The sequence below is a fragment of the Zeus faber genome (genome assembly GCF_960531495.2).
Source record: "Zeus faber genome assembly, chromosome: 2".
NCBI classification, from domain to species: domain Eukaryota; kingdom Metazoa; phylum Chordata; class Actinopteri; order Zeiformes; family Zeidae; genus Zeus; species Zeus faber.
In genome coordinates this window covers 39,965,276-40,073,756 of record NC_137189.1, presented here as the reverse complement: position 1 = coordinate 40,073,756, position 108,481 = coordinate 39,965,276, and the positions used below count along the sequence as shown (strand labels likewise).

The following is a 108,481-nucleotide window of genomic DNA, read 5'->3' as shown; positions in this document are numbered from 1 at the left end:
AGACGGGCCTGGACATGTACTGGCTTAAGCAGGGGGACACGTCTGGCACTGCAGGATTTGAGTCCCTGGCGGCGTAGTGTGTTACTGATGGTAGCCTTTGTTACTTTGGTCCCAGCTCTCTGCAGGTCATTCACTAGGTCCCCCCGTGTGGTTCTGGGATGTTTGCTCACTGTTCTTGTGATCATTTTGACCCCATGGGGTGAGATCTTGCGTGGAGCCCCAGATCGAGGGAGATTATCAGTGGTCTTGTATGTCTTCCATTTTCCAATAATTGCTCCCACAGTTGATTTCTTCACAACAAGCTGCTTACCTATTGCAGATTCAGTCTTCCCAGCCTGGTGCAGGTCTACAATTTTGTTTCTGGTGTCCTTTGACAGCTCTTTGGTCTTGGCCATAGTGGAGTTTGAAGAGTGACTGTTTGAGGTTGTGGACAGGTGTCTTTTATACTGATAACAAGTTCAAACAGGTGTCATTAATACAGGTAACGAGTGGAGGACAGAGGAGCCTCTTAAAGAAAAAGTTACAGGTCTGTGAAAGCCAGAAATCTTGCTTGTTTGTAGGTGACCAAATACTTATTTAACAGAGGAATTTACCAATTAATTCATTAAAAATCCTACAATGTGATTTCCTGGATTCTTTGGAATCCCCCCATTCTGTCTCTCATAGTCGAAGTGAACCTATGATGAAAATTACAGGCCTCTCTCATCTTTTTAAGTGGGAGAACTTGTACAATTGGTGGCTGACTAAATACTTTTTTGTCCCACTGTAAATAACTGCAACAAAAGTGTTTGAGTTATGTCCATCTGTCGGCCTCACCCTCCTGTTCATTGAAATTGAACGGAAATGTTTCCCAATTGTTTCCCAAATCCCTGCGGCAGACTGGTGCTGTACTCTAAATCTGCAAGTAAGTATACGTGATCGTCTGCTTCATCTGCACAGACTCACCTACTAAACCCAAGTGAAGGCAATTCAACTGCAAATCCTACTAAACTGCGTCAAACTGTCGACTGACTGAACAGGAACGTGGAATCATTCAGGATGACTGAGATGTGTTGGTACAGTATATGCAGCTCATAGCTACTGTATGATGTGTGACTTTTATTGGCTGTCTTTTTTCTCTGACCCCCTCCTTCTCGATATGTTCCAACCGCTTCCGTTGACTTTTGGTTTTTCGAGTCCCCAGCCACCGCGTTCCCCATTCAACACTCTCCACCTTCAACATTGACTGATCAGCGATGGCTGCCTCGTCAAGCCTTGTGAAATCCGCGGCAAACGCAAGTTGGACTGGTTTTCACTGCGGCTCTTACTTTGAAAGGGCCACAGCAGGAATGTCAAACCTCCCTCGCGCAGGCAGAATTACTGCAGTGAATGCTGAACAGCAAACACCGAAAGGTTCCGCTGTGAAAGGAACGAAACTGAATTTGACGGGGGGGGGGGGGGGTTTCCCCCAACGTCTCAAAAAGCTCAAAGTGTCAACTTCACCATCTTTGTCCATGAATCCGAGTGTTACAGGTGAGCTGAGCACAAATTGTTTTTCGAATGAACCTGCACGTTAAGCAATGTGCAAATTCCTTAAATATTTGCTGCAGCCCCCCCCACCCACAAACACACACACACACACACAGACACACACACACACACACACACACACTCATAGGCCGATCCACGCATGCACACACATGTACGCAGATTGTCTAACCAGGTATATGTTGTTCATGCCTGTCTGACAGAGTGGAGCCATGTCAAGTTGATGTTTGATCTCAACCATCCATCCATCCATCCATCCATCCATCCATCCATCCATCCATCCACCCATTCAAGCATCCATACATCCATTCAAGCATCCATCCATCCATCCAAGCATCCATCCATCCAAGCATCCATCCATCCATCCATCCATCCATCCATCCATCCATCCATCCACCCATTCAAGCATCCATACATCCATTCAAGCATCCATCCATCCATCCATCCATCCTTCCAAGCATCCATCTTTCATCCACCCATCAATCCATCCAAGCATCCATCCATCTATCCATTCAAGCATCCATCCATCCGAGCATCCATCCATCCAAGAATCCATCCATCCTTCCAAGCATCCATCCATCCATCCATCCATCCAAGCATCCATCTTTCATCCATCCATCAATCCATCCATCCATCCATCCAAGCCCTTCACTATTTCCATCCAGTCTCCTGGGTCCGCCAGCTTCTTGGCCCCTCACCAACCTCAGATGCAGGTTACAGAGGTAGCCAGAGGGAGATTCCCACACATTCCTGGCTTTGATTGTGTGCGTGTGTGTGTGTGTGTGTGTGTGTGTGTGTGTGTGTGTGTGTGTGTGTGTGTGTGTGTGTGTGTGTGTGTGTGTGTGTGTGTGTGTGTGTGTGTGTGTGTGTGTGTGTGTGTGCGTGCGACTGTAAAAAAAGTCAAGAAAAAGAGTGAGAGAGAGAGAGTACCTGGGACAGCTCTACATCAAAGTGCTGCTACCCTGGAGAGAGAGAGAGAGAGAGGGCGGGAGGGAGGGAGGGAGGGAGAGAGAGAGGGAGAGGGAGAGGGGGGGGGGTCGTGGACAAGAAGAGAGGGAGGAGAGAAGTTGGGGGAGGAGGGAGAACGAGAATGAGGGGGGGGGGCGTTCGAGTACACAGCGAGAGAGTGATATAGAAACAGAGAGAAAGAGAGAGGGAGAGAGGCCTCACCAGGAGGTCACTGGGTTTCTGTTGAGCAGCCAATGGAGGCGCGCTGCTTTTGTCCCACAGCGAGCTGGGAAGCACATTCCATAGCAACAATCTGACCACTCACAGCCGGGGAGACTCCATTCACCAGGCGGCCGCAAAAATGAAAAAGAAAGAGAGGAAGAAAGAAAGAAGGAAAGAAGGAAGGAAGGAAGGAAGGAAGGAAGGAAAGAAAGAAAAAGGAAGAAGGCAGGGGGGGAAAAAAGAGAGGAGCCCAGCAGAGCGGGGTGGACTTCCATAGCAGCTCGCTGTTCGGTGGGAGGGCGGCCGCCCGGCTGCTCCAGGACTCTACCAAGCCCCCCCCCCACACACACACACACAAATTAAATAACTCTACCTCGAAAATGCCGTGTGGGGTCGCAGTGTTTCATTGTCTTAAAATGAAAACCCCGGTGTTTTCTTGGAAGTAAAACCCAAGCCTCGTACTGAAGTCTCGTCGACAACGGTCGATCCAAAAGGTTTGGCGCGGGTTGGCTCCAAGCGGTCGAAAAAAAAAACAAAAAAAAAAAGCAGGTTCAGGTTTTAGTTTCCTTACAATGTTGTGCCGATCTTCATCCCAGATATAGATCATTGCGTATGGCCAATTTAAAAAAAAAAATTATAAAATTGTCCCACGATCGTTTTGTGCATTGCTCGCCCCTAAAACGACGTGATTAATTGACGTCAACAATTATTTAATCCGTTATTTATTCATGCTTCCATTTTTGTCGGACGCTGCTTGGGCCGCTCGGCCCCGCGACGCTGCGACACGTCGACGTCGCCGCCGTACTGGGACGGGCCCGCAGACGGACGAGGTCAAGCGGGGGAGCTGCGGTTTTTTCCCCGCGTGAAGAGCCCCCGCGACGTTTACATTTCTCAACCCATTTCAACGAGTCCTTTTTTATACTGAAGGGTTTACGATCGACGAGGAGGAGATGCTCCACCGTCCTCCGTTTCCACTCAAGGTTGTGCGTTGGTCGACGCGCCTCCTGCGCCGCCGTGAATCCACCATTTTCCCGGGGGATGGGTTACCCGGTGTGGGTCTGAACACAGTGATATGGAGGCTTACAGGGAAAGGATCCAAACGCCGACGGTGTCGCTATTCAACATCCGTTACGCTGTGCAATCAACGTTAACTTCATGACGATGAGGAAAACATCTACTGCTCCTTTAACAAAAAACAATATAGATAATACTGAATAATGAATAATGATATTAATTATTTTTGTGATTTATATAAATATATTGGTTGGTATTTAAATTCGGCATAACACACGAACGCGGTGACGTCTCGTTTGAACCGTCACAAACATCTCGCGGTCTCATCCAAATCGATCTGCACACGGAGCTGATATTAATGAAGAACCGAACAACTATGACCCAAATTTTTCAGCTGTCTTGGTTAACTGACACATTCGCTATTCTCAAATAAAATGAACTCGATGAGATTGACAGTAAGACGCTTTATGACGTCATCATATTATCTACTAGAAATGTACAGATTCCGATTGAGAATGTCCCATTGGACCATGGTCCAGTGTGCGGCGTAGGCTCCGTCACTCTGTAGTGTTTCCACGTTACCAAACTATCGATTTCAAGTTCAAGTTCAAGTTCAAGAGATTATTTGTCACATACATACACATACGGTCGTACATATATGCGGTGAAATGTCATGACAGCCGGTGATTACGCACAATCAGCTCTATAAGCTCGAAAAAATACGAAAAATACTCAAATGTGCGTAATCGACACGCGGTGCTCGCGCAGGCGGCCGCGCCACTATCGCGGATTCTGGGTTTCTGTAATTATTTAATATAATTAATTGTCTGTGTTGCATTACAGATAAATCTGAATCCTCCTAAATGAAACTTTACCAGAACTTACCTCCAGTACTTACCTCACAGAGCTTGCGTCCGGCAAAGTGCGGGAGCAGTGTAGAACTTGGCAAAACGAAACTCGAAAACCTGTGTATTGATTAAGCTTCTTACCTGGTAGATGTCAGTAGATCTGTTCGAATGGTATCTTCAATCCGTAGTCCACATTACTTTGCCTGATTAATGTAAAATACAATAAAAAAAAGAGTCGCAAAAATAGAGGCTGGGCAATGGTTAGTACCCGTGGAAATACGACAACGTCTTTCGTAACTCACCGAAAATGCTATTCGAGGAAAATACTCATCAAATAAGCGACGTTCCCGGCGCGGCACCAGACGGCCGCCCGTCACTGCGAGTGCAGCGCTGCCTCCACAGGCAACACGCTGAGTTACAACAATGAGAGGTTCTGTTTTAGAGGGGAACATACGAGAGCCGACGGTTGTTTTAAAAGACAGGAGGGTTGCGCCGCGTTGGCCGCATAGCGGTTGCTCGGCAAGGCCCATGCAGCATTCAAGTAAGCTCAGAAAATCGTGCCGGGTTTCCGAGAATCCGGGAAACTGTAAAACGCACCCAACACGACTAAACTGGACCCTGTGTATTGCTGCCTGCAGCTAGATTTTATTATTAGTATCGCAAAGAAAATATGATGAATATTAATGATGTAGAAAAAACTATTAATAATTAAAACTATTAAAAACTATTAATAACAGATTATGAGGCTGCATAAGGGATAAACTCCAAGCGTAAACATGTAGAAAAGTCCAGACAGAAAAATTGTTAATAGCTAGATATAATAGATAGACTAAATGAAATGAATGAATGAATGAATACATAGATAAATAAAGAGATAAAGCACAGAGCACTACATTTTCTAATCCTCGACTGCAACGACAGCCCATAGTGAGTTTGTGTCTTCGTGCTGGTAATTACATTTAGGGCTTTTCTTTTCTTTTTTTTTTTTTTTTTTTTTGGCAGGAGCACTAACAGCCGCGGCCGCCTATTAGGGTGTAGACTGCCAGCATGGGTGGCCGAGGTGGGAGTTAAACCCCTCACCCCTGCAGCGCCGGTGCCGTGCACACAAGCTATTTGTGGCCAATTGGTGGGTGTCACATGTACAACTGGAGGTCTTTAAAAAATCTCGCTTAAGATTCATGAACGCACGGAGGCTGTCGAGCGAGAGGCGCTGTCCTAGCAACGAGATGTGATGGTTAAATAGAAGCTCGTTGAGGATGTTATGTTTCCTCACTGGACTGGAGCCACCTTGCTTTATACACGGTGGGCTCTCAATGGCCCACTTCAAAAATCAAAAATTGAATGGAGATCCTTGCGGTGCTGCGGGAGAAGAATAGTTGAATTTGACTATAAATTAAGTTCTGGTAGACAGCTCACGAGCTGCTTTCACACGTGAACTCCCGACAAGCGCGTGGCGCCGTCAAGTTGTCTGACAGAACTCGCTCCGCAAGCTCTGCCTCATTTAGATACAGATAATATAGAAGAGGTTCATTTTAAGTGAGTTTTGGTCTCACTACTATTTGCATCCAATGTGGACATGGGAGAATAATACAGCAAAGTCTTCTCATGTGGAGCTGCAGCATGAAGTATTTGCTGATTATAATAATTTAACACTGCCATTAATTTGAAATGGTTAATTTTTCCCCCCCTACTGGCTTATTCCCATTATAACTGAATTGCCTTCATATGAACATTAGAGGGAAGATGTAGCGCTTAAATAACTCACCTTTTGAGATGCTGGAAGCTTTATTTCCCTCATGTCACAGGAGCTAGGCTAGTCGCTTCCATCTGCAGCCATGCATTAAGGTAAGACAGTTAGCATGCAGCCCGTAACCATCTCACCACTGGACACGCAGGGAGACAATTGGTATCGACCTTCTCATGGGAATCTGGGTAAAATGGGCAAAAGTGAAATCCCACCCAAAAATGGAGTATACCTTTAATTAATGCAGGATAAGACTCAATAAGGTGTGACAATATTGTTGATTATGCTTCAATGAAATCAGTAAAGAAGCAATTCATGTTCTATGGACGAATCGCAGACTACTGTATTTTCAAATTTGACTTCAGATTGGGAAATGAAAATGCAAATTTTCTGCGGTAATAATGCAAAGTTGGAATGACACTGTAACGCAACGTTCAGATATTTAGTCGGCATGCCAGATGGGATGAATAATAAAACCAGATCTGTTGCTCAGCAAAGTGCATCCGTCTATGCAAATTGCCGCTGCCTGGACGTAGGAATTCTAGAAATTAGCCGGTGCTCAGTGGTTTCACTCCTCTTAATGCATTTCCCTCATTGTCGGAGTCAGGGAGTTCGCTCCTGTTCCCACTGGTAATTTGGAATGTAATTACCTGTCATTTTAGAGTACTTTAGGAGGCTGACACCTCCATCTCCCACTCTGAATCGCTCTCTATCTTTCTTCCTCTCTCTCTCTCTCTCTCGCTCTCGATCACATTTACTGACTGTTTTTGTATGCTGCCAGAGGATTATATATTTTTTCCTCCCCCGCACATTTTTTGAATGCTACCCCTACCATTACCTATGTAAATGACTCAGACACTGTCAACGCGCTCTCCCTGGTCGGATTGGAGGACGGCCTCTTCCACAGAGCCTTAATGACAGCTATTTACATGTGCACTTCAGATGCTAGATCCCTGCGAAGGTTTGTGTGTGTGTGTGTGTGTGTGTGTGCGCGCATGTGTGCGCATGTATGCGTGCGTGCATACCCAATGCTCAAATACGTTTGTATAAAAGGAGTGAGCGCCATCTTCCCCGTATAACTGTGGAGACCAAAGCGGTTTTCAATGAAATAAATCAACATGAATAAGTCAACATGAAAAAAAAGACAGCATTTCAACGCACAGGGTCACAAGCTGTATTGGCATCAATTCGTCCCTGCTGTTAAAAATACACTCCCTTTAATCGCTTTGAGGTGTGTTACATAATATCACAGAATCCAATGACATTATAACTTCTAATGACAAGTGTTTTATGTATGTATGTATGTATGTATGTATGTATGTATGTATGTATGTGTGTATGTATGTATGTGTGTATGTATGTATGTATCTGTGTGTATGTATTTACCTGTGTGTATGTACAGTATGCATGTATGTATTTAATGTATGTGTGTATGTATGCACACATACATACTCCTCTACTTCCTCTACCTCCTTCTACCACTACTCTATTCTACCTCGACTCCACCTCCTTCTACTCTCCCACTACTCTCGTTCCTGCTACTGTACCGTTACTCTACTCATGTGTGTATGTATTCAAGAGGTTTATTCGTCACATACATATACATACCTTCATACATATATGCAGTGAAATGTCCAATGTATATAGGTGTGTATGTGTGAATGGGTATGTGTGTATGTATGTATGTGTGTATGAATGTATATATGTGTATGTATGTGTGTATGAATGTATATATGTGTGCATTTATGTGTGTATGAATGTATGTATGTATGTATGTATGTATGTATGTATGTATGTATGTGTGTGTGTGTGTATGTATGTGTGTATGTGTGTATGTATGTATGTATGTGTGTATGTACATACAGTATGTATGTATGTGTGTGTATGTGTGTACATGTGTATGTATGTATGTATGTATGTATGTATGTATGTGTGTGTGTGTGTATGTATGTATGTATGTGTGTATGTGTGTGTGTATGTATGTATTCAAAAGGTTTATTCATCACATACATATACATACTTTCATACATATATGCAGTGATGTGTGTGTAAGTATTGCAGGAAAAAGTGCAAAATCTTCAAATGCGTTTGTCAAAACGATGCTGGTGCCTGAGGTGGAACGAAACCGTGGGGAACATACAGGGAAGGAAAACAAAGATGATTGCACAACTAATTAGGGATTAGGGACTGTTGTGAGTGATTAGTAGGCCGAGGACGTGGATCTCTGGGATGAGGGTGTGGTCGCGGGAGAGGCCGCGGGCCTCGGGGACGAAGAGCGGGTCGATCTGGACGGGGCAGGTTGGGATACCAGGATGTCGCCGGCTGACTGGGAAGTTGTAAAACCTTGTCGCCGCTTTCGGAGGACTTTGGAGGGTCCCACCGGCGGCGGGCTCAGCTGGCAGCAGGGCGGAGGATGCTGGGTTTTTTTTTTTTTTGTTCGGGTGAAGGGCCAGACACCTGGGGCTGGATGAATGAAAGTCTTTCCACGTTGGGTCACATTTGGTACAAACGGGCCGAACGCTCTGCCGTCTCTTAAGCCTCGGTCGTGCAGCACGCCGTACAACACGCACACGCTGAAAACACTTACAATTACTCAAACACCGATGGACATCAGGAGAAATTAGGGGTTAAGTGTCTTGCTCAAGGCTGGGATCGAACCAGCGACCTTTAGATCACTAGACAACCAGCTCCGTCCCCCTGAGCAAGGCAGTCAGCAGCCGGAGCTGATAACGTGGACGCAAAGCGGAAGTTACTCTGCATTCAGGGCTTCAAATAAAAGAAACAAATAAAATCAAAAAATAGGCGCGGAACACCGTGTCCCAGTCCTCGGTCATCCTGCAGACTCTACAGCCAACACAACGGGGGCCAGGCGACGACCACTCGAGCCCCCGCACGTAGGATCTGAAACGTGTCATTTTTTTTTGTCATCTACAACCTTCCACTGGAGTGGCGATCCGTATGAACGTTGTGTTAAAAAAAATAAATAAATAAATAAATAAATACCCCGGGCGCCGCTTCGCGAGGAACGCTCGTTCAGCGTATTTGCATCTTGCACAGTGCCTTCGTGCTCCTCTGAATGTGGCTCGACACGGGCAAGGGAGCAAGGAGAATTTGACGTAGCGCCGCCGCCGCCAATCAGGGTCAGCAAGTCGTCGTTATTGACGGACATTCACAAAGGAACATCCCCTCAGGCGCCTCAAGTGGCCGAGAAAGAACAAAAGAAAAAAAAAAGAAACAGCTCAGTTGATCGGCAGAAGACAAACGGACCCCGACCCCCGGATCGGCTCCCGGGCGCAATTTCCCCCGACTCGCAACGCTGTCCGCGCCGGGGGCGTCGGGTTTGCTCCCTCCCCCCCCCCAGCGACGCCCGCACCTGTGCACACATCTGCGAGGTACGCAGGTAAGCTGTGTGCAACGCTGTTTGCCCAAAGGATTTTTCGGGAGCCCGGCGGAGGCTCGGGAGTAAGTAGTGACTCAGCGCGCGGCCGGGTCGGCGGAGCTCTGTTGACGCGGCGTCCCACGCAAACGCCCCGGTCCAATCAGCAGGCGGGAGCGCACACAGAAGGGCGCAAAAGGGTAAGGGCGGAGACCGCGCCCGACGGGGTGACATCGGCGTCCCGGGAGGCCGGATGAGGTCGGGGACAGGGATGAGGGCGGAGGATGAGGGCGGAGGAGGTCTCCGCCCCTTCGGCGACGCCGCCGCCGCCGGGGGGAGGCTTACTGCCGCTGGCTGGCGGCCAAGCGTAGGCGCTCGCCTTGTGATGTGGGCGCGGGCAGTCGTGCGGGTGTTGCGCTCCCACGAGGGAATGTAGGTGAGGAGGAGCGCAGGCGCGTGCACACACGCACGCACACACACACACGGACCCGGACACACACACACACACACACACACACACACACACACATATATACACTACCAACGCGTAGGGGTGTGGAGTGGTCAAGTGATGAGGCGCTGTGGGGGATGAGAGCTCTAGAGAGGGATGTGTGGGATGCAATCCTCCTCTCTCTCTCTCTCTCTCTCCCTAACAACCTCACACACTGACACACACATGGACACACACACACACACACACACACACACACACAAGCAGGAGGAGGAGGAGGTGGAGGCAGTGAAGCTCGCGAGCCGTCCATTGATCAGCGGAGAGGTTGGCCGGTCGGCCGGTAGTCATAAAGGATGCGGAGGGAGGACGGAGGGAAGGGAAGAGCAGTCGGAGGTAGGGCGAGCGAAGAGGTAGAGGACAGCAGCGAGAGCGTGCGAGGGGGTGGGAGAGGGAGAGAGAGAGAGAGAGCAAGAAAGAGAGAGGCATAGAGTGACGCTAGGCGAGAAAGACGAAGAGACGGAGAAATAGAGGCAACAGTGAGACAGGGGGACGGAGAAACGGAGAGAAAGGGAGAGGTTCCGAGACAGATTTGAATACAGAGAGGCAGAGGGAGCGAGAGAGAGAGAGAGAGAGAGGGAGAGACGGAGGGGTGGACGAACGAATAAAGAGGCAGACAGCGTCTCAACAGCGATCCACAGCGCGTGGAAGCGCTGGGTGGGGATGATTGCGGAGTTGAGTCCGGCGTGGGGACGGACAGATGGAGGGATGGAGAGCGATGGAGAGAGCGCAGAGAGAGAGAGAGAGAGAGAGCAAAGGAGGTGAAAATAAAGACGCCGATCACGCTGCTCCACACTTTTTTCGCCCTGGGTTATTAACTGTCTGGGACGCAGCCCCAGCTGGTAAGACGACACGTATCTGTCCGTCCCTCTGTCTGTGGTGAGTGTTGTGTACAACTGGACGTACTGTACATCTAGTGTGCGTGTGCGTCTGTGCGTGTGTGTGTGTGTGTGTGCGTCTGTGTGTGTGTGTGTGTGTGTGTGCGTGTGTGCTTCCCGCACGGCCGTCTGCGTGAGCCGTCGTTTCCAGACACTGCAGAGCGCTGCCAGGCGTCTGACTTCCCCTCGCTGCTCCACACTGCAGAGAAACCCTCAACACCACTTCTTCCAGTGCTGCAGAACCAGTGTGTATCAAACTCAATGTGTGTGTGTGTGTGTGTGTGTGTGTGTGTGTGTGTCTGCGTGTGTGTGCGTGTCGGTGCGTGTGTGCGCGTGTGCGTGTGTGGGCACGTTTTCTCTTGGAAATGACCAGTGTCAAGTTGAGGAATCTGAGGAATGACTGTGCCTCATAGACGCTTGTGTTATGTTATGTGTGTGTGTGTGTGTGTGTGTGTGTATGTGTGTGTGTGTGTGTGTGGAAATGTTCTTTCCTATCTGCTCCAATTCCCCACTTGCGGTGTAACAGGTTTGCGCGCGCGTGTGCGTGTGTGTGTGTGTGTGTGTGTGTGACACACATGTCAATGCAAGGCGGCATGCGGGTGGATGATAGATCTAGACAGACAGACAGACAGATAGACAGATAGACAGATAGATAGATAGACAGATAGATAGATAGATAGACAGATAGATAGATAGATAGATAGATAGATAGATAGACAGATAGATAGATAGATAGATAGATAGATAGATAGATAGATAGATAGATAGATAGATAGACAGACAGATAGACAGACAGACAGAAATAGGGCGTAAACATAATAAACAAAGACATCAAAAGGTTCAAACTACGACGCCAACAGAAAACTCTCCCTGCTCCTTCTTTCTCTCCCGCGTTTTGACCAAACCGCGTTGGATCTTTCCGGATCATTGCACATCCGAAACGCAGCAACGTCGCAAAAATGATGCCGTCCCTCGTTTGTAATTGAAATATGCCCGGCGGTGCGCGTACGGGAGTGGGAGTCGACGGCAATATACGACATGTGCAATAGTACGCAAATGACGAAGAACAAAAATAACGACGGCAAATTTGGCGATAGTAAAAAAAAATAAATAGTGGTCACGAAAACAAGTTGTCAAATACAACCGAGCAACCCAAATGAACTGATAAATACACAGTCGACATGAAATAGTCGGGTGTAGACAAATATACAGACTACGCAAGGACGCCATACCGTGCACGGGGTAAGTGCTTGTCGTGGGGGGGGGACACGGGGTATAAATGGTGACTATGCGCGGAGCGGCCCGTCACAGCGTGCGGCTCCTGCGCGCAGGGGGAGGCTGCGGCGTCCGCAGGAGGATCCCGTCCCGAGCAACATGCGTTGACGTGTCGCTGCACTTCCCACCGCGTTGCTGTCGGCGCCGCCGCTGCGCACACTCTGCCGGAGCCACGCGGCCAAGAGGCTGGTGAGTGGATGCGGGGGGAGGGGGGGGGGGGTTTGTTTGTTTTTGTTTCTAGAATTTTTTTGTTTTATTTTATTTATTTTTTTTAGGGGGGGGGGGGGGGGGGTGCTGTGCGGGTTTTTTTGTTTTTTGTTTGTTGTTTTGGGTTTTGTTTTTTTGTTTCCCCTCCTTCTTCTCCCGTGTCGACGGTAGAACGAACAACTTCATTCGGTGTCGATCCGTTGCGCGTGTTGGGAGCGGGGAGGGAGTTTATTCTCAGGTTGTTTGTTGGGGTTGTTTTTTTTTTTTTTTTTGTACACCCCCGTTGCGTTTCTGTGCGTTTCTTCCGATTTTGCGCCTGGGATCGGGATTCGGGGGGTTTGGGGGTGTGTGTGTGTGGGGGGGGGGGGGGGGGGGGGTTGTGCGTTTACGTGCGGTCGCGTCGCGCGTTTCTGTGTCCGCGGGTGATTAAAAAAAAAAAAAAAAAAAGTCATATTGTTGTTCGTGGACGCGTTCGACTCTCTCTCTCTCTCTCTCTCTCTCTCTCTCTCTCTCTCTCTCTCTCTCTCTCTCTCTCTCTCTCTCTCTCTCTCTCTCTCTCTCCGCTTAAAACGGAGCTGGGGTTGTTTGTATTTATTTATCTATTTTTAATTTATTATTTTTATTCCTTTTTAAACGTCAAACTTCGACTCGGTCGCGGCGCGTGCGGCGGGACGGGGAATCTCTCCCTTTTATTAATTGATTGATTGGTTGGTTGATTTATTGATTGGTTGGTTTATTGGTTGATTTCTTAGTATTTTTCGGGCGCTACTTCCGTCGGAACGAGCGTCTTCTTGCGTCCGTGGGCCCAGTGCGGTGGTCTCCTCGTGCGCAAAGTGTGTGTGGTCTCCGCGCGCTCCCCTCCCGCCGGGACGCGCGGCGGCGGCGGCGGCGGCGGCGGCGCGCACACACGCACGAACGGGGCGCGCACGGTTGCCCCTCCGTCTCGGTGGTCGGGATTCAATCCCCCCCCCCACACACACACACTTTAAAACCTGATGTTCTGTTCCGGCGATTATTGATTTTCCATGTTTATTTTATTTTATTGTGTTTTTATTAATTTTTTTTTTTTTTTGGGGGGGGGGGGGGGGGATCTGTGACCAGTGTAGAGGAAGATTCTTGATTTATTGTTATTATTGTTTTTTTTTTGTTATTATTTTTTTGGCCGGGGTCTGCGTGGAGAGTAGAGGGAAATTCTTGTGTGTTCTTGTCCTTTTTTTTTTTTTTTTGGAATGTGATTACCCAGTGGAGAACTCATGACTGAAAAGAGGGGAGGAGGGGGGGGGTGAGGGAGGACTGCACGCATTCCTCAGGCAGTTAACCACATTTCAGCTGCTGACATGTCGCTTCCTCACATGACACATGTGGACCCGGGGTCGGCTCGGACACGACGGGCTGCGGGGCCGACAGTCAGACGGACGGCGCGGTCGGACCCACGCGCAGGTCAGTCGGATGGAGAGAGCGGTCAGTCGGATGGAGAGAGCGGTCAGTCGGATGGAGAGAGCGGTCAGTCGGATGGTGAGAGCGGTCAGTCGGATGGAGAGAGCGGTCAGTCGGATGGTGAGAGCGGTCAGTCGGATGGGGAGAGCGGTCAGTCGGATGGAGAGAGCGGTCAGTCGGATGGAGAGAGCGGTCAGTCAGATATAGAGTGTTCAGTCGGATGGAGAGAGCGGTCAGTCAGATATAGAGTGTTCAGTCGGATGGAGAGAGCGGTCAGTTGGATGGAGAGAGCGGTCAGTCGGATGGTGAGAGCGGTCATTTGGATGGTGAGAGCGGTCAGTCGGATGGAGAGAGCGGTCAGTCGGATGGTGAGAGCGGTCAGTCGGATGGTGAGAGCGGTCAGTCAGATGGAGAGAGCGGTCAGTCAGATATAGAGTGTTCAGTCGGATGGAGAGAGCGGTCAGTTGGATGGAGAGAGCGGTCAGTCGGATGGGGAGAGCGGTCAGTCGGATGGAGAGAGCGGTCAGTCAGATATAGAGTGGTCAGTTGGATGGAGAGAGTGGTCAGTTGGATGGAGAGAGTGGTCAGTTGGATGGAGAGAGTGGTCAGTTGGATGGAGAGACTGGTCAGTTGGATGGAGAGAGCGGTCAGTCGAATGGAGAGCGGTCAGTTGGATAGAGAGAGAGGTCAGTCGAATGGAGAGAGGTCAGTCGAATGGAGAGAGGTCAGTCGAATGGAGAGCGGTCAGTCGAATGGATAGAGTGGTCAGTCGGATGGATAGAGCGGTCAGACAGATGGGCAGAGAGGTCAGTCAGATGGCCAGAGCATGGGCAGAGCGGTCAGACAGACGGACAGAGTGGTCGGATGTAACCAGACGAACGGACAGAAAAGTCGGTGGGGTGGACGGAGCGGTCCGTCCCATAGACAGACAGACAGAGTGGCCAGTCGCATGGCCAGAGCACGGACGGAGCGGTCAGACGGATGGGTCAGATGTGATCGGACAAACGGGCGGGAAAAGTCAGTCGGTCGGACGGACGGAGCGGCCTGTGAGACAGACGGAGCGGTCAGTTGGATGGGCCACGGCAGTCAGACAGATGGACAGAGCGGTCAGACAGATTGAGACTTGCCCTTGGAGACAGTCCTTCATCGCGGGCTCACGACCACGTCCAGAGCTGAGGTGGCGAAAACGACCCCCCCCCCCCGACTTAAAGGCCGCAAAGCGCCTCCAAAGCCGTAACGTCTCCGGTTTGAAAGATCCCACCTTTGATTTTTCTTTTTTCAACCCCAAACAGCGCGGAACTCCAACACTTTCAAAACAGGAAAATCTCTGTCTCTATTGAAAACCATCTCTTTTAATATGACGTTCTTTGACGTAAACAACGGAGACAACAACGGAACAATGTGAGGCGGGGGGGGAACGCGCGCGCACGCACACAACAAAGACACTCAGACGGGCACAAACACGGCGCGCATTACAGTCAGCATTGACGTCAGGAATACAATGACACCACACTTGACATATTAAATGGGGCTGCCATATTTACATAAAACCGGTAGCGATCGGCCCATTCTTTGGCAACTCTGTGGAAAAAAAAAAAAAAAAAAAAAGTCACCACCCACTCACCAACGACAATTATTATAATGGGCCGATTGTTGGATTATCACCAAAGTGGTTTTAGCACATATCTGCATAATTGTTCTTACAATACCCCCCCCCCCGCCTCTGGGCCCCGGAGCCGCCGCGAATTGCTCCCGTCGCGGTGCCGGTGTGATCGTGATCGGTGCCCGGGGCGGCGCCGCGCTCTCCGCTCGCCGCGTGGGCGTTGTTTTGTGGACGGCGCTCGCGGCGTGTCAGCGTTTGTGTGGAGCCGTGGGGAGGAGGTTAGGGCGTCGCCAAACGTGATGCCTGCTATGGATCCACGACGTCGGCGAAATAGGACATCGAAGCGCAGGAAAAAAACCCCCCCCCCGGCGTTAAATGGTTCTCGGCGGCGCGGAACCGCGCGGGTGACGTCAAGCGTGACGCTCGGCCAAAACCTCCCGAATCGGTCCCGGAGCTCCAAGTGTGAGCCTGCATCCTGCTCGCTTGCTCCTTCTTACCGTTACCCGTTCCGAGTAAAACGCCTTTAACCACAATAGGGTGGACGCACATATCAATTCTTTTGAATCGTTGCCCGGCACCCGCGCGCTGCGCCAGCACGCCCGGCGGGGGCGTCGATGGGAGGAGGAATATCGGAAACAAGCGCGATTCAAATCGATATGATGCCACGTTTATACGTCCGTACGTCTGTTTCCGTTACTGTGTGACATAATAAACATAAATACATCCCTACACAATTTCTACTTTAAAAATGACGTTGTTGACATGTTGATGTTGTTCACACCGTCTCAATATGTCGTATGATCTCTGCACCTTAAGTGGGGAAAAAAAAAAAAAAGTAAGTTGTCCAGTTGTAAGGTATAAAAATGTTTTTTATAGTAGTCTGCCATTAATAACTATTAATATAATTGAAATGTGAACTTTTCGCTGGGATGTGTTTGTACTGTATTCCTTCTACGTATTACATATATTGACGCGTGGTGGGATCGGCCAGACGGACACGGTGAAAGGAGACTCAGACCGCCGAAAGCCGAAGCCGGTTTTACCGCCTGGTGTTGGTTGAGGTGTCCCCCCCGGGGGATGGCGTGTCCCTTTTCAAGACGAACTTCTCTTCAGACACTCTTTCGCTCGCCTCCGCCCGCGCTGGGCGGTCGCCTCACTTCCCTCTCTCCGCACTCCCCCGGGGGAACCGCGCCCTCGACGCCGGGGCCAATTACCCACCGTCCTGGACGCCTCCCCTACGATCAGATTCATTTGTGCAAATTGTAATCACCCTCCAATGAACTTTAACCCCCGTCTCCCCCCCTCCCCCACAGTCATATACACAGAGCGTTACACTATGTTTGTTCTTTCTTAGTATTTAAAACAGGTCTTCATCAGTAAGCAAATCCAACAGCCGCTCCGGGTCTCTGGTACCCTGTGGGCTCATAATAAAACACATTTAAATCGATCGCCCTCTTTCCAAAAACGGAATCCACGTATTTCTATTTGGTGCTTGTATGAAAAAGCCTCGCGTAGCAACACCGCAGTTGATAACAAAAAAAAAATAATAATAATAATAATAATCTCGTGCAAAAGTGGAGAAATTTCCCCCGCGCTGACGTGGCCAGTGGAGCTGCTGCAGCGGAATAACGTGGCTTCAGTAGGAAGCGCGCGCCCGTTCACCGCGCCAAACGCACCTGGTGTGGTTCCACCAGAAGGACGTGTTGGAAAGCGCCTCTGGAGAGATGTGGGCTTTGTGGAGGTGGACTGAGGGAGTGGGCTGCGGTGTCCGCCGGTGGGTGCGCTGCCAAACAGGTGGAGGCATGGGGGGGCCCGCTGAGGGGCCCGCTGAGGGGCCCCTGTCCTCCTGCCCCCCTGCCCCGGCTCCTCGTCCTCCTACGCCCTCCCGCCTCGCCTCCCCTCTCTCTTGTTGCGCGTCGCTCCACTCCACCGAATAATAGCGCATCCCACACACGGAACCGCAAAATCAGGCTCCGCACCGCTCCCGTCGAGAGCACTCTATGCCGCTTCACCGTCCGTTTCCATGGCGACATGGAGCGCTGAGTGTGTGTTCTTTGCAAACGTTGTCGTTCCATGCTACATTTGCCTGGTATGGAACGGGGGTGACTTCCGTCTATTTGATTTCCAAACTTGCCGGCGAAGGTCGGATTTCAGATATTTGAACTCTCTCTACTTATTAAAGGCTCCGTCAGTGTGACAGAGAAATATTCAACTTCCTGACCAACGTCAAAAGACGCCGACAAAAGGTCGGAGAAAAGGCTTCAATGTGTGGCACGAAAAAACCCGGTGACGATTAAAGCCTTTTGTGTATTTTACACATGCATGTGTATGGGGTCTCCGCTCACCCACCTCCGCTGTGTCCAAGCCGCGGTGAGTTGTGCGTCTCACCGCCGGAGGGAGCGGTGCTTTCGGTCGTCGGTCACATTTCTTTCACCCCCTTTTGGAAGAATCTCTCCTTTGCTATTTTTTACGTCTTCCTCTCTCAAGAGCACGTCTCCGGCCGGACGTGCGTTCTCCGTAAGAACGGTCGCGGCCAGGTTGCCCCCACGCCGGAGCGGCGTCGCGTGAACTCCCCGGCAACGGGAGGGGGGGGGGTCTCCTCCACCCGCCACGGCAAAAAAAAAAAAAAAAGGTCGTATTGTGGTATCGCAGTTTTCACAGTTACCGTTCATGAAAATCGAAAAACCACGCTCAAAAATACAAACGCGGTTCATCACATCGAGTATGATGGCCATTCAAAGTGGTAATCCCTAAGATTATTTTGTTTAAAAAAAAAACCAATAAATAAATAAACAAAATCCTGTATTTGAAACTTTATTGAGCCGGCACGTGATAAGAACCAACGATTCATTGTGTTTGCGTCATTCATGTGCTGCGGGCGGTCGTTGGCGGCGGGGTCCGCCGCACCCGGCAAGAGTGCAACGATCTGGCATTCACAAGTCGAGGATTTGGACGACTTAGAGCGGGGGCGAGGGTGAACCTGCACGCTGATAACAAAAAAAACAATAATTATCTCGAGGTTTTTAATGGACCTCTGGGACTCGCGGTGTAATTACCACCCCCCCTTCGACCGCAACACCGACGATTCTATGGATTAGCACTTTAAAGTCCATCAAGCCGAAACCAGTTTCTCCACACTTAACACAGACGCTGTACGGCTAACGACGATGGCGTCTCAATTTTGTGACTGCGGGACGATGAATAAGAATATCGCCTGAGCCCTCTCCCTCAGGCTGGGTACGGGGGGGGGGGGTCCGTGAAACCCAAGACCTCCCTGCTCTACCCCGCTCCCCCGTGCGCTCTCACACAGTTGTACGGGCGTCAAACGCCTTGTGTGAGATTGTCTTTCCCCCCCAAAATCAGCGGATTCTCCGACTAAACTAATTACGCGCGCGCACAAAAGAACGTGGTTAGTTTTTATACAAATAAAAACTTTGTCGGAATCCCGTGATTACATTCCCTCCCTAACATACCCTGCGGTCTGTCTGTCTGTCTGTCTGTCTGTCTGTCTGTCTGTGTGTGTGTGTGTGTGCGTGTGTGCGTGTGTGCGTGCGTGCGTGCGTGCGTGCGTGCGTGCGGTGCGTCACCCACGTGTTGGCGATAGCACGCGGCCTGGTGCACTGGCCAAACTCTGTGCACGTACAGGAACAGACACCGTCACACACTCCGTGACACCCCCCCCCCCCCCCCCCCACCATCCCCCGTTTTTTTTTTTTTTTGTGAATGGGGCAGCAGGGAGCGACGTGATTGGCCTTGGTCAGCTCAGGCCGTGAACCAATGGGGTTAAAGAGCATTCTCAGGGGTGGGTGTGAATGTATGTAAGGAGTTAATGAGTCTGACTTTTTTTTTTTTTTAAGAGGTCAGGACCAGAAGTGTGTGTGTGTGTGTGTGTGTGTGTGTGTGTGTGTGTGTGTGTGTGTGTGTGTGTGTGTGTGTGTGTGTGGTGTGTGTGTGTGTGTGTGTGTGTGTGACACACACTTCTTTCTCACGTTTATACACAGCGATGGGAAACGCCGACGGACAATCGGGACGGGTTAAAATTAGCAGTCACGGCCACCTGTCTGGTTCTCACATCCCCTCGCACGGAGAGATAGGGGGGGGGGGGAGACAGGAAGGAAGGAGGGAGGGAGGAAGGAGGAAGGAAGGAGGGAATGTGAGAAAGAAGGGAATGGGAGTTGGTGGAAGGAATTGATCAGGTCCTTGCCCCCCGTTCTCGCCCCCCCCCCCCCGCCTTTAACTCTCTTCCTCCCTCCTCTCTCTCTCTCTCTCTCTCTCCCCCTCTCTCCCCCCCCCCCCCCTCTCTCTCTTTCTCTGTCACTCCCACACAAGGAGACATTGTTGTGCTGCTCTGTATCCAGGCCAAGCGCAGTTCAGTTCACATACCTCTCCGTCCTGGACCGGTGCCAGACTTCGCAGAGGATATAGGTTGGGGATACATAGGCGGCCGGGCGAGCGAGGGAGGGAGGGAGGAAGGAAGGATTTGGGAGGTTTTGGGCCCGACTGCAGTGTGGATTGAAAGTCGCCTCTGTTTGTGTGCGTCGAGTCGCCGTGTTTCTCGTGACACTTTTGATCACTCATTTAATGCCGCCCTCATGATGTAAGCTCATAATGGTGTAATAATACATCGATCCACATTGAGGCTGACATCCATGTCTCGCCTGTTTTACTGTTTCACTCACTCCGTTCAACCCCCCCAAAAAACCCCCCCCCCCCACAAATGGGTTCAATAGTAGCGGGAGGGATCCTTCACCTCAGGTACTCACATGGCGGATAAAAAGAGGGGTAGCTTAGATATGTAGTGGCCTCATTTTATTTAAGGGGAAAAAAAAAAAAAATCCATTGAGCGGTCAACGAATGATCAGTCGAGTGGTTTCATTCTCACCCCGGTGCTTTTCCTTCGCAGGACTCGCCGTCCGACGTGATGTTCCGGAACGAGGCCGACTCCCGCGGCGCCCATCGTCGGGGGCAAAAAATGAAAAAATAAAACCACACCTGAACCCGGACGCCAGACGTATTCAACCGACGTTTCTCAAGACGGCCTTCGGCGCCCCGGGAGGACGAGCCAGCGAGGGAGGCGAGAACCGCTCCCGCCGCCCCGGTGGGTTTGAGCGCCGCCGCGTTGCCCCCGCGGCAAAGTGGGGACGTCCGGCCAGCCGTGCTCCTGTGCGGTCTTTTTTGAGGGCAGACATGGCGCCGAGTGAGCTCGCATCGATCCGGGCCCGGCTCACGCCGCGCCGGGCAGTAGGGTGGAGGCGGTACTGTCGACGGGGCCGCTGCCATGTCTCATCCAAGTCAATGACGTTGAAAATGGCCAAAGTGCACCGGCCAAATAACCGCCAGACAGTTATGGTGATCTCCTCCCCAGTACATTCTAACGGTATTCGGTTGAAAACTTTGATGATTGATGAGTGTCTCGTCGTTTATTTATTTTTTTCATTTTAGACGGGCGTCTCTTTACCGAGAGAGACCCGGTCGGGTCTCGACGACTTCCCCCGCAGGCCTCGTTTTATGCGTCAGGGTACGGCCACAAGCAGCGGCCGGCATTGACGGGTGCGACCCCGTGCGGATCCAAAATTGGGTTTCTTGCAAGAGCGCTTCCCCGAGTTTTCTTTGGTACATAAACGGACGGAACGCTTAAATAACCTGTAAGACCATTAGAAGGAAGCTGAACGCCATGATTTCATAGGCCTCACGTTGTTGGCTAATTTGACACCTCACGTCTTCACATTGTGAATATTGTGATTTGGATCTAAATAATGGGCTGACGTGAGTCTTTTTTTGTATTCTTATTCCAATATTGAACATTTTGCACACCCAAAGCCAAGATGGCGTACAGCAAAGATTGGAGAGAGGACCCCCACTGTGGAGCCCCTCTCTGCTCCCGGCGCCGGCTCAGGAGCCATCGGGCGCCGAGCGGTTGCTCAGTAGTCAGTGTAGATCCTGTGGGGCAGGCAGCAGCTACATCTGGCTACTGGGTCTCCGCTGGTGGCCACCTTGCTCCTTCGACGCCGCGTATTCCAAGGGGCGCGACCGAATTCCGAAACCGAGCCAAAGTGTACGTACGCCGCCCGAAGACGTGTCGCTACGCTCCAAAACGTCTTCGGCTACAGAGCGCTTGTTGGTCGGTGCCGGGACCGTTCCGGACCTGGCATACAGTGTAGGATTCTGTGTGGATGAGTCTACAGCTACATTGTCTGCTGGGTTTCAGAACGCGTCGCGATTGGCGCCGTTTCGAGCCGATCGGTGGGCAAAGGTAAGTCAGATACGTGGGGGCGGGAAATGTACGCGGTTGTCTATGAATGTGTTGATGTCCGGTGCCTTATCACATTAAAGAACAAAAAGGTGGTGAAATGTGTCTCGGCTTCCAGGGCTTCATTTGCAGCCATGTTGTAGTTTGTGGCAAAACCTTCCACTCCCACTTCGTGACATTTTTCCAGACACCAGCGTCTTTTTTTTTCCTTTTACGAAAGTTATGAGAAATAACCACATGGAGAAAAAAAAAAAATAAAGTTGTTTTTTTTGCCAGACAGAAAAAAAAGTTGTCCAATACAATGAACTTAGAAGCATGTATAATTTGACAACTTGTGTTTATTGACTCATAAAACATTCTTCAAACAATAAAACCATTTTAAATGTCCGTTTCTGTACAATGCTTGCTAAGCAGTTTATTCATATATAGAAAATGTAAGAGGAGGCGTGTCAAAATGACAAAACTCCTTCAAATTTTAATGGCAGGTATTCTGGAAAAAATAACAGCATTCCATCAACAAATATTTTCAAGCAATAAATATGTATTTATAAATAGTGTAAATTTACATCAAGATTAGAAACATAACAAAAAACAAATCACAAATTAAACTTTATTCCGTAAGTCTATGTGCAACCCATTTTCTTTGTGACTTGGCTACTAGTTTTTTTTTTTTTTTGTTTGTTTTTTTGTTTTTTCTTAATCCTCTAAAATTTTCCTTTTTTTACCTAAGAAACATAACTCGACGTCATCGTTTTGGAAAGAACAACACAGAAAAAAAACGAAAAAGGTTTGGAAAACAAAACAAAAAAACAAAAAAAAAGGAATTAAAAAAAAAAAATCACCTAAGATCTTCACATTACAAATATTTTTTTTGTAGATTTTGAAGTCCAAAGAATCTTAAAATTACCATCTACCATAGGAAGAAAAAAAGGGAGTTAGGCTAGTGCTGGAGAAGGGGGGTCCGATGAATCGAAAAGGGGGGGGAAGCCAACAATTAATTCTGTTAATGGGAAAAACAAGACAAATTTAAAAAAAACAAAGAAAACAAAGGAAGAGAGAAGGTTTTGTCAAGTCAGTAGTCGTTTTTACGGGTGTGGTTGCCAGTCGTGACAATTACAAGTATCTACAAAAAAATAAAAACACCTTTCGCACGCAATTCATACTCCCTCTCCTCCCCCCAACCGCTCATATTAAAAAAATTTTTTTTTTGGGATTAAGACCTCCACTAAAACACGACCGGAGGGGTGGAGGGGGTTGGGGTGGAGGGAGGGAACGGAAAGTAAAGTCCTGTGCTGAGTTGAGTGCGCTCGATGATGGCCCCCACCCGGCCCCCCCACACACACACACACACACGACCTCCACCCAAACCCCACCTCTGGTAGGGCGGTGCTCAGCACTTTGAAACAGGTTGCATAGACAGACACTTGGCCTCCAGCTTTGCTATGGAGACGTGGAGAGGGAGAGAGGGGGGCCAAAAAAGGAAAACAAAAACGAAAAACGGCCTTGGCTTTCCTGAATATCAGAAACGTCACTTTTTTGTTTTTCTTTGTTTTTTTTGTTTTTTTTTTGTTTTTGTTGTTTTTTTTGTTTTGTTTTATTAAAAAACACAAAAGTTTCCTGTAAATGGGCTTTGATGGCTCCACCACAGAAGAAGTGGGCGTCGTCTAATGTCAAGATGAAGATGAGTGACGAGGAGGGGCCTGGGGTGGAAGTCGAAAAAGGCAAGAGAATTAGTCTAGTCGTTGCATTCACCGGCTTCAGTGGTTGTGTGAATTCGTATATATGGCTTTGGCAGTGTCACTTGGAATCAGAATCGTATTTTTAAAGTAAATTCTAAAGTAGAACTGAATGCGATAATATGAATTGATAAAAAATAAAAATAAAAAATAAAAAATAAAATAAAAAATACTCACGTCTCTGACAGAACGCCAGGGAACACTAAACCTCCGTTGGTAAAAAGGTTTGAGAACTCAATTTAACATCAGTAGTTTACAGTCTACATTCAAGTTTGAGGTCGGCTAATTCCAATTCTTCTTGGTTTTTGCCAAAAGGCCGTAGAGTGCCGAGATAAAGAAATACTTAAAAAAAAAAATAATAAAATAAAATAAAAATAAAAATAAAATAAAGAAAACCGAGCGTGAATTTGGAGTCGTGTTTTCCCCCTCAGATCGGACAGAAGCGAGAGCGCTTGACGTCGACCGTTCTCTCCCTTTGCCGACTTACTAATGTGAACTGGTCGTAGACCTGCATCAGGTCCTCCATGCGGTGCTGCTCTAGCACCACAAAGTGGTCCAGGGCGGCGCTGCCTTTCCGGGCACAGTCCTGGCAGTGGACGACATACTGCTTCCTGGAAAGGAGCTCGCTGCGCACAAACAGCAGGTTGAACACCTCCACCTGCAGAGGCACCAGACGGGCGTTAGGGGTGGGGGCGCACCAGGCTCAGAAAACAAAAAAAACACACCAACCGATGATCATCCAGTGCGGGATGCCGGGATAGCAGACTAGATGTTGGTTACGGCGGTATCAGGGTATAGTTAAATGTCGTCATTAAGGCTGCGTTGCGGTACAGTCGCGACATTTTCTGAATTTAACAACAGGGTTGGTCATGGCGTTACATGAAATTCAAGGACTTCAAAGTAGTTGTCAAGCACTATAGTTTCATTTTCAAGGACTATATGCAAAACAAATATCATCAATTTTCAATTAATTCAAATATGACATAACATTAGTCTCCTTGTCTATTATTTGTTGAAGTACATATCTGTTATCTCTCCAAGTGTTCATTCATGCTGGATTAAATTTGAATTTTCCAGGCATCAGCCACAGCCATTCTGGAAACATTTTATTATGCGACGACGGGAATAACAAAACCAGGGGGAACGTCACAGGTTTTCCACGACCATGGCTTTTTTCCCCAAGGACTTTTCAGACTTCAACAGAAAAGGGGCTTTTTTCAGGGTGTTCCAGTACTTACATTTCTGAGGAAGAAATTCAAGGACCCGGTAAGAACGCTGTACATAGACTGTTCTAGCTGCTCTAACCAACGGCTCTACCTGCTTGGTCATAACATCCCCACTACTACTCGATGAAAGCACCAACCGCCACCCCCAAAAAATATCAGATGATATTTAATTTCGTCGACATGGCCCAACATGGTAAGGGACTCTCCGTCACTTTGCCGTCGTCAAACCGGACGTCGCCTGCCGCCGCGATACCTACAATACCCGAGAGGCCCGGGAGCGCCGCCCGGTGCCGAGAAGTGCAAGTGCGCGAGGTGCGTGTACCCACCTCGCAGATGGTGCAGTAGTGGGCCGACTCGTCTCGGCTCCTGGGCCTCAGCACCGTCTCCTTGCCGGCCGACGCCAGCGCCTCCTTGACCCGCTGGCACTGCTTCAGCGTCCGCAGCAAGCAATACCTGCGAGAAACCGGACAACCGTCAGGCCCGAGTTACCGGTTCTATCGGTCGAGTAGAACATGCGACATACATGTGGAATTTCATTAATGACTATGTTATGTAACCATATATGTGTGACCATATATTCTCTGACTCTCCAAAACAAACTGTTGATCCCAGAGAGCTGCTCTTGAGCACATCTCTGGTCCAACCCTTGCACAAGATGATAAATTCACTTTGAGGCCAAAAACTTTTTTCCTCTTCATTGTTAATCAGAAAACAGGGCATTCAGCAAAATCTATTTTTCCAACAAGTTGTCATACAAATGATTCCACGCCTCGAACCTTATGAGGAGGAGCCATTTGTCGGCCTTGAACGGTACACCCACAATAGAAGATCACAAAAGAAAGAATCGGGGTAGGGCGCTCTCTGCCTCCACCAAACTGATGAAATGAAATACACGTTTGTTGCAACAGTTGTCACATTTTACTTTGGAATTTCCCTTGAATTTGGATCGAAACACAATGGCTGTGGTCAGCTCAAATAATTGCGATCAGGCAAATATGTGTCGCGCAGGGAGTAATGGAAAAATAACATTCCCTGATTCGAGTCCAAATTTCAGTGGCTCAGTCGCTCATCTCTTTTGTGTCAGTCGACCAAAAATGAAATCAACAAAAAGGTGTTTACAGAGAGGGTTCATTTTCTACTTTTGTTCAAAAGCAAGGCAGACCACAAAGGGCGGGGCGACAAAACGACACCGTTACGCGTGGCGATAGAAATTTACCTCGATTGCGGAGAAGTTTGGGATTTTAGGAAAACGCGTTCCCTAATCAACAAAGTGACAACATGACCAGCGTGACGCCAAGCGGAAATAAGTTTCAAAACCACCACTTATAGCCACTAATATTGTGTAGCTCCCCCTCGTGCCGCCAAAACAGCTCTGACCCGTGGAGGCATGGACTCCACAAGACCTCTGAAGGTGTCCTGTGGTGTCTGGCACCAAGACCTTAGCAGCAGATCCTTTAAGTCCTGGAAGTTGCGAGTTGGGGCCCCAATGGATCAGGCTTGTTGTTCCAGCACATCCCAGAGATGCTCGAGCGGATCGGACCCTAACCCCGCCCGTCCACATCATGTAGAAGAAAACATGATTCATCAGACCAGGCCACCTTCTAACATTGCTCCATGGTCCATGGTTGGCAGTGGACAGGGACAGGGGTCAGCATGGACACTCTGACCGGTCTGCAGCTACACAGCCCCATACACAGCAAGCTGTGATGCACTGTGTGTTCTGACACCTTTCTATCACAGCAGCATTAACTTTTTCAGCAATTTGTGATACAGTAGCTCTTCTGTGGGATCAGACAAGACGGGCTGGACTTAGTTCCCCACGCGCATCAATGAGCCTTGGGCGCCCATGACCCGGACACCGGTTCACCAGTTGTCCTTCCTAGGATCACTTTTGGTAGGTACTAACCACTGCATACCGGGTACACCCCACAAGACCGGCTGTTATGGAGATGCTCTGAGTCCTCCAGTCGTCTAGCCATCACTATTTGGTCCTTGTCAAAGTGGCTCAGATCCTTACGCTTGACCATTTTTCCTGCTTCCAACACATCAACTTCAAGAACTGACTGTTCACTTGCTGCCTGATACAGCCCCACCCCTTGACAGGTACCACTGGAACAAGACGAGCAATGTTATTCACCTCACCGGTCAGTGGTTTTGATGTTGTGGCTGGTCTATGTGCAGTATATAGTTAAACATATATAACTATATACTGTGACGAGTACTGATCAATATGAGAATACCTATTCTGATCATTTTTTTTCAAACATTGTTTGCAATATCCCAGGCAGACACTTATTTTATTACAGTACATGTTGTACCAGTACCTAGAACTCAGTGTTTCCAATATTCAAGAAAATGTGCACAAAAAAAATATGTACGAGTACAATTTGGGAAGTGTGTCCAAGTCAAGGTTTTGCCGTAGTTATCGACACGTGTTGGGCAGGAGCGACTCACTTGATCATCTCAAAGAGCTTGTGGTCCGACACTTTGATGTTGCGCGCCATGTTCCAGGAGAGGTGCACCATGGGAACCATGGACTTGACGCTTTGGAGCTTGTTCCACTCGTAGCGCTCCACGGCCAGCTTGTACTGGTGGGCTGGGAGGGGAGGCCAGGAGATGAGCGTTAATGCACACAAGACGCATGCAGCCCGCGCGGGCAACAGGCCGTCTCAGACATTTTCTTTACATTAAAAAAATTAAAATAAATAAAACAAACGGGAAAAAAACGAAAGAGTGCAAAGTAACACGAGATGCAGGCAGTAGTTGAGCGAACAAAGTGAGGCTTTCAACACGACGTTTAGAATGTACAAAAATGTCAAGTCTATAAACCTTTTTTGCCCTGTATTCAAATTTAATCAAAATTGTCCACAAGTATTTTGAGTATTTTTTTTTGATAATTAATCCATAAGATATGCCAATATCTGTAAAATTGAGCGAGCGGCGGATGTAAGTTCTCGCTCAATAAAAGCCCAATCTTTATGAAAATAATCAATTAACCCTGGGGTGAAATTCAGGGAAGAAAAATGTTAATAAGTTCTGAAATCCTATGTAATTATTTAAATATTATTTTAATCGGGAAAAAAAAAAGAGAAGACTAAAACAAAATAATACATAAGACTTATTCAGCTCAGATAATTGCTGCATTCCATTCTACCTCATTCCAGTTAAAAAAAAGGGTTCATCTTGGCATTACAAAATAAAATTCAAGGATTTTTAAATACTTTTACGAGCAAGTCCCGGGACGGTTTGCAACTTCCTGAACCTATCCGAGACCTCCGCCGTCACACGGCAGCAACCCAACCCAACCCCAACCCGCCGTACCGGTGAGCGGGCCCACGTTCCACGCGATGTTGTTGCACCAGCCAATGGCCTGGATCCAGTGCACCGTGCCCGTGTTGAGCCACACCAGGTCGCCCGGCCGCTGGATGAAGCGGTAGACAGGCACGTCGGCCTCGTACAGGTCCTCCAGGTTGGGCCACCAGGAACCCATGAGAAAGTTGATGTTGTTCCTGGGGGACGGGACGGAGGAGATCGGTTCACCGTCACTTGGTTTGAGTTACAGATAAGAGAAGGCGCTGCCGCGGACATGCGCTGTCAACTACGTTCACCGGTGCTTTGCGAACTGGTAACGCCAGCTCCCTCTTACAAGGTGACCCGTTTTTTGTTCCAAATCAAGCCGAGATAACCGAGCACTTAAGACGGTGACCTCTCAACCCCACTAGCAATGGAAGGACAAGACACGGGGGGAAAAAATTAAATAAAAAAAAAAAACCTGAATTGGTAATATTTGAAATCAAAATCCACATCTGCTGGAATATGCCAGTACAAATGGGTCATTGCAGAAAGACAAAGGAAATTACTTTTGGAAATGCAGACTTTGACTAAAATGACCAAACAGCTGAGACTACAGTACCGGCCAAAAGTTTAGTAACACCTACTCACCTCGTACGAGTCATTCACTCATTCATTATTTTTACCATATAACGGCGCAGAATAATAGTGAAGACGTCAAAACGATGAAATAACATCTTATTTATGTTAATTACGTAGTAGACCAAAAAAAATAAAAATAAAGTGTTTCAACAAATCAAAATATATTTGACATATCTAACGTGATGAAACTCTAATGAAATCCGGTGGATGAAACCATGAAAATAACAAGACGCGGCCATGGTGCATTGCAAGGCAACGCAAACCTATTCCACCGTGCATTTTAAAATGCTGAATTTCCAACGAGCGACGGGGTGAACAGGCGGTTTTAGAAGCAACGAGGAGACGGTGCAGGATTCACGCATCCATCGACCGCACGGAACCCAAGGTTTTACATCACGGCCTCAAGTGCTGCCGTTTCGTCCTGGCGCTGAACATCCGACACAACTTCATCCCCCCCCCCCAAGTTGTTCAAAATCCTCTTTTTTTAAAAATTGTCCTTATTAGAAGCAGAGGTGGGCTTCTCCGCGCGCGCGCGCACACGCACACACACACACACACACACACACACACACACACACACACACACACACACTTACTTTTCACAGAAGTTGCTCATCACCCCCCAGTACGGCTCTGGAACGGCGAACCACTCGCAGTCCCCGGGGCCGATGTTGATGTTGACCGAGCAGAAGTTGTTGTGTTCCTGGTGACCTGGAGGACACGTCGCACGGAATTTTAATTTGACGAGTCTGGGATTTTTATTGAATTCTTGGTCCGACAAGCACGAGACGGCGACCGCCGGTTCGATTCCCGGCTCCACCTGGCAGCGTGATGAAGTGTCCTCGAGCAAGACACTCAACCCCCTAACTGCTCCCGACGGCTGCGTCCACCGGTGTAAGCATGACTAAGTCATTTTGGACAAAAGCGCTCAATGATGAATTGTAACGTCTATAGCGGATGTCACTCTATGAACCAGACGAGCAACCACACCTGAACTACTTCAAGCACAAGTTATTTCATTTTCAAGGAGTTATATAACTTAGAAAAAATATAAATAAATTATACATTTTATGTGTATGTAAATATATATATATATATATATATATATATATATAGTATATGTATTATAATCTTTATTCATCTCATTGTCATTCTACTACGATACCGCCCAGCAACCCGCGCTAATATCATAAAATTATATTCATCTGTTATATATAATATCTGTGGGTGTGCGGCGCCCCCACCTGGTATCCTGCTGCCAGGGACCTTCATATAGAGCTGCACGGTGTTCATTCCCAGGATGGTGTGCCCAACGTGGCTCAGCAGGTTGCCGGCGGAAACCACCCGGGCGAAGGCCGGCAGCTTGCTGAGCTCCTGGAGCTGCTGCTTCCACCTGGAGGACCGGAGACAGGGCAGGGGGAGGGCGTATAACAATGTCAAGTACACCTCTTTCTTACATTTTCTTCTATTTGCTTTTTCTTTCCTATATAGGCGCAAAAGCACAGCGTATTTCATGAAGCAAAGCAGGGCCACACCCCTAATGTCCTTTGATGACTTCACAGAGGCCATGCCGTACCATGTAGAGTCACAACAGTAGGGAGGACTCAACCCAAAGTCGCACTTCCACCAAAATAAACAGCTTCAACTCGCACTCACTTCCTTTCGTCCGAGACATCGATGTTGGTTCCGAACTTGATTTGCTTGAGGGGGCCTCTTCTTTTGCGCGCCACACTTGCCACAAAAACAAGAAATGATGGTTAAACCTGACGTTATCAACCAGAGGACCTCTCGAGGCTAAACACACGGCGCTGCAGGGGAACGTCTGTGCTCAACGGGAACGGTGGAGCAGCCGTGGAGTACAGACGTCACCACGCAGCTAATCCAGGGTGACAAGCAGCAGCGGTGCCAGGACGGGGACAGAGAGCTCAGTCTCATGTCACCAGGCTCATTGTTACCCTGGAATAAGGCTGCTACCATCGCAAAATGATCAACCCTGACAATCTAAAGCCAGGGTTCCCAATATTTTGTGTTTGTGTACTGGCCCACTCGGAGCACCGTACACAGGAAGCTGCATACTTCTCTGCTGATGCCGGCTCAGTGTCCGCGGGCTCCTTCAGTGCCTTCTTCTCATTCTCCTCCTGGACAAAAACGGAAAGAGAATCGCCGATGAAGATATACACAAACCTGTATAAGTGAAGTGCATCGCAATTATCTGAGTTGACCAACATAAAAAATAAAATAAAAAAATAATTTAAATGGATGAATAAATAAGAAGTGAATTCGATAGGTTTCCATCAGTTTGGTAGAGGAAAAGTACCATCAAATTTCTAGTTTATATTTAAATGGCCCCAATTCATAGTCATCTTATCGCACTATCATCAGTGTGTAGGATGATAGAGGCAACAAAAACTTCAACCAAATTGTTAACTGTGAAGTAACATTTCATGACTGCGACGGCCCGACTCCTGTGTAAAGTGTGCTGCCCGACCCATAAACCCGACCGGGTTTGCCTCTCACCCGCAGGGACTCCTGGAAGGACGCCGCCTGGTACTGGGCGTACTTGGCGATGGTGGTGTGGGCGCGGGCGCTCTCGCAGCGCCACATCTTCATGGAGCCGCTGGGGTCCCAGTTCTCATCGGCGGGCTGGGCCAGCTGAGTCCGCACCTCCACCAGGTGGTCGGGGTTCGCTTCCACCAGCGTCTTAGTGGAGAACAGACCCAGGTCTGAGGGAGGGAGAGAGATAGAGAGACTTTGACTTTTAAGGTTCCTTTATTTTCAGTAAGTCATGTCACAGCAGCAGAAACTTGATTACGAAGGAACCAAAAAACAACAAAAATAGAGACATACCACAGGAAAATCAGAGGAGAGAGAGAGAGAGAGAGAGAGAGAGAGAGAGAGAAAAGGGGGGAGAGAATGAGAGAGGGAGAGAAAGAGCGAACAGGAGTGGAGCGTGAGGGAAGGGACTACAAATTTTTCATAAGATAATATCTTTGCATCCTTACATCTTTGTTTAAATTAAATTTTTTTAGGTTAATTCTAATCTGAGACGGTTGAATGACTTTTTAAAAGGGCTCATGTTTCTAAAAACTGAATCTAAAGGCGCAGTGTGTACAATTCAGCGGCATCCAGCGCTGAGGTTGCAGATCGCAAACCAACCGAACCCCCCCCCTCCCCGAAAGGGTCCCCCCCCCGAGTGGTTTGCCCGCTCCTGGGCGGCCGCAGGAGAGAGACGGGCGGCCTCCGCGGCAGCGTACCCGGGGCGGGGGCCCTGCGTTTAAACACCGCTTTCCCGCGTGGCGGCCGCTCACCCAGCTTGAGAGCGCCGGCCAGTCCTCTGATGACCGTCACGGGGTTGGTGGGGTTTGTGCAGAACTGGTGCAACGGCGGGAAGAAGGCGTCCCTCTTGTTCTCCAGCTGACGGATGGAAAGACAGAAATGAGAGGCTGAGCTGACGTGCCGATACAGACGGATATGACGCCAATCATTTCCATCCTTGAACCACTGCTCTAAAATTCAAAACAACAACAACAAGCAAAAAAAAACAGCATCCAACAACCAGGGGGAAAAAGGAGACGGAGAGACGGAGCGGACAACAGATTAAATAATTATTCATTCATTCATTCATTCATTCACTCATTGGACACAAGAACTTACTTTGTGGACATAAGCACCAAGAACAGCATTACACACATTTTATTTCTGAATATTTTCAAAAGAGGTTTAAAATATTGGTTCTTGCGAGTCAATCAAACCCCGAAAACCCTGATTAAATGCTCATTTGAAATCCTCCGCGCATTACTGACGCACCGATTTTAAACATGAAATTCATAGATGTTCCTGCGGTTGCACAGCATTGAGCCTTGCACAGAAAGGTCAATTCCAGTTAGTTAAAAACAGATACAAACCGTCTATATGTCAGCCCCTTTCCTCCCTTGTGGCCTTGCAGACATCCCTCCTTGTATGTACGCCCTCCCTCGCACACAAACATCAAACACCTCCAAATCTGATTTCAGACTTCTTAGTTCAAAATCGGGGGCTTTTCCCATTTCCGCCGAACTGATCCCAAACCTTTTTCGTACTTCTCCACAGAGCTCACTCATGTTCCCAGATGAGGTTTGGATTATTAGCGTTAACGTCGTGACCGTCGACGGTGGACTCGCACCAGGAGCTATGAGATGGTGACGCGACGGCGTACGTTGCTGTCGGAGCGACCGGGCACGTTCTGCACACCCGTCTCCCTCTCGGACGGGGCCGGCGACGACGCGCGCGCGCCCTCACTCCAGAACGGAATGGTTTTTTTTTATTTTGTTTTTACGCCTCCTCGTGGAACGACACAAGTGCGTACGGAGCGAGTCCGCGCGTAACGGGGACACTTTCTCCTTGAAAGTCTCCTTTTTCTTTTTACAATTGAATAGTTCAATAATGATTTGTTATTCGTGTCAATTCGAGCATCAATTCATCTCATTTCCTCACAACACGTGGGCCTCGTCTACAGGAAAGAGCAGGTTATATGTTGACTGTATTTTTGTGTTCATACCATAGAATGATTTATTGCTTATGTTTATTGAATAAAACAGACGATAAGGAACTTAAAAAAAAACAACTGTATACTAAATCGCAATATTGGTCTAAAAAAAGAAGAAATCGCAGTTCAATTTCCCCCAAATCGTTCAGCCCTATAGGATATCAACCTTGTGTGAAGAAAAACGTTTTAATTCGCAATGTAATGGGGAAGTACTACGCTACCCACAATCCCCCAGTGTGACAGCGACGTCTCTGATGGGTGGAGCTCGCTGTTACCGTGGAAACGTTCACGGCACCCGTGGTGACGTTTTACGACACTTTCAGGAGTTCCTGCCGCCACACAACTCTACCAGGGTTTACATTACGTTCACCACAGAGAAAACATGATTCAACACTTTAATTAACAACATAAACACTGTAATAATGACAAAGTTCAATTCGACAAGGAGCGCTGAGCTATCGTTGGGTTGGAAGTCGTTGGGAAGGTGTCGTTCGCTATGCTTTATGGGATGAGTAGTTCCTTCACTCTAAAAATAATTATGCACAGTCTTGTACCGCTGCCTCCCCCCCCCCCCGTTTTCCAATTTATTTTTGCTCTGAATCAAATGTTTTATGGACACGGTTCGTCTCGTAGTTGGTCAGATTGGTTCCAGGATTAAAACTCTTTCCATGAGGATTTTCTGAAACGTCAATGGAGTGAATGAGAGAGAAGATCACTTTGGGAACCGGAGCCGTTCAAAAAGTGGGCGGGGTCACTGTCGAGCCTTATAGCCCAAGACATCCACTTTATAGCGACGTTATTGTATGGTGGTATGGCAATTCAAAACATATCAGTTTCGGCGATTCCAAAGAATGATACACAAGTAAGTCAAAGGGAGTGAGCAGCGCACGGAGTCTTATGTGATGAAGAATAACCAAAAAGAAAATAAACAGGACGGCCGCCGGAGACGCTGGGCTCTCCCAGAGCACGATGGGTTAAGTGGACTTACGTAGATGCTGGGCGTGGGGGGGTTGAGCTTGTCCTTGGGCAGGACCGGGGAGGGCGGCGGGGGCAGGCGGGGCGGGGGACACTTGTCGAGGAGGATGCTGCTGTTGGAGAGGCCGTTCTTCCCCAGGTTCCTGGTCAGGTAGAGAGGGAAGAACCAAGAAGGAGATCAGAATGGTGGCAGAGCGTCCCACGGCTTCATTCAAGTCATTTGCTTTCCCCATTCAAGCCGCTGTAAAGTGAACTCAGTATATCGTACTGAGTTCTGGGTCTCTTTTTTTTTTTTTTAATGATTTTGAAACCTAGTTTTATATACTGGGTGATTTTATTTATTTTTTTCCCCATCCAAATTTGGCTGGGTGGTTAATAACACATTTTTCTGTAGAGTTACAAACTCAAAGCACATTTTTTGCTTTACAGGGACTTTTAGCGCTATTTTTGTGTTGCAGGCTGCTTAGCCGCTCTGAGTCGATGCAGTCTCAGTACCGAGCTGCCAAGCTGGATCGATGAATTCATTCCGGTGCACATGCCGGAGCAATTCATGTCTGCATGGCAACAGGACAGCCCAGTAGCCTTCGGTTGTATTCACCGTTACGTAACAGTCTGAGCGGCGAAGTTACCTCCTCGTACCACTGGGGGGCGACATCTCCAAAAGCAAAGTAAAAATATAATAAATAAAAAAAAAATAAAAAATAAAAAAAAGTTCTCTTCCACTGACTGTGGAATGATTGCACAGAATTAAAAAAAGGTTTAGTGTTATCAATTCAAACCATGAAACCATGGCTGCACAGGTGAACCACACCCTTGACAGAATACGATTTGAAAGGCGAAACTTGTCTTAACGCCCTACTTCATGGAACTATGCTGTAAGTCCGTCTTGCCGGCCAACTTAAAAGTGTTTGTTTTTTGTTTTTTTCTGGCTGGAGCAACTTTCCTGAATTTTTTGGGGCAAACGGACTCCTATATTGCAATGTCTCAATGTGCTGAAAGGATGTGACGTAGTGATGTACAATGTCTTTTTTGCCACCAGAATGACACCAATCGTTTTCAGCGACCAAGCAGACAGGAAACGGCAATGTGGAAGGAGGGCGTTGGTGTATGATATTGACACGCAGGCTGCATTTCCTATAGTCTCACAATTCGAGCAGAGGTTTTTGAATGGCAGGCGCTTCGTCCACACGTGCAGATTAAATGTGTCCACGCTGTCAGAAATCGAGTCATTGTGAGTGAGTTTTCATTGTGGACTAAGTTGAGCAGAACTGTGACTTTAAAATGACTAAGCGCTGCTTCCACTTGGCGTACTGACTACTGCCTTTGTTCACCAGAGCTATTACTATTATTACTATTGGCTATCATCTGCCAGTGGGTCTTAAAGAGAAAAGTGGGCAGCGTTTTGCTGGACGGGTGTGGACCAGTGGATCCCGGAACACAGCCCTTGTCCAGTGAACTGACATGAGCGCTTAAAATTCCGTCTCCGCTACGAGGTAACTCGACAACGCCACAGCGACAACTGCCGTTACTCCCGTTCTAATATCTAAGTGGGCGTGAGTCTTAGCTGTGGGGGCCTAAGGAATCCAATCAGGACCGAAGCCAGGCCATACTGATCCAGTGACGGTTGTTGGTGGTGTTCGCTGGAAATATGAAAACGGCTTCTACGAACCTTGATATTTATGGTTTTAGATTTCACATATTTTTGTGGTTTTGTTTTAAAATACTGCTAAAAAGTGACCATGAACAACCATAAATCGTTTGCAAAACGTGATTGATTTGGGGAAAAGGCTCTCTTAAGATTCTAGGGCAACAACCCACAGACCACCACGGTAAGGACTTACTGGCTTGGAGTAGATCCCTGGTGCTACTACGGCTTGTGTGGTTAAGTGATTCATCGACAACTAAAACCAGTTTGCCAATGATACATTGGATGTTGGGTGCCAAGGTTGACAATTTTTTTTTGATTGAGTGATATGTATGTAATTATAAATAATCTATGCTTCAATGTCGTCTCTGGCGCTCACCTGCAGGCCTTCAGCACGTCTGTGGAGCTCGGGTAGATGGACACCGACGAGGACGAAGAGGATCCGTGTCCGTGTGGGGGCGTGGCCTTGAGACCGGTGCCGAGCGCAGGGGGCTCGGCCTTGAGCGGGCTCTGAGAGTCCTCCGAGATCCCCCCTTTACTGTTGCCATTGACCGCGGGCGGCGTCGACGTGACGCCGACTGACGCGGTCGCGGAAGAAGCGGCGGCGGCGGCAGCAGTGGGGGGGCTGTGCGCCCCCGCCTGCGTGTGCTCCGATGACTTTGGCGAGGGCGTGGCGGTGGAGATGGCGGAGATGGGCGAGGAGGCGGCCGAGGAGCCCTGGGCATGGGGGGTGGAGGGCAAGGCGGCCGGGTGGATGTTGTTCACCTTCTTGTGGGGGTCTGGGGTGGCGCCGGCCACCGTCCCCTCCCGCCTCTCGCCATCCTCCGGGCCCTTCGCCCCCGCCAGCAGAGCGGACAGCCTGGGATTGTCTGCGCTAAGGCTCGGCTTTTCGCCGTCGGGCCCCGGGGACGCGTGATTGGCCAGGCCCTCTGCGCGGGCCGCCGCCACACTGTTGGGGGGCGAGGGGGGCGGGGGCAGCAGCGACGCGCGGCCCTCGGAGCCCCCATCGCCGAGGGACGCGGGGTTGGCGTTGTTGCAGTCTTTGGTTGGGGGGGCAGCAGGCGGCGCTTCACCTGAGGTAGCGGAGTGGGGGAGGGACGGGGGGGACGGGAGGTGGTTGTGGGCCTGTTGCCGCAGCGACTGGGAGTGTCCGACCTGATTGTGAGCGTGCGGTGGGGCGGCAGGGTCGACCGTCTGGGGGTGCGAGGAGGTCCCGTCTCCGTTGGAGCCCACCGCGAGGGGGGCGGAACCCTTCTGAAGCCCCTGGGAGAAGAACGGACGCAAGCGTAGACACTGTTAGAGAGAGAGGCAGAAAGGATTCAAAGAGGCTCAGGATTTATGCTGGTTGGAGGAAACAACAATACAAGAAGAAATATTACCATTAACCTGTGTAATTATGACATATGAATGAATGTGACGTATGAATTAAATGTACGGACGTACAGACGTTGACCAAAATGACTATGCCATCGTCTGATGAAACCCCCCCCCCCCCCCCCCGAAATGCTCCTGTGAAGTAGCAACCTAGGTCACGTGGTAACCAGCAGGAGCGATAACACTGATTGGGCGAGACGTGTCTGCGGCGTGGAATTATTTTAAGACGGAGTGCAAAAGCAAAACAACGGAATGCAATACATGCAACGTGAGCAACAGACATGATGAAGCACCTTCAGATTGTTGTTATCTTAAAGCAGCACTATGTAACTTTTGGTGTTCGGCGCCCCTACAGGATCAGAGTTCAATTGCACTTTTACACCATTGTCGTAAAACTCGGTGAGGTGTCCGAAAATAATTTATTTTACCGGGCAAGTTTGAACCTCATCGGTCACGTTTCAGTAACAGTCTGTGTTACAAACGCCGATATAATGTACACCTACAGTAGGTTACAGCGCCCCTTGCATGGACCTCGCCGCTCTCAGCCGCAGGGAGAGACCCCCTGCTGCCAGTGAAGGTACCAGATGTGCTCGGCCTGGCAGATGTGCTCGGCCTGGCAGATCGGCTCGCACGCGCCAGTCAGAGGGTGAAACAAACCCTGTGGCGCAATGAAAGTGAGGGCCGACGTGCGCCGGCTGACGTGCGGGTGCCGGGGGTTCCACTGGCCCGTCTCATCCGCCCCGTCGGGGAGGTGGGGCAACTACGTTTTGTATGAACATACCGGACATTTTGACCGGCAAGTTTAGAGTTGATATATTTTTTTAAATAAATTTTACAAGGCAAAAAAAACAAACAGTAATAACCAGAGCCAAAACATCAAGCAAGTGACGTAATGCAGTCCTCCCGTGGTTTCGTACCTCGCTCTTAAGAAATCGAATCTGGAATTTTTAAATTTCTTTCTCCTGCTTTCTACCGGAAGGCGGCTTTGAACTATAAGAAATAGATTACGTTGATTTGTCGATGAACTTGAACATAAAATAAAGGAAGAATACCGTCATACTTCCTTCACATTGATTCTCCATTCATTTGATTAATTTGGTGACGCCCATGTCTGAATATTGAATATTACAAACTTCAGAAAAAGTACGATTTATTACATGGAATCATATGGAATTCCAACCCTTGGGTGCGAGCGGTAGCGTTCACTCACCTGAGAGGAGTTTAGGTGCAGGGCCCGGGTGCTTGTGCAGGTGTGAGGTAGCAGTGCTGCATCACCGCTGCTGGCAGGCTGCAGGTAAGGCACATTTCCATTGGGTCCTGGCTGATTATTACTAGTACTATTACTACTACTGCTATTAATACTACTGGTACTGTGACCCATGGAGAGGGGGTCTAAGTGTCCGTGCGTCCCGGGAGCCAGGGGCCCGTTGGCCAGCGGTTGGGGAGGGCAAGGGGGCCGGTGGGGGCCGAGGTGGGGCCGGGAAGGGTGGAGGCTGGGGTGCGGAGAGGGGAGGGAGTTGGTGGTGGGGCCGTTGGGGAGAGAGGGCCGCAGCGGTCCTCCCGAGGCGTTCTGTCTCATCTGGGGAGGGAGGAATGAGAAGTCAAACGCTGTTAAGTACAAGTACACAGCTACTTACTTTATACTGACGTATCAGAACCAGACCACGCCTAAAATCCCCAGAGAAAAAAGTAAAATGTTGTAATAACACAAATCCAGCTTATGAAGGACGAGCCATTTGTTGACGTTGAACAAATGAACGCAATCTCTCAAATAGACCGTTATGGCCAGTCCTGACACCATTTTGAATTTGAAAGTTAACGTCAGCACCGAACCTCCCCGATATGAAGAACAACCCCAAACTTGAAAGCCACAACACAATACGATTAGCGCCGTCTTTGTCGCACAGGACAAAATATTGAATCGCGGGTCGTTCAGTAAGTCAGGGTCAGACGTCCTGCAGCGTGGTTGATGTGATGTAATAACCTACATAAAATACGTCTAAAATCATGTGCCAAGGCCATATTCTGACAGAAACTGCACGTAAAAAAGAAAGAAAATAACTCGATATAGACTTTGATTTCAGATTTTCATGCCTTAATTCCCTCCGGGGTGAGAAGGTTTGTTTGTACCTGCTGCTGGTGCTGCTGCATCATGTTGAGCTGAGCCTCCAGCTGCTCCAGCATCTGAAGCTGCAGGGGCTTCAGGCTCACTCGGTTACTCCGTAACTGCTCCAGCAGCTGTGGGGCGGAGGGGACGGAGCAATGAGAGAGGCCAAACAGAGTGCCGTGTTCCCTACAGGCTACAATTTAGCATGATCATAAAAAAATGTATATGTATAATAAAAATTTGGAAAAAGGGGGTTAGCTGAAAAAGGCTGATAGGCTCCAAGACGGACATACTATGTGTTGGGGCTGGATGATATATCGTTATTATACATCGCTATCGTGATTTGAGACTAGATATCTTCTGGGATTTTGGTTATTGTGATACAGAATAACGTCACACAGAATAATCAAATTCTGTCTCCAAGGCTGAATTACAGCAAAGCAATACATGTCTCTGAACTTCAGACTCTATAACACTAGTTTTCTCAACGCCTCTACCTACATGCTCATTAGATCCACATTACTAAGGATTGTTTCTCAAATATTTCATGGGTACAAGTATCTCACGAAAACCAAAAATATTGTCCAATTATGGGTATTGAGGTATGGGAATGTCTAAGAACATCATATTTCCGCTTATTATATATATATATATATATATATATATATATATATATATATATATATATATATATATATATATATATATATATATATATATATAGTTAAAGCTGGCATTTTGTACCTGCATATTTTGACTAAGAATTGCGTAGTTGGTATACACAGGTTGGCAGGTCTGTATATATTATTATTGATTTATTTTTCTTATATTTTATATAAGCGCTGTCAATCCATTAAAATATTGAAACAAATTTATTGCATGATTATCCATAGTTAATCGCAATTAATCATAAATTAATGTCACATTTTTTATCTGTTCAAAATGTATCTTCAAGGGATATTTTATATTTTAGTGTTTGATACTCTTATCAACATGGGAGTGGGCAAATATGCATTTTATTGGAAATCAAATAACCAAAACAATGACAAATACTGTCCAGAAACCCTCAAAGGTACTGCATTTAGCATAAAAAAAAAAAAATGCTAAAATCACAACATTTCAAACTCAAGCCGAACAAGCAACAACATATGGACACATTGACCTGTTGCTCTGCACTACTCTGTGCAAAAGTTCGCCACAGACCTCCAAAAGCGCACGGCTTTTTTATTATTTTTTTATTTTTCAAATGAGGCGCGGATGCTGTGCCTCATATTGCTGCAGACGGGAGTGGCGGTAGCTCTGTCTGTGTGGTGTGCTCTTTCACTCTCTTTTCAACTTTGTCTTCACTTTTAAACTTTTTCTACTGCACGCGTTGTGTCGATCTCTTTTTACCCGATGGATGTGTTGTTTATCCAAGGGAACAGCTACTCACACCGAACAACACCACGCCGGCAATGTTTCCCTGGATACCAGAGGAACTGAGGCGCAGTTACCGGTTACTGCAGAGCTGGTGCTAAGCTTAAGGACAAGCTTATGGGGATGGTAGCTCAGGCGGTAGAGCTGGTGGTCTAGTGATCTAAAGGTTGCTGGTTCGATCCCAGGCTCCTCCTGCTAGCATGCTGTAGTGTCCTTGAGCAAGACACTTAACCCCTAATTGCTCCTGATGGCTGCGTCCGTCGGTGTTTGAACAATTGTAAGTCGCTTTGGATAAAAGCGTCTGCTAAATGACTAAATGTAAATGTAATGTAATGTTATGGTAAAGCGGTGGAGGTACAAGCCCTGTATTCCGTCGGTAGCGATGGGGAACGTGAACTCGCTGGCAGACAAGACCGACGGGCTGGCTGCGCCGGTGAGGAACCGGAAGATCTACGGGGAGTGTTGTTTACTGTTTCACGGAAACGTGGCTCACCGGCAGCACTCCGGACTCTGAAGTGGATTTACTGGGATTCACTACGGTGAGAGCGGACAGGGACGCTAAGTTAAGCGGCAAGCGCAAAGGAGGGGGCCTCGCACTCTTCATTAACATCAGGCGGTGCAACCCAGGGCATGGAACTGTTGGGGTGACTATCTGCAGTCGTGGAGCTGCTGGCGGGGCTGACGGTCAGTCTCCCACCATATTACACGCCCAGGGAGTTCTCGCACGGCATTGTTGTTCGTGTGTACAATCTGTCCAACGGACGCACGCAGACACGGTGTGTGACGTCACCCACTCCACTATTGCGAGGCTACAAACACAACACCCCGGGGCCTTCATTGTGATCGGCGCCATCTTAACTATGGGTCTGGAAGGGGGGCGAACGGTTATTATAACAGAACGTCAAGAAGTGTCAAAATGCGTTGAAATTATTTTGTGTCATTTCAAGATTTAAAGGAAAAAAAAAACAGAATGTTCTGACTTAAGCGTTGTTTTGGAAAATGATTCCACTGCAGCTTGTGTGCATGGAGCACAGTGGCGTCGCTAGAGGGGTGCGGACCGCACTGAGTGACAGGGCAGTGACACCACAAATGACCAGTTATACAAGTAATGACTAGTAATATGGTCATTGTCTATAAAATCTTTGTGCAGTGTTTCAGCAGATATCGATTATTTTTTATAAAAATATTTTCTCGCATACATCCACATGCATCCTCTTTGTGTGCGCACATGAATGAGCTTTGTCTGTGTGTTCTGCGGCTCCGTCCGTCGCTCTCCGGCGTTAGTGCCCCCCCCAGTGACACCACTGGTCCACGACGACGAGCGCAGTAGACTTCTGCTATTTGGTGAAGTTGTATCGTTTAAAGTACTTTACATTCAATCACAACTTCTGCAAATCGTAGCTTCAAAAGTTGGTTCAATAGACAGTACATTCGCTTTCCATTCTGCTTGAGTCTACTTTTTAACGTCTTGTTCGTGTTCGGTGCTCCCAAACGCGGGTTTGTGAAGCCCTTTGAGACTGTATTGTGATTAAGGGAGATATATAATATAAATATATATATAAAGAAAATTGACTTGACGAATGGAGAAAAAAACGGCAATAAACAAAAACAAACAAACAAACAAATAAATAAATAAAACAACGATGTTGACAGCAATAGTAGTCAAGGTTGGCGACCACGAGAGGAACGTTTTTGTTTGCAAAAACCCAGACAAGGCTGTAACTGAAAAGGTACAACAAAACACTCAGGTATCTGTGTCTAGGTTCTGCCTGCGGTACCTGTAGCTTCTGTGGCGAAAGGTACCAGTTGGGAACTGGCTGCTGTGCTGGATTACTGACCCACGTATCAGCCTGAAAAGGTAAAGAAAAAACAAAACAAAAAACGAGAACGTAGTGTGAGATGTAAACCCTAGACGCTCTTGCTCAACATGGCGTCGTCAGCATGGAGAGGGGCGCGGTCACCTTGCCGGGGCTGGAGGCTCTCCTCCTCTTGGCCGGGCTGGACTGGTCGTCCGTCTGGCCCAGGGAGCCCGCATGGGGAGGCAGGGACTGGCCGGGGCCCCCGCCCTCCGAGACGTGCTGTTGGGGTTTACAGGCCTGCAGAGGGAAAGACGGTGGCAGGAGCACAAGCGAAAGAAAGGCAGATGAAAAAAAAGAAAGAAAGGAAGGAAGGACAAGGGCAGAGGAGTGCCAGAAAAACCCAGAGAGGGATCCGAAGGAGAATAAATAAATAAATAAATAAATAAATAAATAAAAAGCCAGAGGGGACGGTTGGAAGCGACAAGGCAGTCGGAGAGAAAACAGATCGCAACAGAAAGAAGAGATTGTTCCAGAACAAAATGTGTGTGTCAGGTGTTCAGGTGTGTCAGAAGAAGAAGAAAAAGAAAATAATAACAGAGAAGGACGAGGAGGGAGTTGGAGAACAGACGAGAGCGAAGCGAGGCGCGCAGAATGAGAGAGAGACACAAACAAACATGGCTGTTATAAGGTTTTGGCTCTTCTGACGAGCCAGAAGCCAGCGCAGCGACGCGGCCGAGCCTGCGAGGGAGCCGCTCCGCATGGAGAGCAAACAGCCCCCTGTCTCTTTTCGGCTACTTGAGGTAATATAGAGTGCAACCTCCCTTAAAAAAATAAAAAGAAACAGTTGTGCAACCTCCAAACAAAGTGTCAATATTACAATTTGCTAAAAAAAAAAATGTTTTTAATATTAATTTAATCTTATCGGAGTATCTGTTTTTTGTTTTTTTTGTTTTTTATCCAGCCCTAGTTTCTTGACAGTTACTTTATGTATTTCCTGTTGCATTCTACTGCTGAAGCACATGTAAACACATTTAAATTGTTGATCTTTGAAAAAGGTTATTGGCCTTTTAAACTATCTACATCACACTGCAACAGTATCTGTGTTTCCATTTCGAGCCAACGGAGAACATTAGACGTTACTACAAATGATAATTGAAATACTCCTGCAACCCCCTTTTCATGCCACAAATAGATCTATGTGTTTAAAACAACAGTAGATATGTTTGTTTCAGCTATTTTTAGACTAACATCAAATGACGACAAATTCATTGTTTTCATTCGTGTTTCATGTTCTTTCAACAAGTTGCTTATTTTACTATTAAAGGTTCACTTGTGACATCTATAGCATGGTATAAGCTATTCAATAGTTTTGGTTGTCCAAAAATCCATTAAGGAGATCATGTGAAAGCGTTATGGGTATTAACTCTATGTTATTCCTTTTTTTTTTTTTTTTTTTTTTAACCAAAAATATTCTATTAATGGATGCATCCGCCTACCCCGCTACGTCACTGAAAGTCAAGCTGTTTAAGAATTCAGTCGCCATTCAGTCACAACAGACCGATAATAAAAATCAATAAATAAAAGCAAAACACCAAAAGGAACAAAAAAAAGATCTTTGACCCCTTTCAAATTGAAAATCTTTGAAACTGGCATCAAAGCTTTCAAGTGAAATGATAGGGAATACAGGCTTTAACACCGGGACAACAGCACAACAACACAAACTGCACACCCACACGGACACAATGGAAATACTGGCCACTACGATGGGTGTGAATGGATGAGTGGTGGTGGCGGTGGTGGTGGCGTGACACTAGAGGGCGCAGCTGGGGCAGGGGAGGGGGAGGGGGCGGGCGGCTGCAGGACACTTAAGGTTGACTACTGAAGGGGGGAGAGACAGACTGAGCCAGTAGAAGCCCTGAGGATACTCTGCGGAAAGCACAACCTCTCCCATCACGTCCACGTCCGGTGAGGTCAAAGGTCAAAAGCCGGACGAGGGCGAGAATTTCAAAACACGGGCGCCCGGCTCGGAATCGACAACGTTGTCTTCTCCGTACAGACAATCTTGGCCAATAAGCAAAACTGCGGTGGAGGTGGATTTCAACCCCACCCGCTAAAAACATTTGGATTTTTGTCAACGGACGACAGAGGGGTCGTTCGGAAGCTCCGTGCCAGATTAGCAAACAAAGGATTTACGGATCTGAACGGAATTTGTCGTGTATCTTCTTACTGGCAGTGATGGGTGAGGTGGAGCTACTACAGTAGGTGGGGGTGGGGGTGGGGGGCAGGAAGCGGGGATCAACACTCGGCTGGAACTCCTCCCTCCGCCGCGAGCAGATGCCGTTAAGACTGCTGCCGAAAAGGCAAGCACATAAAAGTTTCGCGGGGGAAAAAATAAAAAATAAAGGGGCGATTCCAACGTCAGGTATCCCGCCACTGCCGGAGAAGGCGTGGCCCAGATCTACGTTCGCCGCTTCCGTCTTTGCGACGCAGCATGTTTTGAGGCGCGGGATTGCAGGGTGTCTGCAGCTACCAGAGGGTTTGACGCGCTACCTTCGGAGACCTTTCCGGGCGAGTTTTAACGCGATCTAGGACTCTTACCCAATAAAGCATGGCGGCTAGGTGTAAAGGTAAGCGCTGTACGTGTGGTACAGGGCAGAGGCAGAAAGAGGGAGGTTATGAATTTGAGGATTCTATGAACACGACAGAGGATGAACCTTAACCGTTAACCTGTTGTCCACGGAATTCCAGGTAAGTACAAGGACTGTCTTAGATTTTTCTAAGATTTTTTTTTTTTCTTCGATTTTTCTAAGACAGTCAAGTACGAAGGTAAACACCGTATACCCTGTATATTAAGCAGAAACAGGGGAGGTTACGTACGAGATTATTCTACAAACTGTTATTACAATGTAATTTACTTTAGGAAATATATATTTATTTCTGAAACTGTTTACGTCAGATCTCGATATAAGGGACGACGCGCTGGAATCGATCTTACTGTTAATTATTTTCTGCACACGTTTGGGCAGGTAAAGACGGCCGGTATTTTGACGAGGATCAGGATTTGTGACATCGGAGGTGTGGACTGAGGCAGGAAAAACCCGACCTCGTCTCTGCTATTTGCAACACTCAATTCATGACATTTCCACCTATGACTTTTTCGGAAGGACCTGCAGACACCCTGGAAATTACATTTCACTGCATATATGTATGGAAGTATGTATATGTATGTGACAAATAAAAATCTTGAATCTTGAATGGTTCTCATGTGGCAGAGACCCCATTCTTTTGATTTTCTTTCGACGTTTCCCCCGCTTCTTCAAGGCATCTGCGCCGCCGCACAGAGGCTGTGGAGGGTGGAGCTGCACTTTTGTGTTTTACCCGTTGTTAGGGGTGAGTGCGTGTGTGTGAGTGTTGTTTCTTATGCATCAGGAGCATGGCATTTGGACAACTACATCTTGAGAATAAGTCGGGGGGTGGGGGTGGGGTGGGGTGGGGGGGGGGGGTGAAGGGGGGTTGTTAGGGAGGTGTTGTTGCTCTATCTGGGTCTCTCACCTGCTGCGGTGCACTGCTCAGGCCTCCCTGTCTGGAAGTTAGCTCAGCTGGGATTGGTAGACTCCATGCCTCCTCAATAAGAGGAAGCATTTTACTTTTACCCTGTAGGCTACTGAGCTGGGGGTTACTCAACTGAGCCTATGGGAATGGAGCACGTGGAAAAAAAACAAAAAAAAAAAAGGATAAAAATAAAACAAAAGAAAATAAAAAAAACAAAAAAACAAACAAACACACACAGGGTTTTTAAAAGAAAAACGATGACCTCAAAAGAGGGAAGTGAGCAGTAATGGTGAATAGGTAAGAGGTTACAACAAAAGTTACGTCTGGGCTGGGAATCGACTGCGCCATCGCAGGCGTGCGTCGTTACAAGGAGGTCTTAACACAGTTGGATGAGATTTGGAAACGGTGTTCCACAACCAAAGAAACACAAGTCACAACAAGTCCATTAAAACAAGCCGCTGAGTTTGTCTTAATGCTGAAATTCATGCGCATGTCCGGGGGAAAACCATTTCACAGTCTCGGGGTGGGGGGGTGGAGGTGGGGAGTTACTTAGTACCTGGCATACAAGTTCATTCAAAGGAAAAATGGGGGAGGGGGGGGGGGGTAAAATAAACCCAACAACTCAAACGCTAAATTGCTCCCATAATGGATTAAATATCAAATAGGGGACAACCTGTTTGGATTTAGAAAGCGCCCAGCCGAGGAGAAATGGTGTGTGCTGGTGTGGTTGCATGGACTTCATAGAACAGGAACGTTGGAGTGAACCGTTAATAAGCTCCTCCAGGAAATACCTATTTTGCAATTTTCATAATAATTGATGCAAATTATACCAAATTATCTCCGCAATGTTTGCGAGAGTTTCGCAATTTTCATTACATGGACAAATCAACAGGCCGCTTAAACCTGTCGCCCCTTTACCCAAGAAGACAGAGCCTACATGAGAAAAATTATGGGGAGTGCATGTTGGGTAGCTGGGTGTCGAAGGAAAGTTTAACACAAAAAAACTTTTGTTTTGTGGCCGAGGACTGCAAAATGGGGACAATGGGAAGAGAAACGGCTGCAACCTCCCTTCACGGATGACTGATGGCAGACTCTTGGGTCAGCTTTTGTGTCCCGACGCTTTTACTGAGGACCTGGGCGAGCCAGAAACACAGCGGGCGTCCGACGCCGAGGGAGTCCGTCTACTTTCAACTACACCTGGCAAGTCGCCAGCCACAGAAAAGTTGACTAAAACGCCTTTCAAATTTGTGGCGACGCGTTGGGCCTCATTTACAAAAGGATTTGGAAACGCGAGGGAAGGTAATACACCATTATAGCTTCTATTAAGATTCCGCTATTCTTCACGCGAAATAGTTAACCTCCTGCGACAGACTCCCGCCGCATCAGGCGCCGACCACGGCCTTTTGCTTCTCCACCCACCTGCAGACATTTGATGCGGTGGGTGAGCGCGGCGGTGTTGGTGCAGGCCTTGCTGCGCGTGGCGTTGATGTAGCACTTGATGGCGTCGTGCGGCTGGTTGCAGGACTCGTACAGGGTGCCCAGGTCCATCCAGGCCGCCGCGTGGCTGTGGTCCAGCTGCACGGCGCAGATGTAGGCCTGCAGCGCGTCCATGGGCTGGTTCTGCTGCTGGTACAGCACCCTGGAGGGGGGTGGAGAGGCGGAGGCATTTCAACACCTTGAACACATGAAATTCAGCTTGAAGTTCTTCACATAAAAATTGTAATTGATTTACTTGTGAATTACAAGAATAAAAAGGAAAACAAGAAAGTGTAAACAATTATATGCAACAATAACATTAATGGAAAGCACTTTGGCGTTGCATATTTTGTATGACAGGTGCTATACAAATAAAGGTTGTATTGTTATTATTGTGCAAAGTGGATAAAAAGCTGCTTTAAAGTGTTTTTTTTTAACATTTTCTTACTTACAATTGTACACAAAAACACTTAAGAGTTTAAGAGAGCAAGACTATTATTATAATGATGAATATTAATAAAACAGAAAAAAACAAACAAAAAAAAAAAAAAAAACAGACCATAGGAATGAAAAGTGCTGCTCATCACATGAAAGTTTAAATGACATGGCCAAAGGTTTGGATGGGGTTCATCAAAAAGGAATCTTTGAAGCATTTTAAAGCGCGCCTACCCGATGGAGCACCAGGTGTCTGCGCTGGCCTCTGATTTGTCGATGGACTGCCGGTAGGAGATGAAGGCGTCCTGGACCTTCCCGATACTGGAGTAGCACCTGCAGGGAGCGCAGGCTTGATCAAACATGACTGTTCCAGATATTAAAAAACACAGAAGTAGTGACCTGTTTCAACATGAACACTCATGTTGTGCAATTGTTTTGGGCATTTTAAAGTCTATATTTCATTCGATCAGGGCTCATTCTGGCATTACAAAATGAAATTCAAGGACTTAAGTACTTTAAGCCATTTTTGTTCCTATTTTCAAGGACTTCACGCAAAACAAATAAAACCCATTTTCAATGTGTGTGACTTTTCAAGAACTTCAGCACAAAAGGGGCCATTGTCATCATGTTCCCGTACTTAAATTTCTGAGGACGAAACTCAAGCACTTCAAGGACCTGGTAGGAACCCTGTTTAACTTGTGTGCCGCTTTCCTTGGCCAGGGCAATGTTGGGAAAACAGATTCGTCTCAATGTGGATACCACGCTTATATCAAATCAAATAAATCACCTCCACCCCCACCCCCACCCCCACCCCCACACACACCCTACCTGCCAAGGAAGTACCAGGACTGTCCAGAGTTGGGGTCGGCCTCTAGAGACTTCTGCAGACACTGGATAGCGTAGCTGTCCTTGTTGGCTCTGTCCCCGAGCTGCTCCACCATGTGGTGCATCCAGCCTGAGGAGAGCAAGGCCACGCGACTCCATCAATCAACTCTCAAAACTTAAATGCCTTCAAGTGAGAAATAACAACTTCTGAGCCAAAAAAATAGATTAAACTGTGAGATGTGTTGAGCATTTAAAACGGTTGGGGAATATTTTTCCTGTTATGACCAGATCAATAATTACAAGTAGTGGGCTGTAGGCTACTAAGAACTAACTAATATCTCTTATTCAACGATGTGTTGCAGGTGAGGCAGGTACAAGTATGAAAGATGCCACTAGAAATTTGTTGGAGGGCAGGAAGGAAGTATTAAGTACAGGGCATGTTATGAACTTGAAGATTCTCTGAACTGGTATTGTAACGGTTACATTTCGGTCAGAACTGAATATAAGTGGGCACTAGAATAAATCTAAGGATTACTTATTTTCCACAGAAGTTCAGACAGGGAAAGATTACAAGGATTTTGACAAGGATCAGTTTCATAAGATCAGAAATGTCGGCCCTAACGCAGAAGAACTCGACCAAAATGAAAACTTGGATATATTAAAATCAGCTGAAATGTTCACGCTGAAACTAACAGGTTCATTAAGTTCATTCTTGGCCTTACAAAATGAATTTTCATTTCCAAGGACTTTAAGGACAAATAAAAATACAATATCATGAAATCTTAGTCTCGTTGTCTATTATTGATATTAGTATGTCAATAGTAAATAGAGCAGTCATGGGCAAACCGGCAAGTGAGACTATTTAATCCGGCCTAGGGACATACATGATAATCTTTCATTAATCAGTGATCACTGTTCAGAGTGATGGGGCATCAGCCTCCGTCACCAGACACACGTAAAGTGGAGGGGCGCGTATCGACAGCTCTGCGGAGCCCGACGGTATGTCTGACAAACTCTTCCTCCCCATGCAGAAGTGCAGGATTTATTATTCACAAGTTGAGTATTTACACAAAAACACCACATTTTTACTAAATCAAGTCCCATAGCGGAAAAACGCTGCGGCACGTACGGCGCAGCGCCGTCTCGGAGAGAAGAACTCCACTCAATTCTCATTTTCCGTACAAGTTAGAAAACAAGGAAACAGATAAATCTAAATATTTCTCTAAATCCCTGTTCGGTCTGAACCCCTGTGCTGCGTCTCAACGTACCGTCCAGAGCTTTGACTGCTTATCAGATTATATTATATATGACTATATTATAATCACAATTTATGAGATATTATTACATTATTATTATTATAATATGATCTAAATGATCAGAATTATATCACGCGTAATGGGCCGTCCGTTACGCAGCGGGGGGAGACGCGACGCACCCACCCTGCCGGTTACAATTCCCCGGAAGTAGGTCGGCCCTGTCTGGATGCGCCTAGATCAGCGAGCAAACCTTCCCAGGCTCCGTTCACACCTGTCATTAACGTGCGTCCTTGGGTGATCCGATCACAAGAGGACGGCTCTAAGTACGCCATGTTCACACCTGGCATTAGAAGACGTCTCCGCATGCGTCTCGAGCGACCGCTTGTGATCGGATCTCACTGCCCCGCTCCCTACGCGAATAAACTTGGACATCATGTCCGTGTTTTTATTTTAGACTTATTTATTGTCGTTAGTTTCCTACTTGTATGAAACAAAATATTTAAACACAACTGAGTTAAGGGAGCGTCCCGCTTGGATGGGGACACTGGAGAGGAAGCCATCTCCGGTCCGCTGCAAGTCCCTGTGAAAAATATTTAAAACTGTGTTTTTATTTTACGTGTATTTCTTTTTGTTTGCTTTGTGCTTACACTACTCATAAAAAGTTTGGGATATTCGGCTTTCGGGTGAAATTTCAGGATGAACCTAAAATGCACTATAACGTTTACAGGTGAACTTAATTTGACCTTCTCTAAACTTTTGAATGCACATGTCCAACTGTTCAATGTTTCAGTACTTTTTGCACAACTTGCTGTTCTCTAACAAGGAGCTGAACGGCAAAATTCACAACAGGTGTTTGATCCATGAATCGACCAATACATTTCCTGGTTCAATTCGAATTGGTATTTAAACAGTCCTCTTCATCATGCTGTTCACATTTTGACATCATGAGACCAAGACGACACCTAACAACTGATCAACAGTACCTCGCCATAGCGAGGCTTCAAACAGGATGTTCTCAGAGGGAAGTGGCCACTGAGCTTAGAGTGTCACAGAGTGTCATCAGCAGCTTGCGACAGAGATACAAGTGGACGTCCTTTGGCCACATCCCACACTGATGAGCGCTTCATTGTGAACAGTGCCCTGCGGAACCGGATGATGATGCCACTCAACTCCAGGCACATTTAAGGGAGGTGAGAGGCACCAAGTGTCACGTCAGACCATTCGAAACCGTTTCCATCAGCGTGGTCTGCGTGCAAGACGACCTGCAAGGGTACCTGACCACACCACCAGGCACAGGCATCACCGTCTTGCACGGGCCAGGGAGCATTTACGCTGGACGAGGGACCAGTGGCCTCAGTGCTGTTCTCTGATGAAAGTTGATTCACGTTGAGCAGAAATGATGGCCGCCAACGATGTTGGAGATGTCAAGGAGAGCGCTACGCATCAGCCACTGTTGTCACCAGACGAGCCTTTGGTGGTGGTGTTGTTACAGTGTGAGCAGGTGTGTCTAGTCAATACAGAACTGCCCTACACTTTGTGAATGGTACAGTCACAAGCCCATAGGACAATGCTCCAGCTCATGGAGGTGGCATCATTAGGGAACGGCTGCTGGAGACTGGGGCACCTCAAATGGAGTGGCCTGCACTTTCTCCAGACCTGAATCCCATAGAGAACCTATGGGACCAGCTGAGTCGCCGTGTAGAGGCTCGTAACTCTGTACCCCAGAACCTCAATGACCTGAGGGCCGCCCTTCAAGAAGAGTGGGGGGCCAGGCCTCAGCAGACAATAAGTCGACTTGTGCACAGCATGAGACGTGGTTGTCGAGCTCTAATTGATGCTCAAGGCCACATGACAACTTATTGAGACATTGACATTTTTGTTGTGGTAAACCCACCACTGTCGTTGGCTTTTGTTTCAATAAATTGTTTGAGATGAGGAAATCACCAATGCATGCTTCAACTTAAATGCCCTACTTTCATGATATAATATCACTGTAGCGTGAACTTTTTACATTTTCCATGAATTTCACCCGAAAGCCAAATATCACTAACTTTTTGTGAGTAGTGTACATGAAACAAAAAAAATGTAAACACAACTGAGTTAAGGGACCAAAAAAAACAAAGCGTGTCTTTATTTTAGATGTATCTATTTTCCTTCGTTTCCAAATACAACAAAGCAAAAAACACGTGCGCAGTGCCGCGCCACGCACATCTTGCCATTGCTATGGGACTTAAGTAAGTAATTTTTTTTATGTAAATACTTAACTTGTAAACAACAAATCATGCACTTCTGTAACGGTGGGGGATTTTCTCAATTTCCCGACCAGACTTTAATATGACGGCGTTGGTGCGCTAGTGAGTACCTACTCAAGCTGACACAGAGGACATCGGAGGAAGAGGCGGTCCTTCAACCCCCTGCAGGACCCAGTCACGTTTACACCGGTAAAAGAATGTGGCCATAGCAGCCCAGACCGCTGCCGAATGTGGTCTGAGCGATCGGCTGCCAACGCGGTTCGGGTGCGTTTACGCCTGCACTGAGAGCTGTCCACTTGTGATTGGATCACCAAGGACGCATGTTAACGCCGGGCGTAAACGGGGCCTCGGTCATGAACATCAACGTGTCAAAGCACGGACCCAGGCTGAATGATGAACGTTTACATGCCGCACTGGGGCTTTCTACTTCAAGGATCCTACCAGATGTGAATAAGCTGACAGAGCAGGGAGAACAGCTCCAGCACTCCCGCTGATAGGCAGCATGTACTGGTGGTGAGTTCTGAATGAAATGGCAATAACTAAATGCACTGATAAAAAAAAAAAAAAAAAAAGGTTATGAAAAGTAAAAGTATCAATGTGCTTTGGAGAAAAAATGTAGAGGTTCAAAAACTTGCCGCGGAGATAAAAAAAACGAAATATGAAAAATATGAAATATGACAACTATATGGACTGATAGGAAAGGAAGTTAGACGACCTGAGATAAAGAAGGAAAAAAATAAAAATAAAAAAATAGAAGGGGGAAATGATCCCGTTCGTGTCCTGGTGGCTCAAGGCAAAGGTAAAAAACGCAGCGACCCGAGTTCGAATCCAGCCTGCGGTCATTCATCCCCTTTTCTACCCCCCAGGCAACAATAAAACAATAACAATAAAAATAAATAAAAACTGGCCAAAAAATGTAAAACAATAATAAACTGATCTGCAACTTATTCACTACCGTTAAAACAGATCCGGGAAATTAACTTATGATAAGGAATACTTGTTTTGCCACCTGTTTAATGAGCATGGAGGAACATAATTCTAACATTGGAATGCGGCCCCTCACATGGTCTTCAAAACACTGTCCGGCCATCGAACCAAAACGTTTGCCCACCCCTGGAACAGAGCTACGAGGGGGGGGGGGGAAGTTACTCGCGCGTTGTGAAATTGTTTCAATTTGAATAGCAAAACCAGGGGGAATATCACAGGTTTTTAATGACCACGCTGATTCCACTTTAGCACAAAAGGCAATTTTCAAGGCGTTGTATTACTTGTAGTATTTAATTTCTGAGAATGAAATCCAAACGCCCGAAGTAAGAACCCTGAATTAAGAGCTCAAGTTTAAGACCTATTATGAAGACTTATTATTTCTTTTTTTTTTTTTTTTAAAGGACCTGCAGTCACCCAGGGGTTGATTAAACTTGGACGGGTGTGTCAAACACATTCCTACAGTATGCTGTGTGTGTGTGTGTGTGTGTGTGTGTGTGTGTGTGTGTGTGTGTGTGTGTGTGTGTGTGTGTGTGTGTGTGTGTGTGTGTGTGTGTGTGTGTGTGTGTGTGCGGGCGCGGCCCCTCACCTAGCTGCTGCAGAGTGGTGGCCTTCACCTGTGCGGGGAGATCCTCCGTCTGCAGAAGGCTCTCATACGCCTCCTTGGCAGCACGGTATCTCTTCTGTAGGAGACGAACGACAAGGGGGAGAAGGTGGAGGGGAGGACGGCAGATGGAGGGCAACAGGAAGGGGAGTGTAACCATCAGGAGGAAATCAACGCAGCGAGACAGAAGGAGAAGTGGAGGGCGACGGCAGCGTGATCCGTCCAGCGACGGATTTTTTAATCTTTCACGCCGCGTCTCTGACTTCTGGAATACACTGTTTGATAACAGCATAATGATAGTGTGCCGATACTACAATAGTGTTCATTCTGGCATTACAGAATAAAATTCAAGGTCTTTCAAGTACCCCCCCCCCCCCCAGCACAATTCTTTCATTTGAGGATTTCACGCCAAACAAATATAATCCATATATATATCTATATATATATATATATTTATATTAACCTCATTGACATCTACTATTACATTTAAATTTCCCTGGCATAATACACTGTATGTCATAAAAGCGTTTTCAAAATGTTACTGCGTTACTATTTGAATAACAAAAGGAATATCGGACAATTTCAATCGTCAGGTTTTGTTTTTTTCCCCCAAGGACTTCCCAAAACACTTCCCAAAGCACAAAAGAGGCCATTTTCAAGGTATTCAAGTACTTAAAATTTCCAAAGACAAAATTCAAGCACTTCAAGCACCCCAAGGACCTGGCAACGTGCAATAACGGTGTAGCCCTGTCCTCTGCAGTGTAATGCCATGAATCACCCAGCAGCGCTCGATACTGACACAGCAGAAAAAAAAAGAAGAAAAAAAAAAAAAAAAGAAAAGCACTGACTCTGGAGACGCCGGTCCTCCCCGAGCTGCTACACCTCTCCGACGAAACAGAAGCACGGGAGAGGGAGACCACCGGCATACAAAAGAAGAGGAGACAGACTTCCCTGTTTCCGTGGCAACCCCCGACGTGCAGCCAGAAGAGACTTCCCTCCCCCTTCCCGTCCGGACCCCCCGCCACCCCCCCCGCCTCGCTCAATCCGTCAGCACCTGGTTGAAAGGAGAGGCTGTACCCCCCCCCCCCCCCCCGCATCTACACGAGCCTGTGATCGCGGCGTTACGCCAGTTGCAACAAAAACGTAAAGACAATAAAAGCCACGTTCACTCGGCGAGAAAGGAAAGGAGTTCAACAGCCATGTAGCCCCGAAAAAACCCCAAATAAAAAAAATAAAAAATAAATAAAAAAAAGTGAGACAAAAATAGCTCCTCTTACCTGAATCTCATATAAATGAGCGATGTGGAACTGAACTGCGGAGACAAAGGGGGAGAGAGAGAGAGAGGAAGGGGAGAGGTTAGTTAAGGGTGGAGGGGATCGGGGTGTCTACGGACGTGTCCCTTGCCCACGAAATTGTTTCCTTCCTCGCGGGACTCTTTCCCCGAAAGTGGGGACTCGCGGTGTAGCGTTTGTGTAAAAAAATAAATAAATAAAAATAAATTTAAAAAAAAGAAAGGAAGGAAAAAAAGAGGGAGAACGTTGCCGGCTAATCCCAGGCTGGCCGTTCCTCGTGCCGAGCGTAACGGAGCGGATAGGTAGCTGCGCTTCTGGCGGCACCTTCTTTTGTCTGGAACGCTGCAGTGTCTCTGATCTGAGCTGCCTGAGTGACTCTCAGCAGATGGAGAGAGAGAGAGAGAGAGAGAGAGAGAGAGAGAGAGAGAGAGGGGGGCTGCCCTTGGTATGCGTGTGTGTGTGTGAGGATGGAATAAGCGAGTCAGATAGCAAGAGTGTTGCCTGTGATTATGTACACCAGGCAAATACCCGTGTGTGTGTGTGTGCGTGCGTGCACGCGTGTGTGTGCAAGGATATTTCCGTCTCCAAGGTAACAGGTACCGGGGGCGATATTAAATAAAGCCTTGTAACAGACCCGCGCTCTGATCCATTCAACGCTCTCTTCGCCCCGGTCGGTATCTCGACATCATCATAACACCGCTCGGGTATAGAGCGGGCGCGGCGTCTCGGTGCCATTAGGGGTGATGTGACACTCGATCTCGTGTGAAATGGCAGGCGCGCAATCCGATTGTGCCGTTGAGGGTCTTTGACGCACAACGCGAACGACCGTTCCACGGCGTGACCACCGGCTGCCCCCACCCCCCGGGACGACTCAGCCCGACCCCGGATCGCTGCCGAATCGGTCTTGAAAACCCAACTCACGCGGGCCTGGCTTCAGGGGAAGGTGAGGGGAAGCGGGACATAACGTCGCTTAATATCAACTGGTTTTGAATAAAAGAAGCCTTTATGGACTTACCAAGTCCTCCTTTTCGGGGTTCTCCACAAATTATAAACGAATGAAATGAGCCCAAAAACAGCACGTCGAAGAAATGTGGTCAATCCACGAATGGGCTTCCACCTCGGCCCACACTCCCGGGGCGTGGGAGATCCTCCTGCGGGGTACCTCCACTTTAAATGGAAGCGTGCCAGTGTGCACTCCCAAAAGTACTTAAGCATCATCGACAATACCGCGTCGAAGATTGGGGTTTGTTGTGGAGAGAATTATTTTGTCGAAAATGACGATGTGAGCTCGTACCGTGCAAAGCAAGCAACCAAAATCAAATAACCGGGCCGAAGGATTGGCCGCTGACAGAATAATGTGGTGGAAACAGGGCGTGTTAATAAAAAAAAATAAAAAATAAATAGGTGTCGACGGCCAAAACATATTCTTCACTTTGGACGCCGCCGCATCACCGCCAAGGCTGTATTTCATCTGTATTCAAACCAAAGATAAGTCACACAGACTTTGCTTTTACTCCGTTGGGCGCGGTCAACAGCCCGGGGCGTGCCGACGGCCACGCCCGTAACCACGCCGCGTCTTCGTTCCACCGTCTCACTGCCAACAACGCGGCAGCGACTCCACTTCTATTGAGGACCCGCACAGAGCACTCACCTGGACATTTAAGGCTGAGACCGGTGGTTTTGATGTCCATACAACATGAAGATTGACGTACACAAAATCAGGTCGCGTACGCGCCTACGGTCTATATCTATATCTGAATTAACTGGCTGATGTGTTTTACTGAAATGAAGGAGAAAAAAAAGTTGGCTTACTTTCAGCTTTAGACAAAGTGCAGGGGTTGGAGTCAATCAAAGCCAGCTGAAAATGCTGTTGACAATATTGGAAAGGGAAAAAAAAAACAAACAGGTCAGGTCAAAGGTCTGTTAGAACACAGGAATGAGAAAACCATGACAGACACGTCGTCCATCTTGATATGTTTTGTGTAAAAGCATATTTAGGCCACAATCGCGTCGACTCCCAAACATCGTTCTGATGAGTTCATTCAATTCTAAGAAACAAAAAAATAAAATAAAAAATAAGAAAAACAAAAACAAACACAGAAATAAGCCCCAGCTTCAAAAGCCTAAATTAAACACAGATGAAGGCGCCGATCCATAAGACGCTCTTATCGTGCAGGTGCAATGTTTTTTTTTTGTCAACATCCGGGTTTAACCTCGTCGTCGCTCTGATACGGTCACTCTCCTTTCTCAGAAGCGTACCTTCCTCTTATCAAGGAAGATTGTTTGTTTTTGTTTTTTTTTGGTCGTCGTTCTCAGTCACTTGAGGGGGTGGAGATATAGAGACACACACACACACACACACACACACACACACACACACACACACACACACACACACACACACACACACACACACACACACACACACACACACACACACACACACACACACACACTATTTTTAATTTTTTCCTCTCATCCAAGAGTTATCCTTTTTTGGTGAAAGTTCACCCATATCCGCCGCTTATCCATCCAACTAGTAACGCCGCAGAGGAGCACACAATACACAATACATTGAGTTTCTGTTTCTTATAAAGCTCTGTATGTGTACATGATAAAGTAGGGAATACGGGACTTTTTAAACAAAATAATCTGACAGATTTCCACCATGACGAGTGAGATAAAAAGTTCAGAGTTGAACATTAAGACCCTGCTCACAGGTGCAGGGACGGTATTCTCTCCGCACTTCGGCTTGAAACACCCTTCCAGGTCGACTGGGAAAACTAGGCTTTTCGGAAAAGGCCTCTCCGGGGAGGAGATTCTACTAAACTCCTGTTTTCCGCGCATGCCTGTGAATGGAGCCAAACGAAGCTTGAGCGCTATCGACGAGCTCAGTGAGCGCGCTCACGAAGGATGAGATGTCACCTTTCGTGACATCTCACCGCCACCTTCTGGCCTGGAAGCTCGTGTCAGCGTCTTAAATAGTATTTGCGCTCGTCCTCCTTGAGATTCACTCACACGATGTTGGTGTCGACGGGATTTTATCTATTTATTTATTTTATTTTAAACCGACAGAGGGAGGGAGGGTGAAAGAAAAACAAAAAGTGTTTTCGGAAATATCCGTACACATGTGGACAAGGCATTAGTCGCTCTCGGCTTTGAAGTGTTTTTCTATTGGCTAGACATGATCTATGGGTACGCGTCGTTTACCTTTAGGCTTGACTCGTAGTCTGTGTTGACCTTAAACATAAGACCCAGACGCAGGTGGATCTCCTTGGCCCGCGAAAAGCCTGGGTCGATGTACAGCACCTCCTGGAAGGCTTTGATCGCCCTGCGGAGAGGGAGGAGGGCGGACGGAAAGAACAACATCAGAAACAAATCGGCTTTTTTTTTTTTTTTCTTTCCTCCACAACATTTTTTTTTAATAAATAAACCGTCTACGTGGAGCCCGCGTCCCCTCCAACGTAAGCCGCCCGTCAAAGTCAAAACCCCCAACAGCTGGGATTCAAAGATAAATGTCACTTTGTAAATATCCATTTTTCGGACATTCTTTTACCATTGCGTGATCTGTACTTTCACCTGTTGCGTTTTTATTTTTATTAATTTATTTTTTCCCCCGGCGTCGGCTCATGTGTGCGACGCCATGACCTCCAACGACCGTGAAGAAACAAGTCGCCCCTGTTTGTGGAAGTCTCAGCCCAGTCTCTTGAGCAATTCGAAATGTGGCGCAACAGGTTGGTGATGGGAACCGGTTTCACATCCAGTCAGGTTTGGATCTCCCGGAATTGTGAAAATAAGCCCGAGGCCCCAGCGAGGAGCTGAGTAGCGTTTATCTACCCGTGAATATTAATGCATCATTACTAGACTAAAATGAGTAAATCATCCGAACCATGGCAACTGGATGAATGACTGGAGATGCCCCACAACATAAAGTAAGCCCTTCACGGCACACACCGCTCAAGGCACCACAGCGAACTCGGCAACCGCTCAAATACCAAAGTACGGCAGGAGAGACTGGGTGGGGACTGGGGGCTCGTTCCGGCAGCACCGCGAGCAGGAAGTCAGACCCCAAACGCCACGGAGGACTCGCAGGGAGACGAGCGTCACTTCACAAGGCGCCGCTGCTTGGTCTTCCTTGAATGAGCTCAGGTTCCGTCAGCGGGCCGTTGCTGAACTTAGATCGCAGTCGTTCTTTAAAAAGGGAAACCCCGCTCAAAGCCGTTATTAGCCGGGCGCGGGGTTGCCTAGAACAGTGACTCTCAAGGAAAAAACGTGAAGGAGGACATCTTTGCATTTTTAGAAATAGATTTTTTTATGCAATTTATACAAATATAATTAACTCCTTTTAGACAAACAAATGCCGCCATGTGTACCTGCCTGTCCTTATACTACATTTCTTAGGATTTGTGTTTGATATTTTCTGTCACTACAATGTTTCTTGTTAATTAAATTGATTGAACTGAACTCAACACATTGTTTTTATGGTCGGTAATTTGAAATGGTGGAATATAAATATTTCGAAAACCTTTGCCTTGAACGTTTTTCCACACGTTTTCGTGTGAGAAATGGCCCTAATATCAAATAATTTTGTGGGACGTACAAGACATACATATAAGGGGGTCCTCGGATGAACCCCTGGCCTCGAACAACTGTTCTCCAGGTGGGGTCCAGAGACCCCCGCGGGCTGAAAACCTCCAGAAAATCCATCAAGCGCCCAACTTCACCATCATTTCATTTACGGGCTATTAGAATGTACAATAATGGTTTAGTTTCACGGTTATCTGCCTAACTATAAGATAGTGCTTTACTGACACCCCCCATCGAAAATGAGTTCTTCTGTGGGATCGAACCAGACGGGCTAGACTTTACTCCACATGCGCATCGATAATCCCAGGGGCGCCCATGACCCTGACACCGGTTCACCGGTTGTCCTTCCTTGGGCCACGTTTGGGAGGTACTAACTACTGCATACCGGGAACACCCCACAAGACCTGCCGTTTTGGAGACGCTCTGACCCAGTCGTCTAGCCATCACTATTTGGTCCTTGTCAGAGTGGCTCAGATCCTTACGCTTACCCATTTTTCCTGCTTCCAACACATCAACTTCAAGAACTGACTGCTCACTTGCTGCCTGATACATCCCACCCCTTGACAGGTGCCGTTGGAAGGAGATGATCAATGTTATTTACTTCACCTGTCAGTGGTTTCAATGTTGCGGCTGATGATTGCTGCATATTTGATACTTTGAACTTCCTTACTGTACATATAAATGACATTTGCGCAAAGCAGCAGCATGGAAACACGTTGGAACAATTACAGCAGCATTTTTATTGGCAACTGTCCTATAATGCTAATTGTACTGTATAGACGGGTATGGATGTTTGGAGAAAAATCCTATTTACCAAAAAAAGAAAAAAAAAACGTCTTTGATTGGCGTCCCAGAGACTAAATGTTATTAAATGGGGTCCTGCGGCATAAAATAACCAGAACTTACAGCTGGACCATAAGTTTGGCCTGTTTCATTTATTTTACCACCGTGTTTCAAATCGCTTCACAGGGTATGAAACGGGCTTCAGTGATCGTCCAACATTTCAATCGTCAATCGACAATTCGCAATGAGGGTTAGAAGAACACATAGTCACATACACTACCAAAGGGAAAACATCAACATATATAGATTTTTTTATAAATTTATTATAAATTAACACTTTGCAGTGCATGTTGGGTAACAGTGCCGACCACAGCCCCCTTGTTGCTGGTTACGCTAGCAAATAAACTGAGAGATTATTAGCTCTTCAACTCGCAATTGAATCGCCGTCTCTCGATTGCTAAACTCCCGCCGTCTCAATTTAATTGCCACAACTCGGGACTTCTACATTGCAACGTTTCAACAGTGTAACTAACCACGAGCCACTGCGCAGGATAATCTATGCCCCGTGGCTGGAGGAAGAGTAAAAAAAAAGGTAAGGGAGGCATGAACGATTGCATTTCTCGCATTGCCGGACATGGCTGCACCGTGTGCTCGGCTATTTCAGCAAACTGGGCTATGAATGGTAGAGGAATTTTAATGGTTTGCACGAACATTCCACAACAATAGCCATCCAAACCGCACCACATTATTGGATTTTATTTAAAAATCGCATACTTAAATGTGGTACTTCTTAACCCTAAGAAGTAGGCCAGTGAGTCCCTTTTAAAGTGCCTGCTACCTTTGCGTTCCCGCAGCACACCTGGCTACCTGCTCATATCCCCGCTGGAAAAATGATGGCGGCGATTAAAGAACACAGAATGGAATATTTTAATGTTTGCAAATATTGAAAGAGAAGTAAATCAAATACACCTTTGTTAAACATGGACTACGATTGAACATAAATTGCACTTAGTTTCAATGCTCAACAGAATTTTTCCTGGAGGATAAAAAAAAATAATTAATTATTATAATAATCGTCTGTATTTAATGTCTAGGGCTGCACCCGACTCTTGGGGGGCTCGGAGGAACGGGGCACAAGCAATGGCTCATACATAGGGTTGGGTACAGAGACCCGCCATTAAATGGGCCTCAAGGCTAAAACATTAAAGATGGTAGTATCGATAAGCTCCGATGATTTTCCATTTATTTCGGCTGGATGACCTGTTGATTCTGCTCTTAATTTGTTTTCATTCAGTTTTTCCCTCTTCAAATTTTTTAAAAAAGAACCGATAAGAGTACCGTTAAAGTACCGGATCGATAAGCAGTATCGCTAAGAGTAGTAGTACCGTTAAAACCTTAACGATACCCATCCCTGCTCGTGCCAGGTTCCTCCAAATAAAAGTGTTCTCATAGGAACGGGGCTCGGCTCTCCGTGTCGCTTCCAACATATCTATGATTCCTCATTGAAATGTTATCCCCGCGCATTTTGGAAGCTTCCGTTTTATCTTGTTGTCACGCACACCGATTAAAAAAAAAAAAAAAAAAAAAAAAGAAAACAAAATTAAGACTGACCACTTTCAGGGGACCGCCCTGGTAATGCCCCACAGCCCACGCCCGGTGTGAATAAGGTGCACGTGTTGATACTCACCACTGAAAGGCATTATAGTGGAAGTAGACCATCCCCAGGCCGTACAGAAAGGCAGCATTCTGTACAGGATCAAACCAAAAGGGGGGGGGACCATTAGCCGAGGGTCAAGGAGGGAGGGACGAGCGACGAGGGGGAGGAGCGGCTACGTCCACGCGGCACTGTTGAAGCTTTGCCGCGGAGACGCCTCGCCTTCTACGGACGTGTGCGACCGCAACCTTAAAAGCACCGACTGGAGTCCGCGTGACGCGGCGATTCAAACGAGACAAAACAGAGAAACCCAGACACTTCCATTTTATCCCACTCTACTCCAGCACGTGTGATGGTTGTACTGGTTCTAATAGTGGTTTCTTTCCATTTGAAAGCGTATACATGTCGGGCAGGACATTTTGGAATGGGAAAAATGTGGCTTATCCCCAATTTGGATATAGTTTTTGGCATTCGAATGATATTGTCAGAGGGGAAAAGCCAATTTCAGTCCGACACCAGTAGAAGGGCAACAGTGGAGAATTCAACACAATCGTTCATAACTTAGAAAAAACCTTTGAATTAGGTGAGACGACTGAGGTCAGTTCTGGGTTTGATAGAAAACACACATTCTGCAGTCAGAGGATTTGTTTTTGTCAGTAGGTGTGTGTGTGTGTGTGTGTGTGTGTGTGTGTGTGTGTCCTTACCTTCCAGTAGTCTGACTGTAAACTGTAGTACCTCTGGTATGCAGATAATGCTGTGGTGGGAAAAGAAGGGAGGTTGGCGGTTAGACGCGCACGCACACGCACACACACACACACACACACAGAGACACAAATTGGTCTGTGTGTGTGACAGAGAAACAAATAGTGAGAATTAAACAGTTGAACTGTGTCTACAGACAGAACAGCCAAGGAACGGCAGATTATTCACCGTGCAAGCCAACGGGTTCTGAAGTAGGACGAGAAACCCAGGACTCTCAACCGTCGTACACATATTTGCGACCGGCCACCAGTGGTGTTTTTTGGTCATTTCACAGCAGTAGCACCGTGTAGACTTATCATACTTTCATGAGACACATCCTCCTTATGAGGAACAGACATTCATTGGCATTGAACACCAGAACATAAACAGTCGGGGAAGACAGGTTAGTTGATGAAACGCATTCAAACTTTACATTCTATCCGTTGCTGCCGTTTCACACATTGGCTTAAAATCCCCTTTAGGCCCCAAACGTTTAGAATTACAGCAATGAAACTCGCAACGAGGAATTGAAAACAGAGCGTACCCCCAGACCTAGCCAGGTGGAAGAATACAGGAAAATACAACTAATGTAAAAAATGAACACATAGAATTCAAAATAGCCAATATTCCTATCTATAACATCTCTGCAATATGTTTAATAGCTTTTTAACATATCTGTATATAATAACTCCTTTAATCATTAAATACTTGTTCACTTCCTTCATGAAGAGGTATAATATGTGTACCCAGCTGGTAGGAGGTCTGGCGGTTTACATCTTCATGCATATAACTGTGCACACAAACAGTTATCCGTTCGGCATTTTTGGATGGTTTTTATTTATGAATTAAATGTATTTATAATACACTTTTCTTGGACATTGGTTTTGTTTTGCCTTTTCCAAGATACCATGTGTCCTTCTGGTTTCTACCCACGACTAATTGTGACTTCTATATCAGCTTGAGAGTTAAATTAGCAAAATAAATTGAAATAATGAAATGCATATAGGTTTATGGGACAGTTTATATTGCATTGGAACAAACACCGTTCACTCTGGCATTACAAAATCAAATTCAAGGACTTTTTTGAGAACATGATTTTTCATTTTCAAGCAAAACAAATAATACATTTTCAATGTGATAATTAAAATATTATATTAGTCTGTCTACTATTTATATTAGTGTATCAACTACATCAATTTATATATCTAAAAATCTTAATTGTGTCTATGTAGATTTGTTTGTGTATAGATTATGTCCATTTCCAACAGCTCTGGATTAAATTGATAGTTCCCTTGCATAATTAATGTCGTAAAAAGCGATACTGGATTTTTTTAAATGACGTTACAATTTGAATAACAAAATCAGGTCTCACAGGTTTTCGATGATGCAATTTCTTCAAGCACCTCAGCACAAGAGAGGCTATTTTAAAGGTAGTCAACGACTTAAATTTCTGGAGATAAAATTCAAGCACTTCGGGCACCTCAAGGACCTGGCAAGAACCCTGACAACGTCCTAACCTTGAATAAAGAAATATACAGAAGAAAATGAAAAAAAAGATTTCAGACAATTATGCAATAACTGCTCAAGGGAGAAGCATCGCAACTAGGCAGGAACAGTGGGGATGTGGTTTTGTAAAGTGCGAATGGGGGGGGATCAGAACGGAGAACGGCTCCACTCACCCTTTGGATAGTCCTCCAGGAGAAGGTTGAAGTGGCCTAACTGGCAGAATAACTCCGGCTCCACTTTGCCCTCGGCTTTCAGGATGAGCGAGTCATAGCAGCGAACAGCCTGGGAAACACACAGACACAGCCGCTCAACTCTGGAGGTCGGTCATTTCCCCTTGTGAGAGCATGTTTCTGAAACTAAATGTTACTATTTCTTTAAAAACAGAATAAAAAATAAATAAATAAATGAAAAGAGCTCAGGAGTGAATGATTAAAAATACGGCATTGGATTCGTCAGGGCGTTGTGTCCTTGAGTAGAATGTAGTATTTTGATGTTACGTCATCGGAAGCAGTCATTTTCTTACGGGACTAAATAAATGAACAAAGAACAAATAAAATAAATGCTAAGATGCAAATTTAGAGTTTGTTTGACAGTCCGATGGAAATCCTCAAAATGCCAGAACAGAACATTGAGATAATACTAAATAAGCCTTTTCCCTCCCCAGAAAAAGTTAATAAAAAAAAAAATACATAAAAAAAAAAAAGAAAATCACAGTTTGCGAAGAACAACTTTGCAGTTGGAAGTCCTGATTCTGACATGTAATTCACCCAATTGATGTTGAAAAGCTGTTTTTAGAGAGGAATCATAGGCAATGTTTTTTTGTTGTTCTAGTCTAGTTCTAGCGTTGTTCTAACACATTTTGATGCAACTCTATTTAAAGAGTTTTCAGTTAGTAACATCCGGCATTTGTCGTTGGTGGGATCGGTTAAACCCGGATTTTTATTCCCCGGACAAATGACTCGGCTCCGCTTAAGCTCTGATGGAGACATGACACCCAGGTAGACGCGTTCATTTTCCCCCCTTTACCAGAGCGATACGACGCACGTTGAGGTTCCACATGTTGGCGCAGAAATAGACAGGAATGTCAGTGTATCGTTCCATCATTTCATATCCCATTTTGAATCCAAAATCAGAAGTTACTGACATTTTTCCCCCGCATGCTGGCCCACAAAATGTTTTGAGGGTGGGGATCGCTCCGTGGGGACCGCCACAGAGGACCCCCACGCTCTCCGAGCCGACCCGGCTCTGCCCCAAGCCGGTCTCAGAAACGGAGGAGCGACAACGCTCCCCGCCAGGACCGGTGCGGGCAGCGCGAATCGGGCACTGCAGGTGCGGGCAGTGATACTCCACGCTGCTTCTACTGTTCCCCCCCACCAATCCCAATGGAACCATGACACGCCTGCTTTCTGGTGTGACGACGAACGCGACACACCAGAACAGAAATACATACATAAATAAATAAATAAATAAATAAATAATAGGCCGGCACACTCCTCTCCCGGCAAAGGGAAAGGCATCAATCACCTATTTTTAGCGGGTTCAACCGCTTAAAAAAAACAAAAACCAGGGTATACCAGCTAATTTAAGTATAAAAATGGCATGAGAAGATTTATATTTTCCTCCGCATATGACGTGGCAAATATAGCCTGTGCAAATAATGCCTATATTTCCATTTTATTCCCATGGAAAGTTTCCACTTCCAAGTTTCCTCAAAAGTTTGCAACCCTGCGTAACCAAGAAACCACCGGGTACAGACAGTGCGGGTGAGAGTTTGAAACCAAGTCTGTGTTCTGCAAAGAGGGAAAAACTTAAGAGTGTGGATTGACTGAGAAAAAGAAGGATAACGAGTGCTGCTAAAAGATGGAAGAGGGATGGGGAGGTGGGGGAGGACGACGACTTTTCAAAGTCACAGCCAGGCTGACGTCAGCGCAAAGCGAGGCCGGGCCAAACTCGCCGAATTTCATTAGGCGAGATAAAAATCAGCTCTTTAAACGAGTGGAATGGGGTTTGCTCGCGATAAGGGGGTCTGCTTCAGGGTCCGTTTGCCGACATGTATGGAAGACACCAATTCATTCGTCTGCCGTGATAAATGATAATGTGCAAAAACAGCGGCGGCTGATTGAAGAATCTCATTTGAAAGGTCATTCCCTACCTCAAATAGTAGATATTCATTCAGATGCAAAATCATACACACAAAAAAAGAGACAAAAAAAAAGAAAAAAGAATGGAGGAACAGTGACTCTGGTAGGCGTATCCTCATCCCCAGCATGTCAGCAGATTTGTGTCCGTGATTCATGGGCTGACATGTAAAAAATAGCAATGGCAACGCAAAGCTTCTACATTAAATTAGCTAAAAGGGTGTTGACAGTTTAACACCGTATTTCACAACATTGCAACGCATGCATCGTCCACGTCACAGGAAGATCCCAAACAGTTAGAATGTCTCGATACAATCATTTGCTTACGTTCGAGTTTTCAACATCAGATAATTTGAAGACAATCTTTTTGTCGCTGTTCAGAGGCTCTCTGAGCTGGGGTTCCTCCGCCAAATGAAGATGGCAACAATTGAATAGCTATCCCAATCCAAACATTTAAATCACGAGAGCTTCAAAGACATCTGGACTCTCATCTGGACCTTTATTGAGATAGATGGCATTCCTTAAAATTATGACAACAGGTACTCCCGTATCACTCAGCCCAAGCTGGAGACAAAGCACAAGCCTGCTGATTGGAATAGAATGATGGTTGATGTGTCAGGGGCTTGTGTGTGGGAGAGAAGACACTGTTCCAACACTGGGTTAGCACGAGGTGAAGCTTATGTTCAAGTTTAAGTTAAGGGAGCAATGTGAAACCCAGCAAGAATAACTTGTGCAATTACTTGTCACATGCAGAGGGAATAAGTGTACACATCTTCCAGCAGTGAGAATAGAAGGTGTATACATACAGTGTCGTCATATTGCTGCGCTGCTTCCTTCCAGCATGCTGTGGGTGGACGACGACACTGTGTGCATGTAAACGTATAGCACAATGTTTTGGGGGATACCCATGCCGGCGTGTCCACTGTTTACATCAGTGGTGGCCAACCGGCGGCCTGTAGACCTGCTCCATTCCTGCTGGAATGTGGTGCTGGAGTGTGCTGCTGGCAGAGCACAGAACACCTGTCGAGTGCAGATGGAGCCTCTTCCAGAATAATGCGTCTGTATACAGAGGTGGACAAATTTGTCGGTACCCTTCGACCAAAAAAGAAGAACCCACAATTTTCTCTGAAATAACTTGAAACCCACAGAAGTAATCAGCATCCATCATGGTTTCTTCCATATTTAATAGAAATCAGACTTTGATTTTGATTTTTGATTCAATGGAATATTTTAGACAATCAAGCAAATGAAAATGACATGGACAAAAATGATGGGACCCTTAACATAATATTTTGTTGCACTACATTTAGAGGCCATCACTGCAATCAAAGCGATTTCTGTAGCTCTCAACGAGACTTCTGCACCTGTCAACAGGTAGTGTGGCCCTCTTTTCCTGAACAAACTGCTCCAGCTGTCTGACATTTAAAGTGTGCCTTCTCCAGACTGTATCTTTCAGCTCTTTTCATAGACGTTCGATAGGATTCAGATCAGGGCTCATGAAAAGCCACTTCAGAATAGTCCAATGTTTTGTTCTTATCCATTCTTGGGTGCTTTTAGCTGTGTGTTTTGGGTCGTTAACCTGTTGGAGGACCCAAGACCTGCGACTGAGTCAGAGCTTTCTGACACTGGGCAGTACCTGTCGCTTCAGAATGACTTGATAGTCTTGAGATTTCATTGCGACCAGCACAGATTCAAGGCACCCCGTGCCAGGCGCGACAGGGCGGCCCCAAAACACAAGAGTCTCCTCTTTGTTTCACAGTAGGTATGGTGCTCGTTCCTTTGAAAGCTTCATTTTTTCATCTGTGAACATAGAGCTGATGTGACTTGCCAAAAGCTCCAGTTTTGACTCATCTGTCCAAAGGACATTCTCCCAGAAGCATTGTGGCTTGTCAATATGCATCTTAGCAATTCCAGTCTGGCTTTATGTTTTTCTTTCAAAAGTGGAGTCCTCCTGGTTCTTCTTCCATGGAGCCCACTGTGACTCAAAAAACGACGGATGGTGCAATCAGACACTGATGTACCTTGATCTCGGAGTTGAGCTTGTACCTCTTTGGAAGTTGCCCTTGGCTCTTTTTCTACCACTTGCGCTATCCTGCAGTTCAATCTGGGGTCGATTTTCCTCTTGAGGCCCCGTCCAGGGAGGTTGGCTACAGTCCCATGGACCTTAAAATTCTTAATAATATTTGCAACTGTAGTCACAGGAACATCAAGCTGCTTGGAGATGGTCTTATAGCCTTAACTTTTAACATGCCTGTCTATAATTTTCTTTCCGATCTCCTCAGACAACTCTCTCCTTTGCTTTCTATGGTCATTGTTCAGTGTGGTGCACACGATGATACCAAACAGGAGAGTGACTACTTTTCTCCATATAAATAGGCTGAATGACGTATTATTTATAATCTTTTCTAAGGGGTACCAACAAATCTGTCCAGGCCATTTTAGAATATAATTGATCTCTTTAGCAATAATTTATCTTTATTCACAGTTTCTTCACTTTACTCTATGACATACCAAAGGCATGCAGGTATACGTGAGAAAATTGCTTTTAATTTCACTTTTCAGGAGGAATAAAGCATTGTTTCAATAAGCTGTGAGGGTACCATCAACTTTGTTCACATCTGTATTTATTTATTTTAATGTCATTTAATGAGCATAAAGCTGTCCCTGAGCACAAAGAGCAGCGCGACATTTTGCACGCAATATCTTTATAAAGAATGCGTTTCCGCTAAATTGCTGCATATTTTTTTAAAGTTAATTTTCAGATTCAAACAATTACAAGGCTTGAAGTTAAACCAATGAGTCAATATTCTGTGATTGAAGGTTTTTCTTTCTACAATTTAATAGTTCAATAAAGATTAGTTATTCATATCAATTCATGCATCAATTCCTCTCATTTCCTCACAACACGTGGGCCTCGTCTAGAGTAAAGAGCAGTTCACATGTTGACTGTATTTTCGTGTTGGTCATACTATAGAAAAACCCCCAATTGGATTATTTTCCAAAATTGTTCGGCCCTACTGAATAGGCTTTCTATTTAGTTTTGTCGGTTACAACTTGATGATGACAAACCAGCAACCACATTGCCCTCCTTAAAGAGTATTTTACAAAGCAGAGTACAACGACGTCTGCGCACATTGCACGGCAGACCTTCAAATTAGAATTTGTTGCAAAGTTGATTTTTATGGCCCTCATTTTGAGATTCTCAAAGTTATCTATCAAATTGAAAATGCAGAACAAACAGTATTCCATATTGACAACAAAAGTGGTTTCTTAGTGAGGAAATAGTTTACAGGTCGGTTGCAACCAGTTATGACACTTCCTCATAGAAAAAGCATAGCAAATTAAGTTCCAGACTGTTTTAAATTTAGGCGTGAGTTACTCTCATTTTAAATTCCCCTTCGGAGCCCAGTAGGCCTCATGTCTTTCTGGCTACAAACCAATCTCGGAACTGACTTTACGGGAACATAAATTTGATTCTAAAACTGGAGCACAGTAAACTGGACTAACTGCACTTACCCACATATGCAAGACGCAACCACTTCAACAGATCTGTGAAATCCAGTGAGATCACACTCAGTTTGGTTGAGTATGGTCGGGAAAAAGAGCCTGAGTGATGAGAGAATATGGTTCTCTCTTGATTTCCCACTAAATTAATCAGAGATTAGTGCATGTGGGCTGCTACCACAAATTGTGCAGAGCAATGAGAGTAATGATGAATTGAATATCCATTTGCTCACAATAAAGAAAAACAACGTGGAATTTGCACAGGGAGGAAGCAGACTATCAAGTAAAACATGTCAACGGGGGTTCTTGCTGTAATTTCTAATGTTATTTACATTTATGTTATGTTATCAACATAAACCTGACAAACAACGACAACATGATTAAAATGTAATTCCTAGATATACTCATTGTCAACAGTCACTGGGGGAAACGCCTTGTTTGTACTATTCTGACTTTGTGGTACAAATTGATTCTGTACTGAGAAAATATATCAGCAACTGGGTAATAGTGAAACAGGGAAAGGACCAGAGAAAAAATAAAAACTTAACATTATGCTCAAAGCCTGTGCATCGGTGTGGGTGCTGGGTGCACCACTGGCCCGTCTCATCCAGGCCTCGGGGAGGTGGAGCGGCCAAGTTTTTGTATGAGCATTATTAGTCTACATTTTGCCCGGCAAGTTTATAATTTATGTTGTTTTTTATTTGCCGTTTCCTTTGCCATTTGTATTTTGTTGGACATAGGTAACAATTCCAGGACTGGCAAACTGATCAATTTCCTTCATGCAACACGGTTCTGAGGAGCCCCACAGTTTGAGTCTATAGCCGGTGCAGCAGACAGCACATGGGCAGCACTTGCAGCCAGGGGCTCAGACAAACGACCTCTCAACAGATGAGCTGCCTGCACACTGAGTGCTGGACTAGCAATGGGACCTGTGCAGCAACTGTGGCATGTTCACACCGGGAACAAAATGTGTTTTTTTTTTCCATTCTGGTGAAGACACTGAGTCCAGAGAAGGATATTCACTGGATCCTTTCAAGAGTCAATGCCATGTATTGCCTTTGTGAAAATTAGAATAAAACACTTTTTAAAGCAGCTACAGCACATTATGTAGGTACTGGGTTACATATTTGAGTTTATGAGTATGAGCAAATATGGACCAGATACCCATTACCATTATTGGTACATAACCAAATAAAACCAAATAACCAAATATCCTACTTATATGAACTGAGTATTTACAGTCTGGGTGGTAAAAAGTAAAAAGGCATAGCTGTGCTATGCCTGCTTGTGCAATGTACCAGTGCAGTGTTATATGGGAGGGTTGGGCAACGTCAATATATTATCAATATACTAAAAATATTGTGAGACTATCATCTGGGATTTTGGTTAGGTAGGTTTTGGTTAGGTTTTGCAAATGTTGTCTTTAAGTCTGAAATTGATTCTATGTTTACATCAAAGCCTCTACCTGCTTGTATTTCAAATAGTTATTGTGGGTAAATATCCTACGTAAGCCCCAGTTGCCATGCACAAGATATTAATGACTATCGATAAGGAGGTATTGTTGATAATAATTGAGGTATTTAGCGTGGTGGAAAAGCGAGAGAGGCCAGACTGAGATGGTTTGGACACGTGTGTAGGAGAGATGAGAGTTACATTGGGAGAAGGATGCTGAGGATGGAGCTGCCAGACAAGAGGAAAAGATGTGTGGTGTAAGGGAGGAAGATGCGCAGAACAGAAGGTGTTGGAGGCAGATGATCCGCTGTGGCGAACCCTAACAGGAGCAGCCGAAAAATAAAAAGAAGAAAGATAATGAGGTATTGTGATATTGTAATATTTGATTTCATTCAATCCTTCTACATTGCAGAGGCACATGCAATACCATTCAGAGTTTCCCTTAAAAATCATTTCACACTGAGGGTTCTATCGGTCTTGAATTTCTATGTTGAACTATAACCCTAAAGGTTGCAGAAGCAAAGACCTTAGAAACCAGCGCACGGAGCATCAGCTTCACCATGAATAACCAATGGTTGCACACAATGACATTGCACGCTGTACTTGTGTTGCTCCAATGTTGTTCATTTTGGCTTTTACTTCAGTGAACAAAGGGCACAGCGAAAAAACTATTTCCGAAATGACGCAATAAATTGAGCGGTTAGGTTATTCATTCAAACTTGATCGATTATAACATACAATTCTATTGTCTTGATACCACAGGTTTGAGTCAACAAAAGCTGCCGACCATTCTTCAAAACAAAGACTCAAGAGAATTGCTTCATGAGCTTTACCCCTACCGTTTTAATTAAAACTATTATTAAATGCATGTTTCCCAAAGCATATTTACTACTGGGTGGTCGCCCACTCATTATGAAAACGAGACAACTCGTATGTTCAAATGTTAAATACATTGTGGTCTAAAAGAACATCATTAACCCAGTGAGACGACTAGATAGATGGGTATACAGTATATACACATTCCTTGTTGTCCCTCGTCAGGGCTCTAGACTGCGACCATTTTCGGAAACCGTGTTACAAAATGTTATAACTAGTAGCACCAGCGCGACTTGCAAATATGCAGACTACTTTTTTATTTCTTATATCATCGTTTATCATGTGAAACAAAAGGAGGGAGCGAGCCTTTGTGTGTGCGTGTGTGTGTGTGTTTGTGTGTATACGCGCGAGGGCTGTCACTGGCCAAAAATCACGTTTGAATATTCCTTCTGAAAAAACCCATAAGTCAGAATATATTGTAATATCTATTACAATTTTATAATGTTACAATTTGACCATGTTTGGGGGTGTGTTATTGTGCGTTAGCCTTGGGCGACCGTGCAAAATTTCAATCGTTCAATTGCAGCCCCCAGCCGCCTCCACCCCCTCTGGGGAGCAGAGACCCAGACCGGGGTGTGGGACGGCTCCACTGTGCGGGAAAATTACACGATTTGGTCCTTTGATTTTGCTCCTCAGCTCTTTATGCTTTGTTGTGAGAGTTTAGAAAGTGGTCCCAAAAAATGGAAAAGAAGGAAAAACGCCTGATTAAGCTAAATGTTTTAACCAAAACCTCTGCACTGCGCCCCAGACTGTGGTATATAAAAGTAATACACTTCTGCTGAAACAATGCATATTTCTTTTCGAATGTTAATTTTGGATTAGAACATCACCCCCCCCCCCCCCCCCAATTTGAACAGCATTTGAATATCGAACCATCGTTTGACAGCCTTACAGTGTGTGTGCGTGTGTGTAGGAGTGAGATAGCGAGATGGAGAGCTGAGGCTCTTGTCATGGTTGTTAACGACAGTAATGGACTGACCACATACCTTATCATGTTCACAATTGTTCATTTATTATTTGGTGTCAGTTTTTAAAAAAGCACTATTTAACTTAATGATTTTTTTTTTTTTACTTTTTCCTTTCAAATAAAACAGCACATTGTTATTTCTGTTAATGGTACATTTATGACCAAAGCATGTATGAGTAATACAGTTAAGATGGACAAAAATATGAATGTGTTGCATTGCGTGCGATCTCAGTGGTGCTCCTAAATTTTGTGCTGGTGCTCCTAAAATTTCAGTCAGGAGCACCAGTGCTAATAGTGGAAAAAGTTAGTCTGGAGCCCTGCTTGTTCATTGTTAAGGTTTGTATTGATTTAAGGATTGCTTTAGGATTCAAACAGAGGGTGAATAAAGCATGGTTTATTGACCGAATTGGCAATAAAAATGAATGTGGTTCCTTATCAGGGTTTTGTCCGTCATTACATGTTTTCATTAGAATTTCCGCCGTCGATTCTGAAATGTGCTTCAAACAGGCAAAACAATACATTAATCCACCGTCTGTGTGCTGACCAGAGCTTTATGAACGGGCTGATGAGATGACTGACGGCTACAGCTGAGGCAGGGAGTGAAGAGAGTCCAGCTGACATCGCAGGTGACTCGCACGCCCCGACGCCCCCCCCGCCCGTCCTTCATAGGAGCCCAACTTAGGCTGGCAACATTGTTGACGGGACGGACACAACTGTGTCTGGCAACTGGCTCGCCTCGTCCGGCAAACCCAAAGGATCCGTACATGATCCGAGATAAGCCTTTGTGTAGACTGCAGCTCCTAAGACAAATAATCTGTGATGAGGTCATAGAAAGCGTTTCGGCTTGACCGCCGAGTGGAACGTGTCATTAGCGTAGGCTTGGGGGATCGTGCACTGTTCCAGTTGGCGATCGCTGGGGGGCGGCGATACTTGCAATGCAAGTCTTGTAGATGCAGTCTTATTTGGTGGTCTAATTAGTTTGTTAAATGACAAAATGTATGTTCTGTAACACAAATTTGGAAAATTGTAAGCGGCTTTGGACTAAAGTGTCTGCTACATGACATAATGCAATGCCAGTCCGACAACTTTTACCACAGGACGTCGACGAACCAAACGGAATAGATCAGTTGGCGAAAAAGTGTGAAGGGAGCTCCACTTAAACAGAAATTCCTTAATCAAGTTAATAGAGTTCCTCGAGAATTCAACAAACGAGACAAGGTCATAAAAAGGGCGACCTTGCAAGCGAAAAATGGGCCGGTGCCCATTTGGTGACCGACGCCTGAGTCACGCGTCACACTTCAAGAAAGCTCCGTCAGCAAGAGCAGCACCACATTTTTAAAATAAACAGAAATATTGCGGCCCAAAATATGAGGAGGAACGCGATCACAGTGCAGGTGCGAGCGTTTTGTATCATGGAGTGATTCATTTCATAAAAGTACACTCTGCACGGTTTTACAAGAGCAGTTATGACCAACAGGTGTGAACAAGCACAGAGGGCGTGTGAACGCGGTGAATACAATACTAAAAGCAAATAGATCCCCGTCGAGCAGACCACAACAAAGTGGACCTTTAGTACTCATTCTGTGACTTTTAAGCACCAGCATCTCAACCGCCCATCAGCTGGTTGTGCTACAGTGATCCAGCTCTGTCTGAGAAGTTGGACCCACAGTTATCTGGTGCCTACTTTTGTGGCTCAAAAGAGTTGCCACGCAGCCGGCGGTGAGTGCCAGGCAGGGCACTTAAGGCACAACTCAACTACTAAAAATATTTTAAAAAAACAAGACAACCTCAAGGGTCCAAATGCATCATGTGTCAAACAGATACAATCAAATGTTGGTGAAACCACAGTGTGAGCCCAGGTCATGCTGTCAAAATATTTTTAACCTATGAAAAGTGCTATCCGTAAAAATTCAAGATTTGAAATTTTCCAATTATGGGGTCACAGTCATCGAGAGGTAGAGGCTTGATGTTAGATCTGAAATACTGTTTACAATATATGAGGGCTGTCAATCGACTAAAATATCCAATCGCGATTAATCTGAAATTAATCACACATTTTTTTGTGTGTTTAATACTCTTCTCGACATAGGAGTGGACAAATATGCTTGCTTTATGCAAATCTATGTTTATTGGAAATCAATGAATAACCCAAAACAACGACAAATACTGTCCAGACCTGACCCTCAAATGTACTGCTTTGGTACTGTTTAACCAACAGGGAGTGAGAACACAGAGCGCGTGTCTCTCGATGTCCTGCCACCTCTTGGCTCTGAGCCAAACACGGCACACATCACAAAAACAGTGTGCTGAAACACAACTTTTAGGTGTGCTGATGAAAAACCTACACGACAGCACCATCCATGGAGTATTACAACCAATTGGCTATCACATTGCGAACACACCCCTTATAGAAGGTGAGGCATGTAGATAAATGTTTGAAGCATTTTAACATGTTTGTTGATCGTGTCAGAGTTCAAAGTTCAGTGAACGAAAGCTTACACCTAGTTGATATTTGAACAATATTGTTGCTATTGTGAAAATATAAAAGTTGGATTTTGATATGGATTGCATTTTTCCACTTATTTTGACTATTCTTTGCAGACGCGGTGCCGCCAAGCGGCCGGTATGAATTGTCCGGGGTTGATGCGTGTGTGTGACAAAGACGGAGCGAGAGTACGTTGCGATGTCATGGATGTATCAGTGAGACGCGTCTGTGTCGACACAGCATGCAAATTAAAAACAATATAACCCATCATCAGCAGTCATTTGCATTTCCCAGGGCTTGACATTAACGCTCGCCCGGGGCAAGTTAACTCTGTGTTCGGGCAAGTGGAATGGCTCACGCAGTTGTCCGATCGGGTAAGTGACAAATAAGCAGCCGGAGCTCGCAGCTTGTGCTTTCAAAATCATTTTAAAAAAGTGCGCCCGACTGAATAAAATGATATATTTTACAATATGTCCAGTTGATTTGTCCACATGGGAGGGAAGAACAGAGTACCTGCAGCTTATGAGAAGTGCCGGTGATCGCGCTCAATAAGAGTAATTAACGTTATGGATATGATTTGGATTGTGATATCGAAGATAAGGTAAAAACGTTAAACGGAACATGATGCTGTGATTTGATGAGGAGAATTAGGAAAAAAGACTGATGAGAGAAGAGCGTACGGAGAACACGTGGACGTAGTGGGCGGAGGAGGAGAGACACACCTGCAGGAGTGTTGAAAATGTTCTCTTTTCAGTGAGCCGAATGATCCGGCTCACTGAAAAGAGTCGACTCTTACGGCTCCCAAGCATTTCTTTATCTATGAAATTGTATGAAATATTTTGTTTATATTTATTCCACTACAAAAAAAAACAAAAAAAAAAACAGTTATAATGATTTAATGTGACTGGACTCAATTAACATCTTCTAAAACAAATTAAACAATTATAATGAAAGTGAGGCATTAAATAAAAAATAAAAATCCTAATCTATTATTTTAAAAAAATATAATTTTATATTCCCAATACTTTTCTTGCTCCATTCTCTTCTAAACGGAGTGAAGCACATTTCAATGGTTCATTTAGAGTTCTCATTTAGCTTTGTTCACTGGAGAGATCCACACCTCTAAATAGTTATTGTTTCCCAGCAATATTCCCCCTCAATATTTAGAACATGTGCATTGGTCGCCCACCAATAAAAACAGTTTTGTGTTTTCCTTTACATAAACAAAGACATGTCCGACATTAATTAATGCAGAAAAGGCACAAATTGGCGCATAGAAATTCACCAGAATGCAGGAAATTAAGTGTTTGACACTCAGTATTTCCTTGGGGATGACCCCCAGATGCCCCGCTTAATGTGCGCAATGTTCAAATTAAATCTGTGCCATCGAGGAAGGTGGAGAAGGGGCCTCAAAACGTATTGCCTGACGCCTCCAAATCACTAAGTCTGCCTCTGCACAACAAGCAGACACACACTTTTAAAAGGGAGCCATTGTTTGAACAGAGTAGACATTGTTATTAAAGCAATTTTTTTTTAATGTTTGAATATTTTAAATCAAATGTTCATCCTCATGTTTATTCATGTAGCTTGTAGATGATATGTGAAAAACTTTAATATAAATCAAAGTTAAATTCCAACGTCAATAATAAAAAAAAAAAAGAAAAAACAATTTTTATACTATATACACTATATACTGTAAACACTATATATACACTGTATACATACCATCACCGTTCTCAGGGTCTCGTTCCCACAGTCTGTCAATATTCACTACACTAGCGTTCACAATGGCCACGCCCCCTTACCGTGAAACAACGCTGGCCCTCACTTATCGACCAATTCGCTAATGACCTGGTCCAAGCAACCGTCTCAGTCGTTAAGTGAGCAATACCTGTACATACAGTATACAAATTTGTCTCATTGGCATATACCCCTTAAAATGCATCATCTCGTAAAGTTACGGAATATGTTTACCAACTAGAGATGCACTGACTGCAATTTTCTTGGTCGATTCCTACTTCTGATTTTTATTTTTTTTTTTTAAGTCTGACCTGCCGATTCCCATTTTTGATCTTCTGTATGTCGATGACAAATACATCCATGATCTGATCACACTCATATCATTGCAATCATTACAAATATATATACAAATTCAAGAAGTAAAAGGCTGACTTCTCACTTTCACTGGAAGTCTTCCTTCGCTCACCGTGCGTTAAACCAAGTGAATCAAATCGAATGACTCGTTTTACTGAACCAAGTCTCAAAGAAGAGTCAAACTTTTCATCACGATCGGAGTTCTGCTGTGACAGCGATAGATAGATACACAGTCTGCACAATGTTGGAATATTGTCAGGTGATAAACAAATAATTGATCTAATCTTTTTTGTTTACCTTGATGTACCTCTGAACAACAAGATTTTATTTATTTGGCTCTCTTTTTTTGAGCGTCAACTATGTTACATTACGTTGGTATCGTGTTTGAGTATCAGAGCATTTCAACGAGTACAGTACATGAGCAGCGTATCGGGCGTGTAACTTTGATCGGCACAGAATCTGAAAATATATCTGACCCTCATCGGCCGGCCAATCCCGGTCGCCAGCCGATCGATCGGTGCATCTGACATTTTATATGTTAACATAACCGCCACATTCTTGAGCTTTATTACAACTCTCCCAATTCCTACTTTACCTCAGCAGTGCAGCGTTACACCTCGGTGGATAATAAAGTACCGCTGCGCTTCTGTCGATTGACAGACAGACAGACACACAATTTTATTTTTTTATTTTTAGGGGTGTCACCATTCTCCAAATCCACGACTCTATTTGACGTTCGGTTTTAAGCACCTGATTCAATTTGATTTAAACATATGTATTTTTTTCCAGCACTGACGGCTATGCCACTGTTAAGCCTGTTTCACACACAGTTCCCGATAAATTACTGGGATAACCTTTCCAGCACCGCAAGTGATTTTCACTTTTCACACATGCAGCTACAGTCAGGAACATTTCCGTCTTGTGCCTTTCCACACATGGCATGATAATGCCGAAATACATGGGGCAAGGGACAGTCCAGCAGAAGTCACCCGGTGCGGTCCCAGTCCGCACCCCCCGCGCTGGAGAGCGACAGACAGAGCACCAGCGCACCGAGCGGCGCACAGACAAAGCTCATTCACTTGCGCACACAAATACGATGTATGTGGACGTAGCATGCAAATGAAAATAAATATCCATATGAAATGTATCCTGGAATAAACAAACGAGGCATTGAATATAAAAATAAATGTAAATATATAAATGAGTAAATATAAGCTGACGGACCAGGCGAGCCCCCACACGCGGCGGCCGAGGGATGTTTCATTCAGATTCATGGGAACTTTCATTACACCGCGGGGTACCGTGAGACCCTCCGAATCTTATGCAAGGTTGCTATTTTTCAAGCACACAAAGTGAGAAAGCGAGGAACTCCCGCAGTGCACACGGTGGTGGCGGTGTACCGGCGCACACTGCTCCCTCTCCCATTTGGAAAACAGCTCCGTTAGTCTTAATTTGTATTTTATTCCAATAAAAATAAAAAAGACCGTAACTACTTTTTTCTTCAGGAGACAGTGCCCCCACCGAGATAAGCTGGTGGGCGGGCGCAGTGTGCGTCGAGGGATGTTGTCCATGGAACTGACCACAGCTCACCCAACTCCGAACCAAAGCGGAGCCAGGCGAGCCGCAGTCAGCGCTGCGGAGGGACACACACCCCCCCAGCGCACGCGTCATGTGTTTACTGGTGGATCCCGACCGCCCCAATATGGCGACCACGTCGGACAACATTACCCACAAAAATACGGGGAAAATTATCAACCCGCTTGCGGGTTCCAAGTTTAATTTCAAATTGTAGCACCCCTAAAATATAAAGAAATAAAATCACACACACACACACACACACACACACACACACACACACACACACACACACACACACACACACACACACACACACACACACACACACACACACACACACACACACACACACACACACACACACCCAAAATGAGCGTTTGATTTCGAACTTCGAAAATCACAAGCAGGTTCGTGGTTCACTCTGTATTTCAGTGGGTGATATCGTCCGACACAGTCGCCATATTGGGGCGGTCGAGATTCACCAACACAAGTTCATAATGGGTCAAGCAAACAATCTTGTGGCCCTGCGCTGCAACACAAAAGGGATGGGATTGTGCCAGTTTATGAAATCATCTGCACACATTTCCATGGAAGTCACATCAGCGGGAAGGTTCACACAGTATGTTTCTCCCAACTGCGACAGTGTTGTTATAATTACCTTTTTTTATTTCCTCATCAGAGCTATGGTAAGGTGTCAGATACCCCGTTAATGACACTTGAGCCATTCCTATATTTCACCACAAAGAGCATACAAGCAACAAACAATGCTAAAAAATAATATTGTGTTGATCGGCTGTTCAAACGCAAACTACTCATTTGTTGTGCAAAATTTAAGTTCAACTCATGCATTTTGTCATCGAAATGCACGTGCAAAATTTTTTACATCAGATTCCAGAATATATCATCGAAACCAAATATCCATATGATTCGCATAACAACGGATATTTTGTTTTTAATCAAAAAGTAGATTTAACTGGAGTTTTATTCATCAAACTAAGCATGCACCACATTTCCGCACCATTGTTTCTTCGATCTTTTCTTCAAGCATGGGCAGCTATAGTGGTTGTTTTGTCCATTTCCATCTGTTTTTTTTTTATTATTATTATTATATTATTCCCTGCAGCCCGTATTAGCTTACGCAATGTTCGGGCGTTTTTTCTTTTAATAACCTACTCGTCAATTTGCCATTCGGACTACACACTGACAACGCGTACGCAGCAGGGCGGCCTGGCATCACGCCGGCCTGGCATCACGCCGGCCTGGCATCACGCCACCAACCAGCGTGACACCTTACCGCCACCTCTCACACTCGTCCAGCTACACGCCCACGCGAGGTTTGTGTTCGTTCATAGAAAGCTTCCTAACCCCAACAATGCACACTTCCTTCAGTGAGCGAGAACCACACAAACACGCACCACAATATGCCTCAACGAGGTCCAAAAGCCCAGACGTGGACAAGCAGCGTTCCCATTTTAGTGTATAGGTTGGTTCAATGCGACAGGCAAACGGCAAATGATTAATAGCTCATAATCCTGCGGAATTTAGTTTACAGACTGGGGTCCCGGAGACAAACAGACTGATCGAATGGGGTCGGCGGCCTTATGCGTCTTAAACTTAGGGTCCTCGATGTTGGAAATAAGGTTGAGAATCCCGGCTCTAACGCGCTGCCGTCTAAAGCCTCGTCCGGGAGGCTGGACGAGCACTTCCTCGGTGTCCCACTCCACCTAGTGAGCAGACACGGCGTCATGGAACCTCCTGAAAAGCAGGAGCTGTCGACGCTTTCTACAACGTGGGACACGATCCGAGAAATTTGCCGTCCGCACAGGGTGTTACCTAGGGGTTCCAATCGCCGGGGAGCTCCCAACACGATAAAAATTGTGTTCCGCGATACACCAAGTATTAAGGTACATTATTCGTTTGTCATTTCTTTCTCATCCGACTGCAGTAAAAAGTTCAAAAACACATTTTTCTGCCTCCATTTGAGGCTCCACACGGAGCATCTTGAAAACGCTGACATCAACTCGCGCCGGGAGACGTACAAGCGACCGTCGAGGACAGGTTTGTTTACGTGTGGTCAGCACGGTTTAATGACATGTTTACAAGTCATTAAATGAGTTTGCCGAGCCTCCATTAAAAGGTAAAGTCTTCCCCAACTTTGGGAGTCGCGGCCATACCGTCCTGTGTCTGAACATTATGATCAGCGACTGCACTGTTCCTACTGAACTTATCTCCGGGTGGTTAATAGAGTGCTCCGTTTGCTTCACGCTGATAAAACAAAGTAAACCTGTTCCGTTGCTGCAGGTTAGGGAAGATTAAAGAGACGGAAGCAGCGTTTTCGGCGTGGACGGACAAAAACATTGCGAAAACGCTGCCTTTCTCATCATTCTTCATCACTTTGACATTTTGTGATTTTGACACGTGTTTTTTTTAGATGCAGCAGCATTTGCGCGGACACAGCCTACACTGCACTGGCCTAAATGTAAATAAATAAATCTATTATTTGCATCTGCTGTATGGATTTTTAGCCCACCCCCTGGTGACACCAGCCCGTCTCCCCCATCCAACGCAGCCAATTCTGGATTATTGAGCGCACGTGCAGACCGGATGGGAGGTGACGAACATTGTAAACAAAGTAGCCCGACGCCACATTAGTCGTAAAATAACAAAAACACTCCACATCTGGTCCAGAGGCCGAATAAAACGGCAACACCATCAGAACCGAGCACACCACACAGTACTTCCATATCAAGCCGGAGAGGGGAGGTGTAGCTATCGGCGTCACTACGCCCGCCCCGCTATTAACGTTGGGTCCGAAATGTCGACGTTCTTTTAAATACAAAAATCCACATTCGACACGGAATTTGTGAGCCAGGTCGCAAACCGCCAAAAAAAACCCCCCAAAAAACACACACACGCCTGATAGCAGGTAACAGTAACAGGGGAGAGGTCAGTACCTGCAACACTCCACGACGTGAACTCGCTCACATTTTTGGGGAACCTGTGTGGATCTGGAGCCATTTCTTGAATAAACGTGAACACTGCGACTCATTCAGTCCCAACAGGAGAAGGCACTGTGCTGCTCAGCCCCAGCATGCTCCATGTTTCCCCACATTCTGCCATTTTTTGACACATTGATCGCTGCAGATCCAGAAGGTTATTGTTCATTTTTTTACATTTGTGTATTGACCTTTTTTTTCCCTGTACGATTTGGGGTTTATTGTGTATTGCCAGTTATTGGTACATTCACGAGTTCACGGTCAACTTTTAATCCTTAGTACTTTGTTATTATTGCCTATTGTTATTGTGTGCGCTGCTGTAGCACCGACATTTCGCTCTAGGGGTGAATAAAGTATCCATCCCAACATGAATGTGTCCATCTGGTGGGTGTATTTACAAACAAATGGGATCCGCTCGTCGGTGTAGAAAAGGCCAATTTGCCTGCTTTCGGGAGGGGTTCACGGTGAAAACGTTTCTTTTTCGGCATTACTACCCAGACAGGGGCCAACGGGGCATGTCCGTTACGCCGAGAACAGCGACGCTGCGTAGCCCGCAGGTGCACCGAAGATCGGACGGCCGCGGTCGGAGGACGGTTAGCCTCAGCGAGTTGGCATATTAGCCGAGCTGCGCCTCGTTAGCGCCTTAGCATTTTAGCCGAGCTGCGAGACGGGGAGAGGGGGCTGCGGCTAGCTAGCATATTAGCCGAGCCACGGCTACCTGGCCTTGGCTTCCTCAGCAAGGGCCTGCGCTAGTTAGCCTAGCTACCCGCGCTACAGAACGAAACGCCCTGTTGTGTGTGTGGAAGCCGCGGTGCTGTGCAGTGTGAATCCGGCGGCGGCGCACCGAGAAAGCACCGGTCTAGCTCCGCTACCTTCAGCAGCAGGGCCCTGGTCCGGGTCCTGGTCCTGGCGCCATCTTCACGGAGGGTCTGAAATCCAAACAGTGAGCTGCGAAGCGACAAGACAAACACAGGCGGGCTCAGTGTCCCCGGCGCGGGGGAGGCGGGGGTTCGGTTTCCTTTAAATGGCCAAAACCCCGTTTAAACCCGTCAAAATTTTTCACATTCGACATTCGCGTCGCCACTCTGACCTGTCCATCCCGACCAGACTCTCCCTCTCCGGGGCTGTCAGTGTGGGAAAGTCCTCCTCCTCCGTCTCACTCGCTTTTCCCGCCGCCATTTTCTCCTCATCACCAGCAGAACCGAGGCTCCGAGCGGCGGCGAGCGACACGCCGCACGACTGCATGGGATCGCGCCCCGGGGTCGAGCCGCTCCTCCGAGCCCCGACGAGGGGGAGGGAAAGGGGAGAAAAACCCAAACAATAGGCGAAAAACTTTTCTCCCGGTCGCGGGTTTTTTTTTTTTTGTTTTTTTGGGGTTTTTTTTTTTTTTGTTTTTTTTTTTTTGTTTGTGTTTTTTTTTTTTTTTTTCGTTTTTTTTCCTCTTCCCCAAACGTCGTAAACCCTGGCGGGGGGAGCGAGGGGGGAGCGGGGAGGGGGATGAAAACACTCTCCAGGTTCTCCTCCGCGCGGGGCGTCACATTTTCCCTCTCTCTCGCTCCGGCGCGGGCGACGGTCGCGGGGACATGGGAGCGTGGAGCCCGGGGCGGGCGGGCGTACGCGGGGGGAGGGGGGGGGGGTGCCGTACGGGGGACGCGGCGCGTATTTTCGCCTTTTAAAAAACGCTTTTTTTTTTTTTTTTTTTTACGGTGCGGGAGCAGCGAAAGTTACGTTGTTGTTGTTGTTGTTGTTATTGTTTTTATTTGTTGTTGTTTTTTTTTTTAATTGTGTCGCCCAAGCGAACCCGCGGGCGGTGCGAGGCCGCGCGAACGACTCGTTTGAACGGCGACTCGTGTTTCCGGAGTCGCGCCGGCTTTGCGCCGAATCCGAAAACGCATTCGAGGGGGAGGGGGAGGGTTATCCGTCGCGCACACAGAAAGCGCGACGCCTCACAACATATGTGCAATGCACCTCATACCCTGGTTCCCATTGATGGCGATTTCTTTTTGTTTTATTTTTATTTTCACGTTTTCCATTCCTCGTGTTGTTTCTCGCGTGTACCCTGATGTGCTCCCTCCGCGGGAACGACGTCAGGGGCGAATAAGGGTTTATCTTATCGTAATCGTGTCTTCTGCTTTTTCGTACATGTGTGCGGTGACATGTCAACGCAGCGCACCCGGCGGGTTACGCACAATGTGCTCGAGGCCGAACACAACAGCCTCCTGGGGAAAAAATTTCTACTCGTCCGACGAACGTTTCGCTCGAGGGATGAATAAAGTATCCACCCCAACGTGGGTCCGTCCGTCCGGTGGGTGTATTCACAAACAAATGGGATCCGCTCATCGGTGTAGAAAAGGCCAATTCGGCTGCTTTCGGGAAGGGGTTCACGGCGAAAACATTTATTTATTTTTTTTGGTATTAGTACCCAGACCGGGGCCAACGTGGCGCAGGAAGTCAGTCGAATAATATAGAATAGAATGAAACGATCCGAGCGTCCGTCTCGGGTGGAAGGTGGGGAGCGCTCGGTCTCCGAGTCTTATCTTCAGAATCAGAATCGTCCTCATTGCCGAGTAAGGTGGGTACGCCAAACATGAATGCAAAACAATAAGTCAAATATGAGTGAAATGTATAAGCATATGAAGAACAATCTTTAATCGTCACACAGCGCAACGCACGCACGCACACGCTTTTGGATGGTGGCCGGTGAAATGAGGCCTCTGCGTTTAACCCATCCTGGCTCGTCCTTCCTCCGGGGGGGGGCACGGCCAGGAGCAGTGGGCAGTATTCGCGGACGCCGCCCGGGGATGAGTGTCCACCGCTGGTGAGACGATGACGTGGGCATGTTTTTGGTGGGGGTCCTAACTGACGTTTGGTGGAGGAAACCCCACGTGAGCACGGGGAGAACATGCAAACTCCACATAGAAAGGCTCCCGTTTGGGGGATAACCCGCCCGGAGCACGGCGCCAACAGCGCCCCAGGCAATCGAACCCAGGACTTTATGTAAACCAAGGCTTGTTTTTTTTGTTTGCTTGTTTCTAAATAAAGCTGTACAGTTTGAAACTTAAAACCCCCTTGAAATACACTTTGCAAATTGCGAACAAACTCGAACGCTACACAATTTGCTCGGTTAAAACGTGACTTGTTCATATGTGACGTTGACGTTAATAACGTCATTAGTTCAAGGTCATTACTTCAAATATGCAGCTTATTTGGTTTAAAGTCCCGTTCCAATCACCGTAGATTGTCGTACTCGACAACGGCGGCTTCTGCTCGAAATCTGCTGCAATTTTTGGAGAACGTCGGCGCATGGACACGGACCCTTGATGGTCTTCGCTGCGTTTCGCATCCGCCATGGAAATGAATGGACCTCTGGTGAGACGTTGTCGTTTGTCGAGTAGCACGTTCCCGGATCTGAAAAGCGATCGGGCCGTCGAAACCGCAGCCCGGCGGCGGTCGTCGAGATTTCCGAGATCTGTTGGCGGGAAATGGGAAAGCTTGGTTTCCTCTCCACGACAACAAAAAGGAGTTGGCTCAGCCGGACATTTTCCATAAAAGAGAGTTTAATTGCAATTTTTTTTTCAGTACATACAATTCATAATAAAGGGACTTGACAGAAATGGAATATAATATGCATACCATGTTTAAATTAGTAGGTGATCACGGGAAAACAAGAATCATTGTGCTTTTGTTTCCTTCGAATGAGCCATTTCTATCTGCATAGGGAGCGGGTACACATCCACGGAGGCCGCCACGGAGGCCGCCATGTTGCGCCGCCATGTTTCTACAGTGGCCCAGAATGGACAAACCTAACGCCGGCTCAAGGGAGGGCCTTTCACCTTCTTCCCGTAGCCGCCGCAGCTTCTCCTACGTCACTGGAAGGTGCGGGGTGGGGGCTGGATTTGTTGCAATCTGAAACCTCACAGCTGGGTGCCACAAAATTCTCCACCCTGCACCTTTAAATTACGAGGGAGAAAAACAAAGCCAAGGGGATGGATCATAATTCATATTGAATGACTTATTTACTCCTAAATAAATGTTTTTTATGAATAAATAATATACAAATAAATGAATAATATATTATTAATATTTAACACAATAGTATATATGAATAATATATTCAAAACTATTTCCTAAACTATTTTTGTGACTCACACTTTTCCTCTGTCAAAATAGATACTTTCGAGAGGATCAGGCTTAAAGGTTTTCCCCGATCTGCGGTTTGCATTCTTATGACGTCTGAATAAATTCTTCAGAATTCAATTATTCACATGAGGATAACATTCACACCTCAGAGCCGAACCGACTCCCCTTCACTCTGGTTAATCGTTCGCCGCAAACCCTCCCTCGTTCCCCGCGCAGTAGCGCCGACTGAACCGAGCAAGCCAAGAGTCGCAGAATCGAACCAATCTTTTTTCTTTTTTCTTTCTTTTTTCTCCACTCGCTGACTCGTCGAGGAGCGGATCTGAAAAAAAGAGTCGAACCTCTCACCACGGAACCCACGCGCAGCTGTAGCCACGCCCCCTCGACCCTCTTTGGGCCAATGAAAGGGGCCGGGCGCACTCTCCCTCTCTCCCCTCCTCTCGCTCTCTCGCTCACCCCCACCCTCTCTCCCCCTCTCTCTCTCTCTCCCCTCTCTCACTCTCTCCGCCTCTCTCTCTCTCTCCCTACCCCACTCTCCCTCACCCTCCCATCTCTCTCTCTCTCTCTCCCCTCTCTCACTCTCTCTCTCCCTCCCCCTCTCTCTCTCTCCCCCTACCCCACTCTCCCTCACCCCCTACCCCACTCTCCCTCACCCCCTACCCCACTCTCCCTCACCCTCCCCTCTCTCTCTCTCTCTCCCCTCTCTCACTCTCTCTCCGCCTCTCTCTCTCTCTCCCTACCCCACTCTCCCTCACCCTCCCCTCTCTCACTCTCTCTCCCCTCTCTCACTCTCACTCTCCCTCCCCCTCTCTCTGCCTCTCTCTCTCTCTCTCCCCCTATCCCCACTCTCCCTCACCCTCCCCTCTCTCTCTCCCCTCTCTCTCTCTCTCCGCCTCTCTCTCTCTCTCTCCCTACCCCATTCTCCCTCACCCTCCCCTCTCTCTCCCCTCTCTCTCTCCCTCCCCCTCTCTCTCTCTCTCCCCCCCTACCCCACTCTCCCTCACCCTCCCCTCTCTCTCTCTCTCCCCTCTCTCACTCTCTCTCCGCCTCTCTCTCTCTCTCTCCCTACCCCATTCTCCCTCACCCTCCCCTCTCTCTCCCCTCTCTCTCTCCCTCCCCCTCTCTCTCTCTCTCCCCCCCTACCCCACTCTCCCTCACCCTCCCCTCTCTCTCTCTCTCCCCTCTCTCACTCTCTCTCTCTCCCCCTACCCCTACCCCACTCTCCCTCACCCTCCCCCCTCTCTCTCTCTCCCCTCTCTCTCTCCCTCCGCCTCTCTCTCTCTCCCTACCCCACTCTCCCTCACCCTCCCCTCTCTCACTCTCTCTCCCTCCCCCTCTCTCTCTCTCTCTCCCCCTACCCCACTCTCCCTCACCCTCCCCCCCCTCTCTCTCCCCTCTCTCACTCTCTCCGCCTCTCTCTCCCTCACCCTCCCCTCTCTCTCTCCCCCCTCTCTCACTCCCTCCCCCTCTCTCCACCTCTCTCTCTCTCTCTCTCCCTCCCCCTCTCTCCACCTCTCTCTCTCTCTCCCCCTATCCCCACTCTCCCTCACCCTCCCCTCCCTCTCTCTCCCCTCTCTCTCTCTCTCCGCCTCTCTCTCTCTCTCTCTCCCTACCCCACTCTCCCTCACCCTCCCCTCTCTCTCTCTCTCCCTCCCCCTCTCTCTCTCCCTCACCCTCCCCTCTCTCTCTCTCTCCCCTCTCTCACTCTCTCTCCGCCTCTCTCTCTCTCTCTCTCCCTACCCCACTCCCCCCCCCTCTCTCGGCCTCTCTCTCTCTCTCTCCCCCTACCCCACTCTCCCTCACCCTCCCCTCTCTCTCTCTCTCCCCTCTCTCACTCTCTCTCCGCCTCTCTCTCTCTCTCTCTCTCTCCCCCTACCCCACTCTCCCTCACCCTCCCCTCTCTCTCTCTCTCCCCTCTCTCACTCTCTCTCCGCCTCTCTCTCTCTCTCCCTACCCCACTCTCCCTCACCCTCCCCTCTCTCACTCTCTCTCCCCTCTCTCACTCTCACTCTCCCTCCCCCTCTCTCTGCCTCTCTCTCTCTCTCTCCCCCTATCCCCACTCTCCCTCACCCTCCCCTCTCTCTCTCCCCTCTCTCTCTCTCTCCGCCTCTCTCTCTCTCTCTCCCTACCCCATTCTCCCTCACCCTCCCCTCTCTCTCCCCTCTCTCTCTCCCTCCCCCTCTCTCTCTCTCTCCCCCCCTACCCCACTCTCCCTCACCCTCCCCTCTCTCTCTCTCTCCCCTCTCTCACTCTCTCTCCGCCTCTCTCTCTCTCTCCCTACCCCACTCTCCCTCCCCCTCTCTCTGCCTCTCTCTCTCTCTCTCCCCCTACCCCACTCTCCCTCACCCTCCCCCCTCTCTCTCTCTCCCCTCTCTCTCTCCCTCCGCCTCTCTCTCTCTCCCTACCCCACTCTCCCTCACCCTCCCCTCTCTCACTCTCTCTCTCCCCCTACCCCACTCTCCCTCACCCTCCCCCCCCCTCTCTCTCTCCCCTCTCTCACTCTCTCTCCCTCACCCTCCCCTCTCTCACTCCCTCCCCCTCTCTCCACCTCTCTCTCTCTCTCTCCCTCCCCCTCTCTCCACCTCTCTCTCTCTCTCTCCCCCTATCCCCACTCTCCCTCACCCTCCCCTCCCTCTCTCTCTCTCTCCGCCTCTCTCTCTCTCTCTCTCTCTCTCCCTACCCCACTCTCCCTCACCCTCCCCTCTCTCTCTCTCTCTCCCTCCCCCTCTCTCTCTCTCTCCCTCACCCTCCCCTCTCTCTCTCTCTCCCCTCTCACTCTCTCTCCGCCTCTCTCTCTCTCTCTCTCCCTACCCCACTCCCCCCCCTCTCTCCGCCTCTCTCTCTCTCTCTCCCCCTACCCCACTCTGCCTCACCCTCCCCTCTCTCTCTCTCACTCTCTCTCCGCCTCTCTCTCTCTCTCTCTCTCCCTACCCCACTCTCCCTCACCCTCCCCTCTCTCTCTCACCTCTCTCTCTCTCTCCCCCTACCCCACTCTCCCTCACCCTCCCCTCTCTCTCTCTCTCCCCTCTCTCACTCTCCCCCTCTCCGGTTCTCTCTCTCTCTCTCTCCCCCTACCCCACTCTCCCCTTCTCCCCCCCACCCTCCCTCTCCCTCTCTCTCCCCTCTCTCACTCCCTCCCTCTCTCTCCCCTGTCTCTCTCTCCCCTCCCCTCGCTCTCTCGCTCACCCCCCCTCTCCCTCTCTCTCCCCTCTCTCACTCTCTCTCCCCCCTCTCTCACTCTCTCTCCCTCTCTCTCCCCCTCTCTCCGCCTCTCTCTCTCACCCCCTCACTCTCTCCCCTTCTCTCTCCCCCTCACCCTCACTCTCCTCCTCTCCCCTTCTCTCTCTCCCCCTCTCTACCCCCTCACCCTCACTCTCCCCCTCTCCCCCCTCTACCCCCTCACCCTCACTCTCCCCTTCTCTCTCTCCCCCTCTCTACCCCCTCCCCCCCTCCCCTCCCCCCTCCCTTTCTCTCTCTCTCCCCCCCTCACCCCCCTCTCACTTTCTCTCTCTCCCTCTCCCCTTCTCTCCCCCCCTCTCCCCCCTCTCACCTCCTCTCTCCCCTTCTCTCTCCCTCTCTCTCTCCCCCTCTCACCTTCTCTCTCCCTCTCTCCCCCTCTCCTTCTCCCTCTCTCTCTCCCTCGCTCACCTCACTCTCCCCCTCTCACCTTCTCTCTCCCTCTCTCCCCCTCTCCTTCTCCCTCTCTCTCTCCCTCGCTCACCTCACTCTCCCCCTCTCCCCCTCTCTCTCCCCCTCCCTCTCCCCTTCTCTCTCTCCCCCTCTCTCCGCTTCTCTCTCTCTCTCCCCCTACCCCACTCTCCCCTTCTCTCTCCCCCCCACCCTCCCTCTCCCTCTCTCCTCTCCCCTTCTCTCTCCCCCCCTCCCCCCTTCTCTCTCCCCCTCACCCTCACTCTCCCCCTCTCCCCTTCTCTCTCTCCCCCTCTCTACCCCCTCCCCTTCTCTCTCCCCCCCTCCATCTCTCTCTCCCCCTCTCCCCTTCTCTCTCTCCCCCTCTCTACCCCCTCCCCTTCTCTCTCCCCTCCTCCCTTTCTCTCTCCCTCTCTCTCTCCCCCTCTCCCCTTCTCTCTCCCACTCCCTCTCCCCTTCTCTCTCCCCCTCTCTCTCCCCTCTCACCTTCTCTCTCCCTCTCTCCCCCCCTCTCTTTCTCCCTCTCTCTCGCTCACCTCACTCTCCCCCTCTCCCCTTCTCTCTCTCTCTCTCTCCCTCCCTCTCCCCCTCCCTCATATACGTACATGATCGTCCTGCTGGTGGAAATGTCAGCCCTGCCCTCCAGCTGATGACGGGCTTCTTTTAAATCACTGGAAGACGTCATGTCGTCCTGGGGAGGGTACATGTGTTGTCATACATTGATAATGAGCGTCCCCCTCCCGCTCAAGAAAAGCATCCCCGACAACCCTGATTTTCATCGCTACATCACAGCCTGCGCTCACGCGTCTCAAGCGCAAATGAGGTGGAAAAAAAAGCGCAGAGGGAACTTCGCACGAGGAGATGATGTCATGATGTGGATTTTTTTGTTGTTGTAATATAATATTTGATTATATATGGATGTAAATATTATCTATACACATACATGTATTCCATTAATACTGTGATATTATTATTATTACCTATTTTTTACCTACAGTATGTTTGATGTGAGCTGCTGTAACACTGCTATCTCCCGCCAGCAATGAATAATCTATCTATCTGTCTGTCTGTCTATCTGTCTGTCAATCCATCTATCTATCTATCTATCTATCTATTTTTCTGTCTGTCAATCTATCTATCTATATATTGTATCTATCTGTCTGTCTATCTATCTATCTATCTATCTATCTATCTATCTATCTATCTATCTATCTATCTATCTATCTATCTGTCTGTCTATCTATTGTATCTATCTGTCTATCTATTGTATCTATCTGTCTATCTGTCTGTCTGTCTGTCTGTCTGTCTGTCTGTCTATCTATCTATCTGTCTGTCAATCTATCTATCTATCTATCTATCTATCTATCTATTTTTCTGTCTGTCAATCTATCTATCTGTCTACCTATCTGTCTATCTATCTGTCTATCTATTTGTCTATCTATCTATCTATCTATCTATCTATTTTTCTGTCTGTCAATCTATCTATCTGTCTATCTATCTATCTATCTATCTGTCTATCTATTTGTCTATCTATCTATCTATCTATCTGTCTATCTATCTATTTGTCTATCTATCTATCTGTCTATCTATTTGTCTATTTGTCTATCTATCTATCTATCTATCTATCTATCTATCTATCTATCTATCTATTTTTCTGTCTGTCAATCTATCTATCTGTCTATCTATCTGTCTATCTATCTATCTGTCTATCTATTTGTCTATCTATCTATCTATCTATCTATCGATCTATCTATCTGTCTGTCTATCTATCTATCTATCTATCTATCTATTTTTCTGTCTGTCAATCTATCTATCTGTCTATCTATTTGTCTATCTATCTATCTATCTATCTATCTATTTTTCTGTCTGTCAATCTATCTATCTGTCTATCTGTCTATCTATTTGTCTATCGATCTATCTATCTATTGTATCTATCTGTCTGTCTATCTATCTATCTATCTATCTATCTGTCTGTCTATCTATTGTATCTATCTGTCTATCTATTGTATCTTTTGTATCTATCTATCTGTCTGTCTGTCTATCTATTGTATCTAGCTGTCTGTCTGTCTATCTATCTATCTGTCTGTCTATCTATCTATTGTATCTATCTATCTGTCTGTCTGTCTGTCTATCTATCTGTCTGTCTATCTATCTATTGTATCTATCTATCTATCTATCTATCTATCTATCTATCTATCTATCTATCTGTCTGTCTGTCTGTCTCTCTGTCGTCACACATATCATTCATATGTGTAAATACATACATATACATCCGCTGCTTATGTTGATGCTTTTCGGTTCCCAAACGTTCATCCACCAGGAACGGTTGAGAAGACAAAACGTCTGAGACGAAGGAGGAAAGTTCAGAGCGTCGGCTCAGACGCGGACTGACGTGGCGCAGCGTCACGCTCAATGGGCGGGGATTCACGACGCGTTCCATTAAACCCGAAACTCGGAAGAATCTGCACTGCTACTCGGATGCGCCCAAGGGAGCGGCCGCTGAAGTCGCAACACCAGGTCAGCATTTCGGGGCGGGTGGTCGGGGCCGGCGTTCACCGATATAACAGATCCGAAGCCCCGGCAGCGGGGTTCACGGTGAATACGCGTCTACTTGGCTCTTTGAAACATGTCTTAAACCCCCATCGAAACCCCTCCGTAGTTTGTAGCTGGTTTGACATAAGCCGCGTGCCTTGTAGACTCCACCAGCTCGCCAGGCAAACGCGCGTTTAATGCGGATGAACTCCCATGTTTCCCCGAACAGAGGTAAAGGAACCCGTTCGGAAGGGAGCGGGGGGGCGGTCTGGCAATAACCGACCCCCGATTGACCGACTCCCGACATCCGAAGCGACGCAGCATCACCGCTGTCGACGGCCTTGACAGCGGTGACGTCACACGACGCAGGCGTCTCTCCAAAATGGCGGAGGCCGAGCACAGGGGAGGTGAGTGGCCGCTTACTGTTCACCGTTCACTTGACGGGAGGCAACGCGGACGCGGCGCCGTCCGGCGTCCGCGGACGACCGCGTTGTCGCGCCGTCGAATGCAACGAATCGCCCGGAGGAAAAAAAAAAACAAACCCCCCCCCCACGCACACACACACACACACCGCCCACCGCCAGGCGGCCACCGCGCCGAGTCAGGGGAAGATGACGTCACAGGCCGCGATGCATTCTGGGGGAATCTTCCATTTTAGGAGGAGCCGGGCGACGCGGCGTTCGCGGCGCGTGGGCAGGATGGGAGCTACGAGCTTCCAAGATTCAAGATTCTTATTTGTCACATACATATACATACTTTCATACATATATGCAGTGAAATGTAATAAGGTGGGAAGTTCTCCTTCCTACCCGCTGACAACCATGCTTTGGAACCTGGGGGAGGGGGGTTGCTGCCTTCTATTCTTATTTATCCGGCGTGACTTCAACAGTAACGCGAGTCGCCGGCAACAGCCTCCAGTCATTAAAAAAAAAAAGGTAAAATAAAAACAAAAAGTTAAATTGCCTAAAAATGAATATGATAATAGAATGCATAGGCTTTAGTATGGTCAGAGACATTTCTGTCAGCCAGCTAACTCTGGTACTGTCGCTCTGTTATTAATTTTCATCGCTTTATCGGCGGTGGTTGATCTGAAACAAATCAAGAGTCTTCCCGCAAAACCTCCAGCTTGGTGTAAAGCCAGTTTGGCTGAGGGCAAATGCCTGAACACTCTTCAAGTTGTTGTCACGAGCAGGTGCAACCGTTATTTCTGTCTGACACGAATTGCAGCATCAATAAAGCGGCGTTGCGTTCGCATTAAAAGCAGGCGATATATACGTCCAAGTCAAGTTTATATATATCGCCCTTTGTCGCAGTACAGTCTCGGGGGGGGGGGGGGGGTTCACAAACCCACAATTCACATCGAAATCAACGACATCCCCTGGTCTGAGCTCGGGCCTTTCTGTGTGGAGTTTGCATGTTCTCCCCGTGCTCACGTGGGGTTTCCTCCACCTCACGTCAGTACGGACCCCCACCAAAAACATGCACCCATCATCGTCTGACCAGCGATAGACACTTATCGCCTGGTCCCCGGACGCGTCCACGTATGCTGCCCACTGCTCCTGGCTGTGTGGCCCCCCGGAGGAAGGACAGGCCAGGATGGGTTAAATGCAGAGGCCTCATTTCACCGGCCACCATCCAAAGCATGTGCATGTGTATGTGTGTGTGTGTGTGTGCAAGCATGTGTTGTAGTGTGGTGTGCTGTGTGACAAATAAAGACTCTTTCTTATTCATCCGGGCAAGGGAAAAACTCCCAGAAAACCCTTAGGGTGGGGGCGGAAGGAATAAACCCTGAGAAGGGGCCACAGAAGGAGGGACCCCCCCCCTTCCAGGATGGCCAGGCGGCAGTGGATGCCAACTGGGCAACAATGATGGTAGATCTATTTAACTCTCGGAATTGCTATAAAGCCAGCATGTCGTTGAGCGTAAGGCTCGAAATGGTACATAAGGAACCACTAGGTCAGTAAGATACGATGGTGCTAAGCCGTGTAGTGTTTTATAAGTGAGTAGCAAAACCTTAAAGTCGCATGAGGTAAACTGGGAGCCAGTGAAAGGTTGGCCAATATTGGTGTAATATGATCAAACTTTTCTAGTGCTGGTCAAGATACTAGCCGAAGCCTTTTGGACTAATTGAAGGCTCTTAAATACTAGACATGGGAAGGCCAGGCAGCAACACATCACAGTCATCTAGGCGGGATGTTAGAAACGCATGAACTATGGTCTCGTATCTAACGGCTGTATCTTAGCAATATTGTGAAGATGAAAGAATGCAGTTCTGGTAATGTTCTTAATATGCAGTTGAAAGGAGAGCGTGGGCTCAAATATAACTCATACATTTTTTTCTCAAGCTACTTTGTGTAATAGTACAACTATCAATGTTCAGCAGTATCCTTAAACAGGTGCCTGTGCCGAGCAGGACCAATAAGCGGCATCTCAGCTTTCTCATGAGTTGAAAAGCAGGGCATTTCAAGACATCCACTGTTTAATTTCAGCCAGACATGCCTTTAGGGGGTGACAGTTGCGTGGTTTCGTTAGTTCTAAGGGCATGTATACATAGTTGGGTGTCATCAGCATAGCAATGGAAGCTAATTCCATATTTGCATATGATATCTCCAAGAGGCAACATAGAGATGCTAAACAGTAAGGACCGAGTACTGATCCCTGCGGGACCCCACAAGCAACACTACAATACATACGACAAATGAAGAAAGAATAAACAACTTAGTGCGACTGGTTAAAATTTCCGACTCTTCGTTCGTTTGATTCAGTTGGTTGTGACTTTGGGTGAATGAGAGACAAAGTCGGCTCTTGAGTTGTAAATGGAATTCTCACGGGCTGATGCGCATGCCTGACTCACGACTCGCAAATCGGTTCAGGAGTCATTGCCTCTAGTTGAGGCGCATTCTTGACTCATGACTCAGGGATCTCGGGTCCTTTTTGTCGGCGATTCAAGTCTCAGTTGGGGCTGCAGTTGCCCAGTTGCGAACAAACGAGTCTTGCTGGACTGACTCACGACTCCAGAGTCATTTAAAAGACTAGTTTGAGTCTTGAATGTCTTGCATGCTGTTGGAGAATTTCTCCTGCGTGGTCGGTGAGGTTAATCTGCCCGCTACAGGGAAAACAAAACTGGGAGTATTAAAGATATTTATTCTGCAGAATAAAGAGAAAGATTCAGTGCTGCTCCAAAGCAGTGTTCTGACCAGTCTGCCCCTACTACTGACGGAGAGGGCTTCATACCGATGAAAGGTTGTGTGCCATTGGTCAGTTGTCATTTACAAGACTGTGCCCCCTCAGTCATCAATTGATCGAATCCAATCAATGATGAGAGCTCATACAATGGTTTAACAGTCAAACTCAGGTCACAGGTACAATCTGACTATGCCATCAACCAAACACACAATGCTCTGTCAAGTTACCCTCATCTCCACGCAAGGTTGAGTGAAGGAGGAATGTGATCTGGTATTTTCAATACGACAATTGGCATTGTTTAGATGACAGTCTCTTCATATAAACTGAGAGACAGTCATTAAAACCCAGAGGCAATGTGTTTTTAAAAGCTACATAACATACAAAAGGCTATTGTCCGATATAAAACATGTAAAACATCATTCAAAGAATTGATCAGGTGCATTTTTCTCTGGCAATGTCCCCACGGTTAGTTCAAAGAGACAGGCGTGTAGACTACGTCTTGACCACGTAGCTGTGAGCAACACAAGACTAATGGTGTGGTCACACCGCCGGCGATAGGGTTTTGGTGCACCCGGCGTTGGTGGGTGTATTGGCTCAAAATCGACTGGCTGTTGTTGGCGTGCCAAACAGTTAAACCTTCTCCTTTTCCATATTCAATTTACGCCGATCAGCCACACCATTAAAACAACGGAGGTGAAGTGAATAACACTAGTCATGTCGTTCCAATGGCACCTGTCCAGGGGTGGGATATATTAGGCAGCAAGTGAACAGTCAGTTCTTGAAGTTGATGTGTTGGCAAGCAGGAAAAATTGGCAAGCGTAAGATAGAAAGGTGTAGGAAGGTGTCAGAATACACAGTGCATCACAGCTTGCTGTGTATGGGGCTGTGTAGCTGCAGAGCGGTCAGAGTGTCCATGTTGACCCCTGTCCACCACTGAAAGCTCCTTCAATGGGAACGTGACCCTCAGAACTGGACCATGGAGCAATGGAAGAAGGTGGCCTGGTCTGATGAATCATGTTTTCTTCATCATGAGGATGGTTGGGGTTAGGGTCCGAACTGATCGAGCATCTGTGGGATGTGCTAGAGCAACACGCATGATCCATGGGGGCCCCACCTCACAACTTCCAGGACTTAAAGGATCTGCTGCTCAGGTCTTGGTGCCAGACACCACAGGACACCTTCAGAGGTCTTGTGGAGTCCATGCCACGATGAGTCAGAGCTGTTTTGGCCGCACGAGGTGGAGCTACACAATATTAGTGGTTATAAGTGGTGGTTTTAATGTTGTGGCTGATCTGTGTAGATAGATAGCGCCGTTTGTATTTATTTTCATTAAAATGGTGGAGCTGTTCACTTAGCAAATGAAATGACCTCTTGAAAAATTGCTTGAATCATCTTCTAATCGAATCTTCTCCACGAAGCCGTGGAGCTGCAGCTGGATGAAGCCGAGCTCCGTTTGAAATCTGTCGCTTTACAGCGCATGTGTGCCGGCAGGTGTGTCCGTGCCTTTATCCTGTATTTGGTGTGTCGACGTAAAGCTTTTACATTAATTCCTCCTTAATTGTGTTGACATGGAACAACTTGTTGCGCACCAATAGACAGTCAAGGAAGTAGTGTGCTTCCAAGTTGGTATCACGGTAAGACATGAACCATATATTTAGTGAAAATAAACCATTTTACTCCGCAGTCTGGCCTGTGTTTGCTGGGTTTAAAGTCACTTTGTGTCACGAGTGCCCTTGTCACAGATTTTTAAATTTATTTTTTTGCCCCTGGTGACGGGCCGGCTGGCTGTTGCCTCATTAGGTACGCAAACACCTTATGTTGCTGTCAGTCTCTGGTTGGAGGATAGCGTAGAAAAACACACACAAGGGGTTTTCTGCCCCGATCGGGGAACATTTCTCAATGAGCTCGGCATAGACTTTGGTCTTGAGGTTGTCACAGAATATTATCAAATGCTTTGTGTGTGATCATGGTTATGAACCTGCAAAGGAAGCTCACAGATGTGGAAGATGAACTGTTTTTACGGCGTTTACATTGATCACCCCACTAATTGGCTGCAAATTGACGCCGCGGCTGTGACAAATGTCTCCAAATGTGCTCACATCAATAAGGCAAACGGGTCCTGTCCTCCACCTGCCTTTTATGTCTCAGAGGTGACAATTTCCTATATTGATGCTTCATTGTGAACGAGGACATTCAAGATTCAAGAGGTTTATTTGTCACATACATATACATACGTTCATTCATATATGCAGTGAAATGTCTTTGCAAGGCACCCGGAGATAATGCACAATAATTACTAAACCGAACATAATAGCTAAGCTAATTCCTACCTAGCGACTAACTGAAACAAAAAAATATATATTATTCTAAAAAATAGAATAATATATATAAGACATTATCACAGTCATATCAAACATTAGACATTCATCACACCTATGCTTGCAGAAGAACGACGACGGGTTTCAGCGGGGCACGAATGGTGCGGTTGCCAGCTTGGCGCTTGCCATTGTCAAACATATTTAGAACCCTAGGGGTGAAGCTGGGCCACTGTTTGGTTCACTTCAGCAACCGCAGATCGTCCCGAACACCCTGAAACGCTAAAGCAGATGCAACTTATCTGATCAACTGCACCAGCCGGTCTCAATTAATTCCTGTCCATTAAATAAGTAAAAAAACAGATGAAGACACAAGTGCTAATTGAAACAGGCCTACACACACACACACTTATTTTTATTTATATATATATATATATATATATATATATATATATATATATATATATATATATACACAAACCCCAATTCCAATGAAGTTGGACGTGTTAAACGTAAATAAAAACAGAATACAATGATTTGCAAATCATTGTCAAGCTATATTCAAATTGAATACACTACAAAGACAAGATATTTAATGTTCAAACTGTTAAACTTTATTGTTTTTTTGCAAATATTGACTCATTTTGAATCTGATGCCCGCAACACGTTGGATATAGCTTTAAAATGATTTGCAAATCATTGTATTCTGTTTTTATTTACGTCAGCATCCCAACTTCATTGGAAGTGCGCGTGTGCGCGTGCATATCTCTCCATTCTATCAAACTCCCCCCGGTGGTCCAGTGACGTCACAAGCTTTCTGACATCACAGTGACGTCACTGTGACGTGACGGTGCGCCACGTCGCGTCAAAAAGTTGTGCGCTTTCACAAGTGCGGTTGCGTCGGCGAACGAGCGTCACAGAACAGAGGAGTCCACCCAAACTGCCCGTTGCTGTTTTTGGAGCCGGTGGTTTCTGATGTGTTACTATGGACGTATTTTCTTCTCGTGGAAATTCCAAATACTCTGGTGAGCGAGTAAACGGCGTCAGGATTGCGCCTCCATCGGGGGGAGATGGTTGGCCGTTCGCGCTCGGCTTGGGAAGCCCGCTTGATTTGATCGTCGGGCTTCCGTGCTCGGCATCATAACTGAGGTTTTAAGAAGTTTTACAGGATTAGAAAAAAAACGAACTTTTGGTCACTTCACTTAAGACTTTGACTATCAAGTGAATGACTATTATTAAAAAGATAACTGCATCGACAACAATGCACCGATTTCGGTGACCTCGCGCCTTTTTTTGCACCAAACTCAGACATTTTCTCTTTTCAATCTGTATTTGGAAAAAATAAATAGTGACCGTGTCTTTTTATCCCTTGATAGAGCTCAACTCGTTTTCACCCGAGGTGGCCTTACGCACCCAAGCCCACATATATAATATTTACTGTTTTCACCTTACACAGAAAAACCTCTTGCATATGACGGCGCACATTTTTATATACCCTTATCAGGCCCACAAGGGGGAAAATTGCAATTTCTCTGCAATTACCCATCCTAGTAGCCTAACCTATCTAGGAGCAGTGGGCTGCCATATCGAGGTGCCCGGTAGCAGTTAGGGGGTTAAGTGTCTTGCACAAGGATACCAGGAGGACTTCCCCTGACTAGACGACCCCCTCTCCCTCCTGAGCTACTGCCCCCATAATAATTAGATATTAGATTGTCTCTGGTGGGGAATGGCGAGACCCGTGGCCATCCAGCTGGAGAAGAGGAATAAACAGTACATGCGTTGACGTAGCTGAGCGGCCCCGGCCCCCCGCCGTGGCCCGAGCCATCGGAACCAGCAAGCGCTCCCCACTGCGACAGCATCTGTTCCGACACCCGCACTTGCTGTGCACACTTGCGAGCGACGCTTCTCTTCCGCCGCCAGTGCGGCGTGTCATTTGGTGCGTCGTCTCGAGTCCGATTTGGCCGTTTGCCTGCGCCGTTGAAGGCATGGACCGCCATGACATCATAGCTTTCGGGCCGTACCGCTCTCAACTCAGGCAGTCATTGTCATCGTCGGGCCGGGCCTAGAAGATCTTTTCGGCGGACACTGGCTGTGGGGGCGATAAGGTTTATTGAAGTGTGCTCTCTTGCTCAAAGTAAGTGATGCAGACTTGCTTTTACTACACATGTTGTTATTCTAGTCAGAATTGGCCACGCTACAACTCCCACGACCGTAAAGCCCCAATCCCAGTGGGTGAGCTACACCATTTTTGTGGAACGTTTCGGCCAATAGTTGACGAGATGTCACACTATTTGCGCAACATTTCCTTCTGGGGAAAATAAGAGTGCGGCTGAAATATTTTACCATACATTTCCGCACATTTTAGTGTTTTTAGTATTTTTGGAGCTTATCACCGGGTCCTCATGACATTTGGGGGAGAAATGATGGTGGAGAACGAGTGTCCAACCCATGCATGAGACTCTTGACGCCACTGGAGAGCTCCCTCAGCGATAGGCTGCTTCATCCAAAGTGTGGGAAGGAGCGCCATCGCAGGTCCTTCCTTCCTGCGGCTGTCGGACTGTATAAACAGCAGTGCAGCCAGCAGACCACGCACACACACACACACACACACACACACACACACATCCCTGTGGAAAATCCAAGCACAATTTTTTAATCAAAGAAAAAGTACGATCCCTGATGTGCAATGTGTCCAAGTATGTGCAATACTCTTAGTACTCTGATTCCTATTTATGGTGTTTTTCTTCCTACATATTTTATATTGTTTATAGTGCTTACCCTCATATGCTCTCTATTTTCTGTTGTCACTTTTTGTTTATCTTATCTTATTTTATTCCACTGCATATATGTACGACCGTATGTATATGTATGTATTTTAAATATTTTTTTCCGCGCACACATCAAAATGTCGTTTCCCTCACCCCCAATGTAAAAATCGAGCCTATATGGAAATTGTCGTTTTGGGAGCAGTTACATTTCGCCCGAGAGGTTTCTCTAAAAAGAAATGCAAAATAAAATCCAGTGCGGCAAAGAAATCCAGTGGCAGAGGCACTATTCCTAGACTGTTCTCCCAGCACTCATATATATATATATATATATACACACACAGGAACAGGTTGGACCCTCTGAACAACTCCTGAATATGCAGCCACGGCGCGCGCACACACACACACACACACACACACACACACACACACACACGCCACGCAGGGCCCACTTTAACCACCTGTCCAGTAATGGTGGGTGTGCTCACTGCTCTCGTGGCCACGCCCTGCGCAGGTAAGGACGACCCGGACAGCGACGATGAGGTGTACGAGGTGGTGGACCTGACGGAATACACCCGGGGTCACCGCTGGTGGAGCCGGGTGTTTGGATACAACTCCGGTCCGGTCGTGGAGAAGTACTCCGTGGCCACGCAGATCATGATCGGAGGGGTCACCGGGTGGTAAGGCGCGGCGATCTCTTTTTGTCCGAAATGTTGACATTTCCGCCGTGGAGGGGGCGGCGGGCTCCGGGTGCCATGGTGATTTTGTAAATTTTAATCAAATTCTTCCCGTGGGGCGGATCAAACTGCTCTGATTGTAGGTTCTGTTTTTTTCATCGGCAGGTTGCGAAGGGGAGAAAGTAATCCGGGGGAAAAAAATGATTTATTGAGTTGAAATGGGTGGAGCTGGAAAATTGCATAATTTGGACAAAAAGCAGATCAAAAACGGGACACAAATGATCAATATATTCAATTTTTAAATCAACTTTAAGAGTGGTAAATTCAGTTTGTCTTCATGGTTAATCATCATGTTCCTCATAATGCGTCATGTTCTCTATTATCCTAAAAAAAAGCTGCGCAGGTTACCTTTTCCAGAGGGTCGGGAAGATGGCGGCCACCGCCGTGGGCGGAGGGCTCCTCTTGTTGCAGGTGAGGACACCGCGGAGACGTGCGGCGTCACCGGATTCACGTGTTGGTGCTCTTGTACTTCTGAAGGTGGTGGCTTCCGTTTCTCTGGGCGGACACCGACCAGGCCTCCTTTTGAGACTAAGCCGCACCTTTAGTCCCGACCCACGGAAACTGCCTTTTTTCGGTTTGGGAACGTTGCCGCGAGAGTTGAAAACGAAGGTGGGGCGCCCCGGAATTCCGCCCGCGCCGCGTCGCAGCTTTTCCCGCGTACCGGGTCCGGGCGAATGGATGGACTTCCGGGTTTGTGCTCGCCGTGCCTCGCATGTGAAGCGTACTTCCCTCGGTAGATCCGGCAGCCGCGTTGGCGTTGACGCGGGAAACCTCATTTCGCCTCCGTCTGGGAGAAGCCGCGTGCGCAAGCCGGTTTGAACGGGCCGGCGTGGCTGGTGTTTTCAACCCTGTCGCCCTCCCACAGGTGGCCAACCACAGCGGCTACGTGCAGGTGGACTGGAAGAAGGTGGAGAAGGACGTGAACAAAGCCAAGAGGCACCTGAAGAAGAAGGCCAAAGCCGCGCCCGAGATCAACTCCTTCATCGAGGAGGTAGGGAGCCGCGATCCCTCCTGCCTTCATCGTCCCCTACTCCCGCTGCGTGCGTTGACCCGTTCGGAGCAACTTTAATAAAAAAAAAAAAAAAAAGACGTCGGGGCGGTTTTGGGATTTGGACGTGGCACCGCCCGTTTGCTGCGTTACGCACATTTTTAGTGTTTTTATTCCAACTGGCGCACAGTTGGTGCATTATTCCAAATAGCCTATCCCATAAACATAGCTCTATTCCCTCCTATTTTGTACCCACGCTTTGTGTTACCTTTTTGAGTCTTTTTATTTTTTATTTTATTTATATTCTATTTACTAACTTTACGTTTTAGGAATCAGTTGGTTTCAGTAGGTGCTAGGCAGGAAGTAACAAATTGTGCGTAATCTCCGGGTGCGTCGCTGAGACATTTCACTGCGTATATGTATGAACGTATGTATTTGTATGTGACAAATGAACCTCTTGAATTGAACTCACCGACACCGGACGGGTGGAGATTAGGCCTGATCTTTGACTTGATCACACTTTTGATCCGGACCAACCCAAATCGCGTTTCCCACTCGCGGTTCGAGATTAGCCTCAGACTTGCCCCAAGTCTGCCCTGGTCCCGAAGGAAGACGACAGCTGATGTAGGCGGAGAAGGAATCTTAAATGAAAGCTGGGCTGAGGCAGCTCTTATCTTTGGATCAACGGGCGCGGCCTCCGGGCGGCGCAGGTTGATCTGGAGTAAGACCAGAGAGAAGGAGCTGACTAGTCCTCCATCACCTTAGTCCAGAACGCGTTCATCTTGTGGTTAAGAAACGTCTCAGAGAGGCATTTTTTTAAATTCAAGAATTCAGAATGAATTTGAATAGGGTGATCTTGAGTCCTGATTAAGATTGAACTTTTCAACCCGCCTCCCCCCCTCTACAGGATGTAGTCTTGTAAAAATAACGTGCGCCTACATTTCATTTCCTACCTTTTGATGGGCTGTATTTGGATACTGGAGGCTCATAGAAAACAGCGACGCCCTCCGGTGGAGGCTGCGGCACATTACAGCAACTACCCGCATAGAACAGCTGGCAGGAGAGCTCTTCATGTGGGTTTGCTGATTTCCCCATCGTTGACTCGAATTACCGGCGCGGACTTTTAACCTGTGACCGGGAAAGTTAAAAGGAAAAGTGGGACCTCTGGTGGAATCAGCTGGGTCGGTGCGCGGAGCACAAAATGGCAGGACTGTTACTTTCTGGATCTGATCTTTTTTTTTTTTCCCCCCCCTGTTTCTTCTTCTTCTTCTTCTTCTTCTTCTTCTTCTCACAGGCCATGGACTTCCTAAAAAGGAACATCGTGGTGTCCGGTGGGTTCGCGGGCGGCTTCCTGCTGGGCCTGGCCTCATAAAGAGGAAAAACAGCACAAAACAAAAAAAGCCCCCCACCCCCCGCTGTTCAGGCTCCTGGGGCGCCGCAGGTCCCCGGCCGAGGATCTGCTCCCGCAACTGTGAATCCGCTCGCGACACAGGACGCGTTTGTTGTTTACCTCTCGGCCCGAGGCGCCGTCTCCTCCAACAAGACATTGTGAATAATAATCCTTTGAGCCGGTGGTATTCAAACTGTGGGCCGCGCCCCCCTCCGCCCCAGTGAAGTGTGGTGTAATTGCAAGGGGCCACAAGAAAATTAAGGTTTAAAAAAAATAATAATAATAGAAATAAAAGACCTTTTTAATATATATTTTAAGCACTATTGTGGCATTACTAGTTTAATTTCATTAAATATGTTGAATATAATATTGTATTAAAATTGATAGAATATTATTATTGTATATATTATTAATATAATTTGCTCATATTTGAATTGATTTTCATTATTTATTATATTTTTTCAGTAGTTGTGCACCTTGCTGCCCCGTTACCCTGTGAATTGGGCAATTAAGCCACAAATGAATGCGACGACTCCACGTGGTTTACTACGAAGTGCATTCGTTTGCATATGACGCATTTTTTTTATTTGGACTTTTGGAGAAGGGTGGGGGGGGGGGCTCGGCCAAAAAAGGTCTGAATACCACGGCTTTAAACCATTCCCCACTGGACTATGTTACTATGTCCTGTTTTTAAAGGACTGGAAGAGGTTTGGATCCTCTCTTCCCGTCGCTCAGGATGAAGAGAGATATATGTAAACAGTATGCGTCAAATATACAGCCCCCCCCCCGAGACCTGTACATAAACATACCCAAGAGTAATATTTAATACACGCAGCATGATGGCCTTGGGGCGAATAAGCGACGACGCAACACGTCAACAAACCCACGCTTATTTTGTTCTTCCGGTCGTGGCCGAGCACTGAACGCACTAAGTCTGGCTCATTAACGCCTTTTTAATAACCGCACACGGCCGTGGGATATTCTTGTCACCGAAAGTAAAAAAAACAAAAAACACTACATAAAAACAATACATAAAAACAAATCCCTCAAATCTCACACTGGTCCCGTCGTCAAGGCGATCATCGGTGTAAAAACAGTTTCAATGTGTAAACGTTGTCATAAGGTAACAATGAAAAGAAGAGTGGGCTGCAAGGCGAAGGGCGGGGCCTTCCAACGACTTGAGTGATTCGCTGGTTTTAGGGTTTTTTTTTTTTTTTTTTTTTTTTATCTCTTTTGCTTTTTGCCCCCTTTTTTTTTTTTTTTTCCCCTTCATCCGAGGCGGGAAAATCCGGGTTCTGAGAGAAAAACTCCACTCCGGGGGGTTTTGTGTTTGCTTAAACTGGAGCGAAGACGCGGCAGGACTTCCATACCTCCTGAAATCGGGAGCCTCCACCTCTGCTGATAGAACGTCTTGCAATATGTGCACTACAACGTCTCGACCTGGGCCTTGGTGGCCATTCCTAGTTTTCCCGGTGACTATTTATTTTGTTTTGTACGGTCATATTTGCTGTATTTTGGATTTGATTTTAGCGTTTGTTTGATCTCAGATGATTTCTGTAAATATTGTCTCTTGTGTTGACGTTTTGAAATAAAGTTGCCTGTATTTTGCTTTTTAATCATATTCATATTCCGTGTGTGTGTTTTTTTTTGTTTTGGTTTTGCAAGATAGTTATTGTGGGGAAGACACAGCATGTCTGTTTTGCTTTGAGTTTAAACCGTCGTCGTAGTCGTCATCCCTTCTGACGCCAGATCGAGGGGACTGAGATAGAATAGATTGTCATGAAAATGATAATTACATCGTTCACAAGAATGATTAAATATATTATCGCCGGCCGCGGTAGCGCCCCTCCCTGTTACCATGGAAACTCGTCCCTTTATTCATGTGGGCTCTCATATTTAAGCTTTTTTTTTTGTTTTGTCTTCCTTTGTTTCTTTCAGAATTTGCATCGCTTCTTACACGTCCACATTTGAACCTTCCGGGTTTGTTTTTTTGTGTGTGTGTGTGTGTGTTTTTTTTCCCCCTTCAAATCTTTTCTTGTACATTTATAAATGGCGTGCGGTGTGATCCACACACATTTTAGGTTTGGTGTTTTTGTGTGAAAGGGAAGGGTAACCCCACACAACACTTTTTTATTTATTTTTTGCTGCCATGCATGTGATGACCACATCACCGGCCAATCAGATCGGCGGCAGCCGCTCCGGACGCTCCACCAATGGGGGGAAGCTTGCGGATGATGATGCTGCTGATGATGATGATGATGATGATGATGAGCAGAGAAGTGATGCGGTGCCATGGCAACCTGCAGGCGTCCCCTCTCCGTAAACAGCGCGCTCTGGTGGCGCCACGTGGCGCTACCACACCCCGTCGCAGGGAACGACGCCCGGCCGTGGCGCCGCCTTTCCAGAACTCCCTGGGTGACTTCTTATCTACTTCACCCTCGATGGAAATGACCTGTAGAGAAGTGGTTTCAGAGAAATTGAACGGGACATTTGTTGATCGACTCACATTACAAGGTACATTTAATATCAAAGTACCTCATTCTTGGATTGGATTGAATGATGATTATTTATTGTTATGTGATTGCAGGTTATTATTATTGTTATTATGAATTAGTATTACCATGTTAGTTTTTGATGATGCATGATTTGGATTTATTTTTTGTGAGGGTGTGAAAAAAGGTTCCGTACGTCACCTCCAGTGGGCGGAGCCTGCCGATCTCCATGACCTCGCCTGCCGCTACCTTCACCCGGGATCACGTCACCTGTAACGGGACCCTGGTCGTGAGAAGTAGGAAAGTGAACAGCAAGTTGTATTTGTATTTGTATTTGTATTTGTACTGCTTCATCATTAATAGGTCCCTGCACCCGGGTTCAAGCGTTCTGCATATAGGCCTGTCCTTCAGATGATCAATCAGTATTTTTGAGAATAATGACCATGTTAATGTATAATAATAATAATAACAATAATCAAAACGACTTTGATTTATAGTTGAAATAGTAAACATTATTTTAATTAATTATTATACTGTATTATTAGACAGGCTAACACAAAATGGTCCAAAAATCTGATCATAAATATAATAATAATAATAAATTACTTCAAAACGACTTTATAGTAGAAACTTTTTTATAGTAGAAATAGTAGACATTGTTTTCATTATTAATTATTATACTGGATTATTAGACAGGCTTACACAAAAAAAGTCCAAAAATCGGATCAAAAATATAATAATAATAATAATTACTTCAAAACTACTTTAATTTATCATATAAATAGTAGACATTGTTTTAATTATTAATTATTACACTGTATTATTAGACAGGCTTACACAAAATTGTCAAAATCTGATCAAAAATATAATAATAATAATAAATTACTTCAAAACTACTTTAATTTTTTGGTAGAAATAGTAGACATTGTTTTAATTATAAAATATTATTCTGTATTATTAGACAGGCTTACACAAAATGGTCCAAAAAAATCTGATCAAAAAAATATAAAACATTAATGATAATCATTATTATGGAGGCTTATTTTACGTCACGGGCATCGATTGAGGTTCCACGTTTGAACATTGTTTCATGAAAAGTTATTGAACGCTCGACAACACGTGGTGTAGACATGCGACGCGGGCGACCTGGCTCCGCGCATTGACGACCTTTCAGCCGGAGCGCAGCCGCAAAGCCGAGCGCCTCCCGCCGAGCGCCTCCCGCCGCGCTCCGCCGCCGAGACCGCCGACAAAATGAGGCGGCGGAGAGGCTGACGTAAGGCGGCGCGCTGGACGCCGCCGCGCCGAAGCAGCAGCGGCGGCGGCGGGAAACCGCGCCCAGACGGAGGCGCACCGGGCGCCATCTTGGCTCGGGAGAGCGTCGGGAAACCGCGCGCGGCGCGCCGCCATTGCGGCTCCGCGGGGGCCCGGTTGCACCGGCGGCGGCGGCGGGGGGGGAGGGGCGGGGCCTGGGGGAGAGGGGCGGGGCCTGGAGGAGGCGGCGCCCGGCGGCGGCGGCGGCGGCGGAGACCGGTGACGACACGTCGGGTTTCTTCGGTGGGACTCGGCTCTCCACGGGTCGCTCGGGAAATAAGAGCCGTTCGATTCGTTTTTTTTTGTTTTTTTTGTTCACGACTTTTCGCCGCCGGTGAACGTCCCTGCGAGCGGCGAGCGAGAGGCGCAA

At 46.9% G+C, this 108,481-nt stretch overlaps 2 protein-coding genes and 1 long non-coding RNA gene across 4 annotated transcripts; 1 reads left to right on the top strand and 2 right to left on the bottom strand.

Annotated features, from left to right (window-relative positions):
* Positions 1-23,301: 23,301 nt before the first annotated feature.
* On the bottom strand, positions 23,302-84,164 carry LOC307227516 (lysine-specific demethylase 6A-like). Of its 2 annotated transcripts, XM_079996864.1 has the most exons (29): positions 83,701-84,164; positions 83,483-83,558; positions 64,694-64,802; positions 62,978-63,027; positions 62,307-62,365; positions 58,460-58,580; positions 57,062-57,116; positions 55,235-55,269; positions 53,943-54,036; positions 48,865-48,991; positions 48,271-48,369; positions 47,545-47,764; positions 42,736-42,870; positions 42,553-42,624; positions 39,382-39,489; positions 38,462-38,830; positions 36,257-37,140; positions 34,246-34,375; positions 32,041-32,146; positions 31,250-31,455; positions 30,809-30,870; positions 30,389-30,463; positions 29,977-30,125; positions 29,329-29,443; positions 28,121-28,308; positions 27,254-27,395; positions 25,126-25,252; positions 24,061-24,231; positions 23,302-23,537 (listed from the first exon to the last, which is right to left on the bottom strand). In XM_079996864.1, exons 1-29 carry the CDS (start codon positions 83,853-83,855, stop codon positions 23,508-23,510), a joined length of 4,269 nt encoding a protein of 1,422 aa, XP_079852990.1. In that variant the 5' UTR covers positions 83,856-84,164; the 3' UTR covers positions 23,302-23,507. The 2 variants fall into 2 exon arrangements, with proteins under 2 accessions (XP_079852990.1, XP_079852989.1); XM_079996863.1 differs by having other exon boundaries at positions 23,302-24,231.
* Positions 84,165-86,149: 1,985 nt separating this feature from the next.
* On the bottom strand, positions 86,150-92,775 carry LOC307248139. The gene is made up of 3 exons (XR_013844762.1): positions 92,660-92,775; positions 91,001-91,086; positions 86,150-86,560 (listed from the first exon to the last, which is right to left on the bottom strand). It is a non-coding gene; the product is annotated as an uncharacterized lncRNA (long non-coding RNA).
* Positions 92,776-93,200: 425 nt separating this feature from the next.
* LOC307248138 (FUN14 domain-containing protein 1-like) lies at positions 93,201-105,929 on the top strand. The gene is made up of 5 exons (XM_080024401.1): positions 93,201-93,334; positions 101,708-101,873; positions 102,266-102,341; positions 102,796-102,921; positions 104,213-105,929. The coding sequence occupies exons 1-5, from the start codon at positions 93,310-93,312 to the stop codon at positions 104,288-104,290; spliced, it is 471 nt and encodes a 156-aa protein (XP_079880527.1). The 5' UTR covers positions 93,201-93,309; the 3' UTR covers positions 104,291-105,929.
* The last annotated feature ends 2,552 nt before the right edge of the window (positions 105,930-108,481 follow it).

Coding starts and splice junctions, on each gene's coding strand:
- LOC307227516 (XM_079996863.1), bottom strand. CDS start 83,855: ATGCAGTCGTGCGGCGTGTCGCTCGCCGCCGCTCGGAGCCTCGGTTCT. Junction 32,147..34,245: donor CCCCCACGCCCAGCATCTAC/GTAAGTCCACTT, acceptor TCCATCCGTCAG/CTGGAGAACAAGAGGGACGC. Junction 24,232..25,125: donor ACTACTGCACCATCTGCGAG/GTGGGTACACGC, acceptor GTGCCTCTGCAG/GTGGAGGTGTTCAACCTGCT.
- LOC307248138 (XM_080024401.1), top strand. CDS start 93,310: ATGGCGGAGGCCGAGCACAGGGGAG. Junction 93,335..101,707: donor GGAGGCCGAGCACAGGGGAG/GTGAGTGGCCGC, acceptor CGCCCTGCGCAG/GTAAGGACGACCCGGACAGC. Junction 101,874..102,265: donor ATCGGAGGGGTCACCGGGTG/GTAAGGCGCGGC, acceptor CCTAAAAAAAAG/CTGCGCAGGTTACCTTTTCC.